The 129636-nt window shown below is 44.0% G+C and overlaps 1 protein-coding gene across 7 annotated transcripts; it reads right to left on the bottom strand.

Annotated features, from left to right (window-relative positions):
• Positions 1 to 9484: 9484 nt before the first annotated feature.
• Positions 9485 to 127629, bottom strand: LOC137546335 (sex comb on midleg-like protein 2). Of its 7 annotated transcripts, none has more exons than XM_068268649.1 (15): positions 127404 to 127629; positions 111196 to 111328; positions 101753 to 101862; positions 97771 to 97841; positions 96383 to 96617; positions 95372 to 95460; positions 74224 to 74467; positions 45688 to 45929; positions 37811 to 37934; positions 30804 to 31007; positions 26768 to 26950; positions 25841 to 25948; positions 23294 to 23581; positions 15820 to 15983; positions 9485 to 14236 (listed from the first exon to the last, which is right to left on the bottom strand). In XM_068268649.1, exons 3-15 carry the CDS (start codon positions 101778 to 101780, stop codon positions 14111 to 14113), a joined length of 2106 nt encoding a protein of 701 aa, XP_068124750.1. In that variant the 5' UTR covers positions 101781 to 101862; positions 111196 to 111328; positions 127404 to 127629; the 3' UTR covers positions 9485 to 14110. The 7 variants fall into 7 exon arrangements, with proteins under 7 accessions (XP_068124750.1, XP_068124751.1, XP_068124749.1 ...); XM_068268650.1 differs by lacking the exon at positions 127404 to 127629 and adding an exon at positions 111967 to 112034; XM_068268648.1 differs by lacking the exon at positions 111196 to 111328.
• Positions 127630 to 129636: the final 2007 nt, after the last annotated feature.

The following is a 129636-nucleotide window of genomic DNA, read 5'->3' as shown; positions in this document are numbered from 1 at the left end:
CAAGTCCCACCAAAGTTTAAATTGATTATGTACATTTTTATGCAGATGTATGCAGCTTGAAAATGCACCAATCATGCATGAACTTGGAAATATTTGCATCTCATTGATCATCCCTAGGTCCCAGCACTGGAATGGTGAGATCAAGGTGCATGGGGGAAGGTTCCAGGCACTGGTCTCATCTGTCTTCTTTGTAGAGTTGCTGCTCTTCACTTCTGGTTTCTTACATCAAACTAAAGGTGCCCATACACTCGTCAGATTGGCAGCAGATAGATAAGAAATGCATCTGATGATCTATCTGATGCTGTTTTAGAACATTTTTTACCAGGATAGAATTCCAATAGATTTCAGTTTGAAATCTATTGAAATTCGATCTGATGGCATTTTTTTACCATCAGATTTCCATTAAGGCCAATGCAAACTGATAAGCAATCTCATCAGATCGACCTACATTTTCCACCCAGCCAGTTCGATGGAAATCCATCGAAATCGATCGAAATCGGCCATCGATCGGTCGATTGGCCAACCGATTTTCGATCGATCAATCGATCGATCAAGATCGATCGGTTGGCCAGAAAATCGGCTGAGTGTATGGGCCCCTTAAGACAGGAGGTGCAGAGCAGCAACACTACAGAGAAGACAGGTAAATCTCCAATAAGTCTGCCAGGGCCGATTAAGAGCTATTATCCCTCCTGGATTGCTTGGAGGGAGTGGCTTTGCTCGGTCTTCGGGTGGCTTACCAGTTTCCATGGTAATGCAGACGCCCACGTGATGTGGACGTCACAAGCAGCCGGCCATAGGAGTCAGCGGTTGATTGGTTTAGGCAAGCCTATGGGCGTGTTTTAGAAACTATTTGTTCACGCCCTTTCCTCCGTGGCGTTGTTGGATTATAACGCTACTAAACTAAACCCCGTGACCAAGCACCGGCAGGTGCGAAACAATTGGCGGGAGGACGGGCTCTGTGAGTCAGGTGTCATCTGGACAGGTGATGTAATTTCTTGGTGTTACCAATAACATGCTGCTACACTGTATTATACACTAACGTGCAATAAATGCTGATTGAAGCACACTGGTGCCCACGCCTTCTCTCTCAAGATTTACCAGTTTTGATGTACACTCTGTGGAGGCACAGTGAGAGACCAGCCTATGCAATAAGTGCATTTCCCTGTGATTGTTGGAGTGCGTGGATTTTCTTTCTCCCCTTTTCCTGATTATATATTTACTACAGAGAAGACAGACCTCCAGCACCTGGAACCCGGAGGGGAGTGTGCTACCTGTTATCCTCCCTGCTGTGCTCTATAATGTTGCAGGAGGGAGAGCCCGAGGGGGACATCGCTGCCACACACACTGCAGGAGAAGGGACTGAGGAGTGGGAGGATAGATGTGGGCCCCCCTTCCTGCACCCTAGATTTTTACAATCATTTTCAATCTCTTATGGGAAAACATTGCAAAACAATTGGTAGTCACTCAGTCAGGCGGATAACCATCATATGAGGAGCTCACAAGGCTAGGCAAATACACAGACCATAATTTAAAGGGACCTGAGCACAAAACTCACAGATTGCCATTGGCTATCAACATCCCAAAACAAACCCAATGCCTGTTGGATATGTGGCACTAACAATCTTGTTTATTTTGAGAGGTTGTGTTAGCCACTGGCAATATGTGAGTTTTGAGCCCAGGTCACTTTAAATTTTGCTCTCATGGGGGAACATAGGCAAAGAAAGTCTCTACCATGCATTTGCTTTCCTCAGTAGAAGGAAGGATGACTGTCAATTCCCTTGAAGGGTTTTTCTTGCTTCCAGCTGTCATTTTTACAGAGCTGATGTGCAAATTAAACCAGGCATAGGCCTGGTTGTTTTGGGGAATAAGCAAAAATACCTACCACACAAGAGGGGAAAAGTGGTTCTTAACCTCCAGGTCCTCTTCTATACCAGGGGTTCCCAAACGTTTTGGGTCGATGGCCGGGTCATCAAACTTTAGACTGCTGGGGGTCTGGAGTATACCGAATATACTCGCATATAAGCTAAGGTACCCACTTTCCCCCCATAAACCAGGAAAAAGTGATTAACTCGCATATAAGTCCCCTCCCTAGTATAGCCCCTCCCCAGGATAAATAACCAGATGGTCCCCCAATAAAAGGCATCCCAATATCCAGTACAAAAAAAGTCAGATGTGCTCCCAGTACAAGACAGCCCCCCTCCCTGTAGCCAAATAGCCCCCCAGTATGAAGCAGCCCCCCTCCCCATAGCAAGATGTGCATCCATGTCTCTGCTAATTGCCCCTCACATCTGCTTCGCTCCCAGCCTCTTCTAGACACAAATCCTTCTGACAACCAGGGACATTGCCAAAGACAAATCTTCCACACCATTGAGTCTGGACTCTCAAATGTTGCTAACTGGAGTTAGAGAATTTCCCCATGACAGATTATAATTCACAACAGACAAACAAAGGACAAATCAGTAAGGTGAAGCTGGATTTACCAGGGCACTAAGTGCTTCTCACAGGATCTGCAAAGCTGCAGGCAGGGAATGTACCTGATCCTGGGAGACACACAGCCCACATCTGCCTGAATAACTTCAGGGTCCCCAACCGTCCCGGATTCGTTGGGACGGTCACGGGTTGGGGGAGGGGTCCCGCTGTCCCGGGATACCCCCCCCCCCCTTGTGTCCCGGCAGGCAGAGGTGAGGCGTGAGGAGAGAAAGAAAAGATCGAGGCACCAGCCGCAAAACAGTGTACTAATGCGGCGGTGAGCAGAGCGGACATCACTCCTTCCTCCCTCCCTCCCTCTCCATCATGCCCCCCTCGTGAGTCCCCATCATGAAATGCAGAGATCGTGCGCAGCGGCCAGCGAGTGTTTAGTTTACATGCTGTTCGGTGACCGGCTTCCTACTTCCTGTTTCCGCGAAACAGGAAGTACTAGGAAGCTGGCCGCTGGAACGGTATGTAAACTAAACACCCACTGGCCACTGCGCACAATCTCTGCATTTCATGATGGGGACTCACGAAAGGGGCATGATGGAGAGGGAGGGAGGGAGGGAGGAAGGAGTGATGTCCGCTCTGCTCACCGCCGCATTAGTACACGGTTTTGCGGCTGGTGCCTCGATCTTTTCTTTCCTTTTCTGCCCAATACCCCTGGCTACATATACTGGGGACATATACCCCTGGCTACATATACTGGGGACATATACCCCTGGCTACATATACTGGGGACATATACCCCCTGGCTTCATATACTGGGGACATATACCCCTGGCTACATATACTGGGGACATATACCCCCTGGCTACATATACTGGGCACATATACTCCCTGGCTACATATACCCCTGGCTACGTATACTGGGGACATATACCCCCTGGCTACGTATACTGGGGACATATACCCCTGGCTACATATACTGGGGACATGGACATATACCCCTGGCTACATATACTGGGGACATGGACATATACCCCTGGCTACATATACTGGGGACATGGACATATACCCCTGGCTACATATACTGGGGACATGGACATATACCCCTGGCTACATATACTGGGGACATATACCCCCTGGCTACATATACTGGGGACATATACCCCCTGGCTACATATACCCCCTGGCTACATATACTGGGCACATATACCCCCCGGCTACATATACTGGGCACATATACCCCCTGGCTACATATACCCCCGGCTACATATACTGGGGACATATACTCCCTGGCTACATATACCCCTGGCTACGTATACTGGGGACATATACCCCCTGGCTACGTATACTGGGGACATATACCCCTGGCTACATATACTGGGGACATGGACATATACCCCTGGCTACATATACTGGGGACATGGACATATACCCCTGGCTACATATACTGGGGACATGGACATATACCCCTGGCTACATATACTGGGGACATGGACATATACCCCTGGCTACATATACTGGGGACATATACCCCCTGGCTACATATACTGGGGACATATACCCCCTGGCTACATATACTGGGCACATATACCCCCTGGCTACATATACTGGGCACATATACCCCCTGGCTACATATACTGGGCACATATACCCCCTGGCTACATATACCCCCGGCTACATATACTGGGGACATATACCCCCCGGCTACATATACTGGGGACATATACCCCATGCTACATATACTGGGCACATATACCCCTGACTTCATATACTGGGGACATATACCCCTGGCTACATATACTGGGGACATATCCCACTGGCTACATATACACCTGGCTACATATACTGGGACATATACCCCTGCCTACATATACTGGGACATATACCCCTGCCTACATATACTGGGGACATATACACCTGACTACATATACCATAGCTCCCAACTGTCCCTTTTTTGGAGGGACAGTCTCTCTTTCACCCTCATTTGTCCATCTTTCTATGTAAATACATATATTTCTATACTAAAAATGTGTTTGACTCTAAACTTTATTCCCATCCTTTAAATTGATAGAATACTAATTTTAAAATGTTAATATGAAGGAAAATGAGCCAGGATAGAAAGGACCAGTGTGGTTTGAATTATAAAACAACATTTTTCTTATGAAATCTTTATGGTATGCGTGACTAGAGGCATGATGAGGGTGTGGCCAGGGGTGTGGCTTAAGTGTCCCTTTTTCTCATCTCAAAAAGTTGGGAGGTATGATGACTTGTTTCCATTTCCTCCGCAGGTCTCATCTCCACATGCACTTCAGAGTGGACTTCCTGACTGCATGTCTTCCGCACATGCCCAGTAGTTGGCAGCAAAGCATGCAGGGAGATGTAGTCTCTTGAAGACCGTATTTGCTTGTAACTTTCAGTTTACTTCCCTCCCTCCCGACATACTGAATCTGGGAAATGTAGCTTCTTGTATTCTGAATGCTGCCTCCTCCGTGGCCAAGCTGTGCTGTTATGTGCCGATACGTGTTTATGTGACAGACGGCCACACTCTGTGATTATGCTTGGATCTGTATACTGCCGTGGCTGCAGCACACCATCAGTGCTTCATAATGGTGTGCTGCAGCCATGTCAGTATACATTTCTGAGCAAAATCACAGTGTGTGCCCGCCTGTCACAAACACATGTATCGGCACATAACAGCACAGTTTTGCCTTGGAGGATGCAGCATTCATAATACAGTAAGCGAGTGTACGTTTCCCAGCTGTAGTGTGTCTGGAGGGAGGGAAGTGGAGACAGCAGAATATACATGGAAAGCCTTCCTGCTCTCTGCAATACTGCACGCTCCGAGGCATATTCGTATGCTAACAGCCGCACTTACTCTGCTGCGGGACAGACACAGCGGGGGGCACAGCCAGCTGACACGCATACAAGCAGAGACCCCCACTTTTGGGCCACTTGTTTGGGGTCAAAAATTCAGCTTGTATGCGAGTATATACGGTACATAAAATGATGTAGAAGTCTTTGCGGGCCAGACAGTGAAGTATACCCAGGTGACAACCTGCAATCCAATTGGACAGCAGTGTCACCTGACGTGAAATTTTATTGGATAACAGTGAATTACTGCTTTCTGGCTTCCATGTGGATGGGTGGTGCCAGCATTGTTATTCTATATGCGGACCACCAATATTTAAAGATGTTGCTGACCGCATCTATAAGTAATAAGTTTTGTGTGTGGGGCCGGTAAAAATAAGCCTCAGAGGGCCACATTTGGCCTGTGGGCCTTAGCTTGAGGACCACTGTTCTATAGTGTTATAATCACCTGCTCTGTTCCTTTTGAATTACCACTCCGGGCTGCGTGTCTAATTCCCCCATCCCCCCAAAAAACAGCACTTGTTTTCTCTATCTCCAGTACAGAAAACAAGTGTTGGGGCTAAGTGCCGGAAGTGGGTGTGGGGGCCACACAGCCCTGGGGGTGATTTGCAGAAAGAAGACATGGCAGGTGATTATAACTGACGGCTGACGCCTACTAATCCTGTCATCAGTACCACATGACTGGAGGTGAGGACAGTTGGCCAAGGGGAGTAGCCTAGTGAAACAGTAAGGGGATAGACAAATTATGGCTCATATATAAAACCTCGTACACCACCGTAGGCCACCCATAATGACAGTCTCTGATAAGAATCTAGCATGTATACAATAGTCCCAATGCCTCAGCCAGCAATCAGCCTGGCAGATTGAACTGGCCAAGAGCATTGTCCTCTTCACTCACTCCATCTGCTGTGTGAAGTCTTGGCCTTGCAATGTCACCTGAGGAATGGAGAACCCATACCTGCTGGGTGACAGGCTTTTACTTCCCAAGTAGGTTTTCACAGATCGACTTAAAGCAGCAGTCCCACCCACATAACCTGCTAACGCTGCTAGGTTGCGAAATTTCAAAAAATATATTTTACCTGCAGAAGCGCTTTTTTTTTTTCTTAAGATATTTTAAAGCTCTGCCTTTTAATCAATGAAATTGTATATGTAGATCTCTGCCTGGAGTTAGGGTTTATGGTTTTGTTTATCGTTTGTGTATAAGGGATTGTAATTGTGCAAAGTTCTGTTATGCAAGCGCATCTTTATTGGTTCTTTCTCTACAAAAACGGTCCCAACATGAATTGCCGAACATAAGTTTACACATTACTGAATGTTTCAGGTTAAATACAATACAAAGCTTAAAAACAATATTTATATAAAAAGTACAGAGACAATTGTAAGGGTTATTTTGTGTGATGCCAGTTTGTACATCATGTAAAAAGATATACACTTCACATGTTGGAACCTGAGAAACAACTAAACAAATATCTTCCTTACAAGCAATTTGTAGAAAATACACATTTCCCCTTTTTAGATATACATTTATAGGATTTCTCTATACATATAGAAAAAAGTCTGTAGGAAATGAAATAAAAATTCCTGTTAACACTGCAGATTCCTTATGTAAAGGGTCTGTCCCAAGCTGCACTGTAAAATACATTCATTCCTCCAGTTACAAGCAATGTACAGTCTTGTCCCTGAAATACAAGTTTATTGGCAGTAGCCACTTCATGCAGGCAGCTCACCAATAGCACTCCTAGTATGGTATCGGCTTTTTGTATGTCCACCCAAAACAGAGGTCAGTTTTTAGTGGAAACTAGTGGGTTCAGTCCCCTGCCAAATTATTGCAGTTCATTAATTTCTTCAGTGTCTCACAAAATAATAGTCTGATCTATACTGTAAAGGTACCCACAGGCAGGATACTTTGGTCAGCTGACATGGCTGAGGACAACCATTATCAGCGGACCAGAAAACAAGGAGGGGTTCAGGAAACTTGATTACTTCTCATTTTCCCTTTTGTTTCTTCATACTCATCATAGGGAAGAGGCAATTTCAGACTTCGGGCAAGTAGGGGGCTACAACAGATTAATATCTATGTTATACATTTCAGCTGTCCATCTTCTGCATGAAAAATCAAAGCACACCTCACAAATAATTTACCGAAAAATGTATTTTAGCATCTGCAGATTATTTCCATAGGCTCCTACTGTTTAACACAAACAAAAACAAGAGAAGGCTATGGCCACAGGTAGCCCCTTCCTTTTGCGGAGAAATCTTCCTTTCACATTCTATCCATAGACCTCAGATAGTGGCTGATTGTGCAGGCATAAACTTGCTCAGGCGTTCACAACCTGGGCAAACCCTTAGAAAAAAAAAAAAAGGGGGGGGGGGCGGAGGTCAGCCACTGCTGACTCGGCCTTAGTGAGCAGTGTCTTCCAAAACCAGCACAATGAGTGGAGTGAGGGCTGGTTCACACTTGGCGCTTTCTCTGCGCTTTTTCAGCGCTTTGCTGATTGCCAGAAATTGCCTGCTACTAATGTATCCCTATGGATACATTAAAAAAGCAGGGTTTGCGATTTCGATCAATCGCAAACACACTGCACACAGTGTCTTTGGGGCGATTGCACTGTGATTCTTGTTCTATGGAATGGGAATCTTAAGCGCAAATTGCGCTGAATCGAGAGATTTTGCCCCTGAAATCATGATCGCCGACTGACCGCATTCGCAGGGCAAGCGCCGAGTGTAAACTATCCCTGAGAGTTAATAACACGTGCTCTCCTCTTATAAAGAGGCTCAGTTTAACAATGGTGGCATTTTGCTGTTCCTCCACTCCTTATGTGAAAGCTGCAGGCTGGGATTATATGACAAACTAGTACATAAAAAAACTTTTTAATATGTGGCTTTGTTAAAGCCCAATTGCCAAACAATGTTTCATTTAGTGTGGGAATGGGTTAGAACCTTGTGTTGGCTTTTATTGTTACCTGTCCTCATCTGGAATAATTTGTCTCACTTCCTGTACACGGGAATTAAAGAGACGGCAACAAAATTATTTTTTGTAAAGTGGGAGAGATAGAATTCTGGTAAGCAACAGTTGCTGCCCTTCATTTTGAATCCTCTGGACCACCCAAATTCATATTCCAGCCACAAGGGGACTGGGGACCGAAAGCAAAAGAATGGAAGTCCTCAAACAGATTTAAACCACTTGCCACAATACCCAAACAGATTTTTCCTCCATTTATACTCAGAAAACTGCTTGAAGTGTTACACTGGTGACTGAACCTAAAAGCTCATCCACTTAAAGAGAACCCGAGGTGTGTTTAAAGAATGTTATCTGCATACAGAGGCTGGATCTGCCTATACAGCCCAGCCTCTGTTGCTATCCCAAACCCCACTAAGGTCCCCCTGCACTCTGCAATCTCTCATAAATCACAGCCGTGCTGTGAGGCTGTGTTTACATCTGTAGTGTCAGTCTCAGCTGCTCCTCCGCCTCCTGCATAGCTCCGGTCCCTGCCCCGTCCCTTCCCTCCAATCAGCAGGGAGGCAAGGGATGCAGGCGGGGACTGGAGTTCTGCAGGAGGCGGGGAGAGCAGCAGACTGACACTATAGAGATAAACACAGCCAGCTCTGACAAGCTGTTTGTCAGCAGCGTGGCTGTGATTTATGAGGGATTGCAGAGTGCAGGGGGACCTTAGGGGGGTTTGGGATAGCAACAGAGGCTGGGCTGTATAGGCAGATCCAGCCTCTGTATGCAGATAATATTCTTCAAACCCACCTCGGGTTCTCTTTAAGACTGACTAAATCAGCTTTAGGTAACCACAACATTACCAGACATATGAAAGAATTTCCCAGGTTTAGGAACAGACAGTACAGCATATTCAGTTTATACAATGGACAGTTTTGACACTTGACAATATTGCATAGAACACTATAAGTTATTGGCGAGAAACCTATCTGCACACTGAATGATTCAACAGGTCAATAAGCACACTATATCATTGGGAAATTTGATCTGTACAGTTTATTGCTACTGTTCTCTCAATATAACTACCCAGCAGGTAATTTGGCAATGCTTCAGAAATGTTCTAGCCTGCTCCGAAAAGGTAAAAAAAAAAAAATAAAAAAAAAAATTATATATATATATATATATATATATATATATATATATATATATATATATATATATATATATATAAAAACACATACAACATAAGGCCGCATGTTAAACATTAAAACAGAACAATGGCATATGAGTCTTCAAAACAGAACACAGTCATTAAAATAACTGTAAGCCAGGATATAGAATCAAAAATAAAAAACAGATAGAAATGAAGGCATCTTATCCAACTTCAGAAATGGAATGTTAACCTGTGGTGCTGAACGCTAAATTTGCAGTTAATTCAGTACTGGCAGAAGTGAGTGATTTTACATTGGAACTAAGCATTCATATTAGGTGCACTATTCAAAGCTTCAGGGCTTAGGAGCACATTTTTCATTTTAGATCTATTCCTTATTTTATAGAAACCCCCATTTACCATACCTGGACAAATTTAGAAGCCTTAATTCAGCCTCCCACTGCATTTATCAGCAAGGTACAATCTTTTATGCATTGCACATCTGTATTTTTTGCAATAAATAGATTGAAAGTACCTGGCAGGCTAGATCCTGCAGCACCATTTTCTGTAGAGATGATCATGCCCTTTTACTGGACAGTTTGCTGTCCAGACTCCTCCCCCTATCCCTTCACCCACACAAGGTGGAAAAGGAGGAAGTGTGAAAGGGCAGCAGCTACTTTCTCCCTGTGAACACAGAGCTGACTCTGCCCATCTCTTTCCTGTAATTAGAAAATTATTTGTAGCCAGCACTGCAGGTGCAGAAAAGTCTGATAATAAAGAATCTGCTCAGTACAGGGAAGAGCTGGATAGTGAGAACTGTTCACTAAATTGTTTATAATGGCAGTTTTCAATTCCCCTTTACTAACAAACAAACAAAAAATCCAAGAGGGACAAATCGGACTTTAGACTAACTCTCCTTTAAAATGAGACTAACATTTCACTGTGGCTAGGCTGATGTCTAATATCAAGTTGTTACATTTACTGTAAAGAGGTGTACACATAATAGATGGAACTTGACCAAGGTGGCATTTCATGGGTCAAGGATCGAGCATGTATATTGGTGTCCCCCAAGCTCATTTAAAGATCCTGGACGATAGTTAAACAACAGCAAACCCCTGAACACAATGGTTTCCCACTTTCCCTTTAACTGCTGTCTGTATACCTATTAATGTGAAAGCTACCATTTTCTGTTCCTGGGGCCTCCACAGATTTAATATGAACCCTACTGGCCCTAGAAGCAGAAAGTGAGGGCAAGGTGCTTTCTATTCATTGCCATCTCTGTTGCACAGATTCACCCTTCAGGATGGAAGATGAGAATTTGTATGACATATGCGCAAAGGCAGGTATAAAGAAAGTTTTAACCCATTTCCACTTTATTCAAAGCTAAAATAAAATATTTACTGGCGCGGAACTCAAATGTCACTTGAACTTTGTTTATATGAACCCCTTCTGAAGTAGTAATGTATATTCCCTGATCCACCTGGGGAGGCCCACATAGATGCACTGATATAGAAGCACTACAGTCTGGGTTAGGAAATTCTCAGTGGAGAGCTGGTGGAGAGGGACACAACCTACAGTACCGCCTTGTGTGCTACTACAATGGGGATGCTTCTCAGAAGTAATCACTCTTCAAATACAAACAGACTGATATTTTAGTGTATTTTACCTATTTTAGGTATTTGAGCTTAATGTACAATATTTTGGCAAATTAGCACAATTAAGATTTTTGGAAGGGGAGAGGGAGCAGGTGTGCAAATAATTTGTTAACTGCCCACACACTTTAATAATTGGACTTTAAAGAGTTTAGATCAATTTTAAAATGGAAGATGGGCCTATTTAACACTATAGTAGGTTAGCTAGCGTTTTACCAAAAAGCAGCAACTAAATGTGAAAGGAACACACTGTGTAAGCTGCATGTTTGATATGCAACTCTATTTGTCAAGTGCTGTGGATAGAGAGGACTAGGCCTCCGCTCCTAGCTACAATTGCAGGCCTCCACAGGGCTATAGTGGGGATATGTACTTCATCTCTAGTAGCAAACAATGCATTCTGTTTTGTCAAGTGGCTGTGACTGTTTAGTCAACATATTCTTAGGTGCATCCTACAATGGAAGACTGCTTCACTGCTATCACTAGTGCTTCACTCAACCTCCACAGCAATTCACAGAGGATCAAACCAAACCCCAGCCAGCAAAAAACCCACAAGGAACTTAAAGCTGTAGCAGTGGCAGCAGAAGATCCAGAAAATCTGTAACAGTGTTCTGGTTCACAAAGCTCTTGCTTTCTCCATTCAAAAGGAAATTGTTCTTTAAAAAAGGACTTTGGGTATGAAGATATATTTCAACCTAATCCAAAGTTTCCATTTGTACAAAACCAGCCCATTTCCCTCCAGGCAAATTCAGATGCAGAGTGTCTGCTGCTCTTTTTGGACATCACACCCGAATCTCCATTGCTGTGCATTGGCATGGCTATTGAATTTGGATGTGATTTCGCATCAGCAGGAGTGCTGTGCCATTTAGGGAACGGAAGAGACACCCTAGAGAAAACATAGCCTTATTTCTGCCAAGATAATACAAAACCACTCCCTCTTCCATTTACGTGAAAGGATTGCAGTCTCTCTTCCTCAGTGCTGGGCCACCATGCTTTGTGGATATTAGGCCACTCTGGGATGTTCACTATATGGAACAATGGGAAACTACATCATTACGCCAAAACAGCGCCCTTACTTCTCAGGGCTGGGAGGAGAAGAAAGTAATAGTTACTGCTTTAGGCCCCTTTTTGGGGCTGGTTCACACTGTGAACTAATGATTTTTAAAAGCTCTTGCTAACACAATGCTATGGGTGATTTTTATAAAATCACATCCCTCTAGTGAGAACACACACAGCATTACATTAGCCATAGCTTTTAAAATCATAAGCACTTAGAAAAAGCTCTTGCAGTCAGAACCAGCCCTTACACTTGCAGGGTAAACCTGTGTTGTGTTACCCTATTTTGCGCAAGGAGCTCCAGAAGTATCTGAGCTGATGCAAGGACAACAGAGGGTTACGGCAAGCACCTTGTGGTGCCCAATACACTTAGTGTAAATTATGGAGTGTGGTGCATTACGGTGTGAATGCGTGGACTGATGGGAATCCCAGAGATGTACTTCCTGCCCAGCAGGGAGTACGTCATTGCGCTGAGGAGGCACCATGCATGTTACCCTGTTGCCGCACTCTGCCACAGGGTCATACGATTGTCATTCTTTGCATTGTGGTGGGATCCGGCAGCAGCACCACATCCTACCGCAACGCAAAAAGCACGTAAAACCGGCCTTAGACAAAAGTAAATAAGAGGGTTTTTATTTTATTCCCATGCCAGACTGAACTGTTACACAAATGAGGGTTTAATTTTTGTGTTGTTGGTAGGTTTGGAATTGGGCTTGGAGTACAATTTGGTGAAAAGATAACTGCATGTGAACAGAAACCAACCCAGGAAATGAATGTGAGCATATACGGAACACTGCCATTATTCCTTGAAATGCCACCATTAGATCTAATGCTGAATAAGTACTATGGCCTTAAATAAATATAATCAAGTATAAAACATATGAAGACTGACAGAACAAATGAAGTTCAGACAAAACTACAGTCCACTCAGGTACCAGCTGCGCGTTTCCCTGTTACAGAATCCTGCTTTGTGTGTGCTACAATATTAGCGTGTCATTTTGTTGGCTCTACTTACCTGGCAGCAACAATGCCAGCAGCGTGCGGTATAAGAAGGAGCCAGAGACTTACCCTGTGAGACTCCTGCCACTACAGCACGGAAGACAACTAAGAGGAGGAGATTATGTTCCTCACACCCATGTTTGAGTGTAGTTTAAAAGTCTGAAAAGAATTATCACAGTTAAGGATACTACAACATAGCACTTCACTCCAGGCAAAACTATTTCCCACATCTATGTAGAGGTTTCTGAATTACTGCCCACTTTGCACCACATGCCGTCTGTGCTACAAACTGTAATCTTCTTTGACTCAAACTGTACTAACCCTCTTGTAGCCTGGACAGTGCGCTTCTGGTCATGTGATCAAAAAGTTCAAGACAGGATTTTTAGCTCCAGAAGCCTTATTTCACACAAAAAGGCAACAGCTGAGCACTGAGCTATTAGATGGTATAGATTATATTTTTGCCTAGAACTAAACAATAAAACAAATATGTAACATATTTAAGCAGAGGACCCCTCCTTTGAAAACAAGTTAATAAATAAGATGAATGCTACACCAGAACTGTAATCCCTTATGTCTTACATCAAGAGCTTATAATAGGGTTCAAGTGTGTTCGCTAGAAAACAGAAGTATTTAGTGCCTACAAGGCTGAGGTGTTTGGCCTGGAAAGGCAGTCGTGTTTTGTCGGACAGAATCAAGTCATGCTCCCATAAACTGTAGAGTTGCCCGTTTTCTCTTTGCCTACAAAACGCATACTGCTTTGGGATTTAGCAATTTGGTAAGAAAATAAATCAGGAAAAGGTCTATTAGCAAATTGTTTTGCATCGTTTCACACTTGAAATCAGTTGTCTTGCAGGCAACTCCATCATGGAAAGAAATGGAATCTTGAAGTGCAGAGGAAAAACACTTGAGACAATGAACTTCTGAAGGAGGTATTTTGATAGCATCCGTACTCTTCAATGCAGAGATGATAGGTAGAGCAAGCTTTGAGGTAAATCCGCTGGACAGGCGCCCTTTGTGCCTAGTTTCTCAGTACTTTGCTTGTTTAAGTTTTTCAATGTGATAGCATAGTTTCAAAGCTGGGCCGAGTTTCAGACCCATATACTTCATTATCATGTCACTCCGAAGTAAAAGAAAAGCAGAGCCATCAATTTCCTGCAGAGAGAAAACAAAGGCCAGCGACAATCAGTCACATGTGACAATCATGTGTGAATATCACTACATCAGGTATGACAGTACTTAGGCCCATTCATGCTTCTGGCATTTAAGGGTTTGCATATATTTTGATGGGCAGACTGCATCAAACTCCTGCTCATAATGATCAAGGAGATAAAAATATTCCGGGTTTGAAGGAAAAGTGCACGCAATTGGGTGTGACAGAAAACAACAATTGTGCATGTGAAAGACTGATTCATGTAATATGACTGGGTGAGATGCCAATGGAATGCTAACAGTAGGGATGAGAGAGAAGTTTGGTGAAAATCAAAATTGTCCTGGAGTTTTCAGGGGGTGCAGACAGCAGCAGAGAGGGTTAACTTATCAATGTCATGGCCTCTAACTGCTGCGCTGCATGCTGCTCTCCCTCTTCCCAGCCAGCAGATGGAGCGTAGCGTGCAATACAATGGTGGGAGGCGGAGACACAGGTAAGTTAACCCTCTGTTCAAAACCGCAATCCCTACACTGGGACAGTTTCGCTTTTTCGCAAAACTGATCTTGCCCCTCCCTGGCTAATAATTTTGACTTGCATGCAAATTTAATCGGAACCAGGCCAATCAAATGCACTTCCTTTTGCTTTTGATCTACTTGAGTTGCATACAATCTGCATTCAATTATTAGGATCTTATTGACCATTTCTAATTACAAGGACCTGTAGAAACTTGCTTGGGAACAAAGGACTGGGTGGAAAGTTCCATCATATATGTGTGTTGCATTCCTGTCTGTTTATTTATCAGTTAGAATGCTCTATTGTCTGAAAGATTGGCAGCATATCTGCCCATGTGTACTAGCCCTTACAGATAATAAGATAGACCGACAGCGCTACAGACAATACAATGTGTGGATTCTACCTGGGAGAAACTGCTTACAACTGGAAGTAGTGTAAATGCATGCTAAAACCGTTTATTTAAAGGACAACTGTAGTGAGACGAAAATGGAGGCTGCCATATTTCCTTTTAAACAATAGATGTTGCCTGGCAGGCCCGCTGGTCTATTTGGCTGCAGTAGTGTCTGAATAACACCAGAAACAAGCATGCACCTAATCTTGTCAGATCGGACAATAAATGTCAGAAACACCTGATCTGCTGCATGCTTGTTCAGGGTCTATGGCTAAAAGTATTAGAGGCAGAGGATCAGCAGGATAACCAGGCAACTGGTATTGTTTAAAAGGAAATAAATATGGCAGTCTCCATATCCCTCTCCTTACAGTTGTCCTTTAACCTCATGCCAGACACAGTCTATGAACACAAAACGGCTGTTTTAAATGGTAATTCAAAGCAATTCAAGATTAATGTAAAGGTACTCAAAAATGCATGGTAATTGCTATTACTTAGGGACTGATATTTAATGCACCACAAATTGCACTTTACCTTCCATGTTTAATGCATAATAGGCCCTCTTCCTACACTCACCAAACCTACATTGAAAGTGAATCTGAAGAGTCTAAAATGTGCTTTTTACAACCATGCCTGCCCACAATCTGCTGCTAAGAAATATGGGGGCGCTTTAAGAAGTAAACCTACATGTCTCCGGAAGAGTTCTGCATGGGGAGCCAATGCTTGAGGATCAGCTTCCTTTACATAGCGTATAACATCATCCACAGACCACGTGGATGGATCTTTGCTTTGTGTTCTTGAAGATTCCCGTTCTGAGGAACTTAGCTCTGGTCCTGTAGTAGAGCTTGCAGCTATAAAGAAAGACATATTGTGAAGCAATCGATAAATACAGGGTGTGAAAGGGAACAAATGATACTACAACACTACTGCCCTATTGTGCACCTGCACCCACAACCATATTATGCACACACGTTAAATGGAATCAAACATTTCATGCTCCCGCCAAGTGACAATGCCAACCCAATACAGGAACAAGCAAACTTGCCCCAGTATTGTTCTACACATACACCCTTTCCAAATACTATCCTATATTACACTGCATCTACCCTCAGACACATTATTCCGTACCTGCCCAGTCCTACCCAAATCACACATCACAATTCCCACTATATTTCCACTTATTCCACGATGGTTCTTCCCTAGTTTTATTAACCACTTCCCGACCGCCTAACGCACAGAGGCGGCCGGGAAGTGGAGCCCTGAAGGACCGACTCACCCACAGAGGCGGCGGTCCTTCTAAGGGCATGGGCGGAGCGATCGCGTCATCCGTGACGCGATCCTCCGCCGGCGCCTGTCACCGCTCGCCCGCCGCAACATCCCGCCGGCTATACGGAAGCGCCGGCGGGATGTTAACCCCGCGATCGCCGCATACAAAGTGTATAATACACTTTGTAATGTTTACAAAGTGTATTATACAGGCTGCCTCCTGCCCTGGTGGTCCCAGTGTCCGAGGGACCACCAGGGCAGGCTGCAGCCACCCTAGTCTGCACTCAGGCACACTGATTTCTCCCCCCCCTGCCCCAGATCGCCCACAGCACCCATCAGACCCCCCCTGCCCACCCCCCAGACCCCTGTTTGCACCCAATCACCCCCCTAATCACCCATCAATCACTCCCTGTCACTATCTGTCAACGCTATTTTTTTTTATCCCCCCCCCCCAGCTCCCTGCCCCCTCCTGATCACCCCCACCCCTCAGATTCTCCCCAGACCCCCCCCCCCCAGACCACCCCCCCGTTTACTGTATGCATCTATCCCCCTGATCACCTGTCAATCACCTGTCAATCACCCGTCAATCACCCCCTGTCACTGCCACCCATCAATCAGCCCCTAACCTGCCCCTTGCGGGCAATCTGATCACCCCCCCACACCAATAGATCGCCCACAGATCCGACATCAGATCACCTCCCAAATCCATTGTTTACATCTATTCTCTCCTCTAAACACCCACTAATTACCCATCAATCACTCCCTATCACCACCTGTCACTTTTACCTATCAGATCAGACCCTAATCTGCCCCTTGCGGGCAACCAATCACCCGCCCACACGCTCAGATTGCCCTCTGACCCCCCCTTATCAATTCACCAGTGCATTAATTACATCTGTTCTTCCCTGTAATAACCCACTGATCACCTGTCAATCACCTATCACCCATCAATCACCCCCTGTCACTGCCACCCATCAATCAGCCCCTAACCTGCCCCTTGCGGGCAATCTGATCACCCACCCACACCATTAGATCGCCCGCAAACCCGCCGTCAGATTACCTCCCAAATGTATCGTTTACATCTGTTATCTTCTCTAAACACCCACTAATTACCCATCAATCACCCATCAATCACCCCCTATCACCACCTGTCACTGTTACCTATCAGATCAGACCCTAATTTGCCCCTTGTGGGCACCCAATCACCCGCCCACACGCTCAGATTGCCCTCAGACCCCCCCTTATCAATTCGCCAGTGCAATATTTACATCTGTCCTTCCCTGTAATAACCCACTGATCACCTGTCAATCACCTGCCAATCACCTATCACCCATTAATCACCCCCTGTCACTGCCACCCATCAATCACCCCCTGTCACTGCCACCCAACAATCAGCCCCTAACCTGCCCCTTGCGGGCAATCTGATCACCCACCCACACCAATAGATCGCCCGCAGATCCGACATCAGATCACCACCCAAGCGCAGCGTTTACATCTATTCTCTCCTCTAAACACCCACTAATGACCCATCAATCACCCCCTATCACCACCTGTCACTGTTACCCATCAGATCAGACCCTAATCTGCCCCTTGCGGGCACCCAATCACCCGCCTACATGCTCAGATTGCCCTCAGACCCCCCCTTATCAATTCGCCAGTGCAATATTTACATCTGTCCTTCCCTGTAATAACCCACTGATCACCTGTCAATCACCTGCCAATCACCTATCACCCATCAATCACCCCCTGTCACTGCCACCCATCAATCACCCGCTGTCACTGCCACCCATCAATCACCCGCTGTCACTGCCACCCATCAATCAGCCCCTAACCTGCCCCTTGCGGGCAAACTGATCACCCACCCACACCAATAGATCGCCCGCAGATCCGACATCAGATCACCACCCAAGTGCAGTGTTTCCATCTTTTCTCTACCCTAAACACCCACTAATTACCCATCAATCACTCCCTGTCACTGCTACCTATCAGATTAGACCCCTATCTGCCCCTAGGGCACTCAATCACCCGCCCACACCCTCAGAATGCCCTCAGACCCCAGCCCTGATCACCTCGCCAGTGCATTGCTTGCATCTATTCCCCCCTCTAATCACACCTTGAGACACCCATCAATCACCTCCTGTCACCCCCTAGCACACCTACCCATCAGATCAGGCCCCAATTTGCCCCGTGTGGGCTCCTGATCACTCGGCCAAACCCTCAGATCCCCCTCAGACCCCCTTCCGATCACCTCCCCAGTGCATTGATTGCATCTATTTTCCCCTCTAACCACCCCCTGAGACACCCATCAATCACCTCCTGTCACCCCCCTAGCACTCCTATCCATCAGATCAGGCCCAATACAACCTGTCATCTAAAAGGCCACCCTGCTTATGACTGGTTCCACAAAATTCGCCCCCTCATAGACCACCTGTCATCAAAATTTGCAGATGCTTATACCCCTGAACAGTCATTTTGAGACATTTGGTTTCCAGACTACTCACGGTTTTGGGCCTGTAAAATGCCAGGGCGGTATAGGAACCCCACAAGTGACCCCATTTTAGAAAAAAAGACACCTCAAGGTATTCTGTTAGGTGTATGACGAGTTCATAGATAATTTTATTTTTTGTCAAAAGTTAGCGGAAATAAATTTTTATTGGTTTTTTTTCCACAAAGTGTCATTTTTCACTAACTTGTGACAAAAAATAAAATCTTCTATGAACTCGCCATACACCTAACGGAATACCTTGGGGTGTCTTCTTTCTAAAATGGGGTCACTTGTGGGGTTCCTATACTGCCCTGGCATTTTAGGGGCCCTAAACCGCGAGGAGTAGTCTAGAAAACAAATGCTTCAAAATTATCTGTGAATAGGACGTTGGGCCCCTTAGCGCACCTAGGCTGCAAAAAAGTGTCACACATGTGGTACCGCCGTACTCAGGAAAAGTAGTATAATGTGTTTTGGGGTGTATTTTTACACATACCCATGCTGGGTGGGAGAAATTTCTATGTAAATGGACAATTGTGTGTAAAAAAATCAAACAATTGTCATTTACAGAGATATTTCTCCCACTTAGCATGGGTATGTGTAAAAATACACCCCAAAACGCATTATACTACTTCTCCTGAGTACGGCGGTACCACATGTGTGGCACTTTTTTACACCCTAAGTACGCTAAGGGGCCCAAAGTCCAATGAGTACCTTTAGGATTTCACAGGTCATTTTGCGACATTTGGTTTCAAGACTACTCCTCACGGTTTAGGGCCCCTAAAATGCCAGGGCAGTATAGGAACCCCACAAATGACCCCATTCTAGAAAGAAGACACCCAAAGGTATTCCGTACGGAGTATGGTGAGTTCATAGAAGATTTTATTTTTTGTCACAAGTTAGCGGAAAATGACACTTTGTGAAAAAAAACTATTAAAATCAATTTCCGCTAACTTGTGACAAAAAAATAAAAACTTCTATGAACTCACCATACTCCTAACGGAATACCTTGGGGTGTCTTCTTTCTAAAATGGGGTCATTAGTGGGGTTCCTATACTGCCCTGGCATTTTAGGGGCCCTAAACCGCGAGGAGTAGTCTTGAAACAAAAATGACCTGTGAAATCCTAAAGGTACTCATTGGACTTTGGGCCCCTTAGTGCAGTTAGGGTGCAAAAAAGTGCCACACATGTGGTATCGCCGTACTCGGGAGAAGTAGTATAATGTGTTTTGGGGTGTATTTTTACACATACCCATGCTGGGTGGGAGAAATACCTCTGTAAATGACAATCTTTTGATTTTTTTACACACAATTGTCCATTTACAGAGGTATTTCTCCCACCCAGCATGGGTATGTGTAAAAATACACCCCAAAACACATTGTACTACTTCTCCCGAGTATGGCGATACCACGTGTGGCACTTTTTTGCACCCTAACTGCGCTAAAGGGCCCAAAGTCCAATGAGTACCTTTAGGATTTCACAGGTCATTTTGAGAAATTTCGTTTCAAGACTACTCCTCATGGTTTAGGGCCCCTAAAATGCCAGGGCAGTATAGGAACCCCACAAATGACCCCATTTTAGAAAGAAGACACCCCAAGGTATTCCGTTAGTAGTATGGCGAGTTCATAGAAGATTTTATTTTTTGTCACAAGTTAGCGGAAATTGATTTTAATTGTGTTTTTTCACAAAGTGTCATTTTCCGCTAACTTTTGACAAAAAATAAAATCTTTTATGAACTCACCATACTCCTAACGGAATACCTTGGGGTGTCTTCTTTCTAAAATGGGGTCATTTGTGGGGTTCCTATACTGCCCTGGCATTTTAGGGGCCCTAAACCGTGAGGAGTAGTCTTGAAACGAAATTTCTCAAAATGACCTGTGAAATCCTAAAGGTACTCATTGGACTTTGGGCCCTTTAGCGCAGTTAGGGTGCAAAAAAGTGCCACACATGTGGTATCGCCGTACTCAGGAGAAGTAGTATAATGTGTTTTGTGGTGTATTTTTACACATACCCATGCTGAGTGGGAGAAAGATGTCTGTAAATGGACAATTGTGTGTAAAAAAAATTAACAAATTGTCATTTACAGAGATATTTCTCCCACCCAGCATGGGTATGTGTAAAAATACACCCCAAAACACATTATACTACTTCTCCTGAGTACGGCAATACCACATGTGTGGCACTTTTTTGCAGCCTAACTGCGCTAAGGGGTCCAAAGTCCAATGAGCACCTTTAGGCTTTACAGGGGTGCTTACAATTTAGCACCCCCCAAAATGTCAGGACAGTAAACACACCCCACAAATGACCCCATTTTGGAAAGTAGACCCTTCAAGGTATTCAGAGAGGGGCATGGTGAGTCCGTGGCAGATTTCATTTTTTTTTTGTCGCAAGTTAGAAGAAATGGAAACTTTTTTTTTTTTTTTCTCACAAAGTGTCATTTTCCGCTTACTTGTGACAAAAAATAATATCTTCTATGAACTCACTATGCCTCTCAGTGAATACTTTGGGATGTCTTCTTTCCAAAATGGGGTCATTTGGGGGGTATTTATACTATCCTGGAATTCTAGCCCCTCATGAAACATGACAGGGGGTCAGAAAAGTCAGAGATGCTTGAACATGGGAAAATTCACTTTTTGCACCATAGTTTGTAAACGCTATAACTTTTACCCAAACCAATAAATATACACTGAATGGGTTTTTTTTTTATCCAAAACATGTTTGTCCACATTTTTCGCGCTGCATGTATACAGAAATTTTACTTTATTTGAAAAATGTCAGCACAGAAAGTTAAAAAAAATCATTTTTTTGCCAAAATTCATGTCTTTTTTGATGAATATAATAAAAAGTAAAAATCGCAGGAGCAATCAAATAGCACCAAAAGAAAGCTTTATTAGTGACAAGAAAAGGAGCCAAAATTCATTTAGGTGGTAGGTTGTATGAGCGAGCAATAAACCGTGAAAGCTGCAGTGGTCTGAATGGAAAAAAAGTGGCCGGTCCTTAAGGGGTAGAAAGCCCTAGGTCCTCAAGTGGTTAACTTGCATCATATTTCTCCTGCTCTTATAGTTTCTCAGGCCATGTGGCAGCATGCCAGGTGTGTGCACAATAAATTCCTCCTCCGAACTGAGTCTTCTCCTCAATACTGACCTGAATACTGAGTATTACATGAAGCAATGTTTACAGTACATAGCCACTGGGTGTGAGGATGGATAAGACAGCAGCACAACTCATCTGCTGGATTTTGAGGGCTTCTTTATGAACAACTAATAACAGTTATGGTGGTAAACATATGCAGCCTTGTCCCACCTTAGATAACAGCAGTCCTCTAAAGGATAGTTATAAGCAAACTACATGGTGTATACTTACATTTAGGTGTACACATTTTAAGCATACCTGAAGTGATGTTAAATGTATTAACCTCCCTGGCGGTAAAGGTCGGGCTATGCCGCGCAGGAAGATTTCTCAGGCCCTGCTGGGCCGATTTGCATAATTTTTTTTTTGGTACACGCAGCTAGCACTTTGCTAGCTGCGTGTACTTTCCGATTCACAGCTACTCGCCGTACCGCCCCCCCAGACCCCTTGCACAGCCTGGCCTATCAGCGCTGAGGGGTGGATCGGGACTCCCAATGACGATTGTCGCCATGGCGACGGGGGAAGCCAAACAGGAAATCCTGTTCTGCACGGGATTTCCGGTTTGCGCTGATCGCCGGAGGCGTTCGGAGAGGGTGGGGGGCTATCATGTAGCTAGCTCTAGGCTACCTACATGATTAAAAAAAAATGTAAGTCCTGCGCTGCCCCCTGGCGGTTTTAACAGACTGCCAGGGAGGTTAAGCTAAAACTAGCCACATGCAGTAAGATGCCTGTACTTGCATTGTGCTGATGATTCTCTAACTCAGTATAGAGAAGTAAATAGGCAGCCTCCATAAACCTCTCTTTTCAGGTTTTCTTTAAGCTCCTGAAAATCAAATACGCAAGAGCAGTCACCAGTAGTTGAATATATAGTTATTACCCATTCCTTGCGATTTTGGGCTTTTCCCCCATTCTTTCTTTTATTGTACTCAAGATCCCATTCTCAGCACATATGCCAAGTTTGACTTTTCATCCCTCATAAATTAAACCAGCTTTGACCCATGTTGCTTCCAAAAGTAACTTTAATTGCTGAAAATAGTACTGCAACCAAACTTTTTGCCTAAAGGCTTCTATTGATTTAGAGTAAACTCAAAACAAATACATGATATGCTTTCTGCTAAAAATGATGCATGACAAGAACACAATTCATGTCAATTGTTTTTTAAAATAATAATAAAATTATGTCACACATTTTACATGGTTCAGAGTAACAAATCCAGTTGGTGTGTTTATAACAAGGCCACAAATCAGAGCTCAGGACAGTGATGAATGTGGAGTATAAGTTTACCTTCTATTCTCCTGTGTATCAGACTCCTGCTTGTATCATAGTAACAGCTGTTTCCTGCAGAGCTAGAAGAAGATCTGCGTACCAGAGGTGCAGCATTATTTGAGGTAGGAGTCACAGGCTGCAGAGAGGTCCTGTAAAACGATGGAGTGTTTCCTGTTGAGCGATACTCTGCTGTGCTTCGAGGGGAAGGACTGTTGAGATTGACTGTGTTAAGTGCAGAATTCATGGACTCCTCTAAATACCTCGGGTCCTTGGCTGTATTATTTTCTTCCAATGGTAATGTCTCAGCTGTGAGAGATTCAAGGAAGAGGAGCGTATTGAAGGGATTATTTCACTGTATTACATTACAGACTTCATGCTCTGCTAATACAAAAACTCCTGGCTTCAATAGTAGAAGGTACCATTTTTGGCATTGCTTTAGCATCAAGGAAAGTTACACGGACTGATTCCCAGATAGCAGGGATCCCAATTTCTACACGCCATAAAAGGATGAACAAGTAAACAAAGAGTCACATAACTGGGACATACAAGTATTTTATATAAAAGAGGAAGATGAGCAGCATATCAGACAAAACAATCTTCAAGGAGATTACACTGTTCTGCTAACACACATCCAATTTTCATTGGCCACATTTACCACTTCCTTGTAGTATGAGCAGAGCGTTGCTAGGGGTTTTTTATCCGTGGCACCGCCCGCAAACCTGTTGCCATGGTGCCCCGGATATAATTTTGACAGGTGCCCCGCCTCCCTCCGCAGTGTGTCGGCTCTCTGCTATCAGACCTCTCAGATCGCGGCGACTGGGGAAGACAGAGCAGGGCGCACTTCAAATGTGGAAGTGACTTGACTTCTTGTATGTGCATCCTGCTATGCTTTCCCTAGTCGCCGCGATCTGAGGTCTGTAGCGCTGCAACCAGCCCTCCAGTCCAGCAAAGCCCCCCAGCGCATCATAAAGCGCCCCCCAGTGCAGCACAAAGCCCCCCAGCGCATCATAAAGCGCCCCCCAGTGCAGCACAAAGCCCCACAGTGCAGCACAAAGCCCCCCGGCCCAGCATAGCAAAGCCCCCCGGCCCAGCATAGCAAAGCCCCCCGGCCCAGCATAGCAAAGCCCCCCGGCCCAGCATAGCAAAGCCCCCCGGCCCAGCATAACAAAGCCCCCAGCCCAGCAGAACGCACCACAGCCCAGCATAACAAAGTGCAAAGCAAAGCCAACAGCCCAGCAAAGCAAAGCCCCAGCGCCATAGCAAAGCCCCTGGGCCTCAAAAGAAAAGCTCCCGGGCCCCAGCCCAGTAAACCGTACAGCCAAGCAAAGTCCCCAGCCTAGCAAAGAGCACAAAAATGCCCCCAGCCCAGCAAAGTTCTCACCCCAGCAAATCTCCCAACTCAGCAAAGCCTCCAACAAATCACCTAGCAAAGCCCCAGCAAAGCCAGGCCGGCACAGCATCAATGCCAGCACAGCATTACCACCAGCCAGGCAGCCCAGCATCACCACCAGCAAAACCGCCAGCCATGTACAGCACACAGGCAAGCCAGCCGAAGACAAGAACAAGACAGAAGCCAGGTGAGGGGCTTTTTTATGTGAAATACTGCTTATTTAATATATTTGCTACACTACTGCTATGTTCATGTACATTTGATCCCACTTATGACCACGCCCACTTTTCCGTGACATGACCACGCACATTTCTTGGTGCTGGGGGGTACCCCGGATCTCCCAGGAACCTAGAAACGCCCCTGAGTATGAGGGTCAACAGATTCTGAATAATATGAACAGATTGTGTAGGTAAGCTCTCATACTACATGGAGGTGGTAAAATTGGCCAGTTATTGGCCAATCTTTATTGGATGTGTGTAACAGTACAGAAAAGACCCAACAAACTGAAGGCTACACAAGTTTTGAGTACTGATCTTACAGTCTTAAAATGAACCTGTAAAAATATGAGCAAAGGAGCTGCTGCTGATGCTGCCAATGACTCTGCTAAGAATCAAGCATGTGTACAACCTCCTCATTGCCAAGAGATAAGAGTGCCAGATCATCTTAAGCACATGTTCCTGCTATCGGAAGCTGCTCTGTCATGCGCCACACCATCATTCATCCCCATTCTCGCTTTCCATAGCAAAAAAATGCATTGCAGGGCTGTAGCCTAGCGACACATCTGTGCAGCACTCAGCCCTAAACTGTCGCACGAGGGGTCGAATCAGATTGCTGAGTGTGTAGTAAACAAACAATAGTTAAAAATGTAAATAAAAATCAGCTCTTCCAGGAAAATTAATCAGTGTACTGCAAATAAGTGACCCCTGCTGAGCTTTAATGCATTGCTTTTATTGTGAACTCTAGGCAAACGGATATTATGATGTGTAATTGTGTACCGCCTCTGAAACAGATGAATATAGAAAGTGTAATCACTAAACGGGCCTTAGGTTTTTCTACTGCCTGCCCCTAAACACAGATGGATCAGTTCAAGCTGAGCAGCAGAATGCCATTGAATCCTCATTGTTGGGTTACCTCTGTTAAAATCAGAATGTAAACCCCTCGCAATGATAACCTACCTTCTGATGGATGAGCATCTGACCTGGGCAGCTTTGGAGACAGTGGTGCTAGATATGGGGGAGATTCTTGTTGGAATCTTTTGTTCCTTTCTGCAATGTCTTCTTTTGCTTTAAAAAAAAATTGAAAAATTGTAGATATAATATGAAATGCAGGGCTGTGGAGCCTGAGCAATTTTTGGGTAACTGGAGTCGGGTAAAAATGCACAGACTCCTACTAAATTTAAACTGTAATTAAAAGAGAAAAGATGATAAAATGTTCTATTTGGCAGAGAATAGTCATTAAAAATGACATATATGTGGACTATATTTGGACTACAAGGCACTACGGCCTATGAGACGCACCTAGGTTTAGAGAGAAAAATCTAGGGGGGAAAAAAATGGTGCGAGATACAGAAGCAGCTGATCACTGCAGGCTCACGGGATGAGGCGATACCCGCGGCTGCTACCGCTATATAAATTTGCGGAGCAGAGCTCCGGAGCCATGGAGGACGACACCGGGGACAGCAGCTGATCGCCACTGGCACGGTATTTGTGCTACACTCCATATTCTAGGGCGATGTACCATGGGAAAAAAAACTTGCTCAATTTAAGCTGAATTATTGCAAATACCTTCTGTTTTAAGTGGGCACAATTATACCTAGCATCACTTTTTTAGTAAGAGGGCTTTTCAAACACCTTCAGTCTCTTATACAGTCCAAATGAGGGTTTAACAGCACTACAGGAATAAAAAAGTGTACTTTACTAGGAACTATTTTGTCTCATAAAACGATTAGTGACTTTTCAAAAATGTAATAATCAAATTAACCATTACTTAACCTGGAGTTCTACTTTACCCTTACTTTTAAACTCCATGAAATAAAAACTATATATTGTTTAAAAAACAAAAAGAAAAGCACACACACACCACAAAGGAAATAAAGTTCTTACAGGACTTGCTTCTATCGTAGTCTGCTGGGCTGTGCACTGGCCCCATGTACGGGCTAAAGGGTTGGCTGCTGAACAGGTTATCACACTGTAAGCTGTGACATAACTTTTCCAAGAAGCGCAACACAAACGATGCACTGTTTACTGGTGGCAGATGAACAGAGTGTTTCTCTCCATCAAAAACCGCTATAAAGAGAATATTAAAAATAACTAAAAAATAAGCACAAGACCAAATCTAAAGCAGTAGACAACAGCTGAATAGTCACTTTTTTCCTGTGAATATTCTCCCTTAATAAAGGTCATATATTAAAAAGAAAAAAAAAAAAGTACCTTTAAAGAGACACTGAAGCGGAAAAAAAATGATGATATTATGATTTGTATGTGTAGCACAGCTAAGAAATAAAACATTAAGATCATTAACATTAAGATCAGATACATCAGTGTAATTGTTTCCAGTACAGGAAGAGTTGAGAAACTCCAGTTGTTATCTCTATGCAAACAAGCCATTAAGCTCTCCGACTAAGTTAAGGTGGCCATACACTGGCCCGATTCGTGGCCGTTTCAACAGCAGATTCGATCCTGGGATCGAATCTGCTGCCAATCGTTCGCGCTAAACGCACCCGCCGATCCGATGATCGCGCCATGCGGGAAATTACCCTCGATCGCCCGCGGGTAGGGTACGCATCGCTAGCGGCGGCCGATCCGATCAGGTATACATTACCTGACGCTGGCTCCCGGGCGTCTTCTCCGCGCTGCACCGCAAATCACTAGTTCCGCTCTGTTCCGGCTCCATCCCGGCGCTTCCTGTGTCACTGCAGTGACCAGGAAGTTCAAATAGAGGGCGCTCTATTTGAACTTCCTGGTCACGGAGTGACACAGGAAGCGCCGGGATGGAGCAAGAACAGAGCGGTGCGGCGCGGAGAGGACGCCCGGGAGCCAGCTTCAGGTAATGTATACGGGGGGGACAGGCGGCAGGAGCAGCTCAACAGATTGTGATCGGTTTCAGGCTGAAATCGATTCACAATCTGTTTGCAGTTAAGGCAGCCATACGATCCCTCTCTGATCAGATTCGATCAGATAGGGATCTGTCAGTTGGTCGATGTAATGGCAAATCGACCAGTGTATGGCTACCTCTAGTGGTAGAGAGGGCTGTTATCTGACTTTTATTATCTCAACTGTTCCTGGACTATTTACTTTTCCTCTGCTAGAGGAGAGGTCATTACTTCACAGACTGCTCTGAAAGACTCATTTTGAATGCTGAGTGTTGTGTAATCTGCACATATTATAGAATGATGCAATGTTAGAAAAAACACTATATACCTGAAAATAAAAGTATGAGAATATTTTCTTTGCTGCTAATCTTCTAGTAATTATTCATAGTACACAACCAATTCACTATATCATATATTTTTTTTTCGCTTCAGTGTCTCTTTAACTAGGATCACTTTAGGTTCTAAGCAAATTATTCACTTTATTTAAGGAGAATGAGGTACCCAGTCATACAAAAAGGCTAATTACCACATACTTTGCAGAGGTTAATAAAGGAGCACTATGACAAAAGAAACAAAAAAAAAAAAAAAAAAAAAAAAAAAACACATATTGTGGAGTAATAAAGTAGTAGGGATAGTAATTGCTCAATAGAAAGTTAAAAAAACAATCCATATAAAATGTTTAACCACTTCAGGACCATAGGCTTACACCCCCTAGTGACCAGGCTATTTTTTTTTTACAAGGCCTCGCTGCAGGGCTGTACTACTTAGCTCACAAGTGATTCCCCCCCCCCCCCCCCCCCTTTTCTGCTCTCTAACAGAGCTTTCTGTTGGTGGGCTGTGATCGCTCCTGTGCTTTTTTTTTTTTTTTTTTTTTTAATGTTTATATTTTTTTCAATAAATATGCCTATTTTTATTCCCCCTCCCTCCCCGGCCAGCCAGTGACAGTGAACGGCTGTCAGGCATCAGCCTATGAGATCCGATCGCTCTGCGAGCCTCCACAGGGGACAGCCGAGTGACACCGCTGTCCCCAGTACAGCGCTGCTGTAGATCGCAGCACTGTACAATGTAAATAGACGGTACAATGTAGTTGTAACAGTCTCCTAGCGGCAATTCGATTGCCGCTAAACAAGTGCAAAACACGCCCCGGGACTTTATGCCAATTGGCGTGAGGCGGACGTCAAGAAATTAAGTTGAAAATAAAGTCCGATTGCAAATTCACATACCGACGGAATGTGGATTAGTTCATTCTTGCCACAACAGAGGAAACATGCAGACTAAGAAGAAGAGATCCCCCTTTCAGTCAGCAGAATAGTCGTTGGATCACCCCTCCGGCATGTTTGGCTCCCACAGGAGCAACAGTGTGCCATTCTGTTACATGGGCAGTACACTTCACTAGCTTCTGTGATACAGCATCTGTCCAAGGCTGTGTCTGGGTATCAGGCTGGGGTCCCATAGGTGCTGCCGTAGGGTTAGCATAGCTTTCAAAAAGAGGTGACCATTACACTACAGCATCTGTGGGAGCCAAGGATGCCAATAGGACAAAAAAAAAAAAAAAAAAAGTTGATTCTGATGACCGAAAGAGGAAATTCTTCTTAGCTTGCAGGTTTCTTCCCATTACCATGGCAATAATGAGCTCATCATTCCATCCGTAAGATTTGCCAGACTTAATTTTCAATTTAAATATTTTATATGCATTATTTTTTAACTCTCTATTTAACTATTACAATTCTTACTACTTTATTATCGTATAAGGTTTTTTTCATTTTTGCTAATTTTGCCATAATGCTCATTTGAGTGTCTATTTGAAGATGTGCTATCTTTTAAACATCTAGGGGTGCCTAATAAAACTACATTTTATGTTAATGATAAATGTTAAAGAAACAAATTAATTTTCTTTGTATGCTACACATCACATGAGAAGAATACTTAACCACGGCGTTACGGCCCCCTCGCAGACCCCTTGTGCAGCCTGGCCAATCACCGCCAGGCTGCACTATGGGGTGGATCGGGACTCCCTGTGACGTCACGTCGTTGATGACGTCATTCCGTTCGTCGCCATGGCGACGGGGGAAGCCCTGCAGGAAATCCCATTCAGAACGGGATTTCCTGATGGGTATGATCGCCGGCGGCGATCGGAAGAGGTAGGGGGATGCCACAGGGAGGGAGGAATCATGTAGCTAGCGCTAGGTTAGCTACATGGAAAAAAAAAATTAGGTTAAAAAAACCTCCCTCGGCCGTGGGCCGCATATAATCAGAACGCTAGGGGTGCGTACACATACTCTATACTAAGTGCTGGATAACTGCTTGCTGGTTTCTTGACACTCAATGTTAAAAATAGGCCTAGCTAATACAGTACTATACGCCACTCACCATGAACTGTGTATTCAATGTTAAAATACAGTAATGTGAACATTGGAGGAGCCATGGAACACAGTCTTTAAGCACAGCAGAGCCTACAATCTGACTAAAAAGTTGTCCTTCACCACTGAGGAGTGCTGGCAATTTGTGCTGGTTGGTTGAGACTGCTGGTTAGAGGAGTTCCGGATAACCAGGTACTTTGTAACAATTGTTGCATAATAAGTGATAATTTTCATAATTTTTAATTGTTGCAAAATAAATGCTATTGCATCATAGTTTTTGCGCATATTTAATTGCATCAGTCCCAAAAATGTTTGAGATGCTCAGGAAGAACTTCAGTGTCCATCTGTAATGTTTAATTGCAATAACTAGCACATATACAATCATCTATGGGTACAATGAAAGGGTCACAGCTCCCTACCTGGCATACCATTCAGTTACACCACTATCTCCTGCATATGCTGTACATCTCAGCATTCCACCTGAAATGCATTAATTAGGGATGCATTCTGTGTGCTCTACATAGACTGCAGTAACTGGTGTCTCAACAAGACATCTTGCATCCCACAGAAACCATGTTGGAAAACCATGGGTCTCTGTTTCAGTTGGCCCTAAGGGCTGAAACTGATTTTAATGCAAAAGCATTACATGGTTATTAAAAAAAAACAAAAAAAAACACAAGAACATACCAGTAATAACTTCTCCTCCATGTTGGGCAGACTTCAGGAAGCCAAACACTACTTTGCAATGGTGTGCGGAGTCTACACAGGCTTGCACTGCCTGCTGTAACACCACATTCACTGGGCCAGGCCCAAAGTGATCAGGAAGCTGTAACACTTTCTTCCTATCTAGATGAGGTCCACAGTTGCCATGTTTGTTCACATACACACAGACTGCAAATAAGAAAAGAAAGGATGTTGGTTTATTTCAAGCCTTCTGTAGCAAAATCAACAATTATGCTGCAGACCATTTTCTTGGTTTACATTTTGTACAACTGCCTGAGCCAGAACTTGGCGGTTGGAAGCTGATAGCACTTTGCCAAAATGTAAATTGCACAATTATTCCTAGGAGCTGATCTCCAGCCAGAACACAAAACCTCAGCATATCTCATGAGCCTTTATCAAAGCGGAATCCCAGTAAGAGTAAAAACAACACCTTCACGCATGAGGTATTACAAGCCCCTGATTCCTCTAAAATAATTGTGACGGGCGATTTCAATGCAGTCCCGAATTCTCCCATGGATAGGCAAACATTAAGCTCACTACCCCATACCATGCGACAACAGGACCGTTCCTTCCAAATGTTCATGGAAACCACTAACTTGATTGACGTATGGCGCCACCTTCATCCGTTTGACAAAGATTATTCATTCTACTCTCAGGTTCACTCCTCTAGTTCACGCATTGATAATTTTTTGGTCTACAAAAATATACTCGCCTCATTTCACTCAATAGACATCAAAGCTCTGGTGATTTCTGATCATGCTCCCATTTTGGCCACGTCATAATACCTCAAAACAATCTGTTAGGGAATGGCGCTTTCCTACATTTTTATACACAGATGAACAATTTGCAGCTGATATTATACTATGCTGGAGGGACTATTGTTCCAACAATAAACAACACTGGAAACAACCAGTTCTTTTCTGGGAAACAGCCAAAGCTGTCCTTAGGGGACAAATTATTTCATATACTACCTCATACAGGAAAAAGACAATGGAGAATTATCAGAAAGTGTGTAATGATGCTCGCCAATCATATTCTGCTTACACTGCCAACCCAGCTTCTTCCTCTCTGAGAGACAAGTGGGTAGCTTCAAAAAAGGAGGCAGATTTTTGGCTAGAAAGATATGATAAGACCTTTAGATCTTTTAGAACAGCACATTTTTTTAAATTTGGAAACAAGGTGGGAAGGATGTTGGCCAACCTAACCAAGCCCAGATGGACCAGATCTGTGATCTCTAAAATTAAAAATCATCAGGGAAAGATTTGCACAAGACAAGAGGAAATAATGGAGGTCTTTAACAGATATTATTCACAACTATATGCTTCCAAGACTCCACTCGAAATAGAACAGAAACAATTTATCAGCTCGGTGACATTACCTAAATGATCTGAAATAGATTTACAGTGCTTAAATTCATCCATAACACCTCAAGAAGTACTACGAGTGATTAAAAAGATGAGTCTTGGAAAGGCCCCTGGGCCTGATGGCCTATCGAATTTTTTAAACTCTTGAAAAATGATGCTGTAAATACAATGGCGGCCCTGTATAACCATATTCTTAACCACTTAACATCTCAGTCGTTTTCAGCTTATGCATCCGAGCAATGTGCACCTCCCATTCATTAGCCTATAACTTTATCACTACTTATCACAATGAACTGATCTATATCTTGTTTTTTCCGCCACCAATTAGGCTTTCTTTGGGGGGTACATTTCGCTAAGAGCCACTTTACTGTAAATGCATTTTAACAGGAAGAATAAGAAAAAAAAAAAGGAAAAATTCATTATTTGTCAGTTTTGGGCCATTATAGTTTTAAAATAATACATGCCTCCATAATTAAAACCCACGTATTGTAATTGCCCATTTGTCACGGTTATTTCACCATTTAAATTATGTCCCTATCACAATGTATCGCGACAATATTTTATTTGGAAATAAAAGAGCATTTTTTCCGTTTTGCATACATCACTATTTACAAGCTTATAAAAAAAAAAAAAAATAGAGAGAAATATTTTATCTTTACATAGATATTTAAAAAGTTTAGACCCTTAGGCAAATATTTATGTGTTTTTTTTTTTATAGTAATGTTTTTTTTTATTAAACATTTTATGTGGGCATTTTTGGGAGGGTGGGATATAAGTGTTTTATTTGGGGAAATATTTGTGTATTGTAATGTTTTTTTTAATTTACTTGTAGTTTTACTTTTTGGCCACAAGATGGCAATCTCGAGTTTGTTTACATGACGTCACTCTAAGCGTACAATGTACGCTTAAAGGGACACGGCTTCAGAAAGAGCGAAGCTTCCGAGAGCGGGGGAGAGGAATCAGTGAATCAGTGATCGGGCTCCATAGCCCGATACATTGATTCCGTGGCTACCGAATCCGCGGCCGGGAGTGCGCGTGCACGCCTGTCCTCCTTGACGTTTTTATAAGTCAAGGAGGACAAAGTGGTTAAAGAACAGCAGTTTCTCCCTACAGCCAATGATGCCAGAATAAAACGAATAGCAAAACCAGGAAAAGATCCTTTGGAGCCTTCTACCTTTAGGGTAAATTCTCTCTTAAATCTTGATTTCTAGATTATGTCCAAAATTATGGCAGATAGGTTGGCTGAACTCCTTCCTGGTCTTATATTAGATAATCAAGTAGGGTTCGTGAGAGGCAGAAGCGCAGTGTTAAACATAAGAAAAACTTTGGCAGTGCTGGAATATGGCAGATTGTGGGGTGGATAGAAAGGATCGGAGGCCTTCTTGGCCCTTGATGCCAAGAAGGCCTTTGATAGCAGTGAATGGTCATGGCTTTTCACAGTTCTTGAATCCTATGGATTCCAAGGCAATTTTCTCACCTATATTAGGTTAATGTATGCTAACCCCACAGCCAAGGTTGCCATCCCAGGATCATTGGGCTCCTCAGTTTCCCTGGGGAGGGGCACGCGACAGGGATGCCCACTCTCTCCTTTATTATTTAATTTAGCCTTAGAGCCCCTGTCTCATGGCCTTGCCCTCTCAGGTATTTTCGAGGGAATTCGGATGGGCCCACAGGTTGTGCATTCAGCTTTGTTTGCTGAAGACATACCACTTTTCATGGCTAACCCTAATAAGGACCTGGCCCAGGTTATTGACTTCATAAACCGCTTTGGTAAGGTGTCTGGCTTGTCTATTAATTATCACAAGAGTGAATTATTATTCCTCAATAGAAATTATCTGGCAAATCCCTTATTGAACTCTCGACTTAAACAAGCTTCATCCTATAGTGTATATCTGGGTATCAAGATTCCAAGAGATGTAACACAGGTATATGGCCTAAATTTCTCTCCAGTCATTACAAAAATTTTAAAAGAAATAAAAAATTGGGAACAGTTACCGATATCCCTAGCGGGAAGAGTGCATTTAATAAAAATGATGAGCTTTGCCAGATTACTATATCCCATTCAAACCTTACCTATTCTTATAAAAGCACAAAGACATCAAACGCATGGAAAGTGCCTTTGTAAAATTCCTATGGAGTTCCAGGAAACCTCGTATTGCTTTATCAAAGTTGAAGGCCCCTATTTCCCGTTTAGGTCTGAATATTCCAGATATCCGCTTATACAATCTGGCATCTATTTTAAGACATGTCCGAGATTGGATGGGAGATACTTCTTATGTCACCAATACATCTCTAGAGAAAGTTTTGATAGCCCCTTTTTCTTTCCAAGGCATTTTACATACTAAATTAAATAAACTCCCGCAACATATTAAACAGAATCTCATCATTAGAGACACTGTCATTTGTTGGAGGGAAATAAGGAAAAAACTAGGTTTGGAGGGACACATCTCTCCCAGGTTCCCTCTATTAAATAACCCGGGATTTACACCAGGGCTATTGCATCCGGTCTATTCTCAGTGGTCCAAAGGAGGTCTAATTAATCTAGGCGATATCCTACGGAAAGATTTGTCTCATGTCTTTCCATGAAGCTACTGCTAAATACCAGCTTATCATTACATGCATTTTATTTTAATCAGGTGGATAGTTTATTCTCAAGTGTCTTAGGCAAGCATGGGAAATTAAAAGTCCATAAGACCTTTGAAAATCTTTGTCTTGGATATATGATTTTATAAGAGATTTCACCTCACCTGCTAGGAAAAACATTACACACTTGAGGAAATGGGCTGAATTACTAACTATTGACCTAGAACAATGCACTGAAATACTACAGGCTAGCTGGATGGCAGTTAGAAAGGCAATTTTAAGTGAAGACTGGAGAGAAATATTTTTAAAGATCTTACATAGAGCATACATACCAATCAAAGGCCCATACAAGCATGAAGGAGACTCTACCTCTACAAGCTCGAGAGTATGCCCGAAGTGTCATGATCCTAACCCTAATCTAGAACATATGTTGTGGTTCTGCCCAAATGTACAATTGGTATGGGAAAATTCTGTAAAGATTATGAATAGAGTAACAAATTATAGAAGAAAACCAGAGGTAATGTTTTGTTTATTACATGCCTCTGACTCCCAAGCTGACAAGAATCTACCCAATGTATCGAAGTTTGAACACTTATACTACACAGAAAGCATTATTAAAGCATTGGATAGATTACTTACCTCTCTCTGGTGCTTTAGTGAAGGAATTAGTGAACCATATCATGCACATGGAGTCTTTGCAGTTGGAAAAGGGCAATAGGAAACGAATAGCAAAATTCTTTAAAACATGGAGAAAATACATAGAAACTTGCCTAGATCCAGTGCAGATATACCATGTTATGAAACCATTTGAAAATACTTCATGGTACTTGCTAAATAAGGCGGCTAGAACCCTGGGTAAACTAGAGGTTGTTGGGTAATGCCTAAATAAATTGAGCGGATGATCAGGTTTATTGGCGGGGGGTGTCGGGAGGCGGAGGGGGATGAGGGCGGCTCTTGTTGGCGTTAGGGTGGGAGTTTGAAAGGGGATAAGATAATTGTAATGCTCGAAGTTAAGGGCAGTTTGAGAAACTCTATCAGGGTTATTATTATTGCCAGAAAAATATATGCCTTTATTTACTGTTTGCTACAACATATTTTCAGGATGATCTGTGATGTCTTACTTGCACTACGGTTATAAAAATGTGATTGATGTCCCTATTTTTAGTGCATCTTTTTTCTTATATGCTTAATACGTCTTCTGTTCCTATGCCTGAAAATTGTAACCTTTGAATAATTGCTGCATCATATTGCAATGTGAATTGTAAGCTATTCTGTTTCTTGTGAGTGCATCAATAAAAAAAATGTAAAAAAAACAAAAAACTAAATCCTTCAAGTATCTGTGCTCCTGCCTTCCCTTATGACCTGTATACCTGGATGCAGGGTCTGTTCTACTTACAAATGGGACCCATGGGCAAAATTAACCTGGGGGGCCTCGTGACCCCCCCCCCCCATAAGCAGCTCCCCCAGGTATCTCCCCAACTTTATTGTGGTCCCTGTGACTGCTGCAGAGTTTTCAGCAGCGTAGTTATTCATCTGTTCCTATCCGCACGCTCCTTCCCACAGGTGTGCCTCTGGTCCATGACCCAGCACATGCTCTTGCGTAAATACGGGTCACTGAGACAATGCAGACAGCGAGAATGAGAACGGGAAGACACGGGCTAATGGAGGAGCACAACGGCCAGGAAAGGCGAGTCACTACACTGCCAAATCTCTGCAGGGGTCCCAGGGACCCAAAGGGACCAAAGGAAAGTTGTTTGGGGGGGTAGAAGAGAGGCTGATCTGACAGTGCTCAGGGGCCCAGGTGTATCTTGTGATGGATAATGTGCAAATAAAATTATTCTTTTTTAGTAAAACAAAACACATGCAGCAGTGTATCAGATTTCTGCAATACAGTATATTATAACACACATAAGTCCTTATTCAATTCACTTTTTCTCCCAAGTTTTCTCCTTTTCACACCTAATCAATAAAATGCATTTTAAGCCACCAGCAAGCAATTGTAGAGTGCTATACTCTATTTTAAACAGAAAATGAAAAATGCTCTCCTGGGAGAAAACTCAAAAGGAACAATATCAAACCAAGTGTTCTAAAATGACAATGTACAAATAATGTCTAAGTAGCTGTGTAAACATTTTCATGTTAAATATTAGAGGCAACAGCTTTAATTCATTGTGTGTAGGATTTAGCTGTATTGGGACAAAACATTTGCAAAGGGGTGTCTGCTTCAATGCACAGCCAGTTTTTTTTTTTTTCATATCAGACTACAGAGTATTTTTGTCTAAAAGCAAAAAAAGTATAAAAATATGTTGTCACTGACAAGTATAAATGTTAAAACAAGTTACATTTCCTCTGCTCTCCTGCAGACAGCTCAGAAACAGGTCTGAGAGCTCTCACACACTGGGTTAACAGACGCACTGTGAGGGAATTCCCCCTTCCCTCATCGTTCACTCTCCCGTCAGAATTCTAACTGCCGTCAGTTCAGAGTGAAAGGAATTTGTTACAGTAAACAAAAGAGATAAGCAAATCAAATGTATACATCATTATTTATCAACACTTCAGGAACTCTCTCAAACTCAGATTTAAAAAACACATTAATCGATAGTGTCCCTTTAAGAGAAGAATTACATTACATTACTCTGGAGTTTGTTAGCACTGCACCCCCCCCCTCCCCCCCCCACACACACACAAGCATTACCAAATAACTGTTGGTTCATTTGTTCAGCTGCTAGAATTTGGAATTCATTATTTTTTTATCTTCCTCCTCCTGGGTGGGGCCAGTTAGCTTAGCAGGAACATTTTATGCTCATCACCAGTGGGACTTAAACAATGCTGCTGTGTGTTCTACCCAAAGCTCTGCATTAAACTATAGAACGTGGAAAATACATTTTTCTACCCCCCACAGGGGATTCAAAATGGGCATCCACCCCAAATGAGTTGAATAATTCTGGTGTTGTCTTCATGAAAGATGTCAATACTAAGGCATCCTTCATGTCTAAGCAAGGAAGTAATGTTGTAAAAGATTACCTGTTGAAATCACAGCCATGGGGGAATTCATAATGTTCACAGCATCTTTAATCATTTGAGATTTACTAATATCTCCATTAGTCTCAGTTGCAGGAAGAGCGGAATGCATCAAGCAGCTTTCTTTCTGAAAAAGGCAAAGCAATATCATTATGCATGGAATACTACATTTTTCTGCATGGATTTTAATAAAGCTGTGCGAGAGAAGCTGCACATTTAATTAGGTGACTAAAACTGTGTGGGAGAAATGTGACTAAAGCCAACTTGTGCTCTGCCTTAGGCAAGGCAAAATTATATATACTGTATATATAAAGTTTCTATAGAAAGTCTTAGCTTGTGCTCCCTCAAGAGCTGGAAACAAGTTACACAAATCCTTTGGCGAGAATTATGGCTTGACTGGATAAAAAATCCCTCAACCGTTTAATTCACGGACAGGGAGGGAAAATTGGACAAAATATAAAACAAGCAATTTATAGAAGAAACAGAAAATGGCAATAATTAAACAGAACAAGCCTCAACTCTTCCAGAGGAAATTATTGTCATACCTTTTTTTGACCACCTCAGCAGAGTTCAATATAGTGTAAGTACACCTGAGGTACCTAATGTTGCTTAAAGTACACCTGAACAGAGAGATAAGGAGGCTGCCATAATTATTTCCTTTAAAACAATACCAGGTGTTTTGCAGTCCTGGTACATGTCAAACTCCGGGCCATGGGCCAAATCTGTCCCGCATGTCCATCAAATTTGGCCCTCAAGTGGTTTCCTCACTTTGCATTAGGTTCGGCCCACTCTAGACCACCAAGGATAGGCTATATTGAAGGTGAAGCCCTAGGGAAGCCATATGGGGGAAGGAGGGAGAAAGCACTAGATACCACAGAACTTTATAGGGGAGGGAAGGGGCAACAAGACACCAGGGCACATATGCAATTAACTTTTTCTCCTGAGTTTTCTAGTAGGTGATGCTTTTAAATGTATCAATAAAATGGCTTTTCAGCTACAAGAACAAGAAAATACTCAAAATAATTTTGATAGCGCGTTATTTACTTTTTGGTACTTTTTTTAGTTGTAAAGTACTGGAAAGTTATTTTAAATAGAAGATGAAAAATTAACTCTTTGGAGAAAACTCAGGTGAAAAAGTAAATTGCATAGGGCCCCAGGGATCTGTACAAGAGATGAATGGGGGCCACTAGATATCAGGGAAATGTATAGGGGAGGAAGAAGGCCACAAGACACCAGGGAAATGAATAGGGGAGGGGTGCGGTAGACACCAGGGAAATGAATAGGGGAGGGGTGCGGTAGACACCAGGGAGCTGTATAGGGGAGGGAGGACCACTTAAAGTGGACTTTATTTACTGCATAATTGTGTTCCTTTAGTTTATAGGGCATTCCTCAAGCCAAATACTTGTTTTGTTTTAATAGTCTAATTCCCTATAAACTAAACAAGCCTCGCCCACAGCTTTTTAGAGTGCATTGGCACTGTAGCAAGGGCTTTTGGGAGATCAGTCTGGGCAGGAGGAGGTTACTAGCCAGAGATTTCAGAGGGGAGGAGAAGAGGGGACTGACATTGTCACATTACACACAGGCATGCTGATAGCATCTCCAGCCCTCAGCTTGTGACAAACAGAACATGGCTGCCCTCGTATCACAGGAATAAATCACACACTATTCAAGCCGTTTACAGCTAGTTTTGTTGTGTAAACTATCTAAACTTTAGAGAAGATATATAGAGTTACTTGTTATGGTTAGTTTCATCTTGGATCTGCTTTAACACCAAAAAACAAAATGGAGGGGTTGTTTAAGCACCCTAAAACAGGTACAGGAGACAAAAGCAGGAGCCCAATGGTGCAGTATGTCGGATTACAATATTAGACAGACGGAATCAAAATACTATTCACAAAGGCGGGTTGCAAAGGAGCAACCAACTGCAGGAAGCAGGTGGAAACAACAAACCAGTCTCCTCTCGGGGTGGACCGGCCGGACCTTGAGATGGTCACTCTCCTTGAAAAAGATGACAGTAACCCACTGTGGTAAAGACCACGGGTGTTCTGTCTCGACCCCTACAACAGGGGATGTTGAGAGGTATACTAAGCACAATTAAAGGGAAAGAGGCACCCTGGTGTACATAAAATGAATTAAAAACAGTTTAAAAACGAAAAAAAAGTGAGGTGGCTTACCTTAATAAAATTCTTTGTTACATGAATTTTGTTGTTAAGCACAGGCAACAAGTTTCGCGAGTCTGAGCCCGCTTCCTCAGGCCAATCACAGTGCCAGAGGCTCCCAATGTGATTTGTTCTTTATTCCACTGGCACTGATTGGCCTGAGTAAGTGTGCTCAGACCCGCCAAACGTGTTGCCTGAGATTACTAAAACTCTGTTATTAACAAGAATTTTGTTATTAAGTACTTCACACATGCCGTGTAGTATATTCACGGCTGGAAAAGGTCACTGGGTGCACCAAGGCCATGATTACAAGTCTGCAGCGGGTGCGGCCGCTGCTCGCTCCTGCGCGCACCATCGTTACCACCAGTTAGCCGGGAGATGAATGAATGGGAACGCAGTTCCCATTCATTCATCTAAGTCCCCGATTCACTGAATGCCAACATCTATGAGACGCCTGCATTCATTGTATGTTCCTGTTGCCGCGTATTACTTGTGCTTACGTACATGAATCGGAAATGATGACTGAGGACATCTTGTGGCCAAATAGTAAATTACACCAAAATTCATTTTTATTTAATAAAACTCCCCTCACTGAGTTTTATAATTAACTATTTCCCTCCCACACCCTCCCATAGTACCCAAACTTTTTTTATGTATAGGAAAAAAAATGTACATAAAAAAGTAAATATATAAGTAGTTACCTTAGGGACTGAACTTTAATATTTATGTCAAGAGGGTAGATTACTGTTAATTTTTAATTTACGGGCTTGTAATTCGTGATGGACGCAAAACTGAAAAAATGCACCTTTATTTCCAAATAAAATATTGGCGTCATACATTGTACTAGGAAAATTTTTTTAAACGTTGCAATAACCGTAACAAATGGGCAAATAAAATGTGTGGCTTTTATTCACAGTAGAACGTTTTATTTTAAAGGACCACTATCGCGAAACATTTAAATTTCCAAGCACCCCCACAGTAGTTACATTGGTCATCCAAAAACTTCACTGTGTAATGGTTTTAATTTTTTAGCATGTTCCTTTAAAGATCCACATGTATCCCGCAGCCCCTGCATTTACGCAGATGGACTTTTGTAACTATAAACCCACAATAGGGGAGCCATTGTCAGGTAAAACAAACAGATGGTTTGCCCTACTCTCCTCCATAACTAGCAAACTCATGCTGTGCAAACTCACGCGCTGTATCCTATGTTACTCCAGCGCTGCTGGATAGAAAGGACCCCCCGCACGTTCTGCTCTGCCTCTGATGTCGCGGCTGCGCAGTGAGTCGCTGGAGCCGCTCTCCTGCCTCCTTGCAGTGACTTGTGGGGGGAAAGTGGCTCATTGCGCAGCCGTGTCCACGCTGACATCTGCCTCCCTTGTTTGTCAGTTATGGAGGAGAGTAGGGCAAACCATCTGTTATTTATTTTACCTGAAAATGGCTCCCCTATTGTGGATTTATAGTTACAAAAGTCCGTCAGCGTAAATGCAGGGACTGACTGATACAGGAGCAGGGCTGTGGAGTCGGTCCAAAAATCCACCGACTCCGACTCCTCAGTTTAGGATTCCACCGACTCCGACTCCTCTAATTTGCATATTACAATTTTGTTGATTAAAAGTATGTAACATGAAATTCGTCTCTTAACTGCCAACGCTTAGGAATTTTACAAGACAACTGCAGTGAGAAGGATATGTAGACTACTATATTTATTCCCTTTAGACTAAAACTAGTCCTTGGTAAGAGTACTTGTAAAAAGGTACAAACCGGAACAAAGAACATCTATCAGGCCCTAGGCAATGTAAGTGTGGGTACATGTAAGAATGATGTGCAGGTACTCTGCAGGGGAATAAGGAGATTGTAAACAGACAACACCTCTGTGTTCAATGTGCACAGCATTCTCAGTGGATTCCCTGAAGCTCTGTGGGGAGTGCATATGTAGAGTATACTACTACTGTGTAACAAAGTAAACCTGAGACAGATGAAATTAAAGTTTTATACATACCTGGGGCTTCCTCCAGCCGCCTTCAGGATAATCAGTCCCTCGTTGTCCTCCTCCACCACCTGGATCTTCTGCTATGAGTCCAGGTACTTGAGCCAGTCAGGCGTAGTGCGCATGCACACACTCCGCCGCCAGGAGCATACTACACCTGTGCAGCACTATTGCGCAGGTGCAGAATGTTCCTGGCTGTGGGAGCGTCATGCGGCCGGACAGCGCTGACTGGCTGAATTACCAGGACTCATAGCAGAAGATCCGGGTGGTGGAGGACAGTGAGGGACTGATTAGCCTGAAGGGGGCTGGAGGAAGCCCCAGGTATGTATAAAACTTTACTTTTCATCCGTCTCAGTTACCCTTTAATTTGTAGTCACCAAACCAAATTTTAACAACATATCAAATTATTTGATTTCATCAGCAAAGGGAGTGCATACATTTGCATAAATCAGCATCAATGCAGAATTATTTCCATCTCGTTGACCATCTCTATTAGTGACACAGCTACACATCAGGCTTTATTCTTACAGCATAGATGTTATTTAGTATATATGTTACGGTCAGAACCCGAAGTGTGGCCACTTTGCGTTCTGGCCAGCCACTTCGGGTTCTGGCCGGCCAATGTGCGAAGTGGCCGCAGCGCAGCGGCCAATGTTAGAAATGGCATGATGACACATAAGTTACAATGTATTTTATGGCCGTCACGCTGCGGCCAAATGTATTAGAAGTCTCGCACTGCCTCCTCTCCTCCTCCCCCCGCCTCTCTCATCTCCCTGCCTCTATACAATATACGTAGCAGCCGGCGGGGACATGCAGCCGGAGAGTCGTTCGTCGCGGCAGGGGAATCCTGCCGTTCCTGCAGAGCGGGTGCTGGCAGAAGCAAGGTCTGCAGCCTCCCCGCTCTGCTGCCCTGCCGCAACGAACGACTCTCCGGGACACGCGTGTCCCTGCTGGCTGCTCCGTATGTGGTATAGGAGGCAGGGAGAGGAGAGAGGAAATTGACCAACTTCCGCGTGTGTCCCCGCCGGCTGCTCCGTATGTGGTATAGGAGGCAGGGAGAAGAGAGAGGCGGGGGGAGGAGGAGAGGAGGCAGTGCGAGACTTCTAATACATTTGGCCGCAGCGAGACGGCCATAAAATACATTGTAACTTATGTGTCATCATGCCATTTCTAACAGTGGCCGCTGCGCTGCGGCCACTTCGCACATTGGCCGGCCAGAACCCGAAGTGGCTGGCCAGAACGCGAAGTGGCCACACTTCGGGTTCTGGCCGTAACATATATAAGAGATTCCTGTGTACACATCATATATACAGTCACAATCAGATATGTATATCTGTCCTTAAAAATACGAGGACTGCTTTTTTTGAAGCAGCACAAGTAACTAATTTTGATTGGTTTATTTCATTTTTGTGGACTAAGCACAGCTATTACTGTATATATACTGTATATATACATTATTTTTAATGACTATTATCTGAGAAATAGAACATTTTATCATATTTTCTATTTTAATTACAGTTACAAATTCATTAGGAGTCGGAGTCGGTGCATTTTTTTCCCGACTCCGACTCCAGGCACCCAAAATTGCACGACTCCACGACTCCGACTCCACGACTCCGACTCCACAGCCCTGTACAGGAGACAGCGACATGTGGATCTTTAAAGGAACATGCTAAAAAATTAAAACCATTACACAGTGAAGCTTTTGTTTGAACGATTTAACTACTGTGGGAGTGCTTGAAAATTAAATGTTTCGCGATAGTGGTCCTTTAACCATTTCAGCCCGCGGGGATTTTTCATCTTGTGCATCGGAGCAATTTTCACCTCCCATTCATTCGCTAATAACTTTATTACTACTTATAACAATTTATTGATCTATATCTTGTTTTTTCCGCCACTAATTAGGCTTTCTGTGGGTGGTACATTTTGCTAAGAGCCACTTTACCGTAAATGCATTTTAACAGGATTAATAAGAAAAAAATGGAAAAAAAATTCATCATCTCAGTTTTTGGCCATTATAGCTTCAAAATAATCCACGCTACCATAAACAAAACCTATGTACTTTATTTGCCCGTATGTCTCGGTTATTATACCATTTAAATTTTGTCCCTATCACAATGTATGGCGCCAATATTTTATTTGGAAATAAAGGTGCATTGTATCCGTTTTGCGTCCATCAATATTTACAAGCTTATAATTTAAAAAATGTTTGTAGTATACCCCCCTTCAAATGCATATTTAAAAAGTTCAGATTCTTAGGTAACTATTTAAGTCTTTTTTTTTTTTTTTTTTTTTTTTTTTTAAATTGAAATTTTTTTTTTCCATTAAAATTTTTATTTGGGTAATATTTTGGTGTGGGACATAAACAGGTCATTTTTAATGTTGTTGTCTGTGTAAATTGTAATGTAAAAAATGTGTAGCTGTAGTTTTACCTTCATTTTTGTTTACCCTCTTTGTACTTCTCGCTGAGCGGAAGAACAAGGGGGATGCAGAAACCGGCCCGGCAGAAGAACTGAAGCCTCACAGGTGAGCGCTTCGGTTTTTCTGCGGGGGAAAGGGATCGGTGATCGGGAACCATGTTCCCTTTCATTGATCCCAGGGCTACCGGAGGACACAACGGGGACACGGGGGCGCGATCGCGGGCGGGCCCAAGAGCGGGAGCGCTGCTGCCCGGACGTGAGCTTCGCGTCCGGGCGGCGGAAATGGTTAACAGTACAACTGAGAAAGAATACATTTTTTTCAATTTTTTTTCTTATTCCAATTAAAATGAGTTTAGCATAAAATAATTCTTAGCATACTGTACCTCCCAAAGAAAGCCTAATTGGTGGCAAGAAAAACAAGATATAGATCATTTTGCTGTGATTAGAAGTGATTAAGTTATTGGCAAAAGAAAGGGAGGAGCGCCGACAGGTCAAAATTGCTCTGGTCCACAAGGGGAAAAGACCCTCAGTGGTCAAGTAGTTAAGGTAAGCCGCCTCACTTTTTTTTCGATTTTAAACTGTTTAATTCATTTTATGTAAACCAGGGCACCTCTCCTTTTAATTGCACTTAACACCAGGGAACTTTATAGGGAAGGGAGGGGGGTGCACCAGACACCAGGGAACTGTATCAGGGAGGGATTCATTAGACACTAGGGAGCTTCATAAGGGAGGGAAGTAGCCACTAGACATTGGGGTTGGCCCATGACTTGATCCCAGTGTACAAATTCGACCCACTTAGTATTTGCGTTTGACACGCCTGTGCCAATCTCTTTGGCTGCAGTAGTGTAGTTAATCACATACCTGAAACAAGCATGCAGCTAAGCCAGTCAGACTTCAGTCAGAAACTCTGATGTGCATGCTTGTTCAGGGTCAATGGCAAAAAGTATTAACGACAGCCAGGCAATCTGCAGTCTAATGGAAATACACATGTCAGCCTCCATATACCCCTCACTTCAAGTTTGCTTTAACGCTAGTTTACATCTTTTCCATCAATAACTCTGTATATGGCCAGCTCAGCTTATTTCATACCAGATACAACCTCTATCACTTTCATTGCTTCAAGTCTCACAACTGGGAATGCCTTGCAATGGGAAAATCAATTAGTGTACAGTACGAAACTGAAGTTTATTACTTTCCACAGAATGAATGTAAACATTTTCCTAGCCAAAAAAATAATTGGCAATTGTAAATCCTGAGTCAGATTTGCTCCTTGAAATCACTAAAATCTGTAAGCAAAGAAACACTGTTTACCTTTCTTCCCGGTTTTAATCCCCTCCTCCTTTTGAGGTTATCAGTGTGCAGCACATTTCTGTCCAGTGTTGTGTTTCTTGGACGTTTGCCTTTTCTGGTTGGGCTGGGAGCTTGCTCCAGAGGCTTGTCGCGCACTGGCTTCCTTCCCTTCTGTGCCAGCACGGACTTCTGGGGGGACTGCATAGAACGTCTGATAGCCTTTACGGGTGAAGTAGAGGCACTTGTGTTCTTAGGGAGTGTAACTGCAAAACAATATAACATATTATAATACTACTGTAAAAGATGCCTCAAATATATTCAAATCTCAAAGTAGTACTCAGGTCACTTACATTATAAGAATAGTTCTCCTGTCACAGTATACTGTATTGTAATTGCTATGGTTTTCACACCTAATCCACATTTTTCTGTGAACGTTCTCATCTATCCTGGCCACGGTATATTCAAATTAAAAATAAGAGAGCATCAGCTGTGCCCCATTTTATGTTCTAGAACAGTGTTTCTCAAGTCGGTCCTTAAGTACCACCAACAGTGCCTGTTTTGCAGAAAACCACAAAAATTCACAGGTGAGGTAATTAGGGTCTCAGCAGTGTCTCAGTCTCTCTGTGGTTTTCTGCAAAACACGCACAGTTGGGGGGTACTTGAGGACCAAATTGAGAAACACTGTTCTAGAAGATGCTGACCACTCATTATGTTAACCCAAATGGTAATGATAATTAGTTAGGAATTAACAGTCAATGCAATTACCTTTGAAATACTGCAGTTAACTTGGCATAGATTTTTTTTTCCAGATAAGTTGCAGCTAATGAATGTGTTTATGGCCCGGTTCACGCTGCGCAGCGGAATGCGAAAACAGGCCAGTAACGCACCTGCTTAGGATGCTCTGGCATTGTTCACATACCGGCTGTTTGCGTCATCCGTCCGATTTTCCCGAAACCAATCTGAGCCTGGCAGAAGCATGGGGCTCCCTGCTGGATTGTAAAAAAACAAAACAAAAAAAAAAAACAACAGGAGTCCTACCTAGTAACAGGGAGGATTCTTATTGGTCCACCATGAACCAATGAGAATTGTATATATCGAAGCAGGATTCCCATTGTTTTTGCCTGATGCTTCTGCTGGGCTCTGATCTGCTTCTGACTAAACGGCGGTGCCAGCGGAACCAAATCCACCAGATGAGTCAGCGTTTTGCATGGGGCAATCAGCCTAGTGGGCTTCCGATTTGCGACATGATCAGGATACTGTTGCAGAAAAATACATCAGGTCAAGACTTCACATTTTTGCGGTCCAGTCCGTGTGTGTTGTGTTCCAATTAACATTGTGAATGCATCCTATTCATAACAAAGGATGTGTTCACTGTCCAATTTTGTGTTTTCCTTTGTATGCAAAATGCTGTGTTTTTTCCTGTGGTGTGAATGGGGCCTTAGGGATTGTTCTGTGCAATAAGACATTATAAAACAGGTGATTATACCATTACATAAAAAAGCCTAAGACATTCATTCGTTGTGGTCATGAGGATGTAATAGTTAACATCTAAAATCAAATAGGAGGGTTGCTAATAAGTGATAAACAGCAAAATAGGATATTCTGCTGCATCTAACAGGCATGCTTCTGTCATAAAGGTCTTTAAAATGACAAAAAAAAAAAAAAGCCTTCAGATGACGGCTTTCCATTACTGCAATTCAATGGGACTTTTGACAGGTTAATGTGGCTCTTGAGGTATAAAAGGTTTACAGTAGAAGGACACTTGCTATGCTGATTAATCTCTAGCCATTGAAGACTATTGAGTATTGTAAGGCACGCATCAGCTGGTATCCAAGCATCTTCTAGCAGATGAGGAAGACTTTCTTCACGGCAAAGAAAGAAATAAAGACATACGGAGGCACAGGTTCAACAGCCATGAATTTCACAAACATTGAAAAGAAGTCCTTGTGTATGGGGCAGTTTTTCCCTTTAAGGCATGAAGATAATGCATAGTAATTACTATGACTGCAGCTGCTGCTAATAGCACATTCCTAAATTCCCAATGGGGAAACATGGTGAATGCCCCTTACTCTAGCAGATCAATCTTCTGCAGTTTATTCTTTATTCTGTGAAATTCTAGAAACTAAATAACCACTGCTGAACCAAAGCAGAACAGCACAATTATATACATATATTTGCAATAGAGCATAAAGTGTCATTTCCAGTACTCCCACAAAGAACAGGAAATCATTCAGGATCACGAGCACAGCAACATTTTTGATTTCTCACATGCAAAACTAAGATGAAGATTGAAACAACTGCTAACCATCTGATCATCTGACCATACAGAAGCTGGTATATATTCCATAGCCTGACCACAGCCAGGTTTGGCAAAAGGGTTCCAATCGGTCCTCTACATAAAAGTTTTCATGTTTTCATAAAAAGAAAAAAAAAAAAGGAATGGATGGCGACAAGGAGAATTAGCGTTTACTGTCCACTGTGCCCTTTGTTGACCGACTCTCCATTATCAGCAGAAGAGTAAAGATGAAAGCAAGCACAGTATAGTTAGCACAGAGTTCCAGATAGACAGTCACCAGTAACTGACATACATACAGTACACAACGGACATACATACAAAGACGTATTTGCCAAACGGTTGGTAATCCTGTCTAGCCATTCCTATTATTTACACTGTAGTGAAGAAAGTCACTGCAATTTCCTATTTCAGCTTCCAACACATGCCATGGCACCTACCCCTTCAATGGACAATAAATTGATAAAGTGCATCATCCACTAAGTAGGAAGGCAACATCAGAAGTGTCACAGTACTAAATAGTGGTGCATTACTACACATATCACTCAGTCACACATTTCATTTCCTAACCTAAAGGCTAGGAACACATTAGGCAGAAGCGATAGCGTTGCAGAAAACACACACAATGCAAGTCAATGGGCAGCATGAAAAAACCGCATACGTTTGAGTTCTGCAATGGGCGTTTTTAAAAACGCTGGTCTTGCATATTATTACAAAACGCATTTAAAACACACATAGTGAAAGTCAATGGTGACGCAGAGGTATTGCATTTGAGTGCGTTTTTTGAATAAAACCAAAGTTTGATGATGTATTTCCGCTTCTTGATGACTTCCTAGTGATTTGCATAAAACATAAAAATCATGCAAAACGCATACAAAAAACATATGCAATTTATATATTCAAACCGCAAATGCATTAAAACGCACGCAAAGCACAAGAAAAACCGCATGTGAGGAGAAAAACAAAAACACGCAATCGCACAGAAAATGCACTAAAAACGCATATGCAGCAAAATGCTACCTTTCCCGCACTGCCTAGTGTATTCCTACCCAAAGGGTTGTTCTGTGTCATTTATGGGATCAATCCAGAGAAGCTGGAAAACACCCATGCAGGAAACATGCAAACTGCATAGACACTGTCTGGGATTGGTAACAAAATAATGAAACCACACCTGCAGGGCAAGAGTCTGAATCCCTGCACCAATACCACCGCCTTCTGTACCATGTATCAATCCCACTATCTGCTCTTTCATATACACAGCCACATGTGAAGGAAGTCTATGAAAACATCAAAGGTCATGCACAACAGCTGGGGTTAGGGTGGTTTTTTTTGTTTTTTTAATGTGGGGAAGGAGGTTGTGACATTTTAGGTTGGTGTTATTCACATGCAGAATTCTTCAGTGGCATAAAATATTAAACTCACTTTAAAGAGACTCCGTAACAAAAATTGCATCCTGTTTTTTATCATCCTACACGTTCCAAAAGCTATTCTAATGTGTTCTGGCTAACTGCAGCACTTTCTACTATCACCATCTCTGTAATAAATCAACTTATCTCTCGCTTGTCAGACTTGTCAGCCTGTGTCTGGAAGGCTGCCAATTTCTTCAGTGTTGTGGTTCTGTGATGCATCTCCCCCCTCCAGGCCTCTCTCTGCACACTGCCTGTGTATTATTTAGATTAGGGCAGCTTCTCTCTTCTCTCTTATCTTTTACAAGCTGGATAAATCCTCCTCTGAGCTGGCTGGGCTTTCACATACCGTACTGAAGAATTACATACAGGCAGAGCTGTCTGCACTCTGCAGGAAGAAACAGCCTGACACTTCAGTGGAAGATAGCTGCAGGGGGAAAGAAACACACAAATGATCTCTTGAGATTCAAAAGGAAGGCTGTATACAGCCTGCTTGTGTATGGATGTATTTTCTATGTGTGGACATACTGTACATCAACCTACTTCCTGTTTTGGTGGCCATTTTGTTTGTTTATAAACAAACTTTTAAAAACTGTTTTTAACCACTTTTAATGCGGCGAGGAGCAGCGAATTTGTGACAGAGGGTAATAGGAGATGTCCCCTAACACACTGGTATGTTTACTTTCGTGCGATTTTAACAATACAGATTCTCTTTAAAGAAAACCTGAACTGAACATTAAAAGCCAAAATAAACATACACAAGTCATACATGCCTCCTGAATAGTCTACTCCTCAATCTATTTTTCCTCTCCTGCGTCCCATTTGTCTACTGTGATCAGTGAAATTCTCTATCCTCCATTTTGAAAATGGCTATTACCCCATAACAGCTTTCTGGTCAGCACACAGTTAAACTGTAACATTGCCCACTTGAGCCATAGGGAAACATGGACACATCAGTTCTCCTCTCAGCTGTAACTGACAGCAACTGATATATTTCAGTTCTGACAAAATGTTGTCAGAACTGGAAGGGATCACTGTAAGAAGAAAATGGTGAGCTTCTGAGAGGAACTGATGGCAAGGCAACTATGTAATGTTCATTTGAAGTTACCTCATGTGTTTATTTTAAATAATTTTACTCAGTACAGGTTCTCTTTAAACACATTTTTGGAATGTAATACAAGTCAGCAGAGTATCTAAAATTCCCAACCTGCTCTTTCTTCTCATTAGATTTAGAATTGGGCAGGCTCAGATTTCACACTGAACATATGTCCATTCCAACCACTTAAAGATTTCAGCGCTTTACTGAGTTGCACAAAGTAAATGCTATCTGTTTAACCATTTCACATCTAGGAGGTTATACTGTGGTCATCTTATGGACCAGAACAGTCCTGTTAAGGCTAAACTAAACTTGCTTTGTGCAATTGTATTCAAGGGGAATTCCTTTTTCTATTATTTATATAGAGTATACGGTTTTGTTACTCAATGTCCCTTCTGAGGAGCTTACAATATAACCTCTACCATCTCTATCACAGTCATACATTCATCATAGTTGAAGCACAATTTTTATAAAAGCCAATTCACTTATCTGTATATTTCTGGGATGTGAGCTGAAACTGGATTGCCCAGAGGAAACACATGCAAACACGGAGAGAGCATACAAACTCCATGCAGATATTGTCCTAGCCCAGACACAAACAGGGGTCCCTAGTGCTGCATGGCAACAGGGCTATCCACTATGCCACCCACTAATAGAAATGGTAACTGGTTGCATACATCAAAAAAGGGTGCTGCAGTTATTTTGGGGCAGGTTATCAAATAGTAGAATATTAGTAAGTTACCAATATTCTACTATTGGGCTCCAGCTAATTCTTATAAAAATTGCCAATATTTTACTATTGCCTAACCTGACCTTATCCTTACTTAAACCCTCCCTCTAATGATGCCTAACCTTAAAGGGACTCCGAGCAGTGCAGAAACTATGGAAAGATGCATATCATTTTAAAGCTCTCTTTCTCCTCTTTCCAATGATATATAAACCGCCGCCCTACGCCTTTTAGTTTTCGCTATTTTCGCGATTGAAATTGCCGCGGCCACGATTTCTATCGCGAAAATAGAGAAAACTAAAAGGCGTAGAGCGACGATTTAGGTGTCGTCAGAAAGAGGGGAAAGATTTTTCCATAGTTACATTGTATTACACAGGGCGGCTTTTTCTGCTGAATGGAGCTGCTGACTTTGAGAAAAAGTCGCCCTGTGTAATACAATGTAACTATATAAAGATGGATATCATTTTAAAGCACTTTCTCCTCTTTCTGGCGACACCTAAATCGTCGCCCTACGCCTTTTAGTTTTCTCTATTTTCGCGATCGAAATCGCGGCCGCAGCATTTTCAATCGCGAAAATAGTGAAAACTAAAAGGCGTAGGGCGGCGGTTTATATATCATTGGAAAGAGGAGAAAGAGAGCTTTAAAATGATATGCATCTTTCCATAGTTTCTGCACTGCTCGGAGTTCCTTTAACCTACCCACTGCACTGCAATGTCCACTGACATGGGAATGTAGTCATTTCTGGAGCATAATTAGGCTTTTATTGGTTCCCTTGGGTTATGAGCATAGAAGCATGTGCTCAGTGCTTATTAATTGCTCAGTATGTAATTCTATATCCTGGGAGCTTTGATCAAGTTTCAGAGGATAGAGATCTATGGACAATAAGAGATTGTGTATAAAATGTTACATTTTTTTATACAGATGTAAGGAAAAAATGTGAAGGAGAATGGGAGAAAGGTTCCATACAACTATTTACTCAACTGCTTGGGCACTGATTTTCCCAGTGGTTGATCCACAGTAATCCTGGGAAAATAGGGACAGTGAACCAGGAAAAAGGGACGACATGGAGCTCTATGACGGCATTAACACATACGATCATGCCTGATGTTGTGTTCGGCAAATGCCACATGCAATGTCCTTAATCCGTTTTCCTGCAAAGTCTCTCATACAACATGGCAATATCTCCTTCTGGGGAAATTACCATGAGAAAAACATTACAGTTGAATACGCAGCAACATTAATACAGTATCCTCCCCCCCACACTGTCCCTGTCACTAGTGTGAACCTAAACCAATAATGAAGCTATGCAGTTCTCTATACACCTTAAGATTTCAGAACTGTAAGGCCTGGTTCACACGGAGGGCTCTGCGGCAGTAAACGACGGCTTGTTTACCATAGTTTGAGCAAACTGTTTTGATCCTGATTTTTACCGTTGTTTGTTGTGCGTCAGGAAGAGCCGCCAAAAGCCTACAAACGCTTTTCTGCACGCTTGCATAAAAGCATATGTAATGAGATGCCAGGTTGCCACGTTCAGAATGTTCATCCGAACCGGCCCTAAAAGGCATTGAAAAATATAGATTTGTTTGTTTTTCTGGGCATTCAAAGAAAATATCTTAAACAAAATACTTTGTGTGTTCTAGAACATATTTCACCTACGTGACTTCTTAAAGAGACACTGAAGCGAAAAAAAAATGATATAATGAATTGGTTGTGTACTATGAATAATTACTAGAAGATTAGCAGCAAAGAAAATATTCTCATACTTTTATTTTCAGGTATATAGTGTTTTTTCTAACATTGCATTATTCTATAATATGTGCAGATTACACAACACTCAGCATTCAAAATGATTCTTTCAGAGCAGTCTGTGAACTAATGACATCTCCTCTGGAAGAGGAAAAGTAAATAGTCCAGGAACAGTTGAGATAATTAAAGTCAGATAACAGCCCTCTCCATGACTAACTTAGTCGGAGAGCTTAATGGCTTGTTTGCATAGAGATAACAACTGGAGTTTCTCAACTCTTCCTGTACTGGAAACAATTACACTGATGTATCTGATCTTAATGTTTTATTTCTTAGCTGTACTACACATACAAATCATAATATCATAATTTTTTTTTCGCTTCAGTGTCTCTTTAAGGGATGTCTTGCTGGGGGCTCTAACATGCTTACAATCTTGAAAATAATCCAGGTGTTTCTAAGTAAATGAGATGAAGACTTCTTCCAGATAGCAGTAGTTATTGCCTTCCTATTCTCCCAAGAGTCCTATTTTTAAGCCAATGCTAAACGCTTGCAGGTCTTGTTTTGAGATGCTTTCTTCCTTGATGAATGGTCACTGCAGTCTTGGAATGCTAGCTACACTTGGGATGATTCAGCACTAGAGCAAGTCCTCTCCTTGTGGAGATGATGGCTGTAACGGCCCAAACTCACGGGCTACAATTGTCGCCTCAAAAACACGTGGCACGCGCGTGTTGCGGCGACAGGTCGCCCATGAGTATGGCGGGCGCACCCCGAACCATCGCTCGCCGCTGCTGTCGCCAGGCGATTGGCGCGGTCAATCGCCTGGCGACAGTTGCCCCCGAAACTTCGCCGCAACTGTCGCTAGTCCGCTTGTGTATGCGGACTAGCGACAGCAACCTATAGGGATCACACAGAGCTTCCGGCGGGAGGGAGGAACGTCGGCGACAGCTTCCGTCGCACCACTAATCCCTCTTCCGCAGTGTGTATGCGGAGGGACCCGGCGACGAGCTGTCGCCGGTCTGTCGCGCACACGGTCCCGTGTGCTAGCAACTAGCAACAATTGTAGCCCGTGAGTATGGGCCATTACTGGGCTGCAGTGGCATCCAAGAGTGGTGGAAATTGCTCTGCCAGTCTTTCCACTCTAAAATTCATTTGATTGTAATCAGTTTGTGTGGAATGTTTTTAAGTGTACCTGAAGCGGTTCTTCACTGAACTTCAACACAGAGGCATGTTCCCATCTAAAGAACATGCCTGTGTGCCCTCCGCACCTCTAAGCCCCCCCCCCCCCAACAAGCAACTTGTCGGTAGACTAATGGGAAAGGAGCGCCTTTTGCAGGAGAGGAATGCCTGCCTAACTACCCCTTTCCTGCCTATCAGGCCATCTCACTGGCTCCTCCCCCCACCTATTACCCCCTTCTCAGTGCTCTAAGAGGAGAGAATAGAGCTGTTTTGGCAGTGTTGTGACCCTGGGGTAGCAGCCATTTTTTCTTTTTATTAAAAGTTAAACTAACTGAAAACTGGATGCAGGAGCAGTGGTTCTTTGATGCAGCCAGCCCCCAGAATCAGGTACTATGCTTTTTTTGTTAAGGTCTATTTACTGCTCAGACACACACTAGATCAGGGGTCTCAAACTCGCGGTCCGCGGGCCATTTGCGGCCCTCGATACAATATTTTGTGGCACTCGCCGGCAAAAGCTTCCTTATAGTTCGCTTCAGTGCTCCCAAGTAATTCGCCGCATCCCCGCCGCTAAACGAGGGCTGCAGAGGCCCCAAATCGCCCGGGGGGCAATCCGCCGGCATTTCCTGGAAGGGGCAGAGCTTTCAGCTTCAGCTCTGCCCCTCCTGACGTCAATCGCCGCACAGATCGCCGCCTCTCCCCGCCCCTCTCTGTGAAGGAAGAGTGAGGGGCAGGCAGTGGCGGCGATGCGCGGCGATTGTGAAATTCCTTATGCGGCCCCGCCTCATCCTGACTTTGCCTCCTGCGGCCCCCAGGTAAATTGAGTTTGAGACCCCTGCACTAGATGAAACTCTGCCAACGCAGCCGATTACTGCCTCTGCCTGGAATCTAGCCTGCGGGCTAGTGATGTGTCTGCAAAGTGTCAGCCCTGCAATGTCGCTCGAGTCCTGATCTCTGTCGGGCAAAATGCTTTTTACATGTGTACGAGGCTATACAATGTGCAATAAGTGGTAGATCAGGACACTGATGTATATCATCTTGATATTAATTGGTTACTCATTCTACAACCTTGCACCAGCAAATAATAGACAAGATAAAAGTTCTATTCACACACCCAATTTTGATTGGCCAATTTTACTTCTTTCTTGAAGTAGGACAGCTTACCTACAAAAGCTGTTTATAGCATTCAAAATCTGTTGGCCCTCCTAGTACATGGAAATGCTAAAATTGGTCAATCATTATCCACTTAAAATTGGATTTGTTTACGCTCCCTTATGCTGGGGATACACGGTACGTTTCTGTACCGTGTATCGGCCAGCTGATAATATTCAGCTGGCCGATCAAGCCGCTCGACCCCCACCCGCTCGATCCCCGCCGGCGGACAATGGCAGGGAATCGAGCGCTGATAAGGAAGCGCCGGCGGGGACGAGCGGTAATCTATCCGCGCGGACGAGCGGGGACGCGGCTGGGGTCGATCCGGCAGCTAATCGGCCGCCGGATCGACCCGTGTATCCCCAGCATTATTAGGCAGAAATCTTATCGACCACCGATAACACCACTGAAAGCTTTGTACTACCTGATGTAGTACAAAGCTATGCAGCCATTGCCTGTGTACCACTGCTCCCTGCAATCTCAGAGCGTGAGCCCACTAACGCAGTTGTGTCCGCTTTTGAGAAACACATCAATGTTACAGATGCTGAAAAGCGGACACAACTGCGTACAACTGCGTTAGTGGGCTCTGGCCCTCACTGCACATTGTCTGGCTTTGAAAAGGAAAAGAAAAATAGTAGTCTAAAAAAATGCCCATAAAAACAAGTTGACAGTTATGTCTGTGGCAACAGCAAACCACTGTGTGGCCAAGCACTCTCAAGGGAGTTGATTGGACTGGTCTGAAACCTTGTCCCATTCCTAATTTTTCTGATGAAAAGGAGTACCACCAAAATCACGGTCACGTTTTCCAGTACAGGTTTAATATATGCTCATTCACACTGCAGATACATAGCCACCGAAACATAAATAAAACGTCTTCCAATAAACTAGTGCTGCAAATACATATTCTATTTAGTGAGAAAACTACCAGCTACAATAGATATTTTACGCAGTATGAATAATAATGAAACTGGCCACAGACATAAAATCTATTGTAAAATCTATTGTCTGCAGATGGCTGGTGTACAACCACCTATGACTGTCCTACAATCTGCAAATACAAAGCAGTACAATGCCTTGATTCAGGAGATACATTTAAAGTGAAGAAGCAGTGATAAATCAGGTTTGTGGCCAAGAAGGATCTTTTGCTCAACCAACGAAAAGATCCAGACCAAAACATCATGTACATGGGTACCTTGAAACTTTTCTGCAGTGCAGTAATGGAAGGGGCTCTTTGATCTGGAAGAGATACTCGGAGGATACAACTACTACAGGTTTCTGGTAGATGAGGGTTATACTTATTGACCTGTGTCCTTCGCCCTGAATTGTTACACAGCAGAACATAGGGAATTATTGTACGTGAACTAAGATGCACACACACTATATATATATATATATATATATATATATATATATATATATATATATATATATATATATATATATATATATATATATATATACACATATATATACATATATATACACACACATACACACACATACACACACATACATACATACACATATAGCATTTGTATGAGATCCTGTAAGCGATGTATGTAGTAATATAGTGAATGAGCATCCCACATAATTAACAAGCAGAAAGTTCTTTAACACGTTTGTATAAAGGTGGCCACTAACAGTCCTACTTCTAGAGAAAAATAGTTCGAGAACGATCAAAAATTCTGATTGGGAGAAAAATCATTCACTACACCATCAACGAACCAATCTTTGCTTCCTATCACAACCAACAAGAAAATCCAAATTTTGATTTGAAGAAAATCCAAATCAGACGACTATTTTTACAATAGTTAGTAATCGATTGAGCCCATCAACAGAGATTATTTACAACCAATTCGATCAGAATTTCTGATCGCTTTTAACGATTTTTCGCTAGAAATTGGACAGTTAGTTAGACCTTTAAATGGCCTGCAATATTTCCAGGAAACTGAATTTCTTGCTTAGTGTAGGCATACATATAAGAGGAAATCCAAGAGGATTGAAAATGTGGGAAGATCGTCACAAAAATGATATCAGACACTTTGAAACTTTTCTTTGAAAATTAAAAATGATATCAGACATAAGCTAGAATACGTTCCTTAGTATATTTAAGCAGCGAGTTCTACATAAATCTGAAAATGAATATATTGAACACAACGCCAGGGCTCTAGATACAAAAATGACAATTAAGCAGTAAATGAAAACTGAATAGCTGCTCTATTGTTACTTGCCCTCTGACAACAGCTGAAGTGAAAGTGATGTATGGGAACTGTAAAATATAAACATGAACGCATGGCAAAATGTCAGGAGAAGGGATGCTTACTGAACAGATTATATATGACAGTAACCCACAAAAAGGGTCTTGAAATGAGAAAACTGTAAATGCTACACTGATCTGCCTTATAAAATAACTTTAGACATAGCAAAACAAAGATTAGAAACACAAAGCTGTGGTATAAAAGAAAAAGTGAAATTATACATATAAAAAGTATAGGGGAAATATAACCCGTTCTGTGAGAATAGAACAATTACCGTAGTCACACACAACTACACACACGAATAGCTCAGTGTTTGTCTCTACTACAAATCTGGACCAGATCACATACAATACACACTAGGTCAATGCTAAGACTCCATACCTTTAAATAATGTGTGCAGCGCTGTCTATTACAAGGTCGTGAGAGTCAGCACTGCTCAGTCACACTAGGACCAAAACAGACTCAAGTGTTAAACAAAGCCCCCTGCTGCCGGGTGCAACCCTGAAATATCCCAGCAAATGGGCACTCAGAGATTTGCATTTGGTACATGCTGGGAGGGGTGAGAGAAGAGAAAGCTGGTAGTGGGGGGAGGGAGGAGGAAGAAAGGAGACAGAATGAAAGAAAAAAAAAAAAAGGGAAGAGAAACTGCTAAAGTAATCTTATATTGTCTGCTGTCTGTATTGGCAGAAATCATCAGTCACCTGCTCTGGCTGCCTTCACCCCAGCCCTGGGAGGTAGAGCAAAGGTTGTGTTGGGTCAGCGGATCTGGAAAGAGATCAAGACAGGAGGGTGAGGAAGGGGGAGAGCTGGAGAGGGAATAGAACAGCCAGTGCTAATGTATGGAGAGGAAAAAAAGCTCATACTATGAAAGACACTATTTAAGTCACTTAGGAAAACTCTCTAGTATATAAATGCTAGTTACTGAACAGTGACACTTTTCGTCTGCACTGCATATGTAAAGGCTAGTGTAAGCCTGGAATAGAATAAAAATATTTCACAAACAGGACATGAATTATAAGCGATGCATCCTATATGCTATGCATATATTAAACTGTGCATTTACCAATGCAAAATGCTTTCTTGAGGTTGTGCTCATAGCCTGCAGTTATAAAAGCCAGTGCTTGCATGACAGCCTTGTGGAGCAGAGCATTGCCTTTTGATCCCTAGAAATAATCGCTATCACTACTTCCTCTGTGCGCTTTCAAGTAATTAGCCCACATGACACTGTGCAAACAGTGCATAAAGAAAATAAGGATATTTTAAAATATTTAATTTTGAACAGGTGTGTAAATGTACAAAACTTTCAATAATACTGCTGCGCTCTCCAGAGTCTGTTATGATACTTAACCAGAACAAAATTTAGACAGACTGTCTTACGAAGAGTCCTCAATGTTTCAATCAGAATGTTCCATCCATTCTTGAGGTTACTGCAGGGACTTCAATTATCAAAGCACCGTTTTAGTCGCCGTTCCTAAAAATGATACAAATCTCCACATAGGGTGATACCGTTCAGGTAATTAATATTGTTTATATAATACACCACCAAAACGTGCTCCTGTGAGTCGTGTGGGTTAGTGCCAAACTGATGCACCAGTGCCCCTTCTCCCTAGATGCTCACCAGATTTTTTCCACCCCAGTCGTCAGGTGGATCAATAGTGCTGCTCAATTCCTCAAGTGAAATGTCATTAATCCTAGAAAAAAACTTTCACATAGGGTAATACTGTTTCTATAAGTTCAAAATGTTCCACAATATTTCTCTGTGCTGTATGCGAATAGTGCTCTCACTCCATGCAGTGTAACTCCCACTCCCTGCATAACAATATGCTCACCAAATGGAGCCCACCTCCATATACAGGTGGAAATCACGCTTAATGGTACCTCCGGAACAAACTCTCCAACTCCTTTTCACAGAACTTAGCCTCTCCTGAGGTTTTTATTCCAATAAAATGCCCTACGCGTTTCGTCCTCACGCCAGACTCATCAGGGGCTCCGCGTAGGGCGGAGCTTAGCGTCTGACGCAATTACGCGCACCCGGAAGTGAGTGGACCGGCCGGTCACTGCTACTAGCGCGGAAAAACTTGGAACTGCCCGGCGGGAGGAGAGGATCAAAGCGGGACGCCCCGGTATTACGATTCCCCTTACCCACAGCGGATGGGCATTGGCGATTGGAGATTTGTGACATGCTGTATCTTGCCCTGGACGCGTAAGTGTATGTCTGTGTGTGCGTCCAGAGGCAGATCATAACGGATTTACGCTATATGCATTTTTTATGTGTTTTATTTGAGAATCATTTTATTGGAATAAAAACCTCAGGAGAGGCTAAGTTCTGTGAAAAGGAGTTGGAGAGTTTGTTCCGGAGGTACCATTAAGCGTGATTTCCACCTGTATATGGAGGTGGGCTCCATTTGGTGAGCATATTGTTATGCAGGGAGTGGGAGTTACACTGCATGGAGTGAGAGCACTATTCGCATACAGCACAGAGAAATATTGTGGAACATTTTGAACTTATAGAAACAGTATTACCCTATGTAAAAGTTTTTTTCTAGGATTAATGACATTTCACTTGAGGAATTGAGCACTACTATTGATCCACCTGACGACTGGGGTGGAAAAAATCTGGTGAGCATCTAGGGAGAAGGGGCACTGGTGCATCAGTTTGGCACTAACCCACACGACTCACAGGAGCACGTTTTGGTGGTGTATTATATAAACAATATTAATTACCTGAACGGTATCACCCTATGTGGAGATTTGTATCATTTTTAGGAACGGCGACTAAAACGGTGCTTTGATAATTGAAGTCCCTGCAGTAACCTCAAGAATGGATGGAACATTCTGATTGAAACATTGAGGACTCTTCGTAAGACAGTCTGTCTAAATTTTGTTCTGGTTAAGTATCATAACAGACTCTGGAGAGCGCAGCAGTATTATTGAAAGTTTTGTAACACTGTTGGAATTCCTGCAGCGATCCCAGAGACTGATTATTATCTAAACCTATTATATTCTGAGGACTGTGGCGCAATTAATAGATATTATCATTTTGTGTAAATGTACAGCTCTACCACCGTTTATTCTGTGGAAAGTATGGAAGGGTTATAGTCCGTTTTGCCTGAACTGAGGAGGATCCCTCCACTTCCTGTCCCTAGTTGCACCACAGGAAGCAAGTAAACCTCTTCAAAGTGATAAATATGACAATTATTAGAGCTATTGGCATGTTATCACTTTAAACCTTATGAATTAACATAGGGATTTACAGTAATAAGTCTTAAAAAAAACAATAACAAAAAAAACACTACTGTGTACTATAGAAGCCACAGTCTTAAAGAGACTTTTTGAAACTAAAAGTTTTATACATATGGTACCTGGTGCTTCCTCCAGCCCCATGTGCACGGATCACTCCTACACCGCCGTCCTCAGTCTTCTCCCTCTTCAATACCGGGTCCTGTAACTTCAGCCAGTTACAGCCAGTCTGCGCAAGAGACGTGCACCCTCTACGCATCTCTCCGGCAGCCACTGGAGAGATGCGTAGAGAGCGCACTTCCCTTGCGTCAGACTGGCTGCGACTGGCCGAAGCTACGGGACCCAGTACCGGAGCTGGAGATAGCTGAGGACAGCAGCGTGGGAGCGATCCGTGCACATGGGGCTGGAGGAAGCACCAGGTATGTATAAAACGTCTCCGGTTTCCTTTAAATAAATATTCAGTTCCATATAAACTGCTATAACAGTATATCTGTCCAAGAAATCTGTACATAATACCATACGTACCACTCTTAGGACCATTTTCCATTGGCAAAGTGATGCGATTGCGGCTACCTCGCTGCATCATATCACTTTCGCTTGCATTCGTGTTACTTCCGTATCTCCCAATGCAGGAGACGGGATGTGGCTGTGCGAGCATCTGCAGCATGCTGCAGATTCTCAAGATCGCCCCGCGTGACCAGCATGCAATGGAAGCTGTTTCATTGCCGTGCATTGGTTTCAGTACGGCAGCGGTGCTATGCGTCTATGTAGCCGAATCGCACCGCGTGTAGTGGAAACAGGTCCTTACAATGCATAGCCAGCAAGAATGAAAGTTAACGTTCAGTTTTTTAAAACGTATCTATATAGGTAACTAAGACAGTTGTAATGCACAGCATGGACATTTATACTAACTGAAGGTTGTACCCTGGACGGTGGCTAATTGCAGCAGTTGTGCTGTGGGGGCAGTCGGGGCTCTGCAGCAGTTGTGTTGTGTGATTCTTTTGAGAATCGTGAGTTTACTGGTTTGTTAGGAGGGACCAGGTCCTCTGGTCTCTACAATGCAGCCTGGCAGCGTTCCTCCATAAGCTTCCAAATTCACGTCATGTGACACTGGAAGCCTACAGAGGAACAATGCCACACACTGACAGGCTGCATTGAAGAGACAAGAGGATGGAGCAGGTACTAATCTTTCACTGTGCGCTGCTCTGCTATTGGATGTGGGACTGAGAGGTGGGTCCCCTTAGCCCCAGGCACAGGGGCTATAGTTATGCCCCTGGTTAGTACCTATAAAAAGTGGTCTGAGAAACAACAACCAGTGAGCCAATGACAATGAGTAAGCAAAGCTCAGAGATGCATGTGAGGAGAGAAGGTCTACAGGTCTGATCCCGGAAAAATCTACTGTAGTAGAAACGGATGGAAAAAAATGAGTTTTATTGAAGTTCTGAAATAGGTACAACAGTGGATAGCCCTCCACAACACAGTACAGAACATCCCCACAACCATTCCCCCCCCCCCCCCCCCCTCATCTTCTCCATCCCTCATGTGGTCATATATGAATATACTGTATAACAAGGACCAACGATCTTTAGTGATCAAGGCATTGTATTGCCAGATAAAACAAACCTACATTAGTCTGCATCACATACATCCTCACCAGTAATCAGATTATGAGAAGCAGAATACTCTGACCATTGGAACCATACTAACTCAAACTTCTGTGGACAATTTTGGTATAAATAAGTCAGCTTGTACCAGAGAATAGCCTTATTAAACCTTTTGGCCAAAAGCCCCTTAGATGCAGTCTGTTCAGAGAACTACTTATGGAATAATTCCTTCCAGGCATAAAAGTACAGAATCTTGACCAAAGTAGTCTGATAAGCAGAGAGAGTAGAATCTTCATATAACCCGAGGAGAAGACAATTTGCTCTACCACAATTTGCTCCCCCTTAACCTCTGTCAATATCTTGTTAATTGTAACCCAATATTCTGTACCATCTCAAACTCCCATACTAAGCATATAAAAAGGTACCCACCTCCCGCTTACACTTAAAACATAGGGAAGATCTGTCTGGGTAAAAGGTATGCAACTGTGCAGGGGTCCAATAGACTCAATACACATCAATTTTAGGATGGAGATATGTGTGCACAGCTGAGATGGCGACTTCCTCCATACATCTGGGGAAATCCACCACGCATCATCTGAAAGAGGGCCAATATCGGCCACCCATTTTGCTCTTCCGATATCTAATCTGGAGGTAGTTCGTGGAAGCAGCCTGGCATAAACCGCAGAGGAGTTTGACCAGATGCTCTTGCAAAAGCAGGCCCTCGATTGTGCCAGGCTCCCACGTCCAAGAGCCTGGAAACTGGGCATACCAAGCATGACACACCTGAAAGTACAGAAAGAGCATACTATTTAGCAGTTGATACTGCGCTTTTAACTCGGCAAATGTGAGCAGCTTACCACCAGAGACAAACTGCTCCACCTTCTTAATACCCATGTCAGCCTGATGAAAAAATGCTTAATATGCTGGCTATAAGGGAAAGATGTCAATGCAGTTCATCACAGCTTGCTGCACATCTGTAGAGTGTCCATGCTGACCCTGTCAACCATCAAATGATCCTATAATTAGGTATGTAGGCACCAGAACTTGAGCATGGAGCAATGGAAGAAGGCTGCCTGGTCTTATGAGTCACATTGTCTTTCAGATCATGTGGTAGCCATTTATCTGTGGGAAGCACCTGGAAAACCAAGTCCAATCCCTGAAAGCTCCACCTCGCAGTTTACAACTTAAGGCTCATTTCCACTAGCTACAGATATGCAGCGTTTCCCCACATGCAAGCTACACGAGGAACCACTGCCTACCTGTGACATGACTCACCGTCCAGATAGCACTTTAGTGCTAATCTGGGTGGCATTCTTAAGATTTATGCAGCTCACAGCAGAATCCCTATAGCCATGCATGGCACGGCTTAGCGATTTGGGCTGCATCTATGCACAGAACAGGAGCCGTGGTCGAATCAGAAATGGCCGCAGCTCCGGGTAAATAAGCCCTTAACCTCTTGACGACCAGCTAACGCCGATTGGCGTAAACTAGTCGTCTGCGGGTTACCATGGAAACGGCCCGAGCAGCCTTTCCATGTCAGTTCACGGAGGGTGTCTCCGTGAACAGCCGGAAAGCCACCGATCGCTGCTCGCCGGCAAAATGTAAACACGCGGGGAAGAAATCCCCGCTGTTTACATCACACGGCGCTGCTGCGCAGCAGTGCCGTGACGTAGATCGGCGATCCCCGGCCTCTGATTGGCCGGGGATCGCCGGCATCTGATAGGCAGAAGCCTATCCTATCAGGCGCAGGACGGAATTCCGTCCTGCGCCGCTCACAGGGGGAGGGAGAGGGAGGGAAGGGGAAGGAGGCCAGGAAGCGCTGCGGAGGGGGGCTTTAAAGAGCCCCCCCGCAAGCGCAAGCAGCCGGCGGCGATCAGACCCCCCCAGCAGGACATCCTTCTAGTGGGGAAAAAAGGGGGGTAGTCTGATCGCCCTGCTGCACTCCTGATCGGTGCTGCGGGCTGTAGAGCCCACGCAGCACCGATCACTGGAAATTACCCTGGTCGTCAAGTGGTTAAAAGTATCTGCTACGAACATCTTGGTACCAGATAAAGGACTCCTTCAGGGTCCCTGCCTCCCCATCTTAGAACATTTTTGGCAGCACAAGGTATATCTATATCAGCCTTTCTCATCCTTTTTACCCTGGAGGAACCCTGCAAATAACTTTTGGATCTCAAGGAACCCCTGCAAACTATGTTTTGATCTCTAGGAGCCCCTGCATTTATTTTCCAGGAGGCATGGCCTTTAAAAAAAAAAGTAGGTTAGGCCGTTTATTTCACTACCTCCCAATACACTGCCACTCATTATACTGTCTCCGTATCCTAGTGTTTTTTATTAATGTGTTCATTATTATTCTGCCCCTCAATTTAGTGCTTTTTTTTACAGTACCCCCTATTATAATGTGCTCTGTTATACTCCCCCCCCCCCCCCCCAATGAGGGAAACTGTCAAGGAACCCCTGCAGAGTACTCAAGAAACCCTGGTTGAGAAATCCTGGTTGAGAAAGCCTTATCTACACGATATAAGACAGGTGACACATGAAGACTGATCAACCAATATGTATTGCAGGCAGATGATCAAACTATTTCCTTTGTCCTCTAGTGACATTTAAAGATACTTACAGTAATTTTTAACCCACAAAAAAGATTTTAGGTCAAAACCACATAACCCACCAAAAGCATCTGTTCAATACTCACTCACTAACTGAAATGTTTAACACCTGTTACTAGGTCAGGTTTTAAAAACACAGCAGACAGGATATAGAGGTGTCCAGGTTCATATCACAGAACCCCCCCCCCCCCTCCAGAAATGACGAGTTATTTTAACCAGTTATGTCAATGTATAGTAGTTTATCCTCTACCCAAAAGGATGAATGCCTACATTTCTTCAGAAAACCAACTAGCAATAGGATTTTATTGTAACTAAATTCATGCAACATGCTAGAACCTCTGCGCAAGGAGAGAAAGAATGCACAAGACCTTCACAAGTTGCCATGCACAGGGATAACACAAGCATTACTATGTAGGCAAGAAGGGGAAGAAGAAGTAATAGTAGAAGAAGAAAAAAAGTAATAGTAGTAACATTCTGTAGTATTAGGATCATTATTTAGTACTAGTGGACCTAAGCCCGTTTAAAAACGGTCTAGGTCTGTCACTGCGCATGCGCCCGCACATTTTCGCCGCGCGTGTGCACGAAGCGCACGCCCACCCGCCGCGCGTCACTCTCCCTTAATGTCTCTACGTCCCTGCACATGCGCATGAGGGACACACACAGGAAAAAGGGGACGCAGAGACATTAGGGTTTTATTATAAAGGATTTACGTAACACAGACATTTTCCACATTGCTTTACAGAGTATATAGTCTTGTCAATAACTGTCCCTCAGAGAAGTTCACAATCTAATCCCGACCAGTAATATGCAGCACAATTTTAGGGCGAAGCCAATTAACTTATCCATATGTTTTTAGGATGTGGGAGGAAAATGGAGTGCTCGGAGGAAACCCACACAAACACGAACATACAAACTCTGTGCAGATAGTGCCTCAGCTGCAATTTGAACCTGGGGACCCAGCAAGGTGAGAGTGTGTTATCTACTACACCACCGTGCTGTAGTAAACACAAATTAAGGCACATTTTGTAAGGTATACATTAAATACAAGTTTACTGAAGTAGGCAAATGGCAATTAAAGAGACTCTGCAATAAAAAAAAAAAAATTCCCTGGGTGGTACTCGCCTTGGTAGGGGGAAGCCTCTGGATCCTATCGAGGCTTCCCCCGTCGTCCTCCGTCCCACGGTTGTCTCACTGCAGCCCACGGAAAGCACAGCCGACAGTTTGTCAGGCTGTGCAATATTTACCTTTCCCTGTTCTAGTGGAGGCGCTGTTGCGGCTCTCCGCTCAGAAATAGATCTCAGTCAGGTCCGCTCTACTGCACAGGATACTTGCGCCTGTGCAGTAAAGCAGACCCGATTGGCTATTTCCGCCTATTTCAGCCGAGAGCCACTACTGCGTCTGCGCTGGAGTCGGGAAGGTAAAGATTTCCATGCCTGCTGTTTAGTGGGATGCAGGGAGACCACCGTAGGACACATGACGACGGGGGAAGCCTCGATAGGATCCAGAGGCTTCCCCCTCCTGAGGCGAGTACCCCCCAGGGGAATTTTTTAGCATTACAGATCCTCTTTAAGGTACCCATGCAATTGTTGATTTTTCCCATCACATTCGATCATTATGATTGAATCTGCTGGAGATCAATGCAGCAACATGACTGCCTTAGCATAATTTGAATCGCTTTTCAGCTATTAAAAACATTGGACAAAAGGATCATGCTAAAAAGGGATGGTCAGTTTTGTGGTGGTCGATTTTGGGACAACCTTGTTGCGCTAGATTTACAATTTAGATTTGACCACTTATAAAAATGTGAAGCATGTATGGCCTGCTTTAGTTTCACTGAGCACTAATGCTCTCTAATCCTGTCACAAAGTTCACACAAGTCCACTGTGTAAGTCAAAAAATATTTGGTATATGAGTCTAGCAAGTACAGAATGTAAGCTTAGCATAGTGTGCTGCAATTTCTCCATGTCAGTTATGCCCAGGGTTATCCCAGGTCTTCTTGCCTTCTTCCAACACCTCTGAGTAACATTTACAAACACATTCATTTGTATGTGTTTCGTAAAAGTGTTCTAATCTAATAAATATAAATTATTTCATGCATTTTTATAAACAGTCCAGGTCTTTTCCTCAATTTCATAAAATACTGTGCATTTTGTGCGTTTTATTCCTATGGATGAAATTGCTGGACAACTTCATGAACGGAAACAAAACAAATATCTAACAGATGTGAACTGCATTACTGAAAACTGCAACATTAACTAAATCTAAGGCACATACCTTTTAATGAAACCTAAACACCTGTATAACAAAACAAAAAATCCTCCTTAGGCAGTTGAGCAGTTTAATAACTTGAACATAAAGTGCTATCCAGTTGAACTGTACAGTCTCTGCAAAATTAGATGTAGGTGTGGTGTTCACCAGACAGTGTAGGTAGCCATGACTACGAGTAAACCTGCTTAAATCTCGCTACCCTCCAACTACCGTCCTATCTCCCTCCTCCCCTTTGCCTCAAAACTCCTTGAGCGTCTGGTTCACAAACGCCTGACCCAGTACCTCAATGCCAACTCACTGCTAGACCCACTGCAATCTGGATTTCTGCCTGCCCATTCAACCGAAACTGCTCTCACCAAAGTGGTCAATGACCTTGCCTTAGCTAAGGCTGAAGTTAAATACTCCATTCTCCTCCTCCTCGACCTTTCAGCAGCTTTTGACACAGTAGATCATCCCCTACTCCTCCAGTCCAGGGGCATTCACGACCTCGCCCTGACCTGGCTTTCATCCTACCTCTTCAACTGCTCCTTCACGACCGCCTTCAATGAGTCCTCGTCCACCCCCAACCACCTCTCTGTGGGAGTCCCCCCAAGGTTCGGTCCTTGGCCCCCTACTGTTCACCCTATACACATCCTCCATTGGCAAGGTTATCTCCTCCATGGGTTTTAACTATCATCTGTATGCAGATGACACCCAGATCTACCTCCACACCCCTGACATATCCACCACTACCATGGACAAGGTCTCCTCGTGCCTATCAGCCATCTCCTCCTGGATGTCCGCTAGGTTCCTGAAACTAAATCTAGACAAAAACAGAATTTATGATCTTCCCACCTCAGCCATCCATGAACCTCCTAGATGTGCATGTCACTGTTAACCACACTACCATTCGCCCTACCTCAAGCCCGCTGTCTGGGTGTCACCCTGGACTCCGTACTCGCCTTCACTCCCCACATCCAAAATCTCACAAAGTCCTGCAACTTCCACCTTCGTAACATCTGTAAGATTCGCCCTTTCCTGACCTCTGCCACCACCAAACTCCTCATCCATGCCCTCATAATTTCCCACCTTGACTACTGCAATGCCCTGCTGTCTGGTCTCCCTATGACCCGATCAGCCCCACTGCAGTCCATCATGAATGCGGCAGCCAGAATTATCCACTGCTCCCATCGCTCCACCACGGCAGATCCCCTCCTTGAATCCCTCCATTGGCTTCCTATCCAGTCCAGAATCAGATTCAAGATACTGTGTCTGACCTACAAATCTGTCCACAAAACCTGTCCAACCTACATTTCCGATCTTACTCAGAGGTACACACCTAGCCGCTCACTAAGCTCTTCCAATGAACTTCGCCTAACCACCCCCCGCATCACCCAGTCCCATGCACACCTCCAGGACTTCTCAAGAGCTGTTCCAACACTATGGAACTCCTTACCTCCACCCATTAGGGCAGCCCCCTCCAACATCTTAAAGAAAGCCCTCAAAACTCATGCTAAAAAGTTTAAAATATTTAGGTGGTGGACCAGCCACTCTAAAACAAACAGACACGATGCTGTCGCTTGAAGTCAAAAACAATTTATTCACATACTCCGAGATAAAACTGCAACACGTTTCACGGGCAAGATCCCGCTTCATCAGGCATTAAACAGGAGTATCACACAGCTCTACGTCCAATCTATGCTCAGCACCTCTGAGAGCATAGATTGGACCTAGAGCTGTGTGATACTCCTGTTTAATGCCTGATGAAGCGGGATCTTGCCCTTGAAACGCGTTGCAGTTTTATCTCGGAGTATGTGAATAAATTGTTTTTGACTTCAAGCGACAGCATCGTGTCTGTTTTAGAGTGGCTGGTCCGCCGCCACCACCTAAATATTTTAAACTTTTTAGCATATTTTATCCTTTTGGCGCCTCTGTACATCGACATATCCAGTTGTCCACCCTTGGTGGAAGGGTGATATACCCACTTCTTCCTCACAGAGAGCGACATCTTAATCCTGAGTGGGGACAGGACTAATCTCCCCACCTGCTGATACAGTGGTTGCCTAAGCGATAATCCATGTTTGTAAGTATAATACTTACTCGTCACTTTTTCCTCCCAATACATACTACACTATATTGGGCTCTCTGTTTGTTTATCTCAAAACTCACCTTTTCACTCTGGCCTACTAGCCCTCACAAGTGCTCTAAACCCACAGCTGAAGTCTGGTCCGCTACCTTTCGTATCCTTACCTCTCCCTCTAGATTGTAAGCCTTTGGGCAGGGTCCTCCTCCTTTTGTGTCCTACCTGATCATGCACCTCCATTACTGTGAACCCATGCTATGCATCTGAGTGACCCTAACTTGCCTAATCTCCATGCTCCCCTCCAGTGACTAAGCATTACCTTGTACTCATACTGTGCTGCATGATCTGTTTTTTCTTGTATTCATGTATTGCCATTTTGCTGTATGTCACCCCTAAATATTGTCTGTAACCTAAACTAATGTTCAGTGCTGCGTAATATGTTGGCGCTTTATAAATACAATAAATAAATAAAACGTCCTGGTTCAGATCTGGGCCAGGACTCTATCTGCATGGAGTGTTGTCATGGATGTTCTCTGTGCACTCCTACATGTCCAAAACATACTGCTAATTTAATTGGCTGCTCACAAAACTGGCCTTAGCTTACAAAAGGGCCACCAGACTATGAGTATGATCGGGATCAGGTTGTAAGTTCCTCTATGTGACAGTTTGTAACAAGACTATGGACTAAGCGCTGCAGAAGACAACACAGCTCTATAAATACACAATAATGATAGTTAGGTTACAGTGTGCTGGAACATTATTAATCCAGATCATAATCACAGTTTATCTTTACTAGAATAAGGTTATTATACACTCAGATATGGGCTCTGCAGCGCTTTACAGAATACATAGGTACATAGTCATGTCCTCAATTGTCCTCAGAGGAGCTCTCAATAGAATCCCTACCACAGTCTGAGGCCATTTTTAAGGGGAAAGTCAACGTATCAGTCCATTTTTGGGTATGTGATCAGTACTTGTGACCTTACAGGACACTCAAATTATGGTTTATTAACACATTCAGGCACTTAATTATCAGAGAATGCTAAAATATGATCGCTTGAGTATTCTGTATACTGTGTAGGCATTTTAAAGTTTTAGGTCTATGAAAAAGCACTGGGTGGTTAACAAGTTAAATAATTGCTACCTTCACAATGCTACACAAAAGCTCACAATGTCCAAGAGGTCTCCATCTAACAGCTACTTTAGCTAGACATACAGCATTAGCATGGACTCTCTTAATGGAATCCGACAGCAGATTAAACCTGGATGGCTAGAAGGCATAACAACACATACATTATTTCTAATTAGCACAGTCTTCTGTGACAAGTGAGAATCACATAACTTATGACTGGTCATTGCAAGCTTTATGATGCATGTCATTTTTACATAAAAGGTAGAGAATAATATGTTAAACTATTCATCCTCCAGACAGTGTTATCCTACTATTTCTGATACAGTAAGCACAGATATTGAAGAGCCATAATGGCTATGCGAAAGAATCACTTCGCTATTACGATGTACTGAGCAAAAGTATTCCTGAGTCTGACAACCAAGCCCCAAATAGAACAGTCAACAATTTGTGTTTTTTTCCCTTTTTTGTTAGTAACAAACATATACATACAGTGGCTTGCAAAAGTATTCGGCCCCCTTGAAGTTTTCCACATTTTGTCACATTACTGCCACAAACATGCATCAATGTTATTGGAATTCCACGTGATAGACCAATACAAAGTGGTGTACACGTGAGAAGTGGAATGAAAATCATACATGATTCCAAACATTTTTTACAAATAAATAACTGCAAAGTGGTGTGTGCATAATTATTCAGCCCCCTGAGTCAATACTTTGTAGAACCACCTTTTGCTGCAATTACAGCTGCCAGTCTTTTAGGGTATGTCTCTACAAGCTTTGCACATCTAGAGACTGAAATCCTTGCCCATTCTTCTTTGCAAAACAGCTCCAGCTCAGTCAGATTAGACGGACAGCGTTTGAACAGCAGTTTTCAGATCTTGCCACAGATTCTCGATTGGATTTAGATCTTGACTTTGACTGGGCCATTCTAACACATGGATAGGTTTTGTTTTAAACCATTCCATTGTTGCCCTGGCTTTATGTTTAGGGTCGTTGTCCTGCTGGAAGGTGAACCTCCACCCCAGTCTCAAGTCTTTTGCAGTCTCCAAGAGGTTTTCTTCCAAAATTGCCCTGTATTTGGCTCCATCCATCTTCCCATCAACTCTGACCAGCTTCCCTGTCCCTTCTGAAGAGAATCACCCCCAGAGCATGATGCTGCCACCACGATATTTGACAGTGGGGATGGTGTGTTCAGAGTGATGTGCAGTGTTATTTTACCGTCACAGATAGCGTTTTGCATTTTGGCCAAAAAGTTAAATTTTGGTCTCATCTGAAAGCACTCAGACCAAAGGGGGCCGAATAGTTATGCACACGCCACTTTTTGCAGTTATTTATTTTTAAAAAAATGTTTGGAATCATGTATGATTTTCGTTTCACTTATCACGTGTATACCACTTTACATTGGTCTTTCACGTGGAATTCCAAATAAATTGATTCATGTTTGTGGCATTAATGTGGCAAAATGTGGAAACTTCAAGGGGGCCGAATACTTTTGCAAGCCACTGTATATCAAGCCACACACAAAAAAAGTATATGTAATAGCAAGTCCTATAATGTCATAAAGTTGACTCTTTAAAGTGAACCGAGGTGATATGGAGGCTGCCATATTTATTTACTTTTAAACAATACCAGTTGCCTGGCAGCCCTGCTGAACTATTTGGCTGTAATAGTGTCTGAAATACACCAGAAACAAGCATGCAGCTATTCTTGTGAGTTCTGACTATACTGTCAGAAACACCTGATCTGCATATGCTTGTCCAGGGTTTAAGGCTAAAAAGTATTAGAGGCAGAGAGGATCAGCAGGATAGACAGGCAACTGGTATTGCTTAAAAAGGAAATAAACGCTCACCTCGGGTTCACTTTGGGTCCAGTTTCCACTCCGTGCATTTTCTGAGCAGGAAAACTGCATTCAATGTTAATCAATGGGCTAGTTTACAGATGAATGCGTTTTTTCACCTGCAGAAAAACTTGTTACAGCAATGCTAAACTGTCAAGACAATTCATGCAGAAAGACTGACGCTCAGAAAAACTGACGAGTGGTGACAGGCCCTTAGAGCAGATTTGACTGAATTACATAAAAAAAATAAAAAATGAAAAACTAAAAAACTAAAACTAGAAGAAATAAATATTTAACTCATCCAGCAAAAAGTTATCATCAAAGGCAGAGCTGACATTTCCCCAAATTAAAAATACAAGATTTCAGAAATAAAATCTATTTTCTAAATTATAATAATAAATAGCAGCCTTTTTTCAGCTGCATGATGACAAATATAAAATATTTTACATTTATTGGAGGAACCCCTCCCTTTCTTTCAATTTGCCGGGATTTTTCCGGCAAACTGGTGGAGTAGATGGTGTCTGGCAATGGAGGAATTGCTAATGGCTGCCCCCAGTATAACCCTAGTTATGAAAAGAGAAGGGTAAAAGCATGCATTGAAATGATCATAGGTTTGAAGGGGTGTTTATTTATCTTTGTATGTGTCAGAGTGCTGCAACTAAATATTTTTAATTAAAAAAAATGTTTGGTTTGGGTCCGCTTTAACACGCGGCTACATATTTTTGTTGGCTCCCTAAAAAACACTAGAGGCTGAATCTGACATAAAGGAAGACAAGGAGGAGTTTGCATGCGTGTCCGGCCCTGGACCAGCTAAGATGCTTTTGCCACTTCCTCCCGTGCCAGTACACTCTGCAAAGGAACATGGTTAGGGAGGGAGGCCATTAGACTCCAGGGAAACACATTATGGGAGAGGGAGGGGAAACTAGGTACACTGATAGAGGGAGGGGTCACAACTAGACACCAGATATGCTGTATGGGGGAAAGGGGACACTAGACACCAGGTAGGCTGTATAGGAGAGCGCGGCTGGACCATTAGACACCAAGTAACTTGTATGGGAAAGGAAGGGAGACCACTAGACACCAGCTACGCAGTAGGGGGAGTAAAGGACCACTAGTCACTGGAGAACTACGGTATATAGGGAAGGGGTGCCACTAGACTCCAGGGAATCCTATATGGAAAAGGAAGGGGGAACCCACTAGCCCACCAGAAAATTGATACAGGGATGTTAAAAGTAGCAGCCCGACTCCTTTCTTTCCACGATCCCGTGCAGAGTATACAGGCAAAAGAGGCAGTGAAAAAGCTAAGGAAGATGAGGGTTTCGTATGCATGTTTAACCCTGGATTAGGTAAGAGGTTTTTCCACCACCTCCACTGCCAGTACAATGCAATGGGATGCAGGGAGGGCAGCCACTAGACACCAGGGAAACACATTAGGGAAGAGACAGTTGCAGTCTTCACTGCAGGGAAGAAGATTTACAGCCCTGAATTTGTAGCCTTTACAGTGAATAAGTACTGTATGTATACTGTATGGTACTGTAAATGCAGGTTATGCCACATCTTGGTTCAGATAAAAGAATTTGTATATCTAGGCACCAGCAGACACAGATAAGATGACCTACCTCACAGAAAAGACTGATCATAATGAGCGATTCTCCCTTCTACATTCACATTAAGTATAATATATGGGACATTACCTTTCAATTTAATGTGCCACAGTGGCCAGCTAATAATTTTTGTCTATAGCCACATTAGGAACGCAGGTCTAGTCTTGTTAAAAAAAAATTCTAATTATTTTTATGGGCACCTTTATAGCCAAAAATGGAGCTAGAGCGCCTTTCCGACACTACATTTGTGGTGTTAACAAGCCATTTAATTAAAAAAAAGGCTTTTTACCTTATTGCATGTTAAGCTCACAGTGCTACATCAAGCATAGTGAAAGCAAGCATCTAGCCACTTACTGTAGTTGCCAGGAGGCTGCAGGGAATCTCCAGTTATACTGCACCATCCAACCGGAAAGATGTCGCGGGAGTCATATCTGCACCAGTAATCAAATGCTCCTCTCCAGCCATCAAATGTTATAAAGATTTCCTCTCCCCTCACATCACCTACTGTTGCTGGGCAGATTAAAAAAGGATTTTTCTTATCCACAGCTTCCAGCTTCATTCCAGGTTTAAAGAGATTCTGGGTCGGCTTTGGGGGTTCCTAGTGAAAAATATATTTTTACAATTTATCAGGTTACCATACATCCCCTAATCTTTTCAAATTCGAGGTCTGGCATGTTTGAAATATGTAGCTTAGTATAATACATAAATATTTTTTTAATACTTTACACCACTTATGACATTTGTGCCCAATGAACTAAAATAAACACCTCATGAGAGAGACAGAGGGTGGAAAGCCGACAACCTCTAAAACGGCCCGGCGGTCCCCAATGGCTAGTATTCCCAGTGAAACGCTGACCTTAAAAAAAAAAAAAAAAAAAGCAAAATACAAACAAACAAAAAAACAAACCGTACACCTTATCCATGTATCTGTCCCAGGAGAAGGATTTAGAAATGTCATGGCCAGAATAGGAAGACAATACATGTCTGGAGAACCTTTCTGGTGAATGTCCTGGCTGGAATGGCTATCCGCAGACTTAGTCATCCTGCTGTGCCGAACTACAACATCCCAACTGCTCTATAAAACTGAGGAAGCACCATCAGGCTGAAGAGAAATCTGCTCGGAGCCATGGTCTGTGCTTGCTCAAGTTGGGTCACCATGCCTGCATGCACTGCAACAGTAAATTGAAAGGGCAACTCCGTGCCATCTCTGAATGTGCAGGTGCCCTGTACTCCATCTCACAAACTATCAAGATGCCATAAGGAACAGAGACTGTCCAGGGTGCTCTACTGTGGGTAGCTGAACATCTCTTTCCCATCCCACCACAATCCAAATGTAAGAAACTGAATACTGTCACAGGAGCCCTCAGTGGCTGACCGCACTTAGCCTTCTAAACGGTGCCAGCGCACAGATCGTGCGAACTCTGGTCGCAGTCAATGCGCAGGAACCGTTAAGAATTAGCCGCAGACAACTCAGAAGGGAGCCTGTGAGACACGGGTGATTACAACGTCACCTACTGGTTCAGAGTAAACTGCCACCACCGCGGTTACTATGGGACCGTGGGGCCCACTAACTGACTGACTAATCCTGCGAATAAAACGGTTAAACACACGATATTCTGTCTAGCCAACAACAAACAAACAGTAGCGTATCTTCAGAGACCCGGGATCATTTCTGTGTGTGCTGATAAGCAGGGTAGCGGAAAGTGAATGACTTGGAGAAAGTCGTTTATTCACGCAATATAAATAATTAATATATACAGACAATTATGAAAATCAACAATTATGAAAACAGCAATAGCCAGTATGAAAAATAAAAGAAGGGAGAAAATTACTTAGTTCCTGGAAAGATGTCCTTATTGTGGGAAGAATCATAAAGTCCTTGGTTTCAAAGTCCAGAGTTCAGACCAGGTGGATGCCAGCATATCCTCAAGCTGGCATCTGATGAGTGCAAGATGTTTCAGTGTGGAGGACCCAGCCCGCCTGCTGGCTCTGTGCTTTTGATGAAGCTGGTTTGGGGGTGTGGCAATGCCAGCCCCCTCTGAGCTACCAGCAAATGACAGTTCATTCCCTCTGAGAGATTTTAGAGCTAAACTTATGAATTGCTGTAACTCCTGAACCATACACGTTACATTTAGGGGGGTAACAGCTTCATACTTGGAGGAAAATACAGATTAATATGATACCTGACATGGCTAGTGCATCAGATCAGGGTCCTGAGTAGATTCATACCTGGGTGGTAGGGGCCCCGGGCCCCTCTCGACTGGTATCAAGAGATCCAGCATGACCCTACGGATCCAATGATACCGCTCTCATAACCACCCTATTTATTGTATTCTGTAAATGGGCAAAAGATTATATTGTACATTCATTTCTTCCTGCTAAGGCCGGAGTCAGCCTGACTGGAGTCCAGCTGTGTCTGCTTCTTGTCTATGAAAAGGCCTGTTGGCTCCTTCAATTAACATCTGAATGTGAAATCTGCTTAGACAACTTTGAGTTTACACCTCTGGCTTGATCAGCAGTCACAGGGCCAGTCTTCCTGCCAGCTGCTTGTCACCTTATACCTGATGGATGGGCCATCAGCACAGCTTGAAGCCAGGGACTCTCTGGGCCCAGGCTCACTAGCATATCAAAAGAGCCATCCTGCAGTTAATGTGATGCTATTCCTCTGCTAAGAAAGGACTGCAGACCTCCTACACACTCAATCCAGATTCTATCGATTTGAAGCGCAATCGACGCAGAGAATCGAGTGCGATCGCTTTTCTTCACGGGCGGTTCCAGGACGCGCCTGCGTCCCCGCAATCGTCCGTGACAGCCCCCCCCCTTGTCCGTGGCTTAGCCACTCATCCGCAAGATGTGTGGCGGCGCCGCTAACCTGGCTGACGGGCCTCGAGTTGCCGGTACGGCGGGAAAACCTATTGGAGCCTGTGGCTCGGTTCCCCTGGACCGGTCGCGGTCGGCTACCCTCAGGGTTGACCCAACATGGACCGTTCTGGACAGGGCGTTTGCGCCACTGCAGTCGGACGTGGTGTCTGCCGGGACTGCGGACAACGGGCAGCGGGTTGGTTAGGTCAACAGCCAGCCCACGCAGGGTTCCCCTGCTGAGTGGCTGTGGACCTAAGGGAACCCCGCGGGAATCCCTGGACCTTCCCAGCTCCTGACAGACGGCACATGCCCTGCAGTAGTTGGCTACATCCCTGTTCATCCGGGGCCAATAAAACTGTTTCCGAATACCGGCGAGTGTCTTGCGGACACCCGAGTGCCCGGTCAGAGGATTACCATGTGCGGATTTCAGCACATGTCCCCTGAACGCACTCGGTACCACAAGCCATTTGGTATTCGCGTGGGATCTACCTGTAGGGGGCTGTGCAGACTCACTGTACAGTCTCCCACCTTCCCAGTACACCTTGAAAGCGGCCCCGTCTGCGAGGGGCTCAGCGGCTTGCTGCATGAGCACCTCCAGGCTTGGGTCACTTTGTAGTGCGGCTGAGAATACGGCGCTGTCAGTTTCAGCCAACTGGCTCATGTCACACGAGGCCAGCGGCTGAAAGGTCTCATCCCTGCGGTCAGAGGAGGGGGAGGAGGCCGGAACCCCCTCCACCTGTTCTGAGCTCGGGTTCTGAGCAGTGCAGCTGCGCGGTATTGCTAGCACAGGTACACTGTCAGAATGGCACAGACGGACATTACTCAGATCATCATTGCATGCAGTAATGACATTGACAGGTATAGACATTTTTTCATTACAGACAGGTTGTACAGGAGACTCAGGTACAGTTACAGCATCGTCACAACAGACAGTCTGTACCTCAAACTCAGGTGCCTTTGAAGCAGGCACTATTGAACCTGGTACCCTTGAACTGGGCACATTCAACCCACCTCCCCCTGGTGCTCCTCCAAGTGTATAAAGTACCTGGTGGTGGGTGGAGAGTCCGTCTCCTTCCGTGAGCGACAAGGCGGTCGTGGCAGGTTCATAGTAGGACACAAGCTTGCCCAAATCAGTCCCTAGCAACACAGGGACTGGGAGATCCTTCATAACCCCAACAACCCTTTCGTGGACCCCTCCCACTCCCCAATCCAGCTTCACTCTGGCGTGGGCTATGTGGAAAAGGGTGCCCTCTACTCCAGTAAGGGCAAGGGATCGGCTGGAGCTGATGCTCTCCTTTGGCACAAGATGTGAGTGAACTAACGTGATGTCAGCTCCGGTGTCTCGAAATCCGGTGACAACTTTGCCGTTCACTCTAACAAGTTGCTGCTGGTCGGTTCGGTCGCGGATTTCCTGTCCGCGTGCAAACAGGACAAAATCCGATGATCCAGGCTGTGGTTCGCTGGCGGGTTGCCTCTGCTGTGGGTGAGGTGCAGGTGATGCAGATGATCCAGGTGCTGGTGGTGTCTGTCTCCGCTCCGGACAGTCGAATTTCATGTGTCCGGGCTGGCGGCAGTAGTGACACGTGACCTCCCCAGGCGCTGCGGGCCTGGGTGCAGCAGCTGCGCTGGGTGGCCTCTGTGGCGGACGGCTCACAGGGGCAGGAGGGTCTGCCGAGGTATTGGGCTGACCTCCTCTCCAGCTGGATGGGACAGTTCTGCGTGTATCAGCCACCCGGGTAGTTGCAAAAGTCTCAGCAAGGTCTGCAGCGACAGTTGCTGAAGTCGGCTTGCGTTCTAACACAAATTGTCGTACATCAGCAGGGCAAATGTTCAGAAATTGCTCGAGGACTATCAAGTCCTCCAGGACGCCATAAGACCCTTTGGTGAGGCCTAGAGTCCACTGACGGAGTGTGGTGAGCAAGCTGCTGACCACATCTCGGTACGAATCAGAAGACTTTTTCTGCCAGGCCCTGAACTTTTTGCGATAGGCTTCTGGCGTCAGCTGGTACATAGTAATGATAGCGTCTTTTATAGCAGCATAATCATTATCCTTCTCCGCAGGCAATTCTGCGAAGGCATCAAGCGCTTTGTAGCGCAGCAAAGGTGTCAGATGTCTGGCCCACTGGTCTTGGGACAGACGATACTGACGGCATGCTTTTTCAAAAGACCGCAAAAACAAGTCAATGTCTGTGTCTTTTTCAATATTAGCAAACTTAAATTTTGCACTTACGGGTGCTGCAGCTCCTTCAGCAGGGAGGCTGGGCGGTGAACTCCGGCTGGCCTGTTGAACCTTTGCCATGTCGAGCTCATGCTGTCGTCTCTCCCGCGCCTCTGCAGATTGGCGCTCCCGTTCTCGCTCAGCGGCATCCCTCTCTGCGTGGCGTTCAGCAGCAGCAGCAGCAGCAGCTTGCCGCTCCCGTTCCTCTCGTGCTTCCATGTACTGCATGTACTTTTCCAGGTCAGTCTCCATCAGCTTTTGTAATGCCTGCTGCATTACCGGGTCAGCACCCATGGACAGTCCAGTACTGGCCAGTTCCGGGCGAGTAATGTCAGAAACTCTGGGATTGGGGTCCATACTGACAGTCTCTGGCGTAACTGTTGCAACAGGGCCCGCAGGATGCTCAACCTCTGTACGCCTAAGATCTTCAGCCTCTGGTTCCCCTTGATTGTCAGATGGGCTGGTATCCACCTCAGCGGACACTCCCGGCTCCCGCAGTTGCTGGGCATCCCATCTGGACAAGTCTGCTATCAGGTCCCGTTTTGTCTTGCGGAGGATGCCAATGCCCCTCTCTTCGCAAAGATTTTCCAGGTCTGCTAGGCACATGTTCTGGTAGTTCCCGGACATTTCCATGCCAAATAAAATAAAACTTTGGGGAAGGGGTACTGGCTACACAGTCTCTCTGTATATATAAAAAATATATTGCCTTCCAGCTACACCAACGAATTAGTTCGTTTCTCGATAGCGCTAGCGCTATCGCAGATACTTTCAGCACAACACAGATCCAACCGCTGCCTAACACTGTCACAGGAGCCCTCAGTGGCTGACCGCACTTAGCCTTCTAAACGGTGCCAGCGCACAGATCGTGCGAACTCTGGTCGCAGTCAATGCGCAGGAACCGTTAAGAATTAGCCGCAGACAACTCAGAAGGGAGCCTGTGAGACACGGGTGATTACAACGTCACCTACTGGTTCAGAGTAAACTGCCACCACCGCGGTTACTATGGGACCGTGGGGCCCACTAACTGACTGACTAATCCTGCGAATAAAACGGTTAAACACACGATATTCTGTCTAGCCAACAACAAACAAACAGTAGCGTATCTTCAGAGACCCGGGATCATTTCTGTGTGTGCTGATAAGCAGGGTAGCGGAAAGTGAATGACTTGGAGAAAGTCGTTTATTCACGCAATATAAATAATTAATATATACAGACAATTATGAAAATCAACAATTATGAAAACAGCAATAGCCAGTATGAAAAATAAAAGAAGGGAGAAAATTACTTAGTTCCTGGAAAGATGTCCTTATTGTGGGAAGAATCATAAAGTCCTTGGTTTCAAAGTCCAGAGTTCAGACCAGGTGGATGCCAGCATATCCTCAAGCTGGCATCTGATGAGTGCAAGATGTTTCAGTGTGGAGGACCCAGCCCGCCTGCTGGCTCTGTGCTTTTGATGAAGCTGGTTTGGGGGTGTGGCAATGCCAGCCCCCTCTGAGCTACCAGCAAATGACAGTTCATTCCCTCTGAGAGATTTTAGAGCTAAACTTATGAATTGCTGTAACTCCTGAACCATACACGTTACATTTAGGGGGGTAACAGCTTCATACTTGGAGGAAAATACAGATTAATATGATACCTGACATGGCTAGTGCATCAGATCAGGGTCCTGAGTAGATTCATACCTGGGTGGTAGGGGCCCCGGGCCCCTCTCGACTGGTATCAAGAGATCCAGCATGACCCTACGGATCCAATGATACCGCTCTCATAACCACCCTATTTATTGTATTCTGTAAATGGGCAAAAGATTATATTGTACATTCATTTCTTCCTGCTAAGGCCGGAGTCAGCCTGACTGGAGTCCAGCTGTGTCTGCTTCTTGTCTATGAAAAGGCCTGTTGGCTCCTTCAATTAACATCTGAATGTGAAATCTGCTTAGACAACTTTGAGTTTACACCTCTGACTTGATCAGCAGTCACAGGGCCAGTCTTCCTGCCAGCTGCTTGTCACCTTATACCTGATGGATGGGCCATCAGCACAGCTTGAAGCCAGGGACTCTCTGGGCCCAGGCTCACTAGCATATCAAAAGAGCCATCCTGCAGTTAAGGTGATGCTATTCCTCTGCTAAGAAAGGACTGCAGACCTCCTACACACTCAATCCAGATTCTATCGATTTGAAGCGCAATCGACGCAGAGAATCGAGTGCGATCGCTTTTCTTCACGGGCGGTTCCAGGACGCGCCTGCGTCCCCGCAATCGTCCGTGACAGGTAAACAGAGTCTACCAGGGATCTTCGGCCATGTAAGAAATAAGCTTACATATCATCCACAACACCTCCCAGGGGCAATGCTAAACGAACCATAATTTTATATTTTTTGCTAGTTTAAGACCAACTCCAGACAGGATTTGTAAAGACAAACACTTATATAGCGCTTTTCTCCTGGCGGACTCAAAGCGACAGAGCTGCAGCCACTAGGACGCGCTCTATAGGCAGTAGCAGTGTTAGGGAGACTTACCTAAGGTCTCCTGCTGAATAGGTGCTGGCTTACTGAACAGGCAGAGCCGAGATTCGAACCCTAGTCTCCCATGTCATAGGCAGAGCCCTTAACCATTACACTATCCAGTAGTATTGCTAGGGGGAACCGAGCACTAAATGAACAAGTATTGAGGCTTTAGAAAGAAACAAGTTCACTTCCATTTTAAGTAGGATAAGAAACATACATAAAGAAAAAAAAAATGAAGGCTGGGGTGGAGAGATGGGAGGAGTCTTCTACTTTTGTTTTGCCTTGGTTTTCTCTTGTTTTAGATAGTCTACTCCTAATGTGGGGTCAAGGTGGTGGGTGGGGGCTTTCTAACCTCCAATCTGTGCCAATCATCTGTACTGGAATCAGGAAATTCAAATTACAACCAACTTGTGGAGACTAATATGATGAACAAACTAGCACTGTGAAAATACAGTTCTCAGTTTAGTGTAAATGTTTACTTTCAAGAGTGAAGGAAGGCACACTGTAAGCCAAAGACAGCCGCTTGTAGAGCGGGGACGATATTTGCTGCCTAAGACAGTTCGTGGACCAGAATTCGTGCCATGTGTCCATGCCCACAGTTCTGAATGCCATATGCATTAGCACATTTTCCAGTTAATATATAGTTGATAAAAGCAGCTACTTCCGGAAAGTTATGTAATGATTTCTTTCCCATTTTGTACAACATTTAATGTCAGGAGAATAATCAAGAAAATGTCGTTAACTGACAGTTTTTGACTGGCAATTTTGAAAGGCAATGAACAGGCGGCCTATGGTATAATACTGGAAATATTACATAGTTAAACTTGCAATAACCTAACTGTAGACATTTGGTGGTGCTCCTGTCTGTTTTGGAGTCCACAGACATCTAACCCCTATTCTTTCTTTTGACGTCATATAGGACAAACAAGTGCCCTTGAGTTTACAGTGTATGGGCACCCTGATAGAACAAATTGGGTGACTAAACTGAATTTGTGAGACAAAAATGTCTAATGATATTGCACATTTTTTCAGGCAAGAGAAGTCTTCATGAAGTGCCATTTTAGCACCTAATAATCTGGATTAGGAAAAAACAAAAAAATATGTTCACACTCTTGTTAGATCAACAGAGGACCATGAACAAGAACGCCTTCCCCACAGAAAGATAGGTTTACGGGATATCTAATAATGGGCATACAAAAGAATAACATCTTGAATAATATTCACATTTTGTCGCTTTGCAGGCTGAAATTGAGACGCACAAAATATTTCTCCAGCTGGATTTATTCAATGCAACTTCTAACAGCAAAAGAACTTCCCAAAATGAGTAAAGCATCATCTACCTTTCTAAGAAAACACCTGTTGACTCAGTCAGGTGTAACTAATCGCATTCTCCATTGCTCCGCCAAGCTAACTGGCTTCCACATGTGATCAACTAAAATTTGGCTAGATAGGTTCAACAGCTACTCAAAGTGCATTCTTGGTAGTGCAAATGAAACTAAACTCAAAACTATAGGAGGCAAGGCACTGGCAAAAGATCTCAGGGATAAAGATGTGGACAGGCACAAGTCAGTAGATGTATACAAAACAAAAATACCTAGGAGCATAGTACTATAGTCTATAATTATGAAGTGAGTAAGGCCATCCCACTAAACTGGATGAAAAAGAGTTGAAAAGTAAGCAGCTCCCAAGTGGAAAATTGCAACTAAAAAGCAGTTACAGTAATGTGGGGCAACCAGGCAATGTGCATTATTCAAAAGTAAATAAATAGGTCTCGCACCTCGGGTTCCCATTAACCCTTTGCCTGCCAAGCACAAACCTAGTATGTTATGGCAGGCAAAGACTCCACATACCAAGTAAGTTTTTTTGGCTTTTTTTCCTGTGGGAGACGCGGGGAGGGGGGCTGCCATCATTCCTCCCTCCTCCGCCATGGGCCCCCTCCTATGCCCCCCTGCAGAGCTGGAGCAGCAGTGTGGTGTGTAATTAACTCACTCAATCGCTCGGCTGTCCCAGCCGACTCCTCTCTACTTCCTGTTCCTCTGTATGTCGCATGATTGCTACGTGTCATACAGAGATCGTGCCGCAAGAGAGGAGCCTGCTGCCGGAGTGGACAGCGCATGGAGTGAGCAATCGGGTGAGTGAATTACACACCAAACCGCTGCGCCAGCTCTGCAGGGGGACTCAGGAAGGGGGCCCATGGAGAAGGAGGGAGGATGATGTTGGTCCCCCTGCCTCTGTGTCACCTATACCTGGCTACCTATACTGGGAGGACCTATGCCTGGATACCTATACTGCCTGCACCTATATCTGGCTACCTGTACTGGCTGGCAGCACCTATTCCAGGCTACCTATACTGGCTGCACTTATAGCCTGTACTGGCGGCACCTATACCTAGCTACCTAAAGAGATCTTATATTTTGGATTCAGCAGAATATGGGCTTTTACAAGCAGTAACATTTTTGCTAGTAAATTTAATTCTTTAGAAAAAAAACAAACAAAAAAAAAAAAAAACAGAAATATATTTATGGTACTTATCCGTTAGCCGGGCGCATCCGGCAGGTGGCGCTAATTACATTAAAAGTTCACATTAACACAAAAGTGTTAATGTAACCGCTTGTCGGCAGGTGGCGCTAATTACATGAATGCTTGACGTCACTTAAAATGTTAATGTTCCCGAATGTATATAGTGTTTGAAGTGGCCGGCTCGTTGCGGCCAAATGTATATTAAAAATGTGACATAATTAAATGACAAATAAGCCGGCGGCAATGTAACAGATCAAGCCGCCGGCTTCGTGTCTCGCTCTCCTCCCCACTTGCCCTCTCTCCTATACAATACTGGGAGGGGGGGGGGGGGGGGGACACATGCGTGTCCCCCCCCAGAGTCGTTCGTCGCGGCAGGGAATCCTGCTTGTTTTATTGCGACGAATGACTCTGGGGGGACACGAGTGTCCCCCCGCAGGGCTGCCGGTGTTCTATAGGAGAGGTAAAGGGGGAGGAGAGCGAGACACGAAGCTGGCGGCTTGATCTGTTACATTGCCGCCGGCTTATTTGTCATTTAATTAACTCACTTTTTTAACCACTTGAGGACCGCGGGCTTTACCCCCCCCTTAGTGACCAGACCCTTTTTTTCTATTCAGACCACTGCAGCTTTCACGGTTTATTGCTCGCTCATACAACCTACCACCTAAATGAATTTTGGCTCCTTTTCTTGTCACTAATAAAGCTTTCTTTTGGTGCTATTTGATTGCTGCTGCGATTTTTACTTTTTATTATATTCATCAAAAAAGACATAAATTTTGTCAAAAAAAATTACTTTTTTTAAATTTCTGTGCTGACATTTTTCAAATAAAGTAAAATTTCTGTATACATGCAGCACGAAAAATGTGGACAAACATGCTTTTGATTAAAAAAAACCCATTCAGCCTATATTTATTGGTTTGGGTAAAAGTTATAGCGTTTACAAACTATGGTGCAAAAAGTGAATTTTCCCATTTTCAAGCATCTATGACTTTTCTGACCACCTGTCATGTTTCATGAGGGGCTAGAATTCCAGGATAGTATAAATACCCCCCAAATGACCCCATTTTGGAAAGAAGACATCCCAAAGTATTCACTCAGAGGCATAGTGAGTTCATAGAAGATATTATTTTTTGTCACAAGTTAGCGGAAAATGACAGTTTGTGAAAAGAAAAAAAAGAAGAAAAAAAAAAAAAAGTTTCCATTTCTGCTAACTTGTGACAAAAAAATGAAATCTGCCACGGACTCACCATGCCCCTCTCTGAATACCTTGAAGTGTCTACTTCCCAAAATGGGGTCATTTGTGGGGTGTGTTTACTGTCCTGGCATTTTGGGGGGTGCTAATTTGTAAGCACCCCTGTAAAGCCTAAAGGTGCTCATTGGACTTTGGGCCCATTAGCGCAGTTAGGCTGCAAAAAAGTGTCACATGTGGTATTGCCGTACTCAGGAGAAGTAGTATAATGTGTTTTGGGGTGTATTTTTACACATACCCATGCTGGGTGGGAGAAATATCTCTGTAAATGACAATTGTTTGATATTTTTTTTTTTTACACACAATTGTCCATTTTCAGAGATATTTCTCCCACTCAGCATGGGTATGTGTAAAAATGCACCCCAAAACACATTATACTACTTCTCCTGAGTACGGCGATACCACATGTGTGGCACTTTTTTGCACCCTAACTGCGCTAAGGGGCCCAAAGTCCAATGAGTACCTTTAGGATTTCACAGGTCATTTTTGTTTCAAGACTACTCCTCACGGTTTAGGGCCCCTAAAATGCCAGGGCAGAATAGGAACCCCACTAATGACCTCATTTTAGAAAGAAGACACCCCAAGGTATTCCGTTAGGAGTATGGCGAGTTCATAGAACTTTGTATGCGGGCGATCCGGGTGCTAGTAACCCGCCGGCGGGTTACAGCGCGAGGGGGCGGAGCCAGGCGCCGGTGGCTGATGACGGTGGCGAATGACGCGATCGCTCCGCCCATGCCCGTACAAGGACCATCGCCTCTGTGCATGCGGCGGGCCTTGCGGGATCCACTTGCCGGCCGCCTCTGTGCAGTGGGCGGTCGGCAAGTGGTTAATATACATTAAACCGCAGCGAGCCGGCCACTTCAAACACTATACATTCGGCAACATTAACATTTTAAGTGACGTCAAGTATTCATGTAATTAGCGCCACCTGCCGACAAGCGGTTACATTAACACTTTTTTGTTAAAGCGGAATATAACCCTGCATTTCAACTGTGCTCTAAAACATTATTTACAGTATATTATATGCAACCAGCATTTTTTTTTTTTTACTAGACCAGCATTGGAAGGGTTACACAGAGCTTTAAGGTTCCTGGAGATTTCTGCAGAGGCATCGGAAGCTGACATAAATACATTTTGTTTACATAAATGTATCTAAGTGTTGAATGTGACTCACTCTCTCTGACTGAGTAGGAGCTGGAGGACAGCCAAAGAGTGTAACATTTCTCAATAGATACATTTAACTAAATAGAATGTAACAATCTGAACTTCTGCATATCTCTCCACAGAACTTTAACCTCCCTGGCGGTATGCCGCGCAGGGGGAAATCTCAGCCCCTGGTGGGGCGATTTTTGTGCTGTAAAGTGCTGTGCGCGCAGCCAGCACTTTGCTAGCTGCGCGCACAGCTTGATCGCCGCCGCTCTGCGGCGATCGGCCGCACGCAGCGGCGAAAGAGGGCCCCCCCCCCCGCCAGAGCCCTGTGCTGCCCGGACCAATAAGTTCCGGGCAGCGCTATAGGCTGGATCGGGTGTGCCTGACGTCAGGACGTCGGCTGACGTCCATGACGTCATCCCGATTGTCGCCATGGCGACAGGAGAAGCGTTATATACGCGTTCCCCTGTTTGCTATAGATGCCGGTGTCATGTCAACTATTGCAGCCTCTCAGATTCTGCAGCCCCGCATGCGCAGTAGGAGCCTGCGCCCCATTACATTGTGCAGCCACGTGTGAAACGTCCTAAATATCTCCGCTTCCGCACCACGTACACCCCCGAAATTTTCAGGGGAGGGAGGGGACCCCCACATCTAGCTCTGTGCCGAATTGCAGCCCCCGAGCCCACTGGTTCCCGAGACTGATTGCAGCAAACCTATCTCGGGAACTACCGGGGCTAGGGGGCTGCAATTCGACACAGAGCTGGATCTGGAGGTCCCCTCCCTCCCCTGAAAATTTCGGGAGTGTACGTGGTGCGGAAGCGGAGATATTTCAGCTAAATAATGTCTAACTTCCCACTGAGCATGCGCGATACTCAGTGAGGAAGGCTGCTTCCGGGCTGCAATATCTGACATTACATCGGCGACGATCGCACTAGAGGGACACATGCGCCCTCTAGTGGTGTTTCATGTAGCTACCACTCTGGTAGCTTTACATGAAACGAAAGCAAAAATTTTTTTTTTTTAAAAAAGGATTTTTGACAATTTGGCAAAAAAAATTAACCGCCAGGGAGGTTAAACCTCTGTGCTTAACCCTTTCAATGCTGGTCTAGTAAAAAAAAATGCTTTTTGCATATAATATGCTGTAAATAATGTTTCAGAGCAAAGTTGAAATGCAGGGTTATATTCTGCTTTATGTGAACTTTTAATATAATTAGCGCCACCTGCCGGATGCACCCGGCTAACGGATAAGTACCATATATATTTTTTTTTATTTCACTTTGTTTTAAACATATTTTACTCAGAAATTTTGTTATAGATCCAGAAAAAGTACAAAATCTTTGTAACGATCGGTGTCAGCACGCAGAGAGAATCTGATTATTGGTGATCTGCAGTATCACCAAGAATACAGATATATACCTGATTATTGATGATCTGCAGAATCACAGATAATACAGATATATTACTAACCTCTGGACACCTATGTATATAAAAGAGTGTTTGGTGTAACAGTAATACTTTGAGAAACACACCTGATGAGCAGGTGATCTTTAGGCAGTATAGGGAATACTGCTTTAGAGAGTACAGGAACCTTCCAGCAGCCTGAGACTCTCCAAGGGGTGGAGTCAGGCTGGAGGTAGGAAGGACCTGAGGGTGAGTGACACCAGAAGGTGGATGTCACTATCTGATCCGGAGACTATCTCTTAAGGGGAGAGATAGCTCTAGAGGTCGGGCAAGCCAGGTCGGCAACACACGGACAGACAAAGTACAAAGACAGAAAGCTGATTCGGTATCCAAGGCAAGCAGGGTTTGGCAACGGAAAATCAGATATGCAAGGTACGGAATCAGTGATCAGAGGAATAGTCAGGAAAGCAATAAGTCATAACAGATATCAAACAATGCCTAGTCTGGGTGTAAGGTCCGTGGTCTCTACACCCTGGAACTAGTCTGACATATACAGAGCAATAATACAAGTTAACTGGCTCAGTGTGAATTCCCAGGTCCTCCTGGTTCAAATACACTGTTAGATCTGACTAAGGTCTGAGTGCTTCCACGTAGTGTTCGCAACGGCAGACAACTTGTGACTGGGCAGCAGTAACTATATATAGAGTAGTGCTCTCTGGCGCCACCCCTAAGCGATCAACCAATAGTTACCAGCTCTTGGGTCAGCTGATCGGCTCGGTCAGCTGATCCCCCCTTGCCCATAATAAAAGTTCTGCCTCTCAGCGCGCGCGTATTCCTAAGCCTGTGTGAACTAACAGACTCAGCCACACCAGACACACGCTGCTGCGTGCAAACCGCCGCGCTAGACGCGGAACCAGCCGCCTTGCTGTCAATACATGCGGTGGCTTTTCCGCGTTCTGCCATGTTACCAGACGCATGCTTCCGCGTGCAAACCCCCGCATTGGACGCGGAATCAGCCGCCTTGCTATCAGCACACGCGGCGGCTTTTCCGCGTTCTCTCACAATCTTGCTTCAGTGTTCAAGCACAATTAATTATGTAAAAAAACAGAATATAATATGCCCTATTTCATGTAGGTTTTCTTATCAAAAATCCTAAGTAATCCTAATGAGTGCAAGATGTCTAAAAACTGCTTGGCAGGAGATGTTCGCGTTTAGTACAAATTGGCTGGCAGGGAAAGGGTTAATACAAAATTAAAGCAACTAAGTTTTCCTCTACATAATTACAGGAAGGAAATACTTCAACAGAATTGTTTTTAATACCATACAAAGTGCTAGATTCACTAAGACCCGTTTGGTAAAAATGTCATGTGAGGGCGGGGGACAAATGGGACATGCGTGTCCCCCTGAAGAGTCGTTCGTCGCGGCAGGGAATCCTGCTTGTTTTATTGCGACGAATGACTCTGGGGGGACACGAGTGTCCCCCCGCAGGGCTGCCGGTGTTCTATAGGAGAGGTAAAGGGGGAGGAGAGCGAGACACGAAGCTGGCGGCTTGATCTGTTACATTGCCGCCGGCTTATTTGTCATTTAATTAACTCACTTTTTTAACCACTTGAGGACCGCGGGCTTTACCCCCCCCCCCCCCCCTTAGTGACCAGACCCTTTTTTTCTATTCAGACCACTGCAGCTTTCACGGTTTATTGCTCGCTCATACAACCTACCACCTAAATGAATTTTGGCTCCTTTTCTTGTCACTAATAAAGCTTTCTTTTGGTGCTATTTGATTGCTGCTGCGATTTTTACTTTTTATTATATTCATCAAAAAAGACATAAATTTTGTCAAAAAAAATTACTTTTTTTAAATTTCTGTGCTGACATTTTTCAAATAAAGTAAAATTTCTGTATACATGCAGCACGAAAAATGTGGACAAACATGCTTTTGATTAAAAAAACCCCATTCAGCCTATATTTATTGGTTTGGGTAAAAGTTATAGCGTTTACAAACTATGGTGCAAAAAGTGAATTTTCCCATTTTCAAGCATCTATGACTTTTCTGACCACCTGTCATGTTTCATGAGGGGCTAGAATTCCAGGATAGTATAAATACCCCCCAAATGACCCCATTTTGGAAAGAAGACATCCCAAAGTATTCACTCAGAGGCATAGTGAGTTCATAGAAGATATTATTTTTTGTCACAAGTTAGCGGAAAATGACAGTTTGTGAAAAGAAAAAAAAGAAGAAAAAAAAAAAGTTTCCATTTCTGCTAACTTGTGACAAAAAAATGAAATCTGCCACGGACTCACCATGCCCCTCTCTGAATACCTTGAAGTGTCTACTTCCCAAAATGGGGTCATTTGTGGGGTGTGTTTACTGTCCTGGCATTTTGGGGGGTGCTAATTTGTAAGCACCCCTGTAAAGCCTAAAGGTGCTCATTGGACTTTGGGCCCATTAGCGCAGTTAGGCTGCAAAAAAGTGTCACATGTGGTATTGCCGTACTCAGGAGAAGTAGTATAATGTGTTTTGGGGTGTATTTTTACACATACCCATGCTGGGTGGGAGAAATATCTCTGTAAATGACAATTGTTTGATATTTTTTTTTTTTTACACACAATTGTCCATTTTCAGAGATATTTCTCCCACTCAGCATGGGTATGTGTAAAAATGCACCCCAAAACACATTATACTACTTCTCCTGAGTACGGCGATACCACATGTGTGGCACTTTTTTGCACCCTAACTGCGCTAAGGGGCCCAAAGTCCAATGAGTACCTTTAGGATTTCACAGGTCATTTTTGTTTCAAGACTACTCCTCACGGTTTAGGGCCCCTAAAATGCCAGGGCAGAATAGGAACCCCACTAATGACCTCATTTTAGAAAGAAGACACCCCAAGGTATTCCGTTAGGAGTATGGCGAGTTCATAGAACTTTGTATGCGGGCGATCCGGGTGCTAGTAACCCGCCAGCGGGTTACAGCGCGAGGGGGCGGAGCCAGGCGCCGGTGGCTGATGACGGTGGCGAATGACGCGATCGCTCCGCCCATGCCCGTACAAGGACCATCGCCTCTGTGCATGCGGCGGGCCTTGCGGGATCCACTTGCCGGCCGCCTCTGTGCAGTGGGCGGTCGGCAAGTGGTTAATATACATTAAACCGCAGCGAGCCGGCCACTTCAAACACTATACATTCGGCAACATTAACATTTTAAGTGACGTCAAGTATTCATGTAATTAGCGCCACCTGCCGACAAGCGGTTACATTAACACTTTTTTGTTAAAGCGGAATATAACCCTGCATTTCAACTGTGCTCTAAAACATTATTTACAGTATATTATATGCAACCAGCATTTTTTTTTTTACTAGACCAGCATTGGAAGGGTTACACAGAGCTTTAAGGTTCCTGGAGATTTCTGCAGAGGCATCGGAAGCTGACATAAATACATTTTGTTTACATAAATGTATCTAAGTGTTGAATGTGACTCACTCTCTCTGACTGAGTAGGAGCTGGAGGACAGCCAAAGAGTGTAACATTTCTCAATAGATACATTTAACTAAATAGAATGTAACAATCTGAACTTCTGCATATCTCTCCACAGAACTTTAACCTCCCTGGCGGTATGCCGCGCAGGGGGAAATCTCAGCCCCTGGTGGGGCGATTTTTGTGCTGTAAAGTGCTGTGCGCGCAGCCAGCACTTTGCTAGCTGCGCGCACAGCTTGATCGCCGCCGCTCTGCGGCGATCGGCCGCACGCAGCGGCGAAAGAGGGCCCCCCCCCCGCCAGAGCCCTGTGCTGCCCGGACCAATAAGTTCCGGGCAGCGCTATAGGCTGGATCGGGTGTGCCTGACGTCAGGACGTCGGCTGACGTCCATGACGTCATCCCGATTGTCGCCATGGCGACAGGAGAAGCGTTATATACGCGTTCCCCTGTTTGCTATAGATGCCGGTGTCATGTCAACTATTGCAGCCTCTCAGATTTTGCAGCCCCGCATGCGCAGTAGGAGCCTGCGCCCCATTACATTGTGCAGCCACGTGTGAAACGTCCTAAATATCTCCGCTTCCGCACCACGTACACCCCCGAAATTTTCAGGGGAGGGAGGGGACCCCCACATCTAGCTCTGTGCCGAATTGCAGCCCCCGAGCCCACTGGTTCCCGAGACTGATTGCAGCAAACCTATCTCGGGAACTACCGGGGCTAGGGGGCTGCAATTCGACACAGAGCTGGATCTGGAGGTCCCCTCCCTCCCCTGAAAATTTCGGGAGTGTACGTGGTGCGGAAGCGGAGATATTTCAGCTAAATAATGTCTAACTTCCCACTGAGCATGCGCGATACTCAGTGAGGAAGGCTGCTTCCGGGCTGCAATATCTGACATTACATCGGCGACGATCGCACTAGAGGGACACATGCGCCCTCTAGTGGTGTTTCATGTAGCTACCACTCTGGTAGCTTTACATGAAACGAAAGCAAAATTTTTTTTTTTTTTTAAAAAAGGATTTTTGACAATTTGGCAAAAAAAATTAAACGCCAGGGAGGTTAAACCTCTGTGCTTAACCCTTTCAATGCTGGTCTAGTAAAAAAAAATGCTTTTTGCATATAATATGCTGTAAATAATGTTTCAGAGCAAAGTTGAAATGCAGGGTTATATTCTGCTTTATGTGAACTTTTAATATAATTAGCGCCACCTGCCGGATGCACCCGGCTAACGGATAAGTACCATATATATTTTTTTTTATTTCACTTTGTTTTAAACATATTTTACTCAGAAATTTTGTTATAGATCAAGAAAAAGTACAAAATCTTTGTAACGATCGGTGTCAGCACGCAGAGAGAATCTGATTATTGGTGATCTGCAGTATCACCAAGAATACAGATATATACCTGATTATTGATGATCTGCAGAATCACAGATAATACAGATATATTACTAACCTCTGGACACCTATGTATATAAAAGAGTGTTTGGTGTAACAGTAATACTTTGAGAAACACACCTGATGAGCAGGTGATCTTTAGGCAGTATAGGGAATACTGCTTTAGAGAGTACAGGAACCTTCCAGCAGCCTGAGACTCTCCAAGGGGTGGAGTCAGGCTGGAGGTAGGAAGGACCTGAGGGTGAGTGACACCAGAAGGTGGATGTCACTATCTGATCCGGAGACTATCTCTTAAGGGGAGAGATAGCTCTAGAGGTCGGGCAAGCCAGGTCGGCAACACACGGACAGACAAAGTACAAAGACAGAAAGCTGATTCGGTATCCAAGGCAAGCAGGGTTTGGCAACGGAAAATCAGATATGCAAGGTACGGAATCAGTGATCAGAGGAATAGTCAGGAAAGCAATAAGTCATAACAGATATCAAACAATGCCTAGTCTGGGTGTAAGGTCCGTGGTCTCTACACCCTGGAACTAGTCTGACATATACAGAGCAATAATACAAGTTAACTGGCTCAGTGTGAATTCCCAGGTCCTCCTGGTTCAAATACACTGTTAGATCTGACTAAGGTCTGAGTGCTTCCACGTAGTGTTCGCAACGGCAGACAACTTGTGACTGGGCAGCAGTAACTATATATAGAGTAGTGCTCTCTGGCGCCACCCCTAAGCGATCAACCAATAGTTACCAGCTCTTGGGTCAGCTGATCGGCTCGGTCAGCTGATCCCCCCTTGCCCATAATAAAAGTTCTGCCTCTCAGCGCGCGCGTATTCCTAAGCCTGTGTGAACTAACAGACTCAGCCACACCAGACACACGCTGCTGCGTGCAAACCGCCGCGCTAGACGCGGAACCAGCCGCCTTGCTGTCAATACATGCGGTGGCTTTTCCGCGTTCTGCCATGTTACCAGACGCATGCTTCCGCGTGCAAACCCCCGCATTGGACGCGGAATCAGCCGCCTTGCTATCAGCACACGCGGCGGCTTTTCCGCGTTCTCTCACAATCTTGCTTCAGTGTTCAAGCACAATTAATTATGTAAAAAAACAGAATATAATATGCCCTATTTCATGTAGGTTTTCTTATCAAAAATCCTAAGTAATCCTAATGAGTGCAAGATGTCTAAAAACTGCTTGGCAGGAGATGTTCGCGTTTAGTACAAATTGGCTGGCAGGGAAAGGGTTAATACAAAATTAAAGCAACTAAGTTTTCCTCTACATAATTACAGGAAGGAAATACTTCAACAGAATTGTTTTTAATACCATACAAAGTGCTAGATTCACTAAGACCCGTTTGGTAAAAATGTCATGTGAGGGCGGGGGACAAATGGTGGCAGAACTTTCCTGTTTTGCAGAGGGATGTGCAGCAAAAATGGCTTACAAGACCTTCAGGCGCCGTCTTCTACACTTCCTGCAGCTCCCAGCCGCTTTGATGCATCCATGTACGCTTCTTGGCGTGTCACCTGACCAGCATAGGGTCACATGTACGCTTTGGGAACTATACACAGAGGAGCAGCAAAGCAGCTGAGAGCTGAAGGAAGTGTAGGCAACTGGAGGTTTTGTAAGTCCTTTCACTACACACCACTCTGCAGGAGGTGGTTAGTGTTATTTTAGGGTCAATTGTATGACTTCTCAAGAGACTGGCATGCACATATCTAGCATCAGGCAATTCCTGTCTGTGCCAGATACCGGGAACTTTAATAAACCAGAGTAAACTATCCTCGTTTCCTCTTTTCTGTCCTTTTTAAAGAGACTCTGAAGCGATAATAAATCTCGCTTCAGAGCTCATAGTTAGCAGGGGCATGTGTGCCCCTGCTAAACCACCGCTATAGCGCGGCTTAACGGGGGTCCCTTCACCCCCAAAGCGACCACTGCAACATTTGGTCGCAGATTTGGTCGTGATTTATGGCTTCCTGGAGGCAGGGCTAACGGCTGCAGCCCTGCCTCCAGTCGCGTCTATCAGCGGCGCATCGCCGCCTCTCCCCCGCCCCTCTCAGTGAAGGAAGACAGAGGGGCGGGGGAGAGGCGGAGATACGTGCTGACAGACGCGCGTGGGGCAGGGCTGCGGCGGTTAGCCCTGCCCCAACCAGGAAGCGCTCCCCTGCTGTACGGAGCGGATTTGGGGGGGTCAGGGACCCCCGTTAAGCCGCGGGATAGCGGAGTTTTAGCAGGGGCACACGTGCCCCTGCTATCTATGAGGTCTGAAGCGAGATTTATTCTCGTTTCAGACTCTCTTTAACACCTTTCTGTAACCTTTTGAATGGCCGTTTGGTCTCTTACCAGCCAAAAGCTCCAGGCTGAAGATTAAATAACGAATATCTTAGTTCTACACATTTGTTATTCTTTGAGAACTGAAATGTATGAGGTACTTACCTCACAAGTTGATAATTTACCTCACTAGTCAGTAATTTTAGTTTTCCATGCGTTACCAGCCCTTTTTAATTAACATTTGACAAAATGTGTGGTAAGTGGTGCAAAATTCACAGTTTTATGGAGGGCTGCCATTTTTTTTTCCTTGATACAGGAATATGCAGAGATTCATTAGAATATCTGCTCTTATCCATCCTGGATTGCGCATGTGTGCAGGCAGTCAAAGCAAACATCTGCTTGCCACAGACCAGCAAAACCTTATTTGGGTGAGCTGACTGGATATTTGCCTTTGCAGCATTCTATTATTAAACATTGTGCCCTCTCACCTTTTTAAAGTATGATGGTGGTGCCATTTCTGCTCCATTTAGTGTTCTTAAGAGAAACATAGGCCAAGAGGAGGCATTCATCCGGAATCCTGAAAACAGAAAAAATAATTGAATAATGAATGCCATTGCTCAGTGTAGTTCATAGTACTTATACACTGTACTATTCTGTAAAACAGGCATTTACGCATGGTAAAATCAGGGATGCAGCAATGCAAAACACGCACACACAAAATAAATAAATCTGCAGTTGTGCTGAATCTTATGTTTACCAACTGCTTTCGGTCTTTAAATATTTTCCATTTAAAAAGTGCTGACAAGACAGTGGTTTAAGTGGCTGAAACGCAGCCATCAAAAATTCCAACTGTTTTAGAGTGTTAGATTATCTTCCTATAGCAGGGACTTTATCTCTTGGTTCCCCAACTTGGACCCCAATTCCCCACTCTGAGTTACAGCTCATACACTCACTCCCCTTTGATTCCATCCCCTCCCTTCTCTCACCTGACCTGTCTTAATGTAATTTAAAAACTCAAAATGCCTTAAAAAGAGAAACCATGGTATTGAAACATTTAATAAGCTCTGTCTTCTCCTTTCCAACAGGAAGAATGTTGGACAGAGCTTTTCTCTGAGATAAGATTTGTAAAATGTTTTTGTGTCAATCATGGTGAATAATCGGGTCCTATTGGGTTACTTTATTACAATAGGAGTGTGTGAGAATAATTAGGTCTCCACCTACCCTTGGGATGAATTTCCAATCTAACCTTGTCAATGTTAATCTATGGCCAGTTTCCAGGGGAGTCAGCTAATATAGGTGTGTTTGGGGGTTGTAGGAGGAAACAAATGCCCACAGGAAATCAACAAGCTGTGCAGATAGTATCTTGTCTAAGGATACATTAAATTGATATTAGTCCAGAAGTGTTTAGCACAACTGCATTATACTGTATATTACAAGTTCCTGCTCAGTGATGCTTAGTATTACAGTAATAAACAGAAAAAAATTTACCATACCCTTACCCAAAGGCGGCTGAAGCATATCTCCCATTTTCTCACACGTGCCAATTTGCTGGATGTCTGAAGAGTCCACCAGTCTCCAGAAATCATTTTTGTCATCGCTGCCGTCCAGCCGTAAGCGTAAACGAACTCCTGAGATTCCAATGACAGTCGCTATACAGACAGAGGTAACGTTCCGAGGGTCACGAGCTTCCACTTTCATACCAACTTTGAATTCATTGCTAGGTGGGGTCCTAGACTACAAAAAATAACACAATATAAAATCCTGTCTTCAGCCTTCAGTCTTCTGCATTTAAAAACCAAATATGATAATGCAAACAGATAAAAAAAAAACCAAACATCTTAGTGAACAAAGAAAATGAACAAAATAACTGGGATAGAGGTATTTATTACATTATGCTGCAATGAGGTGGTTTTGTTACATTTAAAGTGAATTTAATTATACAGTATATATGTTGTACTTTACATACTAAGCATACAGGATTAAACGTAAACATATGAATGGCCAACAGCTCCCACCAGTGGACTGATCTGGTAGGGCAGGAAAAAAATGGGGAGAAGAAAAAGAGAAAAAAAAAAAAGTGGAGTGAATAAAATAGTTGCTTTAGCTACACGAACAGACATGCGATACGTTTTCACTGACTTCTTGCTGTGGTGTACTGAAATTTGTGTCTGTACTTACAGAAGACCAATGTAAACTCTAAAGATCACTAAATTGGCGTTCAAAGCTGTCCGAGACTAGATTTAATCTTCCACTTTCCTCCAGAAACCTCTCACCAAAGAATGCATAAATTCATATTACTGACTTGTTCACAGGAGCTCACAATCTAATCACACTACCACAGACTACAGCAAGTGTTGAGGGAAGCCAGCATGTGTGAGATGTGGGAGGAAATCATAGAGCCCGGTACCCCCCTCCCCCCAATATGGGGAGAAATCTAGAAAAGCCAATGCAAGATAGAGTCCAAGACGAGAATTAAACTCTGGCAACAGCAGTGCAAAAGAGATTGCTGGCAGGCATTAATTTCCCTAGTTTACATTTGCCCTTGATGTGAACATATGTCCAAATGCTGTGAAGTAAAGCAATATGTGAAATGATTATACATGTTGGTTTCTTATGAATGCTTGATGTCTGACTTTAATGCCATGTTCTGTGTATGAAGCAATGTCACACTGAGCTGTGCGTTGTGCCCACCCCTTCCTCCCTAACCTGTACACATGCTAACGCCTTGTTTTTGAAGGTTATTGTTGGCGATTGTCTCATGTGAAAAGGAAGTCAGTACAGACTAGCAGGATGTCATTTAGTGATGCAGCGAGACGGATGGATGGCTAACACACAAATGAGGCAATGCACATTATTCCCAACTATGACAACAAAAAGTATAACGTACCTGTCTAAAGTAATGTGCAGGTGCACCAGCTGCATTAGTGTCCTTTAAGTATTCATTCCAGTTAAACTGTTCTGAAACAAAATAAATGTAAATTTAGAAAAGGCTGCTAATATCATTGGATAACAAGTTCCAATTATGTAGCACAAAACCAGATAAAGCTTAAGATAAGACACCATCAGCAGCTGTGGAGCACCGACATACTGTTCCTTTCAGCTCTGGACCAGCACCAGTTGTGTGGTATGATCTTATCTCCATTAGCCCCTTCCATCTAGAACAGGTAAGGGGAATGCTCACCTTGGCTAAGTGCTCCGGGTTCCTTTTCTCATAAGATGCCCTTACCATACAGTGCCTTAAAGTGGTTCCGAGATAAACTTTTACTCATTGCATAATTGTGTTCCTTTCATATTGTTTATAGGGCATAACTCAAGCCAAATACGTTTTTGTTTTAATACTCTAATTCCCTATAAACTAAACAAGCCTCGCCCACAGCGTTTCAGAGTGCCTTGGCAATTTCAGACAGTAGCAAGGGCTTATGGGAGCTCAGTCTGGGCAGGAGGAGGGGGAGGTGTTACTAGCCAGAGATTACAGAGGCAGAGGGGAGGAGAAGGGGGAATTAGATTTTCACAGGCTGAGTGCTGGAGATGCAGATCAGCTTGTCTGTGTGTAATGTTTACAACCAACATGGCTGCTGTCATTGTATCACAAGAAGAAATAACCATATTCTGTTGAAGCTGTTTGCAGATAAGATATATAGACAAGTTACTTGTTATAGTTAGTTTTTCATCTCGGATCCACTTTAAAGAGAACCCGAGGCGGTTCCATGGAGAGCAGATGGGACACAGAGGCATGTTCTCTGCCTCATGACATGCCTCTGTGTCCCCACACCGCAGCGCTCTAGGTCCCAGAGATTAGCGTCAATATTTATCGCCATCTCAGAGGTAAACATAGGGGAGAGGGATTCCCTGTTTAAAACACCCACCAGGGTCATTCCTGCAGGGTATCCAGACCTCGCCCCCTGCCGCTCCCCGCACACTGGATGAGAGACATACAGTCTTCTCCTTGCAACGTTGTGACCCAGAGGTCATGAAAGAGGGCCAGCATGGCCCACAGAAGCGGCTGGGAGCTGCGTTGTTTTGTAGCTACCTGATCTGCTCAGCCCCGTGATCAGGTAGCCTGTGTTTTGTTTTATTTTTTTTTAATTTTATGAGCCCACCTTGGACTCTTTAAAAGAAGCTTATAGGACAACCGTAACAAGATGGCTATGGAGGCTGACATATTTATTTCGTTTTAAGCAATACCAGTTTACTGGCAGCCCCTCTGATCTATTTGGCTGCAGTAGTGTCTGAATCACACCAGAAAAAAGCATGCAGCCAATCTTGTCAGAAACACCTCATCTGCTGCATGCTTGTTCAGGGTCTATGGCTAAAAGTATTAGAGGAAGAGGATTAGCAGTATTGCCAGGCAACTAGTATTGTTTAAACAAATAAATATGGCAGCTACCATATCCCTCTCGTTACAGTTGTCCTTTCAGTCTGATTATCAGTTATTAGATGTTTGGTGACAGAAGAGGTAGAAATCCAAAGAATTTACATATAACTCCAGAGCACATAACTCGTATACAAAAATTGATACAATTTTCTTGCATCACACAGATTTAGATAAAGTACTCTCCGCTCAGATTGGTTAGTTTACCATATCTGATCACGCTAAAGTCCTGGTTACAATTGAACTGTCTTGCCTCTATTCTTAAAGTAGGTCATGGCGTCTCAACGAAAGCCTACTCTTGGACTTAGAGGTTACAATTGATATTAAAGGGAACCATAACAGAGGGATATGGATGTTTCCTTTTAACCTATTAACAGCCACCTGACTTATTAAAAAGTCCTGTTTGACCCAGTTAATGGCAACAGGACGTTTTAATAAGTCGCTCGTTCCCGCTGCCGTTTACCGTCGGGTATCCGTGTTTCGTGATTGGGGGAAGAGGACCAAGCAGTCCTCTACCCAATCGCAATGACTGGAATGAATGGACGTGACCGCAATCAGCGGCCGCGTCCATTCATACAACAGGAAGCCGTCACAGTAACAAAATGTAAAGCCGCGTGTGCAATCCGATCGCCGCCGCCCCCCCCCCCCCCAGATCCCGTGCGCTGCCTGGCCAATCAGTGCCAGGCAGCGCTGAGGGGTGGATCGGAGTCCCCTTTGACATCACGACGTCGAGGACGTCATCCCGCCCGTTGCCATGGCGACAGGGGAAGCCCTCCAGGAGATCCCGTTCTTTGAGGAGGCTGGGGGGATGCCGCTGAGCAGCGGCTATCATGTAGCGAGACCTTGTCTAACTACATGATATTTAAAAAAAAAAAAAAAAAAAAAAAAAAAAAAAAAATATGCTGTGCTGCCCCCTGGCGGATTTTAATAAACCGCCAGGAGGGTTAATAACTTACCCTTGCAAAGCGAATATATTGTTGCCATACATTGTGATGGGGACATAATTTAAATGGTTTAATAATCGGGACAACTGGGCAAACAAAATGTGTCAGAATTAACCACAGGAGAACGGTTAATTTTAATACTATAATGGCCGAAAACTGAGAAATGAATTTTTCCATTATTTTCTTATTTTTCCCGTTAAAACGCATTTAGAATAAAAAAAATTCTTAGCAAAAATGTACGACCCAGAAAGCCTAATTGGTGGCGAAAAAAACGAGGTATAGATCATTTTGTTGTGATAAGTAGTACTAAAGTTATGAGGGAATACAAAGGAGCACTGACAGGTGAAATTTGCTCTGGTCCGTTAGGGTAAAAACCACTTGGAAGTGAACTGGTTAAACAATACCAGCTGCATTATTTTAAAAAGGAAAAAAACATATCCTTCTCAGTTTAGGTTCCCTTTAAGGGGAACCTGAAGCAAGAGATACATGTACCTCAATCAGGGAGTGGTTTTGCAATGTTAATAGCATCATGAACTTTGAGGAAATCTCATTTATGCAGAAGGATACATTTGATAAATAGATAACACAGGCGCTGTATTGATTTTCAATCCACAACAGATTATAAGGATATGAGATTCACCTATACAGTAGAAAAACTTTTGATGAATCTAAAATGACTATGTAGAACCACATCTGGTTACATTTTTAATGTGCTTTAAGATGCATCAGTGCATCAGTTATGCATAACTTGGATTTAAATGTCTATCTATAATGTATTTTTTTTTTTTTTTGACTGATAACATTTGCTTTCATAAGGGATAAAAATAAATTAATACAAGCTTGATTGACTTGCAGGATTTTTCCTATTGCTGGATCAGAGAAGAAACAATGTTCAGTGTAAGAAACAACTTCTGTTTTATTAAAAACATCACATCTATTTCAGGCTGAAGTGGATACAAATAAATTAATGTAAAGTAATGAAAGGATCAGCAAACCTGAAACCAATAAAAAAAAAACCTAACAAAACAGATACTCACCTGTGGAGAGGAAGGCTCTGGGTCCTAAAGCCTTCCAAGTTCTTCTCACGGTCTCTTCGTTCCAACAGTCAACGCCGTTCAAATCTCCCGCTAGGGGAGGCTTCAAAAGTCTTCAGGATTCCAAGTGCTCCCGAAAGACAGGCAGCTCTGTACTGCACTTGCACAAGCAAGTGCAGTATGGGGCGTTTTTGGGAGCGCTCAGGCTCCTGGAGACTTCCAAAGCCTCCCTCAGCAACACAGAGCAGTCTTTGACCCATTGATCGAAGACTGATAAAAAGGGTGACAGCGCTGGAACGAGAGGACCAGGAGAGGAACGGTAAGGCTTTATAGGGCCCAGAACCTTCCCTCTCAAGTATCGGTTTATGTTTTGTTTTTTTAATGGGCTTCAGGTTGCTTTAAGAATCAGTTGACACAATTACCAGTGTATGAAAACACATTTAATGTAATATATCACTGCAATGCAAAAAGAAAATATTGCAGAAAGAGTCTGGCAACTTTTGTATTGCTGTGCGCCACCTTTTGTCCTTTTTGTGTAAGTCTTCATAACGGATAACGTGCTTTAAAATGGTGTCAGAGAGAAAGTTGGTTTATGTCTTGGTCTCCTGGCTTCCTTCACTAGTGGATTTCTAGGGGGGAAAAAAAAGAGGGCAAATAAATACATTATTATACAAGACATTAACTGCATTTAAGAACTATAAAAAGTTACAGTATTGAATCGCTTTCAAAGAGTTGTGGCAATGGAAAAGCGGCGCGATTGGTGGGAGCGCGCAGTGGCGATGTTTGAAATTTACATCCTGTCAGAGCCGCGCAGCCTGCAGGAAGTAGATTTCAACCGCGCTGGTCCGGAAGCAGTTAAGCTCCGAAATAACCCATATGTCATGGAACTAAGTAGTGCTACATATAAAACTTTTCCTCTTTGCAGACAATGGCCTCAATTCACTAAGCTTATCTCCTGTCTTTAATAACTCTTCTAGAGTTGTTACCATGGTGATAAGGCATGTAGTATTCAGGAAACATTTTACCCCAGGCAAACCTAAAGTTAACTCTTCTGTCTTTAAGTTAACTCTTTAATCCTTAAAATAACTCCAGAGTTAAAGACAGGCTGTTCATTAACCTCCTCAGCGGTACGGACGAATATACACGTCCACCACCGCCGGAGGTCGCCGCTCAGGCCCTGCTGGGCCGATTTTAATGAAATAAAAAGCAGCACACGCAGCCGGCACTTTGCCAGCCGCGTGTGCTGCCTGATCGCCGCCGCTCTGCGGCGATCCGCCGCGAGCAGCGGCGAAAGAGGGTCCCCCCAGCCGCCCGAGCCCTGCGCAGCCGGAACAAAAGTTCCGGCCAGCGCTAAGGGCTGGATGGGAGGCGGCTGACGTCAGGACGTCGGCTGACGTCCATGACGTCACTCCGCTCGTCGCTATGGCGACGATGTAAGCAAAACAAGGAAGGCTGCTCATTGCGGCCTTCCTTGTTTATTCTGGTCGCCGGAGGCGATCAGAATGACGCTTCCGGAGCGCCCTCTAGTGGGCTTTCATGCAGCCAACTTTAAGTTGGCTGCATGAAACAGTTTTTTTTTTATTTAAAAAAAAAACCTCCCGCAGACTTAATAGAACGCCAGGGAGGTTAACTGCGTGTGAAAATAACTACAGAGGAGGTAACTTAACTACAGAGGAAGTAAATTAACTACAGAGGAGGTAACGTAAGGAATGAAGAGATGAGATAACTCTTGCTGTGTGGGAGGTAAGTTTTCTCTTGCCTTATTATCTCCAGCATGATCTTAGTGAATTGAGGCCATTGTCTTGACGATACATAACCCATAGTCTTCTAAATAAACAGGTCTACAATGTTGTTACAAAGATTTGTGAGATATGTATGGACTTCAAATTAGTAGTAGCAGGTCTAAAGCGTTGAATATTAACCCACACGTCAATACTTGATTCGCTGTTAACATCCTTTGATTTTACTCTGGTAATTACATAAACTGGCAAATTTTGGTGGCTTCATAATCAAGCCCTAGTATTTTTTTTTTTAATAGCACACACGTATCCTTCTCTGTTTGACAAAGTAAATAGTTGGAATTTTTCCCTTTCCATGACTGGGGCAAATTGCAACAGTTAAAGGGAACCTAACCTGAGAAGAATATGGAGGTTTCATTTTAAACAATACCAGTTCTGCTGATCTTTGGCTGCAGTGGTGGCTGAATCACAGACTTGAAACAAACATGCAGCTTATCCAGTCTGACTTCAGTCAGAGCACCTGATCTGCATGCTTGTTCAGGGGCTGTGGCTAAAAGTATTAGAGACACAGGATCAGCAGGAGAGTCAGGCAACTGGCATTATTTTAAAAGGAAAAATCCATATCCTTCTCAGTTTAGGTTTGGCCCCGTTTACACTTAATCAGTTGGTATGCGTTAGTCAGAATCACTTTCTTTCGCCAAGTACAGCAAGAGCTGCAATCGGAATTATTTGTGGTACACATGGCATAGGCATAATTAGTATAATACAAGACAGACGCACAACACGTCCACTTGAAATGCAGCAGTCAGTTCGTATCGGCCATTACACTGCTATTGCAAACACAGGTAAATAATAATAATAATGATAATATGCAGGTAGTGGCCTCGAGTCAATTTTGATGAGCCCAGGCAGGCAGCAGCGGGGACCGGCTGACCAACCCAGCTAGAGTACGCTGGTATGCGGGCCAGATAGGGGAAGGTTGGAGTTCAGAAGCCGGACAGCTTGGGGGAAGAAGGTGTTCTTCCGCCTGGTGGTTTTGGATGGTATAGCCCTATAGCGACGGCCCAACGGGAGGAGCTTAAAGTAGTGGCTGCCCGGGGTGAGCGGGGTCACGGGAGATCATGGTGGCCCTCTTCCTCATCCTATTGGAGTGGAGGAGATCGAGAGGTGGAAGAGGAGATCCGAGGATAGTGTGCGTTAGTATGCGTTTTTTTCCATAGCAGTGCATTGGGAAGAAGATTTCAGTTAGAGGAACTCAAGGAAATCAAGAGGAACTCCAGTGAACATTTTACTGTTGGCAGGTGATGTAGCTGCTGCATGGTTTTTGGCAGTTGGAAACAGATGTAAACAGCTATTTCCCACAAAAGTTTGAACTTTTCTTGTGGGAGGGGTTACTTGTGGAAGGGGTTTCACCACAATATCAGTCATACAGCGCACCCTGATGGCCTGTTTGTGAAAAGGAATAGATTTCTCATGTAAAAGGGGGTATCAGCTACTGATTGGGATAAAGTTCAATTTTTGGTTGGAGTTTCTCTTTAAAACGCGTTAAGTGTGAAAGGTGCCATAGGAAAACATGGAACTTACTTTGAATATCAGTTTTAACTGAGAGCAACTGATTGAGTGTAAAAGGGCCCTTCCCTTTAAAACAAATGCCTAAGGGCTCTTTCACATTAGGGCAGGTTTTCTGCGTTTCAACGCAAAGGATAAAGTTTGCGTTACCCAAGGTGAAATGAAAGTCCATAGACTTTCATTTTAGCTTTCACATATAAAATGCAGCCTTTTTGTGCGTTGCGTTCCACTGCACCCAGGCGCAGTTTTTTGGCCAACGCTAGCTTTATGCGTTACAATGTTAGTCAATGTAAAACGCACACTATGCGCGTTTTTAATCCGTTAACGCAGGCAATCAGTCCCAGAATGCAACAGAGGAACAATGTAGAAAGTTGACAACTAAAAGAAAAAAAAATTACCTGCGTTTTTCTATGTGCAGTAACGCATTGAAAACGGATTAAAAACGCACACTCACTGCAGTGCAACGCATATCAAAACGCAGTAAAAGGCATACAACAAAACGTATGCTTTGAGCGTTCTCCAACGCAAGCTCTGATGTGAAAGAGCCCTAAGTGCTCAATGCTTCCTATCAGTCTCAGTACACGTTGGTTGCCCTTTCAAAAACCGCTAATCACCTTTCTCTGTAGCTATAATGTATTCTTATTTAACTACTTTGGCCTGCTGGACGTAGTAGCTACGCCCAGGAGGCCATGTGCGCGTCCGCGCGCTCCTGGCCGCGGTTCGTTAGCCTGGCAATCAGTGAATCGGGCTATGGTGCCCGATCACTGATTCCTCTCCCCCGCTGAAAAAGCGACAGCTTCTCTCGGAAGCTGTGCTTTTTCTGGCTGTAACGTCCCCCATACGCCACTCTAAGCGTATGTTACGCTTAGAGTGACGTCATGTAAACAAACTCATGGCCGCCATCTTGTGGCCAAAAATTAAACTACAACTACAAGTGAAAAAAATAAAACTCAAGACACATTTACATTATAAAACTATGGCTTACATTCCACCCTCCCAAACATACCTAAATAAAATGTTTAATACAAAAAATAAAAATAAAAAATAAAAATACATTACAATAAAAAAAAAAAGTGAGGTAAATATTTACCTAAGGGTCTAAACTTTTTAAATATCAATGTAAAGATGAAATTTCTAAAAAATTTTAATCTTAAACTTGTAAATAGTGATAGATGCAAAACGGAAAAAAATGCACCTTTATTTCCAAATAAAATATTGTCGCCATACATTGTGATAGGGACATAATTTTAATGGTGTAATAACCAGGACATATGGGCAAATACAATACATGAGTTTTAACCACTTGAAGACCCACCCTTTACCCCCCCTTAAGGACCAGCGCTGTGTTTAGTGATCTGTGCTGGGTGGGCTCTGCAGCCCCCAGCACAGATCAGGTAGCAGGCAGAGAGATCAGATTGCCCCCCTTTTTTCCCCACTAGGGGGATGATGTGCTGGGGGGGTCCGATCTCTCCTGCCTGCGTGTGGCTGGCGGGGGGGGGCACCTCAAAGCCCCCCTCCGCGGCGAAATTCCCCCCTCCCTCTCCTACCTGCTCTCCCCTGGAGATCGGGGCTGCACAGGACGCTATCCGTCCTGTGCAGCCAGTGACAGGCTGTCCCCTGTCACATGGTGGAGATCCCCGGCCGCTGATTGGCCGGGGATCGCCGATCTGACTTACGGCGCTGCTGCGCAGCAGCGCCGTACAATGTAAACAAAGCGGATTATTTCCGCTTGTGTTTACATTTAGCCTGCGAGCCGCCATCGGCGGCCCGCAGGCTATTCACGGAGCCCCCCGCCGTGAATTGACAGGAAGCAGCCGCTCGCGCGAGCGGCTGCTTCCTGATTAATCAGCCTGCAGCTGGCGACGCAGTGCTGCGTCGCTGGTCCTGCAGCTGCCACTTTGCCGACGCGCGTTATGAGTGCGCGGTCGGCAAGTGGTTAATTATGGAGGCATGTATTATTTTAAAACTATAATGGCTGAAAACTGAGAAATAATGATTTTTTTTCCGTTTTTTTCTTATTCTTCCTGTTAAAATGCATTTACAGTAAAGTGACTCTTAGCAAAATGTACCCCCCAAAGAAAGCCTAATTGGTGGCGGAAAAAACAAGATATAGATCAGTTCATTGTGACAAGTAGTGATAAAGTTATAGGCTAATGAATGGGAGGTGAAAATTGCTCGGATGCATAAAGTGAAAACGACTGAAGGCTGAAGTGGTTAAAGAAAACATCTGGCTTTTTTTTTTTTAATTTCATTTACTTACCCGTTTCCTCCAGCCCTTGAAAGCCTATGTGTCCCTAACCACAGCTCCGCTCACAGACAGTCTCTTCCAGGGTCCCCTCCGTTGCAGCTGTCAACTTGGCCAGGTCGGTAGCCTCTGCACATGTGTGTTGCCACGAGTGCTCTGCACATAAGCAGAAAAACTGCACAGAACGCTACTGGAGCACGGCCACTCACATGCAGAGCGGCCGCCGACCTGGCCAAGTTGACGGCTGCTAGGGAGGGGACCCCAGGAGAGTTAGCAGACCATGTCCGATGCTTGGCTAAATTGACCATATCCGGTGCTTTGCTAAATTGAAAGGAAGGTGTGTGTGTGTGTGTGTGTGTGTGTGTGTGTGTGGTGTGGTGTGGTGTGGTGTGGTGTGGTGTGTGTGTGTGTGTTTTTTCTCCGAAAATCAGACGGTGTCTTATATTAATTTTTGCTCTAAAATAGGTGCTAGGGCTTATTTTCAGGTGATGTCTTATATTTCTATTAGGAAGTGTCTCAGCAGAACATTTCCTGTTTCTGTGTACTGTGATGTTCATGGATTTGAAAGTATGCTACTGTACTGATCAGGCATCTGCCCTGTCTTCCCTGCACACAGCTGATAACCTTGCTGTGTCCTGGGATGACAGGTTCACTGCCCGTTTGGCACTGTACCACTGTGTCCCCACTTACTGGCTGCCTCTTCCTCCTCTTTAACTTCCGCTAGGGCTTATTTTTGGGGTAGGGCTTATATTTCAAGTATGCTCAAGCATGTTCTTACTCATGAGCTATGAGTAAGAACCTGTTGGTTCGAAACATGTCAGCTATATGATGTGTGAGCTCGTTTGGATACGTCCATAATAAAGGAACCTGATTCATAGGACATTGTGCGGACACTCTTCTGTCTATGTTCCTTTGGATTGGCCTGTCCTGGTCCTGCACTGTCCTGGGGTGTTGTGAGCGCTTTTCTCCAGGGACTTCTTATCGACTGGAGATGTTGAATATTATAGTAAAAAATTCACTCGAATGATTAAAAGTAATAAAAGTTCTAAAACAAGATACAAAGGGTAAAAGAGAGCGAGCAAGAGAAAAGAAAAACGGTATTGTGCGCGTTTTGGTAGATTTTTCTAGGACTTCATCGAGTCCCTCAGGGATGAGGGTTCTTACAGTTTGTATCCAGTACATTTCGAATTTTTTGAGTTGTTCGAACGCATTGGACAGACTTGCATCGATTGAGTCAATTAATGTAATGTTGAAGAACTGTGGGTTATTGGCGTGATGAGTGCAAAAAAGTGTCGTGATACACTGTGAAGGGGAAATTTGTTTGTGAGGTTTCTTTTGTGCTGCCAGATTCTGCTGCGGGCCAACTGTGTGGTTCTCCCCACGTACTGGAGTCGGCAAGGGCAAGATATGAGGTAAATGACATTTAGATTCGCGGGTGAGGTTTTTTTTTATGGGATATTGATTACCAGTACTAGAGGATACAAAGGATGTGCAGGTGTGGATAAATTGACAAGCTGTGCAACGGTTTTTGTTGCAGGGAAAGCAGCCAGGCTCCTGTGTTTGTGGAGTGGTTACTTGGTTGGGTGTACGTAGTTTACTTGGCGCTAATAGATTGCGGAGATTTGGTGCTCTTTTGTAGGTAATTAGTGGTGCTGTGGGTAATAAAGGTCGTAGATAGGGATCTGCATAAGAATATCCCATCGGTTTTTAAGAATATTGCGGATGGACAAATGTTGGGCATTGAAACGGGTGATGAATCTTGGTGGGCATGAAGTATTGGTAGGTTGTCTGGTTGTGGTGGGAGGGGCGAGCAGCTGAGTTCAGTACCGACTGGAGCGGGGCCAGTTTGTTAGAAGGTAGTTCACTAAGTAGTACGTTGCAGTAGTCCAGGCGAGAAATTATAAGAGCATGTATTAACATTTTGGTTGTGTCTTGAGTGAGAAAGGGACGGATGCGAGATATATTTTTGAGTTGGAGATGGCAGGAGCTGGTTATGGAGTTAAGATGAGGAATAAAAGAGAGAGAAGAGTCGAATATTACCCCCAAGCACCGTGCTTTGGGAACTGAAGTTATGGGAGTGTATTCAACATTTATAGTTACTTCAGGCAGAGAGGTGGCCAGAGACTGTGGAAAAATTATTAGTTCCGTTTTACTCATATTAAGTTTTAGGAAGCGAGAGGACATGAAGGAGGATATAGCAGACAAGCAGTCAGGAACACGTTTGAGGAGGGAGTTAAGGTCTGGGTCCGAGAGGTACAGTTGCGTATCGTCTGCATACAGGTGGTATTGAAACCCGAATGAGTTGATTAAGTCACTAAGACCGTGCATGTAGATAGAAAAGAGGAGGGGACCAAGGGCAGAGCCTTGAGGAACCCCGACAGACAAAGCATGAGGAGAAGAGATCTGATCTGAGTAGGAGACTGTGAAGGACCTTCCAGAGAGGTAGGAAGATAACCATGTGAGAGCAAGGCCCTTTATTCCTGCATTTGAAAGTATTTGTAAGTGTGGTCAACCGTATCAAATGCTGATGACAGGTCAAGAAGGAGGAGTATGGAAAATTGACCTTTGGATTTGGCTGTAAGAAGGTCACTGGCCACTTTGGTAAGGGCAGTTTCCGTGGAGTGGTTGGAGCGAAAGCCAGACTGGAACTGATCAAGTAGGGAGTTAGCTGATAAATAATGGCTTAATTCTGCATGTATGTGGCGTTCAATTAGTTTGGATGCAAATGGGAGAAGTGAGACTGGGCGGTAGTTGGCGAGTGTGGTAGGATCTAGAGATGGTTTTTTAAGTAGTGGTGTCACAACAGCCTTTTTGAGTTGCGACGGAAAGATGCCAGTCGAGAGGGACAGGTTAAATAGCGATGTTAGTGCAGGCATGAGAGATGAGGATAGCTGCGGAATGAAATGGGAGGGAATAGGATCCAAAGAACAAGTGGTTAGATTAGCGTTGGTTATTATAGAGGAGAATGTTCAGAGAGTGTAGAGAAGGCAGTTAGAGAGCAGTCAATGAGAGGTGTGGAGGTGGGATTTGAGGGCTGCTTGGAGAATTCACTTCTGATTTTGTCAATTTTATCAGTGAAGTATGTTGCAAATTCTTCAGCTGATAAGCAAGATGGAGGAGGAGGAGGGGGATGGAGAACGGAGTTGAGGGTGCTAAACAAGCGTTTTGGATTGTGTACTTGGGTGGATATTAGGGAGGAAAAATAGGCCTGTTTTGCCACAGCGAGTGCGTTTCTGAAGTTGTTCAAGGCTATTTTATATGCGATGAAGTCCTCATTTGTGTTACTTTTCCTCCAACGCCTTTCCGCTGCTCTAGAGCATCTTTTTAACTGTTTAGGGTCTTTGGTCATCCAGGGTTGGCGACGGACACGGTGAGGGCGGACATTGACGAGGGGGGCGAAGTCATCCATGACTTTTGTAATGGAGCTGTTGTAGTGTATAGCAGCTGAGTCTTGGTCAGTGAAGGATTGTGTGAGGAGAGGTGCCAGGGCATCAGAGACGGATTGCATGTCTAGATTGCGATAGTTTCTGCGAATATGTGAGCGTGCTTGTGCCAGAGTGGTAGAAAGGGAGGAGGAGAGAGAGAAGCTAAGTAGGTTATGGTCAGAGAGTGGTAGTGGATCATTAGTAAAGTCAGTGACAGAGCAGAGACGAGTGAATACGAGGTCAAGCGTATGGCCATTAGTGTGAGTTGAGGTAGAGGACCACTGAGACAAGCCATAGGAGGAAGTGAGTGAAAGAAGTTTGTTGGAGACAGCGTTCTTGGTGTCAATAGGAATGTTAAAAATCACCCATAATGATGGTAGGGATGTCAGATGACAGGAACTGGAGAAGCCAGGCAGAGAAATGATCTAAGAAAACAGAAGCAGGGCCTGGAGGGCGGTAAATAACTGCAATCTGGAGGTTTGAGGGTGAGTATAGTCGGACTGTATGGACTACATTAAAGTGTACCTGAGATGGCAGCAAAGCAAAAGTACACATATATATCTGGGGCTTCGTCCAGCCTCCTTCAGCCTGATCGCTCCCCCGCTGCCTCCTCGTTCGTCCGCAATCCTCCTGGTAACGTTGTTAAAACTGACTGAAGATCGAACGATTCCCAACAATTCTACTGTTTTAGAATTCCATAATAGTAAACGCTGATATAGTAAACCTTTGGCTATAATAAACTCAGGCCCATGGTCCCAGCCAAGCATCTATATAAATATACAATGTATGACCAATTTATGTCCTGATTTAGTAAATGACTTGGCCGGGTCCCTTGAAGATTACTATAAAGGGATTCCACTGAATTGTCAAAGTTGAGATATGACTTCCATTTCCTTAAAGGACAACTATCAAAGTTAACTAAAATTCTAAATGCCACATATATTTCCAGTAATTACTAGCAAATAGCTAGTCATCTTTTCATACCTTATGAGAAGAAAATATGACATTTACAGGGAACAGCGTTCACTGTGGGCATTGCTATTGAGGACTGTGTCCAGCAGATCCAGCATACAGAAGAAAAAAAAATCTTCACTGGCTCTAATACTCTCACTGGAATCTGTTTGGGATGATAGAAAGCAGAAATATAGCTTTCAAATGTGTGTAAATAATCATTAGCTACAGTTCAGTCTGTGTGCCTGATCCTCTCTCTCTCTCTGCCTTGCAGCGTAAAGTAAACAGTTTACAGCCAGGTTACAGTTCAGTTCTGCTCTTCCCATGCAGACACACATTTGTTACAAAACAGCCGATAAAGCTATTTTTTCCACACAGGCTGAGCTGAGAGACCTTGGAAAAGCTTTCTAGTGCTGCTGGCTAAAAGCTCTATTGTGCGGTTTGCAGAAACACAGTTTCTTTGATAGTTCTTTAATGAAATCTCACTAAGGGCCACATTAGCATTCATGCCAAACTAGCATGGCCAATGGAAGTGAATGGGGGCTACTCATTTATTGCATCAAAATGTGTGTGGAATTTTTGTGTGCTACCTTTAGTGCGCATAACAGGAAAGCAATAAAGAGGAAAGACCAGGCACCACATCATGTGAAAATGCTTATAACACAGGTAAACTGCTCTTGTCCATCAAACTAGTGCGTGGCCAGCAGTACACAGACCATAATTTGAACATTTTCTTGTCATTAACAAAACAAACAAAAAAAAATTATATAAATCTATAAACAGATACACTGAGTAATTACTTACCTTCAAGCTAAACTCCAGCTTTTCATGAGCCGATAATTTTCAAATCGTGAATGCTTTAGCTTGTCTCTTGTGCTTCCATATACCTGCCATCCCTGACAACTTATTGACTTTGGTAAAAATTGCTCTCTCCTTTATAGATATCAAAGTGTGCTGCCTGGCACCAAGTGATAAGAGAGCTTCTCTCTGATCCACACCTAGGGAGTGGTTTCCAAGTTTACCCTGAACTTAGTTAGCACTTGCTTTATATATAGTGAACCTGCTATAGAACAAAACTTGGAAGCTGCCTCTACGGGCTTGTTTAGAGAGATGTTCTTCAGCTGTCATTCTGATCCTCCATTATCTCTGTATGGTAGGTCACTTGCTTTGAACAAGCATGAAGGCATTCAACTAGCAGTAAGATGCAACCAATTCCTAGTGGATGCAGATTTTATGCCAATTTCAAGCAGGCTGGATTCACACTATTTTTTTGTGTGCATTTTTCTGCATGAGTTTTCTAACAGTGCTCCATTGCCGGCAGTTTTGCATGTGAAAAACGCATTCAAGCGTGAACTAGCCCATTGATTAACATTGGTTCTCTGTTTTCCTGTGCAGAAAATGTTTCAGTAGTGATTCAACTGTTTCAGTAGTGAAGGAGCATCCAATATTGTTCTGCTTTTAAGAACTGTGGTATACATCAAGGAAGAACTTTTATCACCACAAGTCCTCCTGTATAACTTATTCACATTATTAAAGATAGAGCATACTTTGAATCTGTTTTCCATAAAAGAGGCAGAAGCTTCAGTTGTAGTTTTACATCAAAGGACTACTTTATTGCAGCAAGGCTAGGCAAGGGCTTGGATAGCTCTGCAGGAACTTCAGAATGCCTTCTAAGTTATTAGCCTGGTGTGTCACTACAGGAAGCCATTAACTGGGATGTTTGAGGGCGTTATCAGACTTCATTAATACAGTGGCAATATATCATAACCAGTGTGCGAGAGGCATGAATTACAGAGACAGAAAAACATGACAGGAGGAACAAGAACCCTTCCCAAAATGAATTAAGCCACGAGGGAATACTAGGTTGATAAAAGGAGAAGCTAGCAAAAACCATTTACTTCAGAACCAAACACTAAAACGACAACCTTCACATAAGAGTGGATAGAGAGGGTAAACGTCAGGCAAAATGGCATTATCTGTACTTACGTGGACATATGATATATCCTGGCACCCTCTAGTCTGATTAGTAGTACTTTGTAACAGGGATCACTCATCACCATATCATTTTACCAAAAGAACTTCAACTATTCAGCAGGATAGGGAAACCCAGATTAAACAGAAACAGCCACATTAGAAGTCTGCATACAAATGTAGCCATTACTCTGTATTTCCAATCCATGGAATAAGCATTGCTGGAGACAGCTCTATTCTCATGAGTACCCTGGAAACTTCCTAAATTCCAGACCAGGTAATGTGCAGAGGGTCACATCTGCAGATAAAAGAGTGTCTGACTCCTCCTCTCACCCCCATCTGTTCCATTCACTGCAGTCTGGAGGACACCATAAAACTTCATTTACATGCCTGAATGGCAGCTGTAACAAGAGCAATAGTCTGCTATGCATGTTCTATGGATTAGCGTGTCACTTTACAACATTAATAATTACCATCCAGTTTTTTCCTGTACCTATGAAGGCTTACATTCATGATTTCACTCTATATAAAAGTTCAAGTAAGGGTGTGCCAAAGCAGTAACTGCCAAATAATTTGGGAAATACAGACCGGTTTTGTCTTTGGATGGTTAGTGCGATACGTTTGCTCACAGGTATGAGTTACAAATCTACAAGTCAGCAGCAGGGTCAGTACATGTCCTTTGCCCATTCTTGGGGGAAAAATAATCATTTCGCAAGTTTAAATGTTTGCAGTTGTAGGTGGGACCCTATCCTGAGTTAAAGAGAATCTGAATTGTTAAAAGCGCACAAATGTAAACATACCAGTGTGTTAGGGGACACCTCCTATTACCCTCTGTCACAATTTCGCCGCTTCCCGCCGCATTAAAAGTAGTCAAAAACACTTTTAAAAAGTTTGTTTATAAACAAACAAAATGGCCACCAAAACAGGAAGTAGATTGATGTACAGTATGCCCACACATAGAAAATACATCCATACACAAGCAGGCTGTATACAGCCTTCCTTTTGAATCTCAAAAGATCATTTGTGTGTTTACCTTCTGTCCCCTTCAGCTCTCCTGCACTGAAGTGACAGGCTTCCTGCAGACAGCTCTGCCTGTGCCTGTGTTTGTAATTCTTCAGTATGTGTCAGCCAGCTACTTTCACAGCCTAAAGGCCCATACACACGTCGGATTTTTCTGAACGACCCGTCGTTTGAACGTTCAGTCGTTCGCACGTCAAATCCGACGTGTGTACAGACTATCGTTTGGGTGATAAGACTGGTTTCCAGCGATCCGCCGGGCGGATCGCTGGAAACCAGTCTTATCACGCGAACGATAGTCCGTACACACGTCTGATTCCGCGTGCGAACGACGGGACGTTCAAACGACCCGTCGTTCAGAAAAATCCGACGTGTGTATGGGCCTTAACAGAGGAGGATTTTTATCCAGCTCTCTTCGATCACTGATAAGATAGCAGAGACCCTGCTGGCTTATGTAAATACACACACACTAGAGTGTGCATAGAGGGGCCTGGAGACTGCATAAACAGACCAGCATGGAAGAGTTGGCAGCCTTCCAGACACAGGCCGACAAGTCTGACAGGGGAAAGATACATTGATTTATTACAGAGTCAGTTATAGTAGAAAGTGCTGCTGTAAGGCAGAGCACATTAGAACAGCTTTAGGAACTTGTAGGATGGTAGAAAAAAACGTAATTTTTGGTACAGAGTCTCTTTAAGCAGTGAGAGCAATGTCAGATTTCTGCTTTTCACTCTGGCTTAACTTGGGAAACATTAATTCAATCACTGATAAAATGACAGAATTATGCCTATTCAATGGTAAACGCCATCCATGAAGTAGAACCTAATGGCGACCATAGAATTGTTTGTTTTACCTGATGATATCCATTAGATTTAATCACTGATATAATCTGCTAGAAATCTTTGCAGCAACCAATGCCTCATTGAATCAAACGATTGAAACAAATGGAAGATATTGCTTGACCAGTGGAGGGTCAGGAATGAGATGGTAGCAACGTCTGATATGGGGATGACCAATACAGTGTTGGCAGCAGTTAGTCACCTATTAGTTGGCGTCCCTCCTCCCATGTCTTCTCTCCCTGCCAGTGTTCCTTCCTGTGTCTTCTCTTTTGTGATGTGTCATGTGACAAACACTAGAGGCTAAACATAAGAGACCGGCAGCATACACCAGACCTCTAGTGTTCTACCTCTATCATTTGTCACATGACATGAAACCCGGGAGAGTAGGCACAGGGAGGAGTACCCCTGCAGTAAGAGAAGACACAGGGGGGAGGATGCACCCTGGCGGACTGGTGAGAGTCCACTGACAACACAAGGGGCCTGAGGGCGCGGTCTGATAGAAATCATGGGCACTTAAGATGCTCTATCTTTTTAGAAGGTGTTGAAAGGTTTGAGGAAACAAACCCAAAATTACACAATCATCTCTGACCTGCCCTATTAACGAGGAAACAACCATTACCAGAACGAGAACATACTTGTCACTGCAATAGCATGCTAAAACTCAATATTTGCAGCACACAAGCAAATAAACCACAATTTACACAATCTGTCTTGTCAAAAGCACATTTTATAGTTTTCTATAAAGAACTAAATAAAAGGTTGGCGATTCCCTGACCGAACTAGTTATGCTACAAACCCTCTTACTCACAAAAGGTTCACGAAACACACATTAAGGATGGATGACAGATTTGACAATCCATACAATAAAGTATATGCTGATCAGGCACAACATTAAAACGACTAAAAGGTGAACTAAATAACATTGATTATCATTATAAACAGGCACCTGCCAAAGAGGTGAGATAGATCAGGTAGTATGTGGTCAACTCTAAGGCTAGGTCCACACTAGGCACGGTTGCATGACGGACGCTGCAGTCCAGGATTAGGGGGAAGTACCACCAGACCGCAAACTGATCCGTTTTTCAAAAAAAGTGCATCAGTTTCCGTTCAGTTTTTTACCCCAAAAAACGGACAGAAAACGTCTCTATGGGAATTTGGCCATAGGAAAGTAGTGGGCCAATAATAAAGTTCAGGCTATCCGGTTTTTTCATCCGTTTTGGGCACTATTTTGCTTGTGGAGATAGAGTTGCGTTTTCCCATTGCTTTTCACTACGCATCCGTGTATCCGTAAAAATACAGCAATTCCTGACCTTCCGCTTAGGTTTTGAAAACGGGTCCCTGCAAACGCAGACAGATCAGTTTTTTTCTAGGGCAAGGACGGCTGCTATTTTTAACATTAGTATCCGGCAGGGCTGTGGAGTCGGTCCAAAAATCCACCGACTCCAACTCCTCAGTTTAGGATTCCACCGACGCCAACTCCTCTAATTTGCATATTACAATTTTATTGATTAACAGTATATAACGTGAAATTCGTCTCTTAACTGCCAACGCTTAGGAATTTTACAAGACTACTGAAGTGAGAAGGATATGTAGACTAGTGTTGTCCGGATCATGAACGATTCAGATCTTTGATCCGAATCTATTTTGTGAGTCGAATCATCAAAATGAGTTATTCGGATCGCAAAGGGGGCAGGGCCAGGAGCGACACACCCCCTCTCAGCGGGCAGCGGGGTCCTGGAAGCAGAGCAGAGAAGAGATGGATCGCTCTGTTGAAGGGGAGGCAGCCTTGCACAGCCACAGGTAGATGAGAGAGAGGGGACATCGGTGCCACTGCCAGATATGTGTAGAGCACACATACTGGCTGAAATGTGCTGCTCATTATAGGCTGTCTGTTCCGTAGTAGTGCACAGTGAACAAATTGGAAACTTTTGGCACAGCTCAGTAACATTACAGGCAGCGTGCTGGGCTAGGACAGGGTAGGCACTGTAATTGCTGTGCAATATGATCCTCCTGCACTGCTCTAAACAGCTGCACTTTACTTCTGGGAATGCTTTGGGGAATGGGAGTTAGGAGTATACAGATGAACATATAGGTGAAATATATGTAAAGCATATGATTGCAGCATGTGGGTATTGTGTGCAAACAAACATTTCTGCTCTCTGCTCGTCCCTCCTCCCTTCTCTGTCTACTCCCTGCCCTCTGTCCATCTTCTCCTCTTCTCTGTGTGTCCACCCCCTCCCCTTCTCCTGTCCTGCTAGTCATTTCACCCCCGAATGCTTCCCTTGTAAAATGATCCGATTCGAATCATCCGGATCATTGAAAAGATCCGAACTTCGCATCTCTAATGTAGACTACTATATTTATTCCCTTTAGACTAAAACTAGTCCTTGGTAAGAGTACTTGTAAAAGGTACAGACCGGAACAAAGAACATCTATCAGGCCCTAGGCAATGTAACTGTGGGTACATGTAAGAGTGATGTGCAGGTACTCTGCAGGGGAATAAGGAGATTCTTCCTCTATTACACATTCTTCATGCACAATCTGAACAAGGTTTATGGGTGACAGACAACACCTCTTTGTTTAATGTGCACAACATTCTCAGTGGATTCCCTGCAGCTCTGTGGGGAGTGCATATGTAGAGTATAGTACTACTGTGTAATAAAGTAAACATGAGACAGGTGAAATTAAAGTTTTATACATACCTGGGGCTTCCTCCAGCCCCCTTCAGGCTTATCAGTCCCTCGCTGTCCTCCTTCGCCACCTGGATCTTCTGCTTTGAGTCCAGGTACTTGAGCCAGTCGGGCGCAGTGGGCATGCACACACACTCAGCCGCCAGGAGTGTACTACACCTACGCAGCACTATTGCGCAGGTGCAGAATGCTCCTGGCTGTGGAAGCGGCACGTAGCCAGACTGCTCTGACTGGCTGAATTACCGGGACTCATAGCAGAAGTTCCAGGTGGTGAAGGAGGACAGCGAGGGGCTGATTAGCCTGAAGGAGGTTGGAAGAAGCCCCAGGTATGTATAACACTCTTCTTTTAATCTGTCTCAGGTACCCTTTAATTTGTAGTCACCAAACCAAATTTTAACAACATATCAAATTATTTGATTTCATGAGCAAAGAGAGTGCATACATTTGCATAAACCAGCATCAATGCAGAATAATTTCCATCTCATTGACCATCTCTATTAGTGACACAGCTACACATCAGGTTTTATTCTTACAGCATAGACGTTATTTAGTATATATAAGAGATTCCTGTGTACACATCATATATACTGTACAGTCACAATCAGATATGTATATCTGACTTTAAAAATACGGGGACTGCTTTATTGAAGCAGCACAAGTAACTAATTTTGATTGGTTTATTTCATTTTTGTGGACTGAGCACAGCTATTACTGTATATATACACATCATTTTTAATGACTATTATCTGAGAAATAGAACATTTTATCATATTTTCTATTTTAATTACAGTTACAAATTTATTAGGAGTCGGTGCATTTTTTCCCGACTGACTCCAGGCACCCAAAATTCATCAGGGCTGAAAAACGGAGCCACGGATACGTTTCCGGACCTAGTGTGGACTAGGCCTAAAGCTTGATTTATTGAAAGCAGGAAAATTGGGCAAGTGCAAGGCACATCTTGTTTGGGGTTCCGCATATGCAGTGGTCAATACCAACCAAAAATGGTCCAAGCAAGAAAGACTAGTAAACCAGTGACAGGGTTATTATAGCTGCCCAAGACTTATTAACCTTTTGGATGTCAACATGGTTTTCTGTATGCTACAGCACCGCAGTTGGATTTATTCATCCTGCTAAAACAAATGCAGACTAATGCAGGGAGCACCTTGATATTTACCTAATCCAGAATCTGCATCGGCCTCCTCTTCCCTCAGGGAGCAGCACTGTATGCCAACATCATTCTCCAGGTCCCAATCACATGACATGTTAACAGGACCCAGAGGATGTCGTCAGATTACAGCACCGCTACCTGGAAATAGAGCAGACCCGATGCAGCGTTCAAATCAGGTATATATCAAAGCGCTCCTTGTGCTAGTATGCATTTGGTGGTTAGCCAGCTGTGGGAGGCAAGACGAGTAAAGCAGGACGCGGCTAACTCGTGCACAGTAGCCGAAAGGTTAGCACATGTCAGTACAGAAAGCTACCCTGTGTTTAACTGAACAGATGTGGCTGCAGCACAAATAGCTGAAAACCCGCAATGGCAGCCATAGGAGAATGGTTGCTTAATCGGAGTGTCTCTGCCAAGTGCAGAGCACAAGTTGAAGGTCTATAGTCCACAGCACCACTACTATTATTTCCCTGTTCGCCTTCGTATAATTTCCAAAATATAATCCTTTTGAACACCTCGGCGCTCCCAGCACTTTATCCACACAACCTACTGAGAATATGAGATCCACATTATTATTATTATTATTTACAGAGCGCCAACATATTCCATAGCGTCGTACACAGTTCAAAACATACAACAACGGGGAGCATGGATACATGTTCAGGTCAACATACAGCACAATCAGGGCAACCAGTGACAAGCCACATACCGAACACCGTACAAATTTCTTAATGTAATAACTTCCACCTGCACACGGCAAGCCTCTCTGAGTACCAGCATGCTGCTCACCAGATTAACCACTTCCCACCAGCCCATTGGCGGCAGAAAGTGACCATGTAGGTGCTGGCACCGGCAGGTGTATTGCGATCGTCTCTCCTGCAAAATGGATCATTTTAAAATGTCCTTTTTGCACTGAAAAGTGCAAAAACAGGATGTTATAAAACATCCGTTTTGCAGGAAGTAGTTAAGAGCCACTTCAGGTTTAACTACAGTGCAAAAGTGCTTTATTCAACATATCTCTCCTTTACTCCTCCCTCTCAGGGTCTGTCAGGCTACCTAACAAACATCAAAACTCTACCCACAGCATAAAATCATCCAAAAATGTAATCTCGCATCCACAAAAGAAAAAGTAAAAACACGCTTGCATCAAAATTTCTTGATTATAAGGCTATAATCACATATCTGTGAGTGATAGGCAGGCATCCACTGGGAATACCACACCTCACCGACCACAGCACCATACTGGCTGACCTCTGACGGAGTCACTGCATGTGTGGACAGACGCTGGACAGCTGAGAATGCGAGGCAGTTGTGGAGATCAGCCAGTAGGACGCAGAAGCTACGTGCAGCCTCATACACACACTAAATTAGTTTGAAACGTTCGACAAACTACAGAAAACGACAAAAACGAGCAGCATTTTGCCCAATCCATCTGACGGATCGACTGACAACTGTTGGGCAGATATTGTGCAGTCGATCATGTGTGTACAATGTCGTTTGAACCATACTGTTCTACTTAACCACTTGCCGACCGCCCACAGCCGATGGGCGGCGGCAAGGGCCCAAACGACCGCAATACGCCCATCGGCAGGCGTAGTTATGCAGCAATCGCGTCACGCGATCTGCCGCTGGCGACGCCCACCTGGCGCTCTTACCCGTCGCCCATACGAAAGCGGCGGTGGGTAATTAACAACACGATCACTGCATACAAAGTGTATAATAAGCCCTCCATGTCTGCACCCAAACACACTGATCCTGCCCTCTGATCGCCCACAGCACCCCTCAGACCCCCCCCCCCCCCCCAGACCCGTTTGCACCCAATCACCCATCAATCACTCCATGTCACTATCTGTGTACTGTATACATCTATCCACCCCTGTAATCACAGCGCACTTCTCTTACGCTTAGACTGGCTCAGACTGACGGAAGAGCGGGGAGCCGGTTACATAGTTACATGGTTATTTTGGTTGAAAAAAGACATACGTCCATCGAGTTCAACCAGTATGCTGCGGGCAGCGGCGTGGGATCGATCAGAGCGTATGGGGCTGGAGGAAGCACCAGGTATGTATAACATCTTTTTGATGTTCATCTCTGGTTCCCTTAGGCCTGGAACCCACTGAAATCAGCAAACGCGAAACGCTACCGCTAGCGTTTTGTCTGAGCGGTTTGCAAACGGATTCATGCGCGTTTTCGGTTGCGTTTTGCAACATTGTATTTGTTTGCTCAGCGGTTGCGTAGCGTTTTGCGTTTTTATCCTGATTGGTCCTGTGAATTATTTTTCATTTTGTTACAGTGTGTTGAACCGCAAAACGCTAGCAAAACCGCTCAGTTTAGGTTTTGCTGAGCGTTTCAATACTTTACATTGAAGCGCTAACGCTCCCAAAATGCTGCAGGTCCTGTAAAAGTTGCCCCATCCATTAACATTAGCCCAGCGTTTTGGCAAAGTGCTAGCATATCGCAGCGCTGCCAAAAGCGCTCCTGTGGGTTCCAGCCCTTAACCACCCTGGCGTTCTATTAAGATCGCCAGGGCAGCTGCGGGAGGTTTTTTTTTAAATAAAAAAAAAAAAACTATTTCATGCATGAAAGCCCACTAGAGGGCGCTCCGGAGGCGTTCTTCCGATCGCCTCCGGCGCCCAGAATAAACAAGGAAGGCCGCAATGAGCGGCCTTCCTTGTTTTGCTTAGATCGTCGCCATAGCGACGAGCGGAGTGACGTCATGGACGTCAGCCGACGTCCTGACGTCAGCCGCCTCCGATCCAGCCCTTAGCGCTGGCCGGAACTTTTTGTTCCGGCTACGCTGGGCTCAGGCGGCTGGGGGGACCCTCTTTCGCCGCTGCTCGCGGCGGATCGCCGCAGAGCGGCGGCGATCAGGCAGCACACGCGGCTGGCAAAGTGCCGGCTGCGTGTGCTGCACTTTATTTGATGAAAATCGCCCCAGCAGGGCCTGAGCGGCAGCCTCCGGTGGTGATGGACGAGCTGAGCTCGTCCATACCGCCAGGCTGGTTAAAGAGCGTGCTGTCTAGGAGATGGTAAACCAGATGCTAATAATTCAGACTTAATGCAGAACAATGCAAATGTATGCAGCTTGAAAACAGACCAATCAAACAGAGTCATTAAAGAATAAGATTGGTCCATTTTCATGCTGCATACATTTAAATGTGCATAGTGCTGCATGAACTGAATTACAGGTCCTTCTCAAAAATTAGCATATTGTGATAAAGTTCATTATTTTCTGTAATATACTGAAACATTAGACTTTCATATATTTTAGATTCATTACACACAACTGAAGTAGTTCAAGCCTTTTATTGTTTTAATATTGATGATTTTGGAATACAGCTCATGAAAACCCAAATTTCCTATCTCAAAAAAAAATTAGGAGATCATGAAAAGGTTCTCTAAACAAGCTATTAACCTAATCATCTGAATCAACTAATTAACTCTAAACACCTGCAAAAGATTCCTGAGGCTTTTAAAAACTCCCAGCCTGGTTCATTACTCAAAACCGCAATCGTGGGTAAGACTGCCGACCTGACTGCTGTCCAGAAGGCCATCATTGACACCCTCAAGCAAGAGGGTAAGACACAGAAAGAAATTTCTGAACGAATAGGCTGTTCCCAGAGTGCTGTATCAAGGCACCTCAGTGGGAAGTCTGTGGGAAGGAAAAAGTGTGGCAGAAAACGCTGCACAACGAGAAGAGGTGACCGGACCCCCGAGGAAGATTGTGGAGAAGGACCGATTCCAGACTTTGAGGGTCCTGCGGAAGCAGTGGACTGAGTCTAGGAGTAGAAACATCCAGAGCCACCGTGTACAGGCGTGTGCAGGAAATGGGTTACAGATGCAGCATTCCCCAGATCAAGCCACTTTTGAACCAGAAACAGCGGCAGAAGCGCCTGACCTGGGCTACAGAGAAGCAGCACTGGACTGTTGCTCAGTGGTCCAAAGTACTTTTTTCGGATGAAAGCAACTTTTGCATATAATTCGGAAATCAAGGTGCCAGAGTCTGGAGGAAGACTGGGGAGAGGGAAATGCCAAAATGCCTGAAGTCCAGTGTCAAGTACCCACAGTCAGTGATGGTCTGGGGTGCCATGTCAGCTGCTGGTGTTGGTCCACTGTGTTTTATCAAGGGCAGGGTCAATGCAGCTAGCTATCAGGAGATTTTGGAGCACTTCATGCTTCCATCTGCTGAAAAGCTTTATGGAGATGAAGATTTCATTTTTCAGCACGACCTGGCACCTGCTCAGTGCCAAAACCACTGGTAAATGGTTTACTGACCATGGTATTACTGTGCTCAATTGGCCTGCCAACTCTCCTGACCTGAACCCCATAGAGAATCTGTGGGATATTATGATGAGAAAGTTGAGAGACGCAAGACCCAACACTCTAGATGAGCTTAAAGAGAATCTGTATTGTTAAAATCACACAAAAGTAAACATACCAGTGTGTTAGGGGACATCTCCTATTACCCTCTGTCACAATTTCGCCGCTCCCCGCCGCATTAAAAGCAGTCAAAAACAGTTTTAAAAAGTTTGTTTGTAAACAAACAAAATGGCCACCAAAACAGGAAGTAGGTTGATGTACAGTAAGTCCACACATAGAAAAGACATCCATACACAATCAGGCTGTATACAGCCTTCCTTTTGAATCTCAAGAGATCATTTGTGTGTTTCTTTCCCCCTGCAGCTCACTTAAGAGTTACAAGCTGATTGTTTGTTTACTCTTTCAGACAGCTCTGCCCCCGTTGTCTGTAATTCTGCAGTATGTGACTCAGTATGAACAGAGGATTTATCCAGCTTGTAAAAGATAAGAGAGCAGAGAAAAGCTGGCTAATGTAAATAACACACACACACACGGGAGTGTGCATAGAGGGGGCATGCATAGCAGAGCACACTGAAGAGTTGGCAGCCTTCCAGACACAGGACGACAAGTCCGACAGGGGAAAGATTAGCTGATTTATTACAGAGATGGTGATAGTATAAAGTGCTGCAGTAAGCCAGAGCACATTATAATAGGTTTAGGAACCTGTAGGATGGTAGAAAACACAATGAAATGTTTGTTACAGAGTCCGTTTAAGGCCGCTATCGAAGCATCCTGGGCCTCCATAACACCTGAGCAGTGCCACAGGCTGATTGCCTCCATGCCACGCCGCATTGAAGCAGTCATTTCTGCAAAAGGATTCCCGACCAAGTATTGAGTGCATAACGGAACATAATTATTTGAAGGTTGACTTTTTTTGTTTTAAAAACACTTTTCTTTTATTGGTCGGATGAAATATGCTAATTTTTTGAGATAGGAATTTTGGGTTTTCATGAGCTGTATGCCAAAATCATCAATATTAAAACAATAAAAGGCTTGAACTACTTCAGTTGTGTGTAATAAATCTAAAATCTATGAAAGTCTAATGTTTATCAGTACATTACAGAAAAAAAATGATCACAATATGCTAATATTTTTGAGAAGGACCTGTATATGTATATCGCTGACCATCCCTATTGCAGACTTCAGGTAACGTATGGCACATGTTTTGCAAGAAGAGGAAATTCTGTGCCATGGAATGTGTTTGTATTTTGTAAATCAATAAGAATACTGTGGGAAGGACTGGAATTTGGAAAAGGGCTAATCAGGCTAGGAAACTATTGATTAATTGCTTGACAGCGAATTAACCAATTAAAACAGACCTGTAAAGAGGAAAGGGTCAAGATCTGGATAATTACATCAGCTCTAAAAGAATGTGTAGACCTGTTGTGCAGGCTCAGTAAAGATGCCATTCTGTGCGGTTACCTTGACAAATTGGTTACAGAATGGATCTGTGTCACAATTATTCAATAAACAAGGGTTGGTTTACATTTGAGTGTGCGGACCCTCTGGATTTTTCTGATTGCAATACCGGTCCTGCACCTCAGGAGTGGTGTGCTTCTGCTGTTCAGCAAAGATAAACCTGTAGACAGTAAGAGCGTGACCACAAGAAGCAAATTCGACAAGCTTCTGTCAAATATGTTAAAGGGACTCAGCTTTTCAACGTGGAGTGTAAGAAGATCGGAGAAGCCTCTAACTATCCAGAGGCTACCTACTATTGAGGTATCTTTTTCATTTACTATTTTATTTCAGATATGTTTTAAAGCAAACCCAAGGCAATTTTAAAATAAAGAGTCGAGATGCTTCTTACACCCTCCTTGAGATTAATCGCTACTGCCAAAACACTCTGAAAATTCATGTCCGCTCTCCTCTACATGCATTATCCCAGCTGTACTGGACCTGCACAGTAGCACGGAGCCGATCATGGATGACCAGCTTTGGCGTACTGCACTAGTACAGCTATACTTTACCTGTGCAGTATGGCTGCACTCGTACAATCTGGGTGCATGGCCAAGAGAACATATCAAACGAGCTTGTTACATATGTTCTGAGGGTTCATGTGTGCCAACAATGGGGGCGAGGACACAGAAAGCCTCTGAACTATCTATATGGTAATCCTCTATCTAGGTAAGCCTTTAAATTGTTTTCTTTTATTTGACTGCCTCAACTTCACTTTGAGGCTTCTTGCACAAAGGGACGTTACAGTGCAGCCTGTAACGCTCCCCCTAACCCACAGCAATGTAACACAAGTGGGCTGTTCACACTGCCCACGTTGCGTTACATTGTAACGCAGCAAAGTGCTGCATGCTGTGCGTTCTACGCGGCTAAGCCCCGTTAGACTGTTTGCACATGCTCAGTCATGTTGGGGAGGAGGGGAGAGCGGCCGGGCACATGGCTAATTAATATTCACTGCACTCAGTGACGTGCAGTGTTTACTTCCTGGAGCGGCCGCTCTGTGCGGCGATTGGCCGGGCGGGACCACGTGATGCCGCATGCGTCCAAGAGTACACATCACGGCATCACGGACGCCAGAGTGAGCTGCACAACGCGGCTCACTCCGACGTCCACACCAGAGAGCACCAGGCGTTGCGTTAGGGGCACGTTATGTGCCCTATAACGTCCCCTAAACGTAACGTCCTGGTGTGTAACTAGCCTAAAGGGATATGGAGGCTGACATTTTTATAACATTTTAAAGGTGGCCACACACCATACAATTTTTTAAATATCTGTTCAATTTAAGAATTGCAATAAATTTTTCTGACTGATTGTAACATTTCAATAAATATGACCAATGTACCACACACCCATGTTCAATTTTTTCATCAATTATGATAAAAATGTATTGGAAACCTAGAGAAAATTGCTAGGGTATGTATATTAATAAATTAACAATCCGACACACACAATACAATCTTTAATAGAGATTGAAGAGAAATATCTGGCATTCCGGATCGATTTAAATCGAAAAAAAACGTGAAATCCAATCAGATTGTTCAGTCGAATGAAAAAAAAAAGCTTTTGATTTTTTCGAGAGATACTATCGTTTTTATCGAATTACTGTAAAATCTGATCCTTTTATTGTATCGTGTGTGGCCACCTTAAATAATGCACATTGCCCGATTGTCCTGCGGAACCTCTGCCTCTAAAGGTGCGTACACACGCACTACAGAACCAAACGACGGGTCCGTCGGCACCTCCCAGCAGACTGTAGTGCGTGTGTCGGCGGACTGATAAGGCTGTTCCTGAACGATCCGCCCGGCAGGAACGCTTGATCAGGAAGTGAAAAAAAAACCCATCGCTGAGCAAAAGCAGTTAGGAAAGCGCTTTTCTAAGGGCAGATCGCAGGGAAAAGCTCTTCACAGTATAAATCGCTCAGCACTTGCGATAGCGCTGGTGACTTATAATGTGAACAAGGCCTTAATGCCTGGCACACATGATGATTTTTTTGGGGGCAGATTTACTGCCAGATCGATTATTTCCAACATGTCCGATCTGATTTCCGATTGATTTTCCATCAAAGTGAACGGAAAATTGATCAGAAATCAGATCAGACATGTTGGGAATAATCTATCTGGCAGTAACCCTGCTGGTAAATCTCATTCTGTGTACCCACTAAGTTGACAGGTTACAGTCATTAGCCATCAAAATCCCATTCAGACTAGAAGATTAACCTCATTGTAGACCACAGCTTCACATGCGCTAATTGATATACACTATTATAAATGAACAATAGTAATATGTTCTGATTACAAAACATCTCAGGTGAAATTTTATCTTGCAGGAGAATTGCTCCATAGGACTCTTTGATCCCCAACAGCCTCACATAAGTGACCACTACTCCTGGGAAGCAATGAGCATAGCCAGAAGTTCCTTCCTTGGTGTTCTCCTTGCCTGCACCCAGGTTGGGGAACACTGACCTAGCAGGTAGCCAGGTAATCATACCTGACATTACACGAGCCATATTACCTGCCTTTTCAGTAGAGCTCTGATGAGTGACCACAGAGAAGTAAAGGCTACTGCTGCTGACATTCAGTGTCACAATGAGCTCTGCTGGCAGCTCAGGGATGGCACCCACCAACCACCAAAGCTGAAGTGCTCAGTGAGCGACTGTGCAGCCAGCACACGCCAGTTCCCTCGCCCAGCTCTAGGTTGCTCTGACACTGTAGGCCTCTCCGGGAAGATGCGAGAAAAGTGAGCGCTCACCTCAGTAGCCGCCACGCTGTTTTAGCCAGGGGCAGGCTCCTCTCCGGGCTGCGGGAATCCTGGAGAAGCCTTTCATCTGGCGCTTTCTACCCTGATCACCCGCTTCCCATTCATCTGATGCAGCTTTGTCGCGGTTCTGCCCTCTTATCATCCCCCGCCGGTGACTCCTAGCCAGACATCCTCACGGCGCCGCCATGTTAACACGGGGCGCGCTCTCGCTTGAGCTCTCCCGTTCCTGCGCGCTGCCAAGTAGGGAGAAGGGGGTGGGGACATTTGGGGGTCTCATAAGCCCAAAGAAGATGACGACAGGCATGTTTTCTAAAATATAACAAGGCAGTGATGATTTTTCAGAAAGGCTAGGACCAGTCATTTCAGCTCTTCTTCCTTGTGGACCAAATCATTGTTCACTGTTCAGGTTCTGCAGATGGAATGTATTGTTCTACACGTGGCTAAACAGGGAGGGCTCTCCTTTAATACTAATAGAATACATTTACTTTAGGTGAGAAAAAGTGCTACAAATTCTAGAAAATGTATTTTGTGTATCTTTAGGACCCATTCACAATAAGCTTTATCCACCATCTTAAAACCAGAAATGGCCCTAAGACCAGCAGTCTTGGTGCCCACTCTCCTCAAAAGTATTTCAGAATTTCAGCTCTCTTGCATACACAGTCGGATTTTACCACTCAAGGTTGTCACCAACTGCCCTAGCTGACCAATAGCATTCTAAACAACCATTCCCCCCCCCCCCCCCCCCCACACACACACACACACACACCTACCTATACTTTAACTTCCTTTATATGTTCATCATGTCTACTCTCCTTATTGTATTAAAGAGGAACTCCAGTAAAAATTATGTAATAAAAAAGTGCTTCATTTTTACATTAATTATGTATACATTATTTAGTCAGTGTTTGCCCATTGTAAAATCTTTTCTCTCCCTGATTTACATTCTGACATTTATCACATGGTGACATTTTTACTGCTGGCAGGTGATGTCAGTGCAAGGAGATGCTGCTTGCTTTTTTTGGCAGTTGGAAACAACTGTTATTTCCAACCATGGTCCTGACATCACACTGTTGGAGGAATTTCACCCCACTATCAGCCATACAGAGTCCACTGATGATCCGTTTGTGAAAAAGAAAAGATTTCTCATGTAAAAGGGGGTATCAGCTACTGATTGGGATGAAGTTCAATTCTTGGTTATGGTTTCTCTTTTGGGGCCCATTCACACCTGAGCGGGAACCATGCGATTCCCGCTCAGGGCAAACTGCTAGCAGTTTTGTAAAAGCCTGCTACACATTGTAGCCATCGGCAGTGTTCTTACTTGCGCGCTTGCGGTTAGCGATAACTGCAAACTCGCTGCATGCATCGGTTTGCCGGCGATTAGCGATCAGTGATTAGCGATCGTGATTAGCGTGCGAAGCATGCTAATCGCGATCACTCCAAAACCGCCGCAGTGTCCAGTGATTTTTCCGCGTTAAACGAGGGAAAATCACTCCCGCAAAATGCCGGCGGTAATCACCGGCGTTCTGCGGTTTCAGATGTGAACGGGCCCTTTCTCTTGAAAACTTCTCTAGTTATGCATGTGGTGCAATTATGAATGCTGACTTCAACCATCCTTCTAAAGCAGATAAAGAGATACGTAGAGGGCGCACTTCTCGTGTGTCAGACTGGCTGAAGTTACGGTACCGGACCTGGAGAAGACTGAGGACGGCGGCGTGGGAGCCATCCATGCGCATGGGGCTGGAGGAAGTCCCAGGTTTGTATAACATTTTTTCTTTTATCGTCTCTGGTACACTTTAAGGGACAAACTAGGAAAAAATTTAAAAAATACACTTTCTCCAATTACATCCCCTATAGTTTTATAATATACAAATGGTACTGTAAATAAAACACAAACATTTTATTTGCCTATTTGTCCTGGTTCTTACATTTAAATTATGTCCCTAGTACAATGTATGTTGGCAGAATATCACTTAGAAATAAAGGTGTATTTTTTGTACCCGATCATTAAATACAAGCCCTTAGGGGCCGTAGTCCCTAAGGTAATCATTTATGTAATTTTTTAAAAATGTTGTCACTTTGTTTTTTATTTTACAAGTGTTTTAATTTGGTAATTAAATAGTCAATGTAATTGACAGTCTGTATCATTTTTGAGTCATCGACCACTATAATATATTTTGAATATCAGATTGGAGCCGCTGTGCGTATTCACGTTCAGTGTTGTTGA

This window comes from Hyperolius riggenbachi, chromosome 2, assembly GCF_040937935.1.
Source record: "Hyperolius riggenbachi isolate aHypRig1 chromosome 2, aHypRig1.pri, whole genome shotgun sequence".
In the NCBI taxonomy this organism is placed as follows: domain Eukaryota; kingdom Metazoa; phylum Chordata; class Amphibia; order Anura; family Hyperoliidae; genus Hyperolius; species Hyperolius riggenbachi.
This window is presented reverse-complemented; position numbering and strand designations above follow the sequence as displayed.

What these genes read in the sequence shown, in the direction of transcription:
- LOC137546335 (XM_068268649.1), bottom strand. Translation starts at nt 101,780, where the DNA reads ATGAAGACTTACACAAAAAGGACAAAAG. An exon ending in TTACACAAAAAGGACAAAAG is followed by an intron (nt 97,842 to 101,752) that starts GTGGCGCACAGC and finishes ATTTTGTTTCAG; the next exon opens with AACAGTTTAACTGGAATGAA. An exon ending in GCAGCCTCCTGGCAACTACA is followed by an intron (nt 45,930 to 74,223) that starts GTAAGTGGCTAG and finishes ATTGTTTTGCAG; the next exon opens with TTACACTCCCTAAGAACACA.